Genomic DNA, 144179 nt, shown 5'->3' with positions numbered 1-144179 from the left:
ATGGTTAAGACAATTATAAATTGAAAAGTATAAAATTGAAATATAAAATCAAAATTTAAGTGACTCACTTCACCCAGGAGGGTAATGTGGGATAAAGCTCAAGACACCCACACTACACCTCCTGCGCCTGGGTCGCCAGTAGAGTCTTAGAAATGGACAAAGATCACTCTCGAGTCCTTGTTCTTTCTTTTATTCTTTTTATTCCAAGAGCCAGGGTTGGGGGAAGGAGCAGCTCAACGCGTTTCGGGGCCTCTTAATGGGTCCCCTTCATCAGGAGCATAGACATTCAATATACAATAAGATGGGGTTTAAATAGCATGTGAAATAGCCAAAAAGACCGCCAAAAACGGCATCAAATTGTGTCACTTCCGGTTTCTGCATGCGTTCCACTGTGGAACGCATCGGAAGTGACGACCTCTACATCTCAAAAGAATTGGTTTGATAGGTAAAATCGATCTAAAGTACAGATACATTCAATATACAATATACAATAAGATGGGGTTTAAATAGTATGTAAAAAAGCCAAAAAGACCGCCAGGAACGGCATCAAATTGTGTCACTTCCGGTTTCTGCATGCGTTCCACTGTGGAACGCATCGGAAGTGACGACCTCTACATCTCAAAAGCATTGGTTCGATGGATAAAATCGATCTAAAATACAGTGGGGCCATTTAAAAAACATATGGGGTTAGTAGGGGTAACCTACACCCTCCTTTGAATGTGAAAGATGGTTTGTGTCCCCCTTTCTTCACTGCGCCACGGTGGAACGCAAAACCGGACTTCCGGTATATTCCACCGTGGAGCGCACCGGAAACGGAAGTCCCGGGTGCTACTATGGGTCTGTGCAAAGTCTTAAGTAATGTTCGTGGTGGAACGCATACCCGACTTCCGGTGTGTCCCATCGTGGAAAGCACCAGAACCGGAACCGCGCCTCCAGACGGGGGTGTGTATGTTATATCGTCAAGGGGTTTTGAAAACAAAACAAAAATGGGAAAGAAAAACAAAGGGGGGGGGGGGGGTCCTTACGAATAGATTCATACTGAGTCTCGGGATATTAATACATATAGGTTTTTATACAATGGTGTCAATTAGTGTGGGTGGAGTCATTTTATCCATTGTCATGTGATTGGGGTTTGGGGGAAGGGTTCTAATAAGGGGCGATATTTAAAAACAAAACTCATATATATATATATAACTTCTAAAAATTATGTATCATAAAAAATATATATATAACTATATAAGAAAAAAATATATAGTTATATTATATAAAAAAATATGTCTGTATAGATAGATACATAGATATCATGTTTTAAATGCGTATACGGATAGGAACGTATGGATGATGCTGTGATTGTATCATAGGTGAAAAATACAGGGTTGGGATAGTAGTACTCTTTTAATAGTTAGAATATTCTAGACATTCATTCAAACCGAAAGGGGATAGGGTGTTTAGTGTAAATATCCAGAACATTTCCTTCCGGCATAACTGTTGGTATGATGAGGTGATGGTTTCTAGGGGTGTGACTGTGAGACCGATTATGGATCCCTCATGCCTTTCGGAGAAATGTCGTGATACGCTGTGTGTTAGGACTTTACGTTTAATGTTGGACCTGTGCTCACACATTCTTTCTCTGAGGGTTTGTGTGGTCCTACCGACGTATTTTAAACCGCAGGGACATTTTAGGAGATAGATGACGTTTCTGGTTCCGCAGTTTAAATCTTGTTTTATAGTCCAGGGACCCGAGGGACCCCCTGTTTCGATGGTCTTGGTGCCGTGTGTAATCATTGCGCAGCATTTGCACTTTTTAATGCCACATTTAAAACATCCTTTTTTCATGGGTAGTGGAACGATTGTATTCGTAGGGGCTTTGAGTTTGGGACAGGATGGGGCGATGATATTTTTAATGGTTTGTGCCTTTCTAAAAGTTATGGACGGCAATTGGGGTAGTATATTTTTGAGGATGGGATCTTTCAGCAGGATATTCCAGTGATTCGTTACTACTTTTCTGATGTTTTGATGGTCTCTGTTGTATCTGGTGATAAGGTTGTATTGGTATCCTTTCTCGTCCATAGTTTTTGGGAGTGGTGGTTTCAACGCTTCTTTTTGATCTATTTTAAGGATCCTCTTGGTCGACGCCTTGATTAGACTTTTGGGGTAGCCTTTTTCCAGAAAACGATCTTTAAGAATTCCTAGTTGTGTTTTGAGGGTCTTTTCGTTGGAACAGTTTCTCCGTACTCTTTTCATTTGCCCGTAAGGTATATTTTTCTTCCATTTGGTGTGGTGGCAGCTGGAGTATTCTAAGTAGCTGTTGGCGTCTACTTTTTTAAAATGAGTGCTTGTGGTAATCTTGTTGTTGATGATTTCGATCTGTAAATCTAAAAATGTTGAGCTCTTGGAGTCGGATTCATATGTAAATTGAAGGCCCCAATCGTTCTGATTTAACATCGATATGAATGGAGTTAGGTCCTCAGCGTTGCCCCCCCAGATGAAGATAATGTCATCGATATATCGGCGGTAAAAAAGCACATCCTTATGGGATTGGAGACCTAGAGACTCTTCAAAAAGGCCTACAAACAAGTTTGCGTAAGAGGGTGCGAATTTCGTACCCATGGCGGTACCCCTTGTTTGTATGTAAAAGGTATCGTTAAAGGTGAAAAAATTGTGTTCTAAAATGAATTGTATTGCGTTTAGAATGAATTCCTTCTGAGGGGAGGACATTTCTTGGTCCCGTTCCAGATAATGTTTGACTGCACGTAGTCCTAAATCATGCCGGATGTTACTGTAGAGGGATGCCACGTCAAGTGTGACCCAAAAGTAGTGATCCTTCCAAACTAAATTGCTGAGGGTGTTAATCAGGTCTGCAGAATCTCTTAGGTGGGAAGGGAGTTTCTGTACATATTTTTGTAGGAACGTGTCGACATACGCTGAGAGGTTAGATGTAAGTGAGTTTATACCGGAAATGATTGGTCTACCGGGTGGGTTGGTGAGGGTTTTGTGGATTTTGGGTAGGAAGTAGAAGCGAGCAGTGGTGGGGTGATTGGGCGTGAGGAATGTTTTTTCTTTTTTGTTAAGGGTGTTTTGGTTATAACCAGAATCTATAAGTTCTATCAATGTTTTTTTGAAGATGGCCGTTGGGTCACCTATAAGGACTTTGTAGTAAGTTTGGTCGGACAGGATTCTAGTAGATTCCTGTATATAGTAGGCGAGGTCCATAATTACGACCCCACCTCCTTTGTCGGCATTTTTTATTACGATGTTTTTGTTTTTCTTAAGATCTGTCAAAGCTCTTTTTTCTCGATTATTGAGATTATTTGGAGTGTCAGAGATTCGGGCTTCTTTCAGGGTTTTTAAGTCGTCTAAAACTATATTAAGAAAGCTCTCTAGATGGGGGCCTCTGCTTTGTAGTGGATAAAAGGAAGATTTGTTCTTTAGTCCTGATGGGATGGGGGTATTTGTTTGAGCTTCATTTTGGGCAGAAGGTACTATTTCTTGGGTGGTGGGCAGGGACCGGACACTGGAAATGATGTTGTTAATATTGTTCGTGTCGACTACTGGTAGTGGGTTTTCTTTTTCTCCTGAGATAATTTCTTTTATGGCAAAATGTCTTTTGAGTGTTAATTTTCGTATCCATTGGTTTATGTCGACAAATAATTCGAAGGGATCGGATGTGTTTGTGGGACAAAAAGAAAGTCCTTTACTGAGCACACTAAATTCATCTGTTTTGAGTTTGTATTTTGATAAGTTGAATATTCCTTTGGTGTCTTGTGGTGTGTCATTTTTCGCGTTTTCTTCTAGTGTGATGGGGACTGAGGTATCGGGTCTGCGGTTGTGTTCGTTGGTGTAATGAGTGGTTTGAGTTTTCTCTTTTTTGGAGTGTTTGGTTCTTCCCCCTCTACATCCCCTGAATCGTTTTTTACCCTTTTTCGGGATGGAGGAACGGGACTGAAAAAATGAGTAATCTTGAGGTTTTGGGGATTGAGGGTGGGCGTGAAGGGGATCGGGCCTGTTGGAGTGAAGAAGGGGCTCAGGACTTGTAGGCTGGAGATTATCTGTCTGGCCGGAGGGGTGAGGTTGTTTGTTGTAGGTGAGATTCTCCCTAAAAAAGGGCTTTCGGAGAGATTGGAGGGTAGTGCTAAAAAAAGTTCAGATTGTGTGGTAGATACTGAGTGTGTTGAAATGTTGGATCCTGTAAGGATGGGAGATGTATGGGATTTATTCGGGGAGGAAGGGGATTGGTTCAGAGAGGAGATGGATAGTTTTGGACTGGGGCTAGAGCACACTAATTTTGTTTGTTGCTTCGGTGGAGTGGGGCTTTTGTTGTGCGGGACAGTGGGATGAGGGGGACTCCTAACTGCTGTGGAGACTAATGTGGTGTCTCCCCTATTGGGTGGGCCAATGTGTTTTGGCCCACAGGGGGGATCTTGTGTCTGTATAGTACCCCAGTGTGTCTTAGGGGGGATTACTATTCTGGCTGTTGTTTCTTGGGCTCGGACGGATTTGGGGTAGGGCGTACGGTTTTTTTGGGATCTTAATATCCCCTGTGTGTTGCTGTTGTAAAAAACTCTGTTCTGCGACCTGGATTGTGTTGAAGTGGGTCTGTGTTGGAGGTCCAGGTGGGTAGGTCTAGTATACGAAAATTTGGAATTGGTGTGTGCGTTATTACAAGGGAGGGGAAAAGAGTGTTTTCTTTCCCAGGACCTGGTCTTATTAAGGTCATAGTCTCTGATGTCCCTTAGAAGTTTGTTACATTTTCTAAGAGCCTCGTTATATTCAAAGCGTCTGAGGGGATCCCACAGGGGATTTCTCTCATCGGCCTCGTATTTCGATTTTTTAAGAAACCATGTATTAAGTTTTTGCCCCAGGTGCATACATGTGGCTTTTCTTTTAGCGATTAAAAGCCTCATGTATTGTTGTGAACACTTATCACTTGTACTAAGCCAATTTCTAACAAATTCGGGGTCGTTCGTAAATGATGGTTTTACTGATAGTCTCAGGCCACGGGGGATAATCCCCAAGTATTCATAAATAAAAAGAAAGTACCAGTCAATTTCGTTCTTTACAAAGTTCTTGATGGTGTCCAATACGTCAAAGTCCTCTTCATCGGTATTTTCTTTCCAATTGTCAGATGTTGAGTAGGGTAGTTCTCTAATGGACTGCCAGGTTCCACTGATTGTGTTGGGAGGAGGTAGTCTAAGTTCCGTGGTGGTGGGTAATCTTCTGATTTCCTTCAGGATTCTCGTCATAATACCGTGTATATCCTTATTTAGGTATGCCGTACCTATGTCAGCCACTGCTCCTCTGGTCGGTCGTTGGTCACCCATCGGCCGAACAAATGTAGGTCAGAGACAGGATAAGGAAAAAGGAGAGGGTTAGTCACTGGGCCTTCAAAACGATGGTCCAGGGTTAACTGCGCAGGGCGCCAAAGGTAGGACAGAATGAGTATCTTTTGATTTCCGTGTACGGTGAAAATGGTGGGGCAGATAAGGGCTGGCTGCCAAATGGTCTCAACCCACCTAAAGGACTCTCGGTGGGTGATTTGAAGATTGGGAGTGGGGTAGCGTGGAGACGCTAAAAAAGGACCACGGGAGCGGCGCCAAAATCCCTAATATCTAAATTTGTGGGGGTATATAACCCATAAAAGATAGCACTTATTATGTCGCTAATTGAGATAAAAGTATTATGTCGCTAATTGAGATAAAAACATATGGTTAAGACAATTATAAATTGACAAGTATAAAATTGAAATATAAAATCAAAATTTAAGTGACTCACTTCACCCAGGAGGGTAATGTGGGATAAAGCTCAAGACACCCACACTACACCTCCTGCGCCTGGGTCGCCAGTAGAGTCTTAGAAATGGACAAAGATCACTCTCGAGTCCTTGTTCTTTCTTTTATTCTTTTTATTCCAAGAGCCAGGGTTGGGGGAAGGAGCAGCTCAACGCGTTTCGGGGCCTCTTAATGGGTCCCCTTCATCAGGAGCATAGACATTCAATATACAATAAGATGGGGTTTAAATAGCATGTGAAATAGCCAAAAAGACCGCCAAAAACGGCATCAAATTGTGTCACTTCCGGTTTCTGCATGCGTTCCACTGTGGAACGCATCGGAAGTGACGACCTCTACATCTCAAAAGAATTGGTTTGATAGGTAAAATCGATCTAAAGTACAGATACATTCAATATACAATATACAATAAGATGGGGTTTAAATAGTATGTAAAAAAGCCAAAAAGACCGCCAGGAACGGCATCAAATTGTGTCACTTCCGGTTTCTGCATGCGTTCCACAGTGGAACGCATGCAGAAACCGGAAGTGACGACCTCTACATCTCAAAAGCATTGGTTCGATGGATAAAATCGATCTAAAATACAGTGGGGCCATTTAAAAAACATATGGGGTTAGTAGGGGTAACCTACACCCTCCTTTGAATGTGAAAGATGGTTTGTGTCCCCCTTTCTTCACTGCGCCACGGTGGAACGCAAAACCGGACTTCCGGTATATTCCACCGTGGAGCGCACCGGAAACGGAAGTCCCGGGTGCTACTATGGGTCTGTGCAAAGTCTTAAGTAATGTTCGTGGTGGAACGCATACCCGACTTCCGGTGTGTCCCATCGTGGAACGCACCAGAACCGGAACCGCGCCTCCAGACGGGGGTGTGTATGTTATATCGTCAAGGGGTTTTGAAAACAAAACAAAAATGGGAAAGAAAAACAAAGGGGGGGGGGGGTCCTTACGAATAGATTCATACTGAGTCTCGGGATATTAATACATATAGGTTTTTATACAATGGTGTCAATTAGTGTGGGTGGAGTCATTTTATCCATTGTCATGTGATTGGGGTTTGGGGGAAGGGTTCTAATAAGGGGCGATATTTAAAAACAAAACTCATATATATATATATAACTTCTAAAAATTATGTATCATAAAAAATATATATATAACTATATAAGAAAAAAATATATAGTTATATTATATAAAAAAATATGTCTGTATAGATAGATACATAGATATCATGTTTTAAATGCGTATACGGATAGGAACGTATGGATGATGCTGTGATTGTATCATAGGTGAAAAATACAGGGTTGGGATAGTAGTACTCTTTTAATAGTTAGAATATTCTAGACATTCATTCAAACCGAAAGGGGATAGGGTGTTTAGTGTAAATATCCAGAACATTTCCTTCCGGCATAACTGTTGGTATGATGAGGTGATGGTTTCCGAAATTGACTGGTACTTTCTTTTTATTTATGAATACTTGGGGATTATCCCCCGTGGCCTGAGACTATCAGTAAAACCATCATTTACGAACGACCCCGAATTTGTTAGAAATTGGCTTAGTACAAGTGATAAGTGTTCACAACAATACATGAGGCTTTTAATCGCTAAAAGAAAAGCCACATGTATGCACCTGGGGCAAAAACTTAATACATGGTTTCTTAAAAAATCGAAATACGAGGCCGATGAGAGAAATCCCCTGTGGGATCCTCTCAGACGCTTTGAATATAACGAGGCTCTTAGAAAATGTAACAAACTTCTAAGGGACATCAGAGACTATGACCTTAATAAGACCAGGTCCTGGAAAGAAAACACTCTTTTCCCCTCCCTTGTAATAACGCACACACCAATTCCAAATTTTCGTATACTAGACCTACCCACCTGGACCTCCAACACAGACCCACTTCAACACAATCCAGGTCGCAGAACAGAGTTTTTTACAACAGCAACACACAGGGGATATTAAGATCCCAAAAAAAACCGTACGCCCTACCCCAAATCCGTCCGAGCCCAAGAAACAACAGCCAGAATAGTAATCCCCCCTAAGACACACTGGGGTACTATACAGACACAAGATCCCCCCTGTGGGCAAAAACACATTGGCCCACCCAATAGGGGAGACACCACATTAGTCTCCACAGCAGTTAGGAGTCCCCCTCATCCCACTGTCCCGCACAACAAAAGCCCCACTCCACCGAAGCAACAAACAAAATTAGTGTGCTCTAGCCCCAGTCCAAAACTATCCATCTCCTCTCTGAACCAATCCCCTTCCTCCCCGAATAAATCCCATACATCTCCCATCCTTACAGGATCCAACATTTCAACACACTCAGTATCTACCACACAATCTGAACTTTTTTTAGCACTACCCTCCAATCTCTCCGAAAGCCCTTTTTTAGGGAGAATCTCACCTACAACAAACAACCTCACCCCTCCGGCCAGACAGATAATCTCCAGCCTACAAGTCCTGAGCCCCTTCTTCACTCCAACAGGCCCGATCCCCTTCACGCCCACCCTCAATCCCAAAACCTCAAGATTACTCATTTTTTCAGTCCCGTTCCTCCATCCCGAAAAAGGGTAAAAAACGATTCAGGGGATGTAGAGGGGGAAGAACCAAACACTCCAAAAAAGAGAAAACTCAAACCACTCATTACACCAACGAACACAACCGCAGACCCGATACCTCAGTCCCCATCACACTAGAAGAAAACGCGAAAAATGACACACCACAAGACACCAAAGGAATATTCAACTTATCAAAATACAAACTCAAAACAGATGAATTTAGTGTGCTCAGTAAAGGACTTTCTTTTTGTCCCACAAACACATCCGATCCCTTCGAATTATTTGTCGACATAAACCAATGGATACGAAAATTAACACTCAAAAGACATTTTGCCATAAAAGAAATTATCTCAGGAGAAAAAGAAAACCCACTACCAGTAGTCAACACGAACAATATTAACAACATCATTTCCAGTGTCCGGTCCCTGCCCACCACCCAAGAAATAGTACCTTCTGCCCAAAATGAAGCTCAAACAAATACCCCCATCCCATCAGGACTAAAGAACAATCTTCCTTTTATCCACTACAAAGCAGAGGCCCCCATCTAGAGAGCTTTCTTAATATAGTTTTAGACGACTTAAAAACCCTGAAAGAAGCCCGAATCTCTGACACTCCAAATAATCTCAATAATCGAGAAAAAAGAGCTTTGACAGATCTTAAGAAAAACAAAAACATCGTAATAAAAAATGCCGACAAAGGAGGTGGGGTCGTAATTATGGACCTCGCCTACTATATACAGGAATCTACTAGAATCCTGTCCGACCAAACTTACTACAAAGTCCTTATAGGTGACCCAACGGCCATCTTCAAAAAAACATTGATAGAACTTATAGATTCTGGTTATAACCAAAACACCCTTAACAAAAAAGAAAAAACATTCCTCACGCCCAATCACCCCACCACTGCTCGCTTCTACTTCCTACCCAAAATCCACAAAACCCTCACCAACCCACCCGGTAGACCAATCATTTCCGGTATAAACTCACTTACATCTAACCTCTCAGCGTATGTCGACACGTTCCTACAAAAATATGTACAGAAACTCCCTTCCCACCTAAGAGATTCTGCAGACCTGATTAACACCCTCAGCAATTTAGTTTGGAAGGATCACTACTTTTGGGTCACACTTGACGTGGCATCCCTCTACAGTAACATCCGGCATGATTTAGGACTACGTGCAGTCAAACATTATCTGGAACGGGACCAAGAAATGTCCTCCCCTCAGAAGGAATTCATTCTAAACGCAATACAATTCATTTTAGAACACAATTTTTTCACCTTTAACGATACCTTTTACATTCAAACAAGGGGTACCGCCATGGGTACGAAATTCGCACCCTCTTACGCAAACTTGTTTGTAGGCCTTTTTGAAGAGTCTCTAGGTCTCCAATCCCATAAGGATGTGCTTTTTTACCGCCGATATATCGATGACATTATCTTCATCTGGGGGGGCAACGCTGAGGACCTAACTCCATTCATATCGATGTTAAATCAGAACGATTGGGGCCTTCAATTTACATATGAATCCGACTCCAAGAGCTCAACATTTTTAGATTTACAGATCGAAATCATCAACAACAAGATTACCACAAGCACTCATTTTAAAAAAGTAGACGCCAACAGCTACTTAGAATACTCCAGCTGCCACCACACCAAATGGAAGAAAAATATACCTTACGGGCAAATGAAAAGAGTACGGAGAAACTGTTCCAACGAAAAGACCCTCAAAACACAACTAGGAATTCTTAAAGATCGTTTTCTGGAAAAAGGCTACCCCAAAAGTCTAATCAAGGCGTCGACCAAGAGGATCCTTAAAATAGATCAAAAAGAAGCGTTGAAACCACCACTCCCAAAAACTATGACGAGAAAGGATACCAATACAACCTTATCACCAGATACAACAGAGACCATCAAAACATCAGAAAAGTAGTAACGAATCACTGGAATATCCTGCTGAAAGATCCCATCCTCAAAAATATACTACCCCAATTGCCGTCCATAACTTTTAGAAAGGCACAAACCATTAAAAATATCATCGCCCCATCCTGTCCCAAACTCAAAGCCCCTACGAATACAATCGTTCCACTACCCATGAAAAAAGGATGTTTTAAATGTGGCATTAAAAAGTGCAAATGCTGCGCAATGATTACACACGGCACCAAGACCATCGAAACAGGGGGTCCCTCGGGTCCCTGGACTATAAAACAAGATTTAAACTGCGGAACCAGAAACGTCATCTATCTCCTAAAATGTCCCTGCGGTTTAAAATACGTCGGTAGGACCACACAAACCCTCAGAGAAAGAATGTGTGAGCACAGGTCCAACATTAAACGTAAAGTCCTAACACACAGCGTATCACGACATTTCTCCGAAAGGCATGAGGGATCCATAATCGGTCTCACAGTCACACCCCTAGAAACCATCACCTCATCATACCAACAGTTATGCCGGAAGGAAATGTTCTGGATATTTACACTAAACACCCTATCCCCTTTCGGTTTGAATGAATGTCTAGAATATTCTAACTATTAAAAGAGTACTACTATCCCAACCCTGTATTTTTCACCTATGATACAATCACAGCATCATCCATACGTTCCTATCCGTATACGCATTTAAAACATGATATCTATGTATCTATCTATACAGACATATTTTTTTATATAATATAACTATATATTTTTTCTTATATAGTTATATATATATTTTTTATGATACATAATTTTTAGAAGTTATATATATATATATATGAGTTTTGTTTTTAAATATCGCCCCTTATTAGAACCCTTCCCCCAAACCCCAATCACATGACAATGGATAAAATGACTCCACCCACACTAATTGACACCATTGTATAAAAACCTATATGTATTAATATCCCGAGACTCAGTATGAATCTATTCGTAAGGACCCCCCCCCCCCCCTTTGTTTTTCTTTCCCATTTTTGTTTTGTTTTCAAAACCCCTTGACGATATAACATACACACCCCCGTCTGGAGGCGCGGTTCCGGTTCTGGTGCGTTCCACGATGGGACACACCGGAAGTCGGGTATGCGTTCCACCACGAACATTACTTAAGACTTTGCACAGACCCATAGTAGCACCCGGGACTTCCGTTTCCGGTGCGCTCCACGGTGGAATATACCGGAAGTCCGGTTTTGCGTTCCACCGTGGCGCAGTGAAGAAAGGGGGACACAAACCATCTTTTCACATTCAAAGGAGGGTGTAGGTTACCCCTACTAACCCCATATGTTTTTTAAATGGCCCCACTGTATTTTAGATCGATTTTATCCATCGAACCAATGCTTTTGAGATGTAGAGGTCGTCACTTCCGATGCGTTCCACAGTGGAACGCATGCAGAAACCGGAAGTGACACAATTTGATGCCGTTCCTGGCGGTCTTTTTGGCTTTTTTACATACTATTTAAACCCCATCTTATTGTATATTGTATATTGAATGTATCTGTACTTTAGATCGATTTTACCTATCAAAACCAATTCTTTTGAGATGTAGAGGTCGTCACTTCCGATGCGTTCCACAGTGGAACGCATGCAGAAACCGGAAGTGACACAATTTGATGCCGTTTTTGGCGGTCTTTTTGGCTATTTCACATGCTATTTAAACCCCATCTTATTGTATATTGAATGTCTATGCTCCTGATGAAGGGGACCCATTAAGAGGCCCCGAAACGCGTTGAGCTGCTCCTTCCCCCAACCCTGGCTCTTGGAATAAAAAGAATAAAAGAAAGAACAAGGACTCGAGAGTGATCTTTGTCCATTTCTAAGACTCTACTGGCGACCCAGGCGCAGGAGGTGTAGTGTGGGTGTCTTGAGCTTTATCCCACATTACCCTCCTGGGTGAAGTGAGTCACTTAAATTTTGATTTTATATTTCAATTTTATACTTGTCAATTTATAATTGTCTTAACCATATGTTTTTATCTCAATTAGCGACATAATACTTTTATCTCAATTAGCGACATAATAAGTGCTATCTTTTATGGGTTATATACCCCCACAAATTTAGATATTAGGGATTTTGGCGCCGCTCCCGTGGTCCTTTTTTAGCGTCTCCACGCTACCCCACTCCCAATCTTCAAATCACCCACCGAGAGTCCTTTAGGTGGGTTGAGACCATTTGGCAGCCAGCCCTTATCTGCCCCACCATTTTCACCGTACACGGAAATCAAAAGATACTCATTCTGTCCTACCTTTGGCGCCCTGCGCAGTTAACCCTGGACCATCGTTTTGAAGGCCCAGTGACTAACCCTCTCCTTTTTCCTTATCCTGTCTCTGACCTACATTTGTTCGGCCGATGGGTGACCAACGACCGACCAGAGGAGCAGTGGCTGACATAGGTACGGCATACCTAAATAAGGATATACACGGTATTATGACGAGAATCCTGAAGGAAATCAGAAGATTACCCACCACCACGGAACTTAGACTACCTCCTCCCAACACAATCAGTGGAACCTGGCAGTCCATTAGAGAACTACCCTACTCAACATCTGACAATTGGAAAGAAAATACCGATGAAGAGGACTTTGACGTATTGGACACCATCAAGAACTTTGTAAAGAACGAAATTGACTGGTACTTTCTTTTTATTTATGAATACTTGGGGATTATCCCCCGTGGCCTGAGACTATCAGTAAAACCATCATTTACGAACGACCCCGAATTTGTTAGAAATTGGCTTAGTACAAGTGATAAGTGTTCACAACAATACATGAGGCTTTTAATCGCTAAAAGAAAAGCCACATGTATGCACCTGGGGCAAAAACTTAATACATGGTTTCTTAAAAATCGAAATACGAGGCCGATGAGAGAAATCCCCTGTGGGATCCCCTCAGACGCTTTGAATATAACGAGGCTCTTAGAAAATGTAACAAACTTCTAAGGGACATCAGAGACTATGACCTTAATAAGACCAGGTCCTGGGAAAGAAAACACTCTTTTCCCCTCCCTTGTAATAACGCACACACCAATTCCAAATTTTCGTATACTAGACCTACCCACCTGGACCTCCAACACAGACCCACTTCAACACAATCCAGGTCGCAGAACAGAGTTTTTTACAACAGCAACACACAGGGGATATTAAGATCCCAAAAAAAAACCGTACGCCCTACCCAAATCCGTCCGAGCCCAAGAAACAACAGCCAGAATAGTAATCCCCCCTAAGACACACTGGGGTACTATACAGACACAAGATCCCCCCTGTGGGCCAAAACACATTGGCCCACCCAATAGGGGAGACACCACATTAGTCTCCACAGCAGTTAGGAGTCCCCCTCATCCCACTGTCCCGCACAACAAAAGCCCCACTCCACCGAAGCAACAAACAAAATTAGTGTGCTCTAGCCCCAGTCCAAAACTATCCATCTCCTCTCTGAACCAATCCCCTTCCTCCCCGAATAAATCCCATACATCTCCCATCCTTACAGGATCCAACATTTCAACACACTCAGTATCTACCACACAATCTGAACTTTTTTTAGCACTACCCTCCAATCTCTCCGAAAGCCCTTTTTTAGGGAGAATCTCACCTACAACAAACAACCTCACCCCTCCGGCCAGACAGATAATCTCCAGCCTACAAGTCCTGAGCCCCTTCTTCACTCCAACAGGCCCGATCCCCTTCACGCCACCCTCAATCCCCAAAACCTCAAGATTACTCATTTTTTCAGTCCCGTTCCTCCATCCCGAAAAAGGGTAAAAAACGATTCAGGGGATGTAGAGGGGGAAGAACCAAACACTCCAAAAAAGAGAAAACTCAAACCACTCATTACACCAACGAACACAACCGCAGACCCGATACCTCAGTCCCCATCACACTAGAAGAAAATGCGAAAAATGACACACCACAAGACACCAAAGGAATATTCAACTTATCAAAATACAAACTCAAAACAGATGAATTTAGTGTGCTCAGTAAAGGACTTTCTTTTTGTCCCACAAACACATCCGATCCCTTCGAATTATTTGTCGACATAAACCAATGGATACGAAAATTAACACTCAAAAGACATTTTGCCATAAAAGAAATTATCTCAGGAGAAAAAGAAAACCCACTACCAGTAGTCGACACGAACAATATTAACAACATCATTTCCAGTGTCCGGTCCCTGCCCACCACCCAAGAAATAGTACCTTCTGCCCAAAATGAAGCTCAAACAAATACCCCCATCCCATCAGGACTAAAGAACAAATCTTCCTTTTATCCACTACAAAGCAGAGGCCCCCATCTAGAGAGCTTTCTTAATATAGTTTTAGACGACTTAAAAACCCTGAAAGAAGCCCGAATCTCTGACACTCCAAATAATCTCAATAATCGAGAAAAAAGAGCTTTGACAGATCTTAAGAAAAACAAAAACATCGTAATAAAAAATGCCGACAAAGGAGGTGGGGTCGTAATTATGGACCTCGCCTACTATATACAGGAATCTACTAGAATCCTGTCCGACCAAACTTACTACAAAGTCCTTATAGGTGACCCAACGGCCATCTTCAAAAAAACATTGATAGAACTTATAGATTCTGGTTATAACCAAAACACCCTTAACAAAAAAGAAAAAACATTCCTCACGCCCAATCACCCCACCACTGCTCGCTTCTACTTCCTACCCAAAATCCACAAAACCCTCACCAACCCACCCGGTAGACCAATCATTTCCGGTATAAACTCACTTACATCTAACCTCTCAGCGTATGTCGACACGTTCCTACAAAAATATGTACAGAAACTCCCTTCCCACCTAAGAGATTCTGCAGACCTGATTAACACCCTCAGCAATTTAGTTTGGAAGGATCACTACTTTTGGGTCACACTTGACGTGCATCCTCTACAGTAACATCCGGCATGATTTAGGACTACGTGCAGTCAAACATTATCTGGAACGGGACCAAGAAATGTCCTCCCCTCAGAAGGAATTCATTCTAAACGCAATACAATTCATTTTAGAACACAATTTTTTCACCTTTAACGATACCTTTTACATACAAACAAGGGGTACCGCCATGGGTACGAAATTCGCACCCTCTTACGCAAACTTGTTTGTAGGCCTTTTTGAAGAGTCTCTAGGTCTCCAATCCCATAAGGATGTGCTTTTTTACCTCCGATATATCGATGACATTATCTCCATCTGGGGGGGCAACGCTGAGGACCTAACTCCATTCATATCGATGTTAAATCAGAACGATTGGGGCCTTCAATTTACATATGAATCCGACTCCAAGAGCTCAACATTTTTAGATTTACAGATCGAAATCATCAACAACAAGATTACCACAAGCACTCATTTTAAAAAAGTAGACGCCAACAGCTACTTAGAATACTCCAGCTGCCACCACACCAAATGGAAGAAAAATATACCTTACGGGCAAATGAAAAGAGTACGGAGAAACTGTTCCAACGAAAAGACCCTCAAAACACAACTAGGAATTCTTAAAGATCGTTTTCTGGAAAAAGGCTACCCCAAAAGTCTAATCAAGGCGTCGACCAAGAGGATCCTTAAAATAGATCAAAAAGAAGCGTTGAAACCACCACTCCCAAAAACTATGGACGAGAAAGGATACCATACAACCTTATCACCAGATACAACAGAGACCATCAAAACATCAGAAAAGTAGTAACGAATCACTGGAATATCCTGCTGAAAGATCCCATCCTCAAAAATATACTACCCAATTGCCGTCCATAACTTTTAGAAAGGCACAAACCATTAAAAATATCATCGCCCCATCCTGTCCCAAACTCAAAGCCCCTACGAATACAATCGTTCCACTACCCATGAAAAAAGGATGTTTTAAATGTGGCATTAAAAAGTGCAAATGCTGCGCAATGATTACACACGGCACCAAGACCATCGAAACAGGGGGTCCCTCGGGTCCCTGGACTATAAAACAAGATTTAAACTGCGGAACCAGAAACGTCATCTATCTCCTAAAATGTCCCTGCGGTTTAAAATACGTCGGTAGGACCACACAAACCCTCAGAGAAAGAATGTGTGAGCACAGGTCCAACATTAAACGTAAAGTCCTAACACACAGCGTATCACGACATTTCTCCGAAAGGCATGAGGGATCCATAATCGGTCTCACAGTCACACCCCTAGAAACCATCACCTCATCATACCAACAGTTATGCCGGAAGGAAATGTTCTGGATATTTACACTAAACACCCTATCCCCTTTCGGTTTGAATGAATGTCTAGAATATTCTAACTATTAAAAGAGTACTACTATCCCAACCCTGTATTTTTCACCTATGATACAATCCACAGCATCATCCATACGTTCCTATCCGTATACGCATTTAAAACATGATATCTATGTATCTATCTATACAGACATATTTTTTTATATAATATAACTATATATTTTTTTCTTATATAGTTATATATATATTTTTTATGATACATAATTTTTAGAAGTTATATATATATATATGAGTTTTGTTTTTAAATATCGCCCCTTATTAGAACCCTTCCCCCAAACCCCAATCACATGACAATGGATAAAATGACTCCACCCACACTAATTGACACCATTGTATAAAAACCTATATGTATTAATATCCCGAGACTCAGTATGAATCTATTCGTAAGGACCCCCCCCCCCCCCTTGTTTTTCTTTCCCATTTTTGTTTTGTTTTCAAAACCCCTTGACGATATAACATACACACCCCCGTCTGGAGGCGCGGTTCCGGTTCTGGTGCGTTCCACGATGGGACACACCGGAAGTCGGGTATGCGTTCCACCACGAACATTACTTAAGACTTTGCACAGACCCATAGTAGCACCCGGGACTTCCGTTTCCGGTGCGCTCCACGGTGGAATATACCGGAAGTCCGGTTTTGCGTTCCACCGTGGCGCAGTGAAGAAAGGGGGACACAAACCATCTTTCACATTCAAAGGAGGGTGTAGGTTACCCCTACTAACCCCATATGTTTTTTAAATGGCCCCACTGTATTTTAGATCGATTTTATCCATCGAACCAATGCTTTTGAGATGTAGAGGTCGTCACTTCCGATGCGTTCCACAGTGGAACGCATGCAGAAACCGGAAGTGACACAATTTGATGCCGTTCCTGGCGGTCTTTTTGGCTTTTTTACATACTATTTAAACCCCATCTTATTGTATATTGTATATTGAATGTATCTGTACTTTAGATCGATTTTACCTATCAAACCAATTCTTTTGAGATGTAGAGGTCGTCACTTCCGATGCGTTCCACAGTGGAACGCATGCAGAAACCGGAAGTGACACAATTTGATGCCGTTTTTGGCGGTCTTTTTGGCTATTTCACATGCTATTTAAACCCCATCTTATTGTATATTGAATGTCTATGCTCCTGATGAAGGGGACCCATTAAGAGGCCCCGAAACGCGTTGAGCTGCTCCTTCCCCCAACCCTGGCTCTTGGAATAAAAAGAATAAAAGAAAGAACAAGGACTCGAGAGTGATCTTTGTCCATTTCTAAGACTCTACTGGCGACCCAGGCGCAGGAGGTGTAGTGTGGGTGTCTTGAGCTTTATCCCACATTACCCTCCTGGGTGAAGTGAGTCACTTAAATTTTGATTTTATATTTCAATTTTATACTTGTCAATTTATAATTGTCTTAACCATATGTTTTTATCTCAATTAGCGACATAATACTTTTATCTCAATTAGCGACATAATAAGTGCTATCTTTTATGGGTTATATACCCCCACAAATTTAGATATTAGGGATTTTGGCGCCGCTCCCGTGGTCCTTTTTTAGCGTCTCCACGCTACCCCACTCCCAATCCTCTGGTTTTAGGAGAGGTTCACCCACTGGAGCCTTGTCGTAGGTCCAGGGTGGGTAGGAGACGGTGAGACCTCAACCAAGCTTCGGCGGTTCGTGGGGTCTGCAGTGCGTACGGTGTCAAGTGGAGTTCTTGGAGTCCTCAGAAAGCACTAGGAGCAGCTATCAACGGAGGTACCCGGTCGGGGTGCCAGGAGATCCATTACAGGAGTCGTCCCAGAAGATTGGAAATTAGCAAATGTTGTGCCCATTCACAAGAAAGGTAGTAGGAAGGAATCGGGCAACTATAGGCCAGTAAGCCTGACATCAATAGTGGGGAAATTAATGGAAACCATACTTAGGCCTCATGCACACGACAGTATTTTTTCACGGTCCGCAAAACGGGGTTCCGTTGGTCCATGATCCGTGATCGTTTTTTCGTCCGTGGGTCCTTCTTGATTTTTGGAGGATCCACGGACATGAAAAAAAAGTCGTTTTGGTGTCCGCCTGGCCGTGCGGAGCCAAACGGATCCGTCCTGACTTACAATGCAAGTCAATGTGGACGGATCCGTTTGACGTTGACACAATATGGTGCAATTGCAAACAGATCCGTCCCCATTGACTTTCAATGTAAAGTCAGGAGTCCCTATTATACCATCGGATCTGAGTTTTCTCCAATCCGATGGTATATTTTAACTTGAAGCGTCCCCATCACCATGGGAACGCCTCTATGTTAGAATATACCAACGGATTTGAGTTAGATCGTGAAATTCATATCCGACAGTATATTCTAACACAGAGGCGTTCCCATAGTGATGGGGACGCTTCAAGTTAGAATATCCTACGAACTGTGTACATGACTGCTGCCTGGCAGCACCCGATCTCTTACAGGGAACTGTGATCCACACAATTAACCCCTCAGGTGCCGCACCTAAAGGGTTAATTGTGCGTATCATAGCCCCCTGTAAAAGATCAGGTGCTGCCAGGCAGGAGGGGGCAGACCCCCCTCCCTCCCTCCCCAGTTTTAAATTCATTGGTGGCCAGTGCGGCCTCCCCTCTCCCCCCCCCCCCCAGTTAAAATCAAGTTCCGAATCCCCCATCATTGGTGGCCAGTGCGGCCTCACATCCCCCCCCCCTTTGTTAAAATCACGTTCCGAATCCCCCATCATTGGTGGCCAGTGCGGCCTCACATCTCCCCCCCTAGTTAAAATCACGTTCCGAATCCCCCATCATTGGTGGCCAGTGCGGCCTCACATCTCCCCCCCCTAGTTAAAATCACGTTCCGAATCCCCCATCATTGGTGGCCAGTGCGGCCTCACATCTCCCCCCCCCCTAGTTAAAATCACGTTCCCCCATCATTGGTGGCAGTGGAGAGTTCCGATCGGAGTCCCAGTTTAATCGCTGGGGCTCCGATCGGTAACCATGGCAACCAGGACGCTACTGCAGTCCTGGTTGCCATGGTTACTTAGCAATTTTTAGAAGCATTATACTTCTATACATCTGCGATCCGTCTGTGTGAAAGTTGCCAACGGATCACGGACGCGGATGCCAATCTTGTGTGCATCCGTGTTTTTTCACGGACCCATTGACTTGAATGAGTCCGTGAACCGTTGTCCGTCAAAAAAATAGGACAGGTCATATTTTTTTGACGGACAGCAAACACGGATCACGGCCGCGGATGAACAACGGTGCATTTTCCGAGTTTTCAACGGACCCATTGAAAGTCAATAGGTCCGCAGAAAATCACGGAAAACTGAACAACGGCCACGGATGCACACAACGGTCGTGTGGATGAGGCCTCAAGGAGAGGATTGTGGAACATCTAAAATTCCATGGATTGAAAGATGAAAAACAGCATGGGTTTACTTCAGGGAGATCATGTCAAACTAATCTTATTGATTTCTTTGATTGGGTGACTAAAATAATAGATGGAGGAGGTGCAGTAGACATCGCTTATCTGGACCTTAGTAAGGCTTTTGATACTGTCCCACATAGAAGGCTTATCAATAAAGTGCAGTCTTTGGGCTTGGACTCCCATATTGTGGAATGGATTAGGCAGTGGCTGAGGGACAGACAACAGAGGGTTGTAGTCAATGGAGTATATTCAGACCGTGGTCTTGTTACCAGTGGGGTACCTCAGGGGTCTGTTCTGGGACCCATATTGTTTAATATCTTTATCAGCGAAATTGCAGAAGGCCTCGATGGTAAGGTGTCTTTTTACTGATGACACAAAGATCTGTAACAGGGTTGATGTTCCTGGAGGGATACACCAAATGGAAAAGGACTTAGGAAAACTAGAGGAATGGTCAAAAATCTGGCAACTAAAATGTAATGTTGATAAGTGCAAGATAATGCACCTGGGGCGTAAAAACCAAGAGCAGAATATAAAATCAGTGATACAGTCCTAACCTCAGTATCTGAGGAAAGGGATTTAGGGGTCATTATTTCAGAAGACTTAAAGGTAGGCAGACCATGTCATAGAGCAGCAGGAGATGCTAGCAGAATGCTGGGGTGTATAGGGAGAGGCATTACCAGTAGACAGAGGGAGGTGCTCATGCCGCTCTACAGAGCACTAGTGAGACCTCATCTGGAGTATTGTGCTCAGTACTGGAGACCATATCTCCAGAAGGATACTGATACTTTGGAGAGAGTTCAGAGAAGAGCTACTAAACTGGTCCATGGATTGCAGGATAAAACTTACCAGGAAAGATTAAAGGACCTTAACATGTAGAGCTTGGAAGAAAGACGAGACAGAGGGGAGATGAGAGAAACTGCTGAATACATAAAGGGAATCAACAAGGTAAAAGAGGAGAGAAGATTTACAAGAAGAAAAACTGCTACAAGAGGACATAGTGTTAAATTAGAGGGGCAAAGGGTTAACAGTAATATCAGGAAGTATTACTTTACTGAGAGAGTAGTGGATGCATGGAATAGCCTTCCTGCAGAAGTGGTAGCTGCAAATACAGTGAAGGGGTTTAAGCATGCATGGGATAGGCATAAGGCCATCCTTCATATAAGATAGGGCCGGGGGCTATCCATAGTATTCAGTATATTGGGCAGACTGGATGGGCCACATGGTTCTTATCTGCCGACACATTCTAGGTTTCTATGAGCCGTCACCAGCTGGTATCTGTAGTGCTTCTGAGGGTGTGGTGGATGCTTATGGATCAGGCTCAGAAGGGGGTGGTGAATGGAGAAGGGTGAGATCAGGGGATGTGGTAGGCCGCCCTAGAAAGACGTGTGAATAAACCCGACAGCGTGGGGTAGTGCGTTCCAGAGATCTGATGCACCGATGTTTGTGCGTCCATAGCCCAGCTGTCATGCCGGAATAGTCTGCCGGATTAGGTCATCGGAGATGTGAAACTAGCATTTAAGTAAGGGTGTGCTTTTGTGGCCATTGTGGGGATTTGCTCTAGTAGACAGGCTTGTGGACGCAGTGTAGAGGCAACGACAACGTCTTTAACTTAACTCCTTAAGGACTCAGCCCTATTTCACCTTCAGGACCAGGCCATTTTTTGCAAATCTGACCAGTGTCACTTTAAGTGCTGATAACTTTAAAACACTTTGACTTATCCAGGCCGTTCTGAGATTGTTTTTTCGTCACATATTGTACTTCATGACACTGGTAAAATGAAGTCAAATTTTTTAAAATTTATTTATAAAAAAAATACAAAATTTACCCAATTCTTAAAAAAAAATTGCAAATTTCCAAGTTTCAATTTCTCTACTTCTATAATACATAGTAATACCTCCAAAAATAGTTATTACTTTACATTCCCCATATGTCTACTTCATGTTTGGATCATTTTGGGAATTACATTTTTTTTGGGGGGGATGTTACAAGGCTTAGAAGTTTAGAAGCAAATTTTACAGAAATTTTCAAAAACCCAATTTTTAGGGACCAGTTCAGGTCTGAAGTCACTTTGCGAGGTTTACCTAATATAAACCACCCAAAAATGACCCCATTAAAGAAACTACACCCCTCAAGGTATTCAAAACTGATTTTTACAAACGTTGTTAACCCTTTAGGTGTTGCACAAGAGTTAATGGAGAATGATTTTTTGTAAAATTTTCAATTTTAATCCATTTTTTCCAGTAACAAAGCAAGGGTTAACCCCTTAGTGACCAAGCCTGTTTGGGCCTTTATGACCAAGCGTTTTTCTTCCTTTTTTTATGGTCTCGTTCCAAGAGCTATAACTTTTTTATTTTTTCGTCTATATAGCTTTATGAGGGCTTGTTTTTTACGGGACAAGTTGTAGTTTTTAATGGCGCCATTTTGGGGTACACATAACTTTCTGATTAACTTTTAATAACTCTTTCTGGGAGGGAGATGGGGAAAAATAGCAATACTGCCACTGCGTTTTTACATTATACATTTTTTGGCGTTCATTTTTCGGTGCAAATAACATAATATCTTTATTCTCTGGGTCAGTACGATTACAGTGATACTAAATACTTATAATTTTGTTTACGTTTTACTACTTTTTTTTGCAATAAAACACCTTTTATTAACCCAAAAAATAATTTTGCATTGCCACTTCACAAGACCCATAACTTTTTTAAATTTTTTTATATGGAATTGTGTGAGGGCTTGATTTTTGAAAGACGACTTGTATTTTCATGGGTATGATTTTGGAGTAAATGCCGCTTTTTGATCGCTTGTTATTACGTTTTTTTTCGGTGGAAACGAAGAATAAATTAGAAATTCTGTCTTTTTTTATTTTTTATGGCGTTCATCATAGGGGATAATTTATGTAATATTTATGTAGTCCTGGTCGTTACGGACGCGGCAATACCAAACATATGGGGGATATTTTCTTTTTGCAATTTTTTTCATTGAAAAGCGTATTTTCAATGGAAAAAAAGGCCTATTTTTTTATTTTATGGAATTTTTTTTATTTAATAAATGTGTATTTTTTTTCTATTTTTTTTACTACTTAATAGTCCCACAAGGGGACTATAATATACAGTATTTTGATTGCTTTTAAAATGTAATGCATTATCTCTATAATGCATTGCATTTCAATAGCAATGCTATTCGAACATTGACCAGCAGGCTGCGCCAGAGAGGCACAGCCTGCTGGAAGTAACTGAAGACAGGCTCGGGCCCTCATCGGAAGCAAGGTAAGCTTCCCAGCACATCAGCACCCCGCGATCGCATTTTCGGGGTGCTGATGGGAGACAGAGGGAGTCCGCTCCCTCTGTCACCACTTTACATGCAGCGGGCGCCATTGCGCCCGGCATGTAAAGGGTTAAACAGCCCGGATCGGCACTCCTGCCGTTCCGGGCTGTTAGAGCAGGGACCCGGCTCTCATGTGAGAGCCAGGTCCGCGCTCCCCGCTGCACGGGGGAGCCGCGCGGCGCTTAAACTGTGCCGCCGTAAAAACGCGGCGGCCCAGCCTAAGGCCCCTTAGTGACCGCCGTAAAAACACGTATGGGTGGTCACTAAGGGGTTAACAGACAAACAAAATGCTATATTTATTGCCCCGATTCTGTAGTTTGCAGAAACACCCCATATGTGGCCGTAAACTACTGTACTGGCACACGGCAGGGCGTAGAGGGAAAGGTGCGCCGAGTGGTTTTTGGAAGGCAGATTTTGCTGTACTGTTTTTTGACACCATGTCCCATTTGAAGCCCCCCTGATGCACCCCTAGAGTAGAAACTCCATAAAAGTGACCCCATTTTGGAAACTACAGGTGGCAGTTTTGTTGGGACTATTTTTAGGGTATATATGATTTTTGGTTTATCTATATTACATTTTTGTGAGGCAAGGTTACCAGAAATAGAAATTCTGAAATTTCATCTCCATTTGCCAATAACTCTTGTGGAACACCTAAAGGGTTAACGACGTTTGTAAAATCCGTTTTGGATACCTTGAGGGGTGTAGTTTCTTAGATGTGGTCGCTTTTATGGAGTTTTTACTCTAGGGGTGCATCAGGGGGGCTTCAAATGGGACATGGAGCCCAAAAAAAAGGCCATCAAAATCTGCCTTCCAGAAACCATATGGCGTTCCTTTCCTTCTGCGCCCTGCCGTTTGGTCCTACAGCAGTTTACGACCACATATGGGGTGTTTCTGTAAACTGCGGTATGAGGGTAATAAATATTACGTTTTGTTTGGCTGATAACCCTTACTTTGTGTTTGGAAAAAATGGATTTAAATGGAAAATTTGCCAAAAAATTGCTTTTTTGGCACCGTTTTTATTTTTTACCGTGTTCATCTGAGGGGTTAGGGGAGTAGTATTTTTATAGAGCAGATTCTTACGGACGCGGTGATACCTAATATGTCTTTTTTTTATATCTTTTTATAAACAAAAAAAAAACATTTTAGTATCTCCATAGTCTAAGAGTCATTTTTTTTTTGTTTTTAGCTGATTATCTTAGGTAGGAGCTTATTTTTTGCGGGATGAGAGGACAGTTTTATTGGCACTATTTTGGGGGGCATATGACTTTTTGATCGCTTGTCATTACAATTTTTGTGATGTAAGGTGACAAAAAAAACTTTTTTGCACCATTTTTTTTTTTTTTTTTGACCGTGTTCATCTGAGGGGTTAGGGGGTATTTTTATAGAGCAGATTATTACGGATGCGGCGATACCTAATATGTCTACTTTTTTTTAATTTATTTTAGTTTTACCAAATAATATTTTTGAAAAAAACTTTTTTTAGTTTTAGTGTCTCGAGTCTGAGAATCAGTTTTTTATCCGATTGTCAGTGGCTAAATTGGGATATAAATGTAGTACTCCATGGAAGTGTGATACTCCCTGAAGCAATCGATAACGCAGAGGCCCGGATGATCGGGACACGTGTCGCACTGAGTAGTGGTGTCCTTCCATATCCCTCTCCTGTGACACACTCTGCACCTTTTTGGGTCCGTCCCTTATTTCCAGTATGGGGGACCACACCTGGAAAGTGTTGGCCAGGGACGATCCGGGCGCCTCCAGTTCCCGAGGTACTCTGGCCTGCTCTTTCCCGGTCCGAAAAGATCAGGGCCTTGAGGACTGCCTCATAGAACTGGAGGAATGTCCCTGTGCTGCCAGCGCTTCGGGACAGGTTTCCACTGGTAAGTGCACGGGTCTCACCCCTAGGGATAGGTACCTGGAGGGGGTGGGCAGGGAGGCCACGTTGATTTTTACGCACGGTCCCACAAGCGGACGTAGATCTGGGGTCAAGGGGATACTAGTATAAAAGTTGTCCATGTACAAGTGGTAACCATTATCCAGCAGTGGGTGCATAAGGTCCCACACAAGTTTCCCGGTAATACCCAGAGTGGGGGGACATTCTGGGGGTTGAATCCGGGAATCTCGCCCCTCGTATACACGAAATTTGTAAGTGTACCCTGAGGTACTCTCACAAATTTTGTATAGCTTCACGCCATACCTCGCCCGCTTGGAGGGAACATACTGGCGGAAAATGAGTCTCCCCTTGAAAGCAATGAGAGACTCGTCAACAGCGACCTCCCCTCCAGGTACATAGGCCTGCACAAATTTCGCCCCAAAGTGATCGAGGACCGGCCTGATTTTGTACAGCCGGTCATAGGCAGGATCACCTCGGGGGGGACATGCTGCATTATCTGAATAATGCAGGCATTTCCGGATGGCCTCAAACCGGGAGCGTGTCATGGCCGTACTGTACAGTGGGGTCTGGTAGAGGACGTCCCCACTCCAGTACAGCCTGACACTGGGTTTCTTGACTAGGCCCATGTGCAGCACGAGGCCCCAAAATGTCCTCATCTCGGCTGCACTGACCGGCGTCCAGCCACCGGGCCTGGCCAAAAAGAAGCTCGGGTGTTGAGCGATGAACTGTTGGGCGTACAGGTTCGTCTGCTCCACCATCAGATTCACAAAGTGGTCACTGAAAAAAAGACTAAAGAAGTCGTATTCAGTGAAGCCCACTGTGGGAATCTGGATTCCTGGTTGGCCTACAAAATCAGGAATCACGGGCTCAAAACGCTCTGGGGTACACCAGACAAGGTCACCGGCAGGGGGCTCCGGTGGATTTAACTGGTGGGCCGGAAAACTAGCCCCAGAGCTGCTCGTACTAGGGTGGGCCACAGGGTCCCTGGCATGGCGGTCCCCTTGCTCCGCCTTGGGGGCTCATCATCATTGCTAGATGATGAGGAAGACGCGGATGACAACAGGAAAGTGGGGTCCTCCTCGTCCTCACTAGGACTCTCGGACTCGGTGGCAAGCTGGGCGTATGCCTCCTCGGCCGAGAACATCCGGCGGGCCATAGGGGAGTGTGTGTCTGCGTGATAAACTTTATTTGGTGTGCGTGTGTGTGGGGGCACGGGTGTTCGCGAACTCACCCTAAACCTATCAGATTAAAAAAAAAGACTAACTAAAAAAAGTGAAAAAAATGTGAAAAAAATAAAAAACAAATTCAAAATCACTGATCAACCGTCCGAAGTTGATCAACGGTGAGGTGTGCAATGCGCTAAGAGTGCCGGCCACAGTCAGCGTACGCACACACAAAAAAAAAACTGCCTGCACCCCAAAAAAGTTGTGGGGGGCAAGCTGCGAACCCCAGACACCCAATTTAGGGTGATGCAACGAAAACTTTTTTTTTTTTTTTTTTTCTTCAACTAACTTTCCCTAAATATCCCTGCCTAATCTAACTTGTCCCTAGCCTTTCCCTAAATACCTGGGGGTGCTGGGGCACAGATGGGGTGCTGGATCCTTGGCTCTGAGATAATTTGAATGAACCGCCCGCCCAGCCGACCAATGAGAGCGATCCTGAGAGGTGATGTCACCGCCACCTCTCAGGATCGCAGGATGGTGATTGGTGGTGTATTATCAAACCACCGATCACCATCCTGTTCCGGGTTATCGGGTTCCCAGAGACCCGAATAACCCGGAAACGCATCAAACCGCAGGTCTGAATTGACCTGCAGTTTGCTGCAATCGCCTACACAGGGGGGGTCACAGGACCCCCCCTTGCATTTAGCCAAGGTGCCTGCTCAATGAATTGAGCAGGCACCGGGTCCCGATCACCGCCCCGCCAGGCGACGGTGATCGGAAATACATAGAACGTACCGGTATGCCCTGTGTCCTTAACGATCGGGAAATCAGGGCGTACCGGTACGCCCTATGTCAGGAACAGGTTAAAGGATAACTGTCATATTTTCATAAAAAAATCTATTTTAGCATATGTTACTGCTGCAGCAGCATTATGCATAAAGCAATCTTTAGTTTCTTCACTTACCACTGTTTTCCTTGAGTTTCCCCCTTAGTTACGGCTGTTTTGAATCCTACATTATGAGGATCTTCTCAAGATGGCTCCTCTGCCAGTTCTCTGAGGCCAAAACTGCATTCCCTCAGGTCACATACAAACTTGCTGTAGCCAGCAGCTCCCTGCCAGCCAATCAGATTGAATTACTGAGAGACACGCCTCCTCACTCTGAAGCCTAATGCAGGCATGCAGTGTGAAGGACCCCCCCTCTGTATTCCTAGCCGGAGCCAGATCAGCCATAGCAACGGTTTTTAAGGGAGCAGTGGAAAGGGACAGGGGACATTAAAGGGACACTGACAGGCCCAATCAGCATATTTAGTTATATATATATGACATTACAGGTCTTATACAGTCTATTAAAAGCATCTAAGTACCCCCCCTGTCCACCTTATAAATACTGAAATATAAAGTTTTATAACCTGCCTGTCTCGTCACCAATCTGCCCAAGGGGCGGCGTTTCATCTCAAAATGCGCCCAGCCAGCCGCTCCCAACTGCCGTTCTGAAGCCCCGCCCAGCTCATCAATATTCACTGCGTTGGGCGGCGGTTACAACTCTCCCCGACTCAAGTGCCCGGCGCATGCGCATAAAGCAGAGGCTGCAGCGGCCTCGAAGACGCAGGCTGGGTGTGTACGCAGGCGCGATGTAACCACGGCGGGGCGCAGGCGCAGAAGATTAGACATGAACGATGCCAGGAGGATTCAATTGCCCATGCGCAGGATCGTGACTGGGGAGAGTTGTAGCCGCCGCCCAGCGCAGTGAATATTGATGAGCTGGGCGGGGCTTCAGAACTGCAGTTGGGATCGGCTGGCTGGGCGCATTTTGAGATGAAACGCCGCCCCTTGGGCAGATTGGTGACGAGACAGGCAGGTTATAAAACTTTATATTTCGGTATTTAGAAGGTGGACAGGGGGGGTACTTAGATGATTCTAATAGACTGTATAAGACCTGTAATGTGATATATATACCGAAATATGCTGATTGGGCCTGTCAGTGTCCCTTTAAGGACAGCTGTTATTATAAGGTAATTACAGATCTTTTAGCAATCATTGACAGGCTCACTCAGCCGAGCTCTAATAAACTAGCAAATAAAAATATGACAGTTACACTTTAAACAGTTCGGTGTTTATTCACACATAAGGATAAGAAAAACAAAATGTCAGTTTCAAGGAAAACAGTCACCTTGAGTCTGGTGTTCACACCATGCAGCAATGCAGAAGTCCTTGGACATAGCAGAAACCGCCTGCTCTCACGCCAAGAAGGTAGCCTTTACCCAGGCCCAAACTCCCAGGTCCCAACACAGAGACTGGAAAGAAGTTGGCCGGCACACGCTGAGGTGCACGCCGCACGGGATAGGATACTTTCCACGTGTAATTGAAAGAAGATCCCAGCAGACGTGACTTCAATGCTCATGGAGTTTTATTGCATATAACAATATGTCCCATAGAAAAGGACGCGTTTCGGCTCAATTGCCTTTTTCAACAGGTAGATGTACATAGTCAGTAGCTCATATATATATACACATATCAATGATTAGAGAAGGGAACCTCCCTGTGACGTCAACGCCCAGAGTAGGGGCGGTACATACATGGTCACATGATAACATAGTCAAAGAATCAAAAAAGCGGAACAGGTATCAGAACACATGTCAGTAGTAATTGAATGTTATTAAATATTATTAAATACCAGTACAGCTGAGGTACTCCTTCATTTATGTGGTCGATGTCTAGAAAAAAATAATAATACAAAAATTACAGAAATTAATAAAAGTTGATATATAATGGTGAACAGAAGATAGCACTAGTAAACACAGATCAGATATGCATAATCTCGTAGTCTCGATTGAGACCCCTTGGATGTAGGATATCAAGGGTATGAATCCAGTAAGCCTCCCGGCGCAAAAGTAGTTTTTTGATGTCACCGCCCCGCCTGGATCTGGTGATCTGTTCTATAACCTGGAACTTCAATTGAGCAATTGTGTGGTTATACTTCTCAAAATGGGAGGGAACTGGTAAAATTAAGTTTTTTGTCCTGATAGTGGATTTGTGTTTTCCAATGCAGGTAGTCGGCCGCTTGATCATCGGGGAGATCGAAAAAAACTTGCTGGGGTCCAGATGCCAGGAACGGAGCGACGACCTCCGCCCACTGGTCTCAGGCCAACTTTTCCCTCACGGCCACCTTTTCGAACACCGCCAGATAGGTCTCGACGTCATCCGAGGGGGACATCTTAGGGATCGCCGCACAGACAGCTTTCCGGGCATCGTGGACGTCCAGGGACGCTCCTGCCGCCTGCAACGCCATCACATGTTGTATCAACAGCTGGTTAGTTTCCTGCGCTGGAAGTTAGCCTCCACAAGGGCCTTCACGACCGCCTCCATTTTGTCAGGGGACACGGGTCGTAACCTTGCCGGCTTAATGTAGGACATACACTTGTGCCGGGGAAAACAAAAAAATTTCGGCCTTCAGGCCTGCGTCACTGCGTTTGCCCGCATCCGACACCAATTGTGGGGATTTGCTCTGGTAGACAGGCTTGCGGACGCAGTACAGAGGCAACGACAATGTCTTTAACTTGAACAGTTTGGTGTTGATTTACACATAAGGATAAGCAAAACAAAAAGTCAGTTTCAAGGAAAACAGTCACCTTGAGTCTGGTGTTTGTTCACACCATGCAGCAATGCAGAAGCCTTTGAACATAGCAGAAACCGCCTGCTCTCATGCCAACAGGGTAGCAGGCCTTTACCCAGGCCCAAACTCCCAGGTCCCAACACAGAGACTGACAGAGCTTCACTGTCCGAGAGGAGTAAATTCTCACTACCTGACAGTGCTGCCTGTGTTTTATAGCCCAAACCAAGACCCGGCCTGGAACGTGGGGAGAAGCCACCCACCCTGCACTTTGGCTGCTCCCAGTAAGAGCCGGCCCGGATTGGCTTTACAGCCATACTAAATAGCAAAACCATGTCAGCCAGCACTAGCTGCCGCTGACACATGAAATTACCGGCTCTTACCTCACCAAGGCCAGGAATCTCGGTGACACATACCTTCCGTCAATGACGGACCCTTGTGCCTTCCTACATCATGTACTGAACTTCTGCCTGTTAACCGCTGCCTGCCCTGACCTCAGCCTGTCTACCATACTTACTCTTTACTGCCTGCCCTGACCTCAGCCTGTCTACCATACTTACTCTTTACTGCCTGCCCTGACCTCAGCCTGTCTACCATACTTACTCTTTACTGCCTGCCCTGACCTCAGCCTGTCTACCATACTTACTCTTTACTGCCTGCCCTGACCTCAGCCTGTCTACCATACTTACTCTTTACTGTCTGCCCCGACCTCAGCCTGTCTACCATACTTACTCTTTACTGCCTGCCCTGACCTCAGCCTGTCTACCATACTTACTCTTTACTGCCTGCCCTGACCTCAGCCTGTCTACCATACTTACTCTTTACAGCCTGCCCTGACCTCAGCCTGTCTACCATACTTACTCTTTACAGCCTGCCCTGACCTCAGCCTGTCTACCATACTTACTCTTTACAGCCTGCCCTGACCTCAGCCTGTCTACCATACTTACTCTTTACTGCCTGCCCTGACCTCAGCCTGTCTACCATACTTACTCTTTACTGCCTGCCCTGACCTCAGCCTGTCTACCATACTTACTCTTTACTGCCTGCCCTGACCTCAGCCTGTCTACCATACTTACTCTTTACTGCCTGCCCTGACCACAGCCTGTCTACCATACTTACTCTTTACTACCTGCCCTGACCTCAGCCTGTCTACCATACTTACTCTTTACTGCCTGCCCTGACCTCAGCCTGTCTACCATACTTACTCTTTACAGCCTGCCCTGACCTCAGCCTGTCTACCATACTTACTCTTTACTGCCTGCCCTGACCTCAGCCTGTCTACCATACTTACTCTTTACTGCCTGCCCTGACCTTAGCCTGTCTACCATACTTACTCTTTACTGCCTGCCCTGACCTCAGCCTGTCTACCATACTTACTCTTTACTGCCTGCCCTGACCTCAGCCTGTCTACCATACTTACTCTTTACTACCTGCCCTGACCACAGCCTGTCTACCATACTTACTCTCTACTGCCTGCCCTGACCTCAGCCTGTCTACCATACTTACTCTTTACTGCCTGCCCTGACCTTAGCCTGTCTACCATACTTACTCTTTACTGTCTGCCCTGACCTCAGCCTGTCTACCATACTTACTCTTTACTGCCTGCCCTGACCTCAGCCTGTCTACCATACTTACTCTTTACTGCCTGCCCTGACCTCAGCCTGTCTACCATACTTACTCTTTACTGCCTGCCCTGACCTCAGCCTGTCTACCATACTTACTCTTTACTGCCTGCCCTGACCTCAGCCTGTCTACCATACTTACTCTTTACTGCCTGCCCTGACCTTAGCCTGTCTACCATACTTACTCTTTACTGCCTGCCCTGACCTCAGCCTGTCTACCATACTTACTCTTTACTGCCTGCCCTGACCTCAGCCTGTCTACCATACTTACTCTTTACTGTCTGCCCTGACCTCAGCCTGTCTACCATACTTACTCTTTACTGCCTGCCCTGACCTCAGCCTGTCTACCATACTTACTCTTTACTGCCTGCCCTGACCTCAGCCTGTCTACCATACTTACTCTTTACTGCCTGCCCTGACCTCAGCCTGTCTACCATACTTACTCTTTACTGCCTGCCCTGACCTCAGCCTGTCTACCATACTTACTCTTTACTGCCTGCCCTGACCTCAGCCTGTCTACCATACTTACTCTTTACTGTCTGCCCTGACCTCAGCCTGTCTACCATACTTACTCTTTACTGCCTGCCCTGACCTCAGCCTGTCTACCATACTTACTCTTTACTGCCTGCCCTGACCTCAGCCTGTCTACCATACTTACTCTTTACAGCCTGCCCTGACCTCAGCCTGTCTACCATACTTACTCTTTACTGCCTGCCCTGACCTCAGCCTGTCTACCATACTTACTTTTTACTGCCTGCCCTGACCTCAGCCTGTCTACCATACTTACTCTTTACTGCCTGCCCTGACCTCAGCCTGTCTACCATACTTACTCTTTACTACCTGCCCTGACCACAGCCTGTCTACCATACTTACTCTTTACTGTCTGCCCCGACCTCAGCCTGTCTACCATACTTACTCTTTACAGCCTGCCCTGACCTCAGCCTGTCTACCATACTTACTCTTTACTGCCTGCCCTGACCTCAGCCTGTCTACCATACTTACTCTTTACAGCCTGCCCTGACCTCAGCCTGTCTACCATACTTACTCTTTACTGCCTGCCCTGACCTCAGCCTGTCTACCATACTTACTCTTTACTGCCTGCCCTTAGCCTGTCTACCATACATACTCTTTACTACCTGCCCTGACCTCAGCCTGTCTACCATACTTACTCTTTACTGCCTGCCCTGACCTCAGTCTGTCTACCATACTTACTCTTTACTGCCTGCCCTGACCTCAGTCTGTCTACCATACTTACTCTTTACTGCCTGCCTTGACCTCAGATTAGTTTCACTTTGTTGCACAAACTCGGCCTGCCCTGACCTCTCCCTGTTTACGAGTATTGCCTGACTCCTTGGTGCCCTGCACTGATGTTTCTGACCCCCATAGTTCAGCTGATCACTACACCAGGACTATTCCAAGAGGTAACAGCCTGGTTGGTCCCCTGCAACAAAGGCCAGATCCCTGTTTTGGAGGTTAGATGGTGAAAACCAGGGGATTGCCAGGATAATGCCTTTAGTCAAACCAGAGCATACTGGAAAATTAAAGTGACCCTGGAAAAATACTAAAAGTGGCCCCGTTTTGTAGTTGGGTCCAAATTGGTGGACGGCAGAGCCAGCAATACCATATTGTGGCACATGATACCGAGCCAAATACCACAGTCCTTCACAAAATACTGCCCCAAAAACTTCCACTGGTCGGCCATGAGGAGGGCTCAGGCGGCCCCCTGGGCATCAGCCCACTGGGAAACTTCATTGCAATTGGGTGACAAGTGACCAGTCAGGTCTAGATGTTCGTGTGTTGGAAGCAGGAGAAATAAAGCGTAAGGATCTGAGCGACTCTGACACCAGGCGAACTGTGATCTGTGAAGGACTGGGTCAGAGCATCCCTGGTATGCAGGGGTTAGTACCTACCAAATTTGGTCCAAGGAAGGCCGACTCCTGGTAGCCAAGGGCTCATTGATGTGTGTTGAGGGTGAAGGCACGGCCATCTGGTCCAGTCCCACAGAAGAGCCACTGTAGAGCAAACTGCTGACAATACTACTGGGGATGATAGAAAATTGTTAGGACAGCTGCACATAGCCGCCACTGCCCTCTCACCCCTGAGGGCATACTGCTGCCTCCATGCTTCTGCCTAGCAGTCCAGCCTCGGTCTCCTTAGGGCCTCTTAAAGGGCCAGTGTGTATGCTTCCAAATCCTGTCTATGCTCCAACCCTGTACCTACCTTGACAGTGTGCTGCAGACTTTCAGTTTCAGTTCTGTTTGTGTTTAAGTTAACTCTGCCTGTCTGTCTCGTTCCTGTCAAGTACCCTGTGTCTTCTACCCAGCCTGACGGTTTATCTTGTGTCTCCATTCATCTACTCTACCAGTGAGCACTCCGGATCCAGTAACCTGACCTCAAGCTTTAGTGACTGTTTAGACTGCTTTTCCTGTATTCTGAGCTCCCGGTGCCTGCATCGCAGTCCCTGACTCCAGTGGGTCAGCTGCCAACCGCAGCAGGACTATCCCAGGAGGTAGCGATCCGAGTGCTTCCCTGCAGCAAAGGCCAGATTCCTGTACAGGAAATACCAGGGAAGCACCAGAATAATGCCCTTAGGGTTAACTCTACACCAAACTGGTTAGTGGGTGTGTGTGCCGCTTACCTGGGAATAACATGTGGCGACCCCGGTCTGATGAATTACGTCACATCATGTGGATGGCTGGGTGCATGTGCATCACCTACATGGAGAAGATATGGCACCAGGTGCACAGTGGGAAGACGGCGGCCCGGTCTGATGAATCACGTCACATCGTGGGGACGGCCGGGTACATGTGCGTCACTTACCTGGAGAAGAGATGGCAGCAGGTGCACAGTGGGAAGACGGCGGCCCGGTCTGATGAATCACGTCACATCGTGGGGACGGCCGGGTACATGTGCGTCACTTACCTGGAGAAGAGATGGCAGCAGGTGCACAGTGGGAAGACGGCGGCCCGGTCTGATGAATCACGTCACATCGTGGGGACGGCCGGGTACATGTGCGTCACTTACCTGGAGAAGAGATGGCAGCAGGTACACAGTGGGAAGACGGCGGCCCGGTCTGATGAATCACGTCACATCGTGGGGACGGCCGGGTACATGTGCGTCACTTACCTGGAGAAGAGATGGCAGCAGGTGCACAGTGGGAAGATGGCGGCCCGGTCTGATGAATCACGTCACATCGTGGGGACGGCCGGGTACATGTGCGTCACTTACCTGGAGAAGAGATGGCAGCAGGTGCACTATAGAGAGAAGACAAGCCGGTGGAGGCAGTGTGATGGAAACCTTGGGTCCTGGCATCATGTGGATGTGACACGTACCCCCTTCATGGCAATGAATATGATTGTTCTTTTTATTAATTTTTAAACTGGTTTCCAGAGCGGTTTGTTTCTGTAACGGAACGCCTTGCACCCCGACCGGGTACCTCCGTTGAATGGATGCTCCTAGTGCTTTCCGAGGACTCCAAGCACTCCACTTGACACCTTACGCACTGCAGACCCCACGAACCGCCGAAGCTTGGTTGAGGTCTCACTGTCTCCTACCCACCCTGGACCTACGACAAGGCTCCAGTGGGTGAACCTCTCCTAAAACCAGAGAGCAGGAACAGCTTTTACAAGAGCTAGTAGTTATAGCCAGGGGAGTATAGCAAATCTCCCAGCGTATAGCAATCCCCAGCTTCGATCAGTTACCCAAACATCAGCCTCAACATGATGAAGGATAAAACAGGAACACTTTATTGAGGGCTCCCCGCCCGTATTTATGCAGGTCCCCATCTGGTGGACACGCCCCTAAGGAACCGGAATGAAGACTGTGACACAGGACAGATATGCAGCAATTAAAGATACACAGACACAAGACATCCCCACAATGCATCATGGTTTCCTCCTCTCTGCCCTGGAGACACCCGAGGAGCAATTCAATTATCTCTCAAGACAAAGGGAAATCACCAATACACATGTGTGGACAACAGAACAGAAATCACCATTTAAACATACAATGTCACAAACCTTTTCAATACACAGACATTTAACATCCCAAAATGGCACGAATTAGACCAGGAGTTCAAGTTAGTTCAAGTCCTTTGTGAACAAATGAGGCCTGGCTGATGAGAGGGACCATAATCCTGGGGCAAGAGGCCAGCAGCCAGGCCCCTCCAAAACCCAGTGGCGAGGTTGGTTTCGCCACAGTTTCCTACTTCACCCCTTCATGGAAATGGTGCACTGTAATGGCGGTGCCCCCTTTCAGCAGGAGAATGTCCAACCACACAGTAAAAGCTAACCAGGAAAGATCTGCTGCAGGTGCTGGAAGACATGGAGGCCGCAGCTGGTGGGCCTTTAAGGCTTCTTTCACATTTTTGGGTGGATCCGTCATGGATCTGCAAAAACGGATCCGTTACAATAATACAACCGTCTGCATCCGTCATGAACTGATCCGTTTGTATTATCTGTAACATAGCCAAGGCGGATCTCTCATGAACAATATTGAAAGTCAATGGAGGACGGATCCGTTTTCTATTGTGTCAGAGAAAACGGATCCGTCCCCGTTGACTTACATTGTGTGTCAGGACGGAACCGTTTGGCTCAGTTTCGTCAGACGAACACCAAAACGCTGCAGGCGGCCTCCAGAGCGGAATGGAGACGGAACGGAGGCAAACTGACGCATTCTCAGCGGATCATTTTCCATTCAGAATGCATTAGGGCAAAACTGATCTGTTTTGGACCGCTGACCCCTGAACGGATCTCACAAACGGAAACCAAAACACCAGTGTGAAAGTAGCCTAAGACATGCCGCCATCTCCCAATCCTCTACCAGTCTGCTTGTAAACCATGCTTCGGGGACGGCTCTGACAATGCAGAGTCCTAATGGATTAATGTCCATGGAGCACGCCGAACAGGCCAAGGGTGAAATGCTGGTACTAATTATAATGGGGTCCCTATTGTGGGGATAGAAACTATCCTGACATTCATTGGGACATTGAGTCTGCTGGTTGTGCAGAAGCTGGAGGACAATTACTGTACTTCTCATAGCTGGTGGAGGACCGACCAGAGGAGGTAAGTCACTGGGTCTGGTCTTGTAGTATCAGATGTGCAGAGACCATCGTATGGGAAGCTCTTCCAATATAACATTCAATAAGGAGAGAGACTGCGGGATGAGCTCAGTCCTATAGATGGGGGTCATCGGACATGGGACACCGGAGATATAGATCTATTACATTACATGAAGAGTATAATGGTGCAGGAAAAAAAAGGTATAGATATTCTACATGTAGATACTGAACATAAGGGGAAACGAGGAGCATTTATAACACTGAGGCCAGGAGTTCAGAGAGATCAAAGGGGTATCCAGTAAAAGTCCTACCACTGGGACCCCCACTGATCACGAGAACTGGGGGCCCGGACCACCGCAGCCCCCTGCTGCTTCCCTGCAATGACCGCAGCGGCCGGTTGCACATGTGCGCGACTGCTCCATTTCAGAGAAAGCCAGGCACTGAACTCCGCTATCTCCGAAACTCCCATAGAAATGAATGGAGGGGCCGCGAACATGTGCGACCGGCCGCTCCGGTCATTGCAGAGGGTACAGGGCCCCTATTCTCATGATCGGTGGGGGTCCCTGTGGATAGGGGATAGCGTTTACCTATCGGACTACCCATTTAATTAGAGCTCAGGAGAAAAAGTGGCATCAAGTGATCACAGAAAACAAATTACAACGTAAATCCCAAAAATGTTACAACTATATAAATGTCCAAATCCTTAGAATGTCTGTAAAAGAGGAGAGGAATAGAGCTGTGGAGGACAGAGAAAAGACCCTCGTACTTCTCCGCTGCGTTCACCAGGGACCACTCTCAGCTTCTCCAGGACTGAGCGTATTACATACGGATGAAGCCCCTGCTCCAGATTCATCCAGGGTATTGAGCTCAGCAATTGATAGACCGTTGTATCTCATCTTAGACTCGGGTCCGTGCTGGAGGACGGCGCAGAAAGAAGTGATCGTGTAATCACTGACCGGTAAGTCTGACATCTGTGGTGGGTAAAGAACCTGAAGGTATTCTACCGGTCTGATTACACCTGCAGATGTAGCGGGCGATTGTCGGGAGGGAAGCGTTTCTTCATGGCAATCGCTAGTGAAGAAGACCCCTGCTATTACAGGTAGCGCTCCCCCCTTACTGATTCATTGAATGCTCATTACATGGCACCACCTGCCATTGGCAAACGATTATTTTTAGACATGTTGAAAAACTCTGATGTCCGTTGAGCGAACGTTTGCTTGTTCATCGGGTAACCGGCGGCAGAATTACACTGCTAGATCATCGCCAATGAGCGTTCATACAAGCGTTTGTTAGCGATTATCGGCCAGTGCAATAAAGCCATAAGAGAGGAGCTGCAGGAGTTAATAGTGATAAATGAATCATGAGGAACAGGTGTTGTCCAACCAACCTGCTGGGAGGAGGTAAGTCACAAGGATGCAAACTGTACCACACAACAGCGCTGTACACAAGATGCTCTGTACTGGGAGCAGTGGAGATCAGAAGGATCTGTACTGGGAGCAGTGGAGACCACAAGGATCTGTACTGGGAGCAGTGGAGAACACAAGGATCTGTACTGGGAGCGGTGGAGACCACAAGGATCTGTACTGGGAGCAGTGGAGAACACAAGGATCTGTACTGGGAGAAGGGGAGACCACAAGGATCTGTACTGGGAGCAGTGGAGACCACAAGGATCTGTACTGGGATCGGTGGAGACCACAAGGATCTGTACTGGGAGCAGTGGAGATCACAAGGATCTGTACTGGGAGCGGTGGAGACCACAAGGATCTGTACTTGGAGAAGGGGAGACCACAAGGATCTGTACTGGGAGCGGTGGAGACCACAAGGATCTGTACTGGGAGCGTTGGAGACCACAAGGATCTGTACTGAGAGCAATGGAGACCACAAGAATCTGTACTGGGAGCAGTGGATACCACAAGGATCTGTACTGGGAGCAGTGGAGACCACAAGAATCTGTACCGGGAGCGGTGGAGACCACAAGGATCTGTACTGGGAGCGGTGGAGACCACAAGGATCTGTACTGGGAGCGTTGGAGACCACAAGGATCTGTACTGGGAGCAGTGGAGACCACAAGGATCTGTACTGGGAGAAGGGGAGACCACAAGGATCTGTACTGGGAGCGGTGGAGACCACAAGAATCTGTACCGGGAGCGGTGGAGACCACAAGGATCTGTACTGGGAGCGGTGGAGACCACAAGGATCTGTACTGGGAGTGGTGGAGATCACAAGAATCTGTACTGGGAGCAGTGGAGATCACAAGAATCTGTACTGGGAGCAGTGGAGATCACAAGGATCTGTACTGGGAGCGGTGGAGACCACAAGGATCTGTACTGGGAGCAGTGGAGACCACAAGGATCTGTACTGGGAGCGGTGGAGACCACAAGGATCTGTACTGGGAGCGGTGGAGACCACAAGTATCTGTACTGGGAGCAGTGGAGATCACAAGGATCTGTACTGGGAGCGGTGGAGACCACAAGGATCTGTACTTGGAGAAGGGGAGACCACAAGGATCTGTACTGGGAGCGGTGGAGACCACAAGGATCTGTACTGGGAGCGGTGGAGACCACAAGGATCTGTACTGGGAGCGGTGGAGACCACAAGGATCTGTACTGGGAGCGTTGGAGACCACAAGGATCTGTACTGGGAGCAATGGAGACCACAAGAATCTGTACTGGGAGCAGTGGAGACCACAAGGATCTGTACTGGGAGCAGTGGAGACCACAAGAATCTGTACCGGGAGCGGTGGAGACCACAAGGATCTGTACTGGGAGCGGTGGAGACCACAAGGATCTGTACTGGGAGCGTTGGAGACCACAAGGATCTGTACTGGGAGCAGTGGAGACCACAAGGATCTGTACTGGGAGAAGGGGAGACCACAAGGATCTGTACTGGGAGCGGTGGAGACCACAAGAATCTGTACCGGGAGCGGTGGAGACCACAAGGATCTGTACTGGGAGCGGTGGAGACCACAAGGATCTGTACTAGGAGAAAGGGAGACCACAAGGATCTGTACTAGGAGAAGGGGAGACCACAAGGATCTGTACTGGGAGCAGTGGAGATCACAAGAATCTGTACTGGGAGCAGTGGAGATCACAAGGATCTGTACTGGGAGCGGTGGAGACCACAAGGATCTGTACTGGGAGCAGTGGAGACCACAAGGATCTGTACTGGGAGCAGTGGAGACCACAAGGATCTGTACTTGGAGCGGTGGAGACCACAAGAATCTGTACTGGGAGCGGTGGAGACCACAAGAATCTGTACCGGGAGCGGTGGAGACCACAAGGATCTGTACTGGGAGCGGTGGAGACCACAAGGATCTGTACTGGGAGAAGGGGAGACCACAAGGATCTGTACTGGGAGAAGGGGAGACCACAAGGATCTGTACTGGGAGAAGGGGAGACCACAAGGATCTGTACTGGGTGCGGTGGAGACCACAAGGATCTGTACTGGTAGAAGGGGAGACCACAAGGATCTGTACTGGGAACGGTGGAGACCACAAGGATCTGTACTGGGAGCGGTGGAGACCACAAGGATCTGTACTGGGAGAAGTGGAAACCACAAGATCTGTACTGGGAGCAGTGGAGAACACAAGGATCTGTACTGGGAGCAGTGGAGAACACAAGGATCTGTACTGGGATCAGTGGAGAACACAAGGATCTGTACTGGGAGCAGTGGAGAACACAAGGATCTGTACTGGGAGCAGTGGAGAACACAAGGATCTGTACTGGGAGTGGTGGAGACCACAGGGATCTGTACTGGGAGAAGGGGAGACCACAAGGATCTGTACTGGGAGCAGTGGAGACCACAAGGATCTGTACTGAGAGAAGGGGAGACCACAAGGATCTGTACTGGGAGCAGTGGAGAACACAAGGATCTGTACTGGGAGCAGTGGAGAACACAAGGATCTGTACTGGGAGCAGTGGAGAACACAAGGATCTGTACTGGGAGTGGTGGAGACCACAGGGATCTGTACTGGGAGAAGGGGAGACCACAAGGATCTGTACTGGGAGCAGTGGAGAACACAACGATCTGTACTGGGAGCGGTGGAGACCACAAGGATCTGTACTGAGAGAAGGGGAGACCACAAGGATCTGTACTGGGAGCAGTGGAGACCACAGGGATCTGTACTGGGAGCAGTGGAGAACACAAGGATCTGTACTGGGAGTGGTGGAGACCACAGGGATCTGTACTGGGAGAAGGGGAGACCACAAGGATCTGTACTGGGAGCAGTGGAGAACACAGGGATCTGTACTGGGAGCAGTGGAGAACACAAGGATCTGTACTGGGAGCAGTGGAGAACACAAGGATCTGTACTGGGAGCGGTGGAGAACACAGGGATCTGTACTGGGAGAAGGGGAGACCACAAGGATCTGTACTGGGAGCGGTGGAGACCACAAGGATCTGTACTGGGTGCAGTGGAGAACACAAGGATCTGTACTGGGAGCGGTGGAGACCACAAGGATCTGTACTGGGAGAAGTGGAGACCACAAGGATCTGTACTGGGAGCGGTGGAGACCACAAGAATCTGTACTGGGAGCAGTGGAGACCACAAGGATCTGTACTGGGAGCGGTGGAGACCACAAGGATCTGTACTGGGAGAAGGGGAGACCACAAGGATCTGTACTGGGAGCGGTGGAGACCACAAGAATCTGTACCGGGAGCGGTGGAGACCACAAGGATCTGTACTGGGAGCGGTGGAGACCACAAGGATCTGTACTGGGAGAAGGGGAGACCACAAGGATCTGTACTGGGAGAAGGGGAGACCACAAGGATCTGTACTGGGAGAAGGGGAGACCACAAGGATCTGTACTGGGAGCGGTGGAGACCACAAGGATCTGTACTGGTAGAAGGGGAGACCACAAGGATCTGTACTGGGAACGGTGGAGACCACAAGGATCTGTACTGGGAGCGGTGGAGACCACAAGGATCTGTACTGGGAGAAGTGGAAACCACAAGATCTGTACTGGGAGCAGTGGAGAACACAAGGATCTGTACTGGGAGCAGTGGAGAACACAAGGATCTGTACTGGGATCAGTGGAGAACACAAGGATCTGTACTGGGAGCAGTGGAGAACACAAGGATCTGTACTGGGAGCAGTGGAGAACACAAGGATCTGTACTGGGAGCAGTGGAGAACACAAGGATCTGTACTGGGAGTGGTGGAGACCACAGGGATCTGTACTGGGAGAAGGGGAGACCACAAGGATCTGTACTGGGAGCAGTGGAGAACACAATGATCTGTACTGGGAGCAGTGGAGACCACAAGGATCTGTACTGAGAGAAGGGGAGACCACAAGGATCTGTACTGGGAGCAGTGGAGAACACAAGGATCTGTACTGGGAGCAGTGGAGAACACAAGGATCTGTACTGGGAGCAGTGGAGAACACAAGGATCTGTACTGGGAGTGGTGGAGACCACAGGGATCTGTACTGGGAGAAGGGGAGACCACAAGGATCTGTACTGGGAGCGGTGGAGACCACAAGGATCTGTACTGGGAGCGGTGGAGACCACAAGGATCTGTACTGAGAGAAGGGGAGACCACAAGGATCTGTACTGGGAGCAGTGGAGAACACAAGGATCTGTACTGGGAGTGGTGGAGACCACAGGGATCTGTACTGGGAGAAGGGGAGACCACAAGGATCTGTACTGGGAGCAGTGGAGAACACAGGGATCTGTACTGGGAGCAGTGGAGAACACAAGGATCTGTACTGGGAGCAGTGGAGAACACAAGGATCTGTACTGGGAGCGGTGGAGAACACAGGGATCTGTACTGGGAGAAGGGGAGACCACAAGGATCTGTACTGGGAGCGGTGGAGACCACAAGGATCTGTACTGGGAGCGGTGGAGACCACAAGGATCTGTACTGGGTGCAGTGGAGAACACAAGGATCTGTACTGGGAGCGGTGGAGACCACAAGATCTGTACTGGGAGCAGTGGAGACCACAAGGATCTGTACTGGGAGCAGTGGAGACCACAAGGATCTGTACTGGGAGCGGTGGAGACCACAAGGATCTGTACTGGGTGCAGTGGAGAACACAAGGATCTGTACTGGGAGCGGTGGAGACCACAAGGATCTGTACTGGGAGCGGTGGAGACCACAAGGATCTGTACTGGGAGCGGTGGAGACCACAAGGATCTGTACTGGGAGCGGTGGAGACCACAAGGATCTGTACTGGGTGCAGTGGAGAACACAAGGATCTGTACTGGGAGCGGTGGAGACCACAAGGATCTGTACTGGGAGCGGTGGAGACCACAAGGATCTGTACTGGGAGAAGTGGAGACCACAAGGATCTGTACTGGGAGCAGTGGAGACCACAAGGATCTGTACTGGGAGCAGTGGAGACCACAAGGATCTGTACTGGGAGCAGTGTAGAACACAAGGATCTGTACTGGGAGAAGGGGAGACCACAAGGATCTGTACTGGGAGAAGGGGAGACCACAAGGATCTATACTGGGAGCGGTGGAGAACACAGGGATCTGTACTGAGATCGGTGGAGACCACAAGGATCTGTACTGGGATCGGTGGAGACCACAAGGATCTGTACTGGGAGCAGTGGAGACCACAAGGATCTGTACTGGGAGCGGTGGAGACCACAAGGATCTGTACTGGGAGCAGTGGAGAACACAAGGATCTGTACTGGGAGCAGTGGAAACCACAATGCTCTGTACTGGGAGAAGGGGAGACCACAAGGATCTGTACTGGGAGCGGTGGAGACCACATTTGGCAGTCCCATGTAGCGCTGTGTCCGCACTCCAGTCAGACAGTGGGACGCGGTTCCCCCATTCTCAGGATAGAGAATACGTGGTCACTGAGGTTGGGAGTCGGACCCCCGCGCTGCGGCCACCTCAGGGTCACCTTCCCGGACACCCCTTCGCCTCGCTGCAGTACAGTCATCTTCCACATGGTGTCAGTAATAAAACACGTACGTGGCCCGGTCACGTGGGACTGAAGATGAACTTCATTCCAGACGGATGCGGTCATGCGTCATCCGGTTATTGCGCCGTTCATGCGCCCATCTGCGTGACGATTTTTGTGCCTCTTTTTTGGGGTTTTTGACCATTGACTTCATTGACTACAGGGCACAACGCGGGCGCGGTTTTCACATGTCGGACCCTCTCTGTTTTTAACAGGAAACAGTTGTGGAAATATGTTTAGCTTCCTGGAGCAGGGCTGCAGGGTAAAGCAGCAAAACCTTCTTGCAGTGATAGAAGCTGATTGTAGATAACCTGCGATATTGGGGGGTTGGTCTTTATTCTCTGCTCACAGTGAGGGCTCATGCACACCACCGTATGTATTTTGTCGTCCGCAAAAATACGGATGACGTCCGTGTGAATTCCGCAACAGCTGGCCCTTCATAGAACAGTCCTATCCTTGTCCGTAACGCGGACATACGGAATACACACGGAGTAACTTCCGTATTTTTGCGGACCCACTGAAGTGAATGGTTCCGCATACGGTCTGCAATAAAAAACGGAGCAGCCACGGAAAGAAAATACGTTCATGCGCATGAGCCCTGAGGCAGTGAGAGGCACGTCATACCTCATACCTCCTCACAACGCCCTGGTATCTGTGGCGCTCACACCCGCGGCCTCGCTGATAAGGACGGGCGTAGTGCACCGATACATTGTAACAAGCCCTCAGCTGTGTCAACAGGGCTCGGTCAGGAGAGGTTTGCACAACTCATTCAACCATTGGATTTAAAAAAGCTTCTATTCACTGACAACAAGAAGAGCTTGTGACAATAGTGAGACAATTGTATCGGGTGACGCCTCGTGGATTTGGTTTATTTACTGGACGGTCCCTTTAAGTACACGGAGGCGTTTACCGCATGTCGCCAGGACGAAGAACAAATAAGACGAGCGGCCGGGACCTCAGGAACCTCGTTACAGTGTGTCAGGCACCGATCCACAGTCATTGGATCCTGATGAGCGCTGCTGTCACCACTAGGGGGAGCTCGCGGTGTACGGAGGTAGACAGCTAGTGCTGGAGCTATGGGCCCCTTCCTACCAGGGGCCCCATAGCAGGCACCTGTCGTTACAATTGTATCCAGTGTAGACAATAGGCTGATACATTGTAACAGAGCAGCAGCAGCAGCAGGGGCTTGTGCTGCTTCTGTATTAGGCACACTGTCCAGACACAGTGCAGCAAACGCTCAGCTGTAAGAAGGATGAGCTCAGGATGGGGTTACAGCCTCTGGTTAGGAATAAGAATGCACTCATTCACTGACAGCAAGCTGCAGGCCTTTTCCTTATGCAAAGATGGCAGTCACCACAGATGGTTCTGTAGCCCAGGGGTTAATAGAAGTCATTTGCATGTCTCCACCCACCAGTGGCGTAGCTTGGGTTGCCAGCACCCGGGGCAAGCCATTTATTGCGCCCCCCCTCCCAACCTGTGGACACGCCCCTTTTACAGATAATATAGCAGTCCTATATAACACCACAGATAACATGGTGGTAACTCTCTAAGTACAGATGATGTAGTAGATGGGTATAAGGCCCCACACAGTGTGACCTGAAGTCTGGGGCCAGGATGCGGCAGGGTTGGCCAAATTCTCAATCCACTTCCCAACCCTACCGTGAAACAAATATGTGTTTGGACATTACAGACATCACTACAAAATATACAGTATAATACAGCACCACATACCTCATCCATTCAGTGACATCTCCTGTGATGTAGACTTTCCTCAGCGTCTTCATTCGGAGATAAGACCGCCATGACACCTTCTTTCAGCCGCGTCTCATCTCTGCAGAGTTTTATTATTATTAGTTATTATTATATATAATGGCCCCCTCTGTATTATTATTATATATAATGTCCCCTCTGTATTATTATTATATATAATGTCCCCTCTGTATTATTAGTATATATAATGTCCCCTCTGTATTATTAGTATATATAATGCCCCCTCTGTATTATTATATATAATGACCCCTCTGTATTATTAGTATATATAATGTCCCCCTCTGTAATATTAGGATATATAATGGACCCTCTGTATAATTACTATATATAATGTCCCCCTCTGTATTATTAGTATATATAATGTCCCCCTCTGTAATATTAGTATATATAATGGCCCCTCTGTATTATTATTATATATAATGACCCCTCTGTATTATTATATATAATGACCCCTCTGTATTATTAGTATATATAATGCCCCCTCTGTATTATTATATATAATGACCCCTCTGTATTATTAGTATATATAATGACCCCTCTGTATTATTAGTATATATAATGCCCCCTCTGTATTATTATATATAATGACCCCTCTGTATTATTAGTATATATAATGTCCCCTCTGTATTATTAGTATATATAATGTCCCCTCTGTATTATTAGTATATATAATGTCCCCCTCTGTAATATTAGGATATATAATGGACCCTCTGTATAATTACTATATATAATGTCCCCCTCTGTATTATTAGTATATATAATGTCCCCCTCTGTAATATTAGTATATATAATGTCCCCTCTGTATTATTAGTATATATAATGCCCCCTCTGTATTATTATATATAATGACCCCTCTGTATTATTAGTATATATAATGTCCCCCTCTGTAATATTAGGATATATAATGGACCCTCTGTATAATTACTATATATAATGTCCCCCTCTGTATTATTAGGATATATAATGTCCTCCTCTGTATTATTAGTATATATAATGTCCCCTCTGTATTATTAGTATATATAATGGCCCCTCTGTATTATTATTATATATAATGACCCCTCTGTATTATTAGTATATATAATGTCCTCCTCTGTATTATTAGTATATATAATGTCCCCTCTGTATTATTAGTATATATAATGCCCCCTCTGTATTATTATATATAATGACCCCTCTGTATTATTAGTATATATAATGTCCCCCTCTGTAATATTAGGATATATAATGGACCCTCTGTATAATTACTATATATAATGTCCCCCTCTGTATTATTAGGATATATAATGTCCTCCTCTGTATTATTAGTATATATAATGTCCCCCTCTGTATTATTAGTATATATAATGGCCCCCTCTGTATTATTAGTATATATAATGGCCCCTCTGTATTATTATTATATATAATGACCCCTCTGTATTATTAGTATATATAATGTCCTCCTCTGTATTATTAGTATATATAATGTCCCCCTCTGTATTATTAGTATATATAATGTCCCCTCTGTATTATTAGTATATATAATGCCCCCTCTGTATTATTAGTATATATAATGTCCCCTCTGTATTATTAGTATATATAATGACCCCTCTGTATTATTAGGATATATAATGTCCCCTCTGTATTATTAGTATATATAATGTCCCCTCTGTATTATTAGTATATATAATGACCCCTCTGTATTATTAGTATATATAATGTCCCCTCTGTATTATTAGTATATATAATGTCCCCTCTGTATTATTAGTATATATAATGCCCCCTCTGTATTATTATTATTATATATAATGGCCCCTCTGTATTATTATATATATAATGTCCTCTCTGTATTATTAGTATATATAATGGGCCATTATATATCCTAATAATACAGGGGGGGTCATTATATATAATAATTATACAAGGGGGCCATAATATATTCTACAGGGGGCCATTATATATTATAGTTATACAGAGGGGCCATAATAAATGATAATTATACAAAGGTGCCATTATATATTATACAAAGGGGCCATTATATATAATAATTATACAAGGGGCCATTATATATTATACATAGGGGCCATTATATATTATAATTATACAGAGAGGCTATTGATAATGGGCCCTCTGTATAATTCTAATATACTGTATAATGGCCCCCCTGTATAATTATTATATATAATGGCCCCTCTGTATAATTATTATATATAATGGCCCCTCTGTATAATATATAACGGCCCCTTGTATAATCATTATATATTATGGCCCCACAGTAGAACTATAAATTATAGTTATACAGTGGGGCCATAATATTTACGGTAATAATTATACAGAGAGGCCATTATTAATAGCCTCTCTGTATAATTATAATATATAATGGCCCCTCTGTAATATTAGGATATATAATGGCCCCTCTGTAATATTAGGATATATAATGGGCCATTATATATCCTAATAATACGGAGGGGGCCATTATATATCCTAATAATACGGAGGGGGCCATTATATATCCTAATAATACGGAGGGGGCCATTATATATTATAATAATACAGGGGGGGGTCATTATATATAATAATTATACAAGGGGGCCATAATATATTCTACAGGGGGCCATTATATATTATAGTTATACAGAGGGGCCATAATAAATGATAATTATACAAAGGTGCCATTATATATTATACAAAGGGGCCATTATATATAATAATTATACAAGGGGCCATTATATATTATACATAGGGGCCATTATATATTATAATTATACAGAGAGGCTATTGATAATGGGCCCTCTGTATAATTCTAATATACTGTATAATGGCCCCCCTGTATAATTATTATATATAATGGCCCCACAGTATAACTATAAATTATAGTTATACAGTGGGGCCATAATATTTACGGTAATAATTATACAGGGGGGCCATTATTAATAGCCTCTCTGTATAATTATAATATATAATGGCCCCTATGTATAATTAATGATGGCCCCCTTATATAATTATTATATATTATGGCCCCAATGTATACCTATAAGCTGCCACATCAGAACCATGAATGCCAGACTGCCACGCCACCTATTTGGCCTGGCAGAGATCTGGCACTTCACTCATTGATTTATTACCATTATTATTGCATGCTGCTCAGCCTGGCTCAGACAGTGGTGGCACCATCCCCCCACACACAGACTCAGGGACAGGGAGGGAGGTCATCATTGTGACATCTGACATGGCCACCCACTAACTCCCTTTCTACCTCTGCTCTGTAGTAGTCTCAGGACAGTCTGGATGGCTCACTGACTCAGGGCTCACTCAGACTCAGGGCCTGGTCAGTCTCTGACTCAACAGTTCTCTGTCTGGACTGGAGTCTGAAGTGACACAGTGCACACTGACCAGTGGACTCAGTCTGTCTTCTGCCGCGGCGCCGCCTCCTGCTCCTGGCAATCTTCTGCTGGCTCTGACTCCCGCACTCCGCACTGTGTTTCCCGCCTGGAAAGTGGGCGGAGCCGGAGGCGGAGCCAGGCCAGTCAGACTGTCTAGTTGTTAACAGTTAACTAACCAACACAGTAGTGCGCCCGCCGCGACGACCGCACAAATGAATCATCAGGGCCGGGCGGGCGCACGCACTAAACAGCTTTCTGCCTCAGACTCTGGCCGGCCGTTGCGCGTCCTGAAAAAAACGCACAATATAAAAACTTTTCAGCCGGCGCCGGAGCGCCCCCTGCAGTTTGGCGCCTGGGGCAACAGCCCCCCTGGCCACCCCCCACGCTACGCCCCTGCCACCCACTATCCTAGATAATGATAGGGGTGATCCCACGATTTGTGATGATGGGAGTGATGATGAGCTGCGTTATCAGCACACAAAGGGAGGAGAGTGGAACCGGCAGCAGTTGCGTCCTGAAGGGGTTAACGCCAGCGCCCGGGCACTCAGAGGTTAATGGAGAATAAGGAAATTCTTCCTGGAAAATTCCCGGCGCCGCCGACGACGCTGCATCAGACTGTGAGGAGGAATAAAGTTTATTGAAGAAAAAAGCCGAGACCGAGACCGAGACCCTCCCCGTGCGCGGAGCAGAGAGCGGCCCAGTCACAGCAGGATGGTCATCAAGGTCTACACCGCCAGCTCCTCTGGCTCCACAGCGGTGAGTGGCCGGGTGTGTGGGGGGCCCTGCCCGGGGGTACAGCCGGGTGTATAGGGGGATACAGGCTGATATATAGGGGGGGACCCTGCCCGGGGGGGAATACAGGCTGATATATAGGGGGACCCTGCCCTGGGGATACAGGCTGATATATAGGGGGACCCTGCCCTGGGGATACAGGCTGATATATAGGGGGGCCCTGCCCTGGGGGATACCTACAGCCGGATATATAGGGGGGCCCTGCCCGGGGGATACAGGCTGATATATAGGGGGGCCCTGCCCTGGGGATACCTACTGGCTGATATATAGGGGGGCCCTGCCGGCGGGATACAGGCTGATATATAGGGGGGCCCTGCCCGGGGGTACAGCCGGATATATAGGGGGGCTCTGCCTGGGGGATACCTACAGGCTGATATATAGGGGGGCCCTGCCCTGGGGATACCTACAGGCTGATATATAGGGGGGCCCTGCCCGGAGGATACAGGCTGATATATAGGGGGACCCTGCCCGGGAGTACAGCCGGATATATAGGGGGGCCCTGCCCTGGCGATACAGGCTGATGTACAGGGGGGCCCTGCCCTGGGGATACCTACAGGCTGATATATAGGGGGACCCTGCCCGGGGGATACCTACAGCCGGATATATAGGGGGGCCCTGCCCGGGAGTACAGCCGGATATATAGGGGGATACCTACAGGCTGATATATAGGGGGACCCTGCCCGGGAGTACAGCCGGATATATAGGGGGGCCCTGCCCTGGGGATACCTACAGCCGGATATATAGGGGGGCCCTGCCCTGGGGATACAGGCTGATGTACAGGGGGGCCCTGCCCTGGGGATACCTACAGGCTGATATATAGGGGGACCCTGCCCGGGGGATACCTACAGGCTGATATATAGGGGGGCCCTGCCCGGGGGGGGAATACAGGCTGATATATAGGGGGACCCTGCCCGGGAGTACAGCCGGATATATAGGGGGGCCCTGCCCTGGGGATACCTACAGGCTGATATATAGGGGGGCCCTGCCCTGGGGATACCTACAGCCGGATATATAGGGGGGCCCTGCCCTGGCGATACAGGCTGATGTACAGGGGGGCCCTGCCCTGGGGATACCTACAGGCTGATATATAGGGGGACCCTGCCCGGGGGATACCTACAGGCTGATATATAGGGGGGCCCTGCCCTTGGGATACTTACAGGCTGATATATAGGGGGGCCCTGCCCTGGGGATACCTACAGGCTGATATATAGGGGGGCCCTGCCCTGGGGATACCTACAGGCTGATATATAGGGGGGCCCTGCCGGCGGGATACAGGCTGATATATAGGGGGGCCCTGCCGGCGGGATACAGGCTGATATATAGGGGGGCCCTGCCCTGGGGATACCTTCAGGCTGATATATAGGGGGGCCCTGCCCGGGGGATACAGGCTGATATATAGGGGGGCCCTGCCCTGGGGATACCTACAGGCTGATATATAGGGGGACCCTGCCCGGGGGATACCTTCAGGCTGATATATAGGGGGGCCCTGCCCGGGGGATACCTACAGCCGGATATATAGGGGGTCCTGCCCGGGGGATACCTACAGGCTGATATATAGGGGGGCCCTGCTTGTGGCTGTAGTTGGGGGCAGGGTTCCTGGTTTTTCACGTGGGTCGGGTCCAGAATGTCAGCGCCCGCCTTGTGTGGGATAGAGGAAGGATTGACGTCAGGCGCTCGCTGAGGATGGTGGGAGTTATTAACCCCTGCCTGGCAGTAGTGGATATAAAGCCTCATTCACGCGTCCGTGTCTGTGCTCAAATCCGTGTTGGGTCCGCGTGTCCGTCTTTTGCTGTCCGTGTTGCACCCGTGTATCACCGACACTGAACAGCTGCATCTCTTCCTAATGATCCGTGAACTGCGGATGGCATCCATGTTCCCTCCATGGTTTTCGTGGCTTCCGTGGTGTTTCTGGCCGCGCCGCAGCAGAATCTCTCCTGTCCTGATATTTAGTTTGTCTTCAGTCTGGGCCGTTTACCTTACACTGTATTGCTAGACTGGGTGGAGTTGTAACAGAACCTCAGCTGTGGGAAGGTAGTAGGTCAGGGCAGGTTTTCAGGGTCTGGATGTAAACAAGAATGTTTTCATTCACTGACAGCAAGTGGAAACACAAAGCATCTTTACAGGAGCCTGGACTGGCCCTTTAAGAACCTGCTGATGGTGTAGTTCAGTTAAGGCCGTGTTCACACTTCAGTTATTTCCATCAGTTATGGAGTCGATAGACAGTTTTTCGGTTACCAACCAAACTTCCGAGGTTGCCGGCAGCAGCTTTCACCCCTCCCCGTGTTCGGGGCACATGCATGCTCGGCTGAGCCCGGTCTCCCTCAGGCTGGTGACACCTGTAGTCAGAGTCCATTGACTTCTATGCAATCTTGTGCACTGCAGCGGTCACACACTAGTGCAGCCCATCCCCCAGAGGTCTGTCAGGCAGTGAGGGCCCCACTCTGTTCCTGGGGCCCCTGTGTTGGCTCCTGGCTGCACTATTGTTGGGGCGGGAGGTGATAAAACCTGGTGGGACTTTGTTCCTGTGTGAATGGCGTTTATTATGGAGCAGTAAAGCGCCGCTGATCCCTATAAAGCGCGGGCGGCTGTGCCGGGCTCACCCTGTAAATCAGCAGAGACGCCAGGGATGTGACGTCACCACTGCCAGCAGGTTACAAGGAGGGTGGCGTCACTCGGGCCACGCAAAGCAAGCAGTCCACATTTAGCGGCATGACCAGTAATAAGCGGCGCCCATGATATCTGTAACAATTGTTCTTGTTGAATAGAAAGATGCAGCAGATGTAATGGCGGCCATATTGCTTGTCACCCAGCTTTCCCAGGAACAAAGAGACTGGACCCTCTAACATCGGTCATTTACAGGGCACCCACATTCATTACCCCGGGGACATGGGAGCGCCGCTGCACCCCCCCCCAGCTGTGGTCCGGGGTCTGGGTATCAGATGTTCACATCTGCTGAGAAGCTGCCAGACCCGTACTGTGCGAATGTCGTCTGAGGGGGGAGGGGAAGACTGTACAGAACCCGGAGATTATAACCGTGCAGGAGCGTAATAAGAGGAGAGGATGATTTCAATAGACTGTATTCTCCTGTCCTACAATCATCCTCTCCCCTGAAATGGCTGATAACAGGCGGCAATAGACTGTATTCTCCTGTCCTACAGTCATCCTCTCCCCTGAAATGGCTGATAACAGGAGGCAATAGACTGTATTCTCCTGTCCTACAGTCATCCTGTTCCCTGAAATGGCTGATAACAGGGAGCAATAGACTGTATTCTCCTGTCCTACAGTCATCCTCTCCCCTGAAATGGCTGATAACAGGGAGCAATAGACTGTATTCTCCTGTCCTACAGTCATCCTCTCCCCTGAAATGGCTGATAACAGGGAGCAATAGACTGTATTCTCCTGTCCTACAGTCATCCTCTCCTCTGAAATGGCTGATAACAGGGGGCAATAGATTGTATTCTCCTGTCCTACAGTCGTCCTCTCCCCTGAAATGGCTGATAACAAGGAGCAATACACTGTATTCTCCTGTCCTACAGTCATCCTCTCCTCTGAAATGGCTGATAACAGGGGGCAATAGACTGTATTCTCCTGTCCTACAGTCATCCTCTCCTCTGAAATGGCTGATAACAGGGGGCAATAGACTGTATTCTCCAGTCCTACAGTCATCCTCTCCTCTGAAATGGCTGATAACAGGGGGCAATAGATTGTATTCTCCTGTCCTACAGTCATCCTCTCCTCTGAAATGGCTGATAACAGGGGGCAATAGACTGTATTCTCCTGTCCTACAGTCATCCTCTCCCCTGAAATGGCTGATAACAGGGGGCAATAGACTGTATTCTCCTGTCCTACAGTCATCCTCTCCCCTGAAATGGCTGATAACAGGGGGCAATAGATTGTATTCTCCAGTCCTACAGTCATCCTCTCCCCTGAAATGGCTGATAACAGGGGGCAATAGACTGTATTCTCCTGTCCTACAGTCATCCTCTCCCCTGAAATGGCTGATAACAGGGGGCAATAGACTGTATTCTCCTGTCCTACAGTCATCCTCTTCCCTGAAATGGCTGATAACAGGAGGCAATAGACTGTATTCTCCTGTCCTACAGTCATCCTCTCCCCTGAAATGGCTGATAACAGGGGGCAATAGACTGTATTCTCCTGTCCTACAGTCATCCTCTCCCCTGAAATGGCTGATAACAGGGAGCAATAGACTGTATTCTCCTGTCCTACAGTCATCCTCTCCCCTGAAATGGCTGATAACAGGGGGCAATAGACTGTATTCTCCTGTCCTACAGTCATCCTCTCCCCTGAAATGGCTGATAACAGGGAGCAATAGACTGTATTCTCCTGTCCTACAGTCATCCTCTCCCCTGAAATGGCTGATAACAGGGAGCAATAGACTGTATTCTCCTGTCCTACAGTCATCCTCTCCCCTGAAATGGCTGATAACAGGGGGCAATAGACTGTATTCTCCTGTCCTACAGTCATCCTCTCCCCTGAAATGGCTGATAACAGGGGCAATAGACTGTATTCTCCTGTCCTACAGTCATCCTCTCCCCTGAAATGGCTGATAACAGGGGGCAATAGACTGTATTCTCCTGTCCTACAGTCATCCTCTCCCCTGAAATGGCTGATAACAGGGGGCAATAGACTGTATTCTCCTGTCCTACAGTCATCCTCTCCCCTGAAATGGCTGATAACAGGGGGCAATAGACTGTATTCTCCTGTCCTACAGTCATCCTCTCCCCTGAAATGGCTGATAACAGGGGGCAATAGATTGTATTCTCCTGTCCTACAGTCATCCTCTCCCCTGAAATGGCTGATAACAGGGGGCAATAGACTGTATTCTCCTGTCCTACAGTCATCCTCTCCCCTGAAATGGCTGATAACAGGGGGCAATAGACTGTATTCTCCTGTCCTACAGTCATCCTCTCCCCTGAAATGGCTGATAACAGGGGGCAATAGACTGTATTCTCCTGTCCTACAGTCATCCTCTCCCCTGAAATGGCTGATAACAGGGGGCAATAGATTGTATTCTCCTGTCCTACAGTCATCCTCTCCCCTGAAATGGCTGATAACAGGGAGCAATAGACTGTATTCTCCTGTCCTACAGTCATCCTCTCCCCTGAAATGGCTGATAACAGGGGGCAATAGACTGTATTCTCCTGTCCTACAGTCATCCTCTCCCCTGAAATGGCTGATAACAGGGGGCAATAGACTGTATTCTCCTGTCCTACAGTCATCCTCTCCCCTGAAATGGCTGATAACAGGGGGCAATAGACTGTATTCTCCTGTCCTACAGTCATCCTCTCCCCTGAAATGGCTGATAACAGGGGGCAATAGACTGTATTCTCCTGTCCTACAGTCATCCTCTCCCCTGAAATGGCTGATAACAGGGGGCAATAGACTGTATTCTCCTGTCCTACAGTCATCCTCTCCCCTGAAATGGCTGATAACAGGGAGCAATAGACTGTATTCTCCTGTCCTACAGTCATCCTCTCCCCTGAAATGGCTGATAACAGGGGGCAATAGACTGTATTCTCCTGTCCTACAGTCATCCTCTCCCCTGAAATGGCTGATAACAGGGGGCAATAGACTGTATTCTCCTGTCCTACAGTCATCCTCTCCCCTGAAATGGCTGATAACAGGGGGCAATAGACTGTATTCTCCTGTCCTACAGTCATCCTCTGCCCTGAAATGGCTGATAACAGCGGGCATTAAATTGTATTCTCCTGTCCTACAGTCATCCTCTCCACTGAAATGTCTGATAACAGGGGGCAATAAATTGTATTCTCCTGTCCTACAGTCATCCTCTCCCCTGAAATGGCTGATAACAGGGGGCAATAGACTGTATTCTCCTGTCCTACAGTCATCCTCTCCCCTGAAATGGCTGATAACAGGGGGCAATAGATTGTATTCTCCTGTCCTACAGTCATCCTCTCCCCTGAAATGGCTGATAACAGGGAGCAATAGACTGTATTCTCCTGTCCTACAGTCATCCTCTCCCCTGAAATGGCTGATAACAGGGGCAATAGATTGTATTCTCCTGTCCTACAGTCATCCTCTCCCCTGAAATGGCTGATAACAGGGGGCAATAGACTGTATTCTCCTGTCCTACAGTCATCCTCTCCCCTGAAATGGCTGATAACAGGGGGCAATAGATTGTATTCTCCTGTCCTACAGTCATCCTCTCCTCTGAAATGGCTGATAACAGGGAGCAATAGACTGTATTCTCCTGTCCTACAGTCATCCTGCCCCTGAAATGACTGATAACAGGGGGCAATAGACTGTATTCTCCTGTCCTACAGTCATCCTCTCCCCTGAAATGGCTGATAACAGGGGGCAATAGATTGTATTCTCCTGTCCTACAGTCATCCTCTCCCCTGAAATGGCTGATAACAGGGGCAATAGACTGTATTCTCCTGTCCTACAGTCATCCTCTCCCCTGAAATGGCTGATAACAGTGGGCAATAGACTGTATTCTCCTGTCCTACAGTCATCCTCTCCCCTGAAATGGCTGATAACAGGGGGCAATAGACTGTATTCTCCTGTCCTACAGTCATCCTCTCCCCTGAAATGGCTGATAACAGGGGGCAATAGACTGTATTCTCCTGTCCTACAGTCATCCTCTCCCCTGAAATGGCTGATAACAGGGGGCAATAGACTGTATTCTCCTGTCCTACAGTCATCCTCTCCCCTGAAATGGCTGATAACAGGGGGCAATAGACTGTATTCTCCTGTCCTACAGTCATCCTCTCCCCTGAAATGGCTGATAACAGGGAGCAATAGACTGTATTCTCCTGTCCTACAGTCATCCTCTCCCCTGAAATGGCTGATAACAGGGGGCAATAGACTGTATTCTCCTGTCCTACAGTCATCCTCTCCCCTGAAATGGCTGATAACAGGGGGCAATAGACTGTATTCTCCTGTCCTACAGTCATCCTCTCTCCTGAAATGGCTGATAACAGGGGGCAATAGACTGTATTCTCCTGTCCTACAGTCATCCTCTCCCCTGAAATGGCTGATAACAGGGGGCAATAGATTGTATTCTCCTGTCCTACAGTCATCCTCTCCCCTGAAATGGCTGATAACAGGGGGCAATAGATTGTATTCTCCTGTCCTACAGTCATCCTCTCCCCTGAAATGGCTGATAACAGGGGGCAATAGACTGTATTCTCCTGTCCTACAGTCATCCTCTCCCCTGAAATGTCTGATAACAGGGGGCAATAGATTGTATTCTCCTGTCCTACAGTCATCCTCTCCCCTGAAATGGCTGATAACAGGGAGCAATAGACTGTATTCTCCTGTCCTACAGTCATCCTCTCCCCTGAAATGGCTGATAACAGGGGGCAATAGATTGTATTCTCCTGTCCTACAGTCATCCTCTCCCCTGAAATGGCTGATAACAGGGGGCAATAGACTGTATTCTCCTGTCCTACAGTCATCCTCTCCCCTGAAATGGCTGATAACAGGGGGCAATAGACTGTATTCTCCTGTCCTACAGTCATCCTCTCCTCTGAAATGGCTGATAACAGGGAGCAATAGACTGTATTCTCCTGTCCTACAGTCATCCTGTCCCTGAAATGACTGATAACAGGGGGCAATAGACTGTATTCTCCTGTCCTACAGTCATCCTCTCCCCTGAAATGGCTGATAACAGGGGGCAATAGACTGTATTCTCCTGTCCTACAGTCATCCTCTCCCCTGAAATGGCTGATAACAGGGGGCAATAGATTGTATTCTCCTGTCCTACAGTCATCCTCTCCCCTGAAATGGCTGATAACAGGGGGCAATAGACTGTATTCTCCTGTCCTACAGTCATCCTCTCCCCTGAAATGGCTGATAACAGGGGGCAATAGACTGTATTCTCCTGTCCTACAGTCATCCTCTCCCCTGAAATGGCTGATAACAGGGGGCAATAGACTGTATTCTCCTGTCCTACAGTCATCCTCTCCCCTGAAATGGCTGATAACAGGGGGCAATAGATTGTATTCTCCTGTCCTACAGTCATCCTCTCCCCTGAAATGGCTGATAACAGGGAGCAATAGACTGTATTCTCCTGTCCTACAGTCATCCTCTCCCCTGAAATGGCTGATAACAGGGGGCAATAGACTGTATTCTCCTGTCCTACAGTCATCCTCTCCCCTGAAATGGCTGATAACAGGGGGCAATAGACTGTATTCTCCTGTCCTACAGTCATCCTCTCCCCTGAAATGGCTGATAACAGGGGGCAATAGACTGTATTCTCCTGTCCTACAGTCATCCTCTCCCCTGAAATGGCTGATAACAGGGGGCAATAGACTGTATTCTCCTGTCCTACAGTCATCCTCTCCCCTGAAATGGCTGATAACAGGGGGCAATAGACTGTATTCTCCTGTCCTACAGTCATCCTCTCCCCTGAAATGGCTGATAACAGGGAGCAATAGACTGTATTCTCCTGTCCTACAGTCATCCTCTCCCCTGAAATGGCTGATAACAGGGGGCAATAGACTGTATTCTCCTGTCCTACAGTCATCCTCTCCCCTGAAATGGCTGATAACAGGGGGCAATAGACTGTATTCTCCTGTCCTACAGTCATCCTCTCTCCTGAAAGGGCTGATAACAGGGGGCAATAGACTGTATTCTCCTGTCCTACAGTCATCCTCTCCCCTGAAATGGCTGATAACTGCGGGCAATAGATTGTATTCTCCTGTCCTACAGTCATCCTCTCCCCTGAAATGTCTGATAACAGGGGGCAATAAATTGTATTCTCCTGTCCTACAGTCATCCTCTCCCCTGAAATGGCTGATAACAGGGGGCAATAGACTGTATTCTCCTGTCCTACAGTCATCCTCTCCCCTGAAATGTCTGATAACAGGGGGCAATAGATTGTATTCTCCTGTCCTACAGTCATCCTCTCCCCTGAAATGGCTGATAACAGGGAGCAATAGACTGTATTCTCCTGTCCTACAGTCATCCTCTCCCCTGAAATGGCTGATAACAGGGGGCAATAGATTGTATTCTCCTGTCCTACAGTCATCCTCTCCCCTGAAATGGCTGATAACAGGGGGCAATAGACTGTATTCTCCTGTCCTACAGTCATCCTCTCCCCTGAAATGGCTGATAACAGGGGGCAATAGACTGTATTCTCCTGTCCTACAGTCATCCTCTCCTCTGAAATGGCTGATAACAGGGAGCAATAGACTGTATTCTCCTGTCCTACAGTCATCCTGTCCCTGAAATGACTGATAACAGGGGGCAATAGACTGTATTCTCCTGTCCTACAGTCATCCTCTCCCCTGAAATGGCTGATAACAGGGGGCAATAGATTGTATTCTCCTGTCCTACAGTCATCCTCTCCCCTGAAATGGCTGATAACAGGGGCAATAGACTGTATTCTCCTGTCCTACAGTCATCCTCTCCCCTGAAATGGCTGATAACAGTGGGCAATAGACTGTATTCTCCTGTCCTACAGTCATCCTCTCCCCTGAAATGGCTGATAACAGGGGGCAATAGACTGTATTCTCCTGTCCTACAGTCATCCTCTCCCCTGAAATGGCTGATAACAGGGGGCAATAGACTGTATTCTCCTGTCCTACAGTCATCCTCTCCCCTGAAATGGCTGATAACAGGGGGCAATAGACTGTATTCTCCTGTCCTACAGTCATCCTCTCCCCTGAAATGGCTGATAACAGGGGGCAATAGACTGTATTCTCCTGTCCTACAGTCATCCTCTCCCCTGAAATGGCTGATAACAGGGAGCAATAGACTGTATTCTCCTGTCCTACAGTCATCCTCTCCCCTGAAATGGCTGATAACAGGGGGCAATAGACTGTATTCTCCTGTCCTACAGTCATCCTCTCCCCTGAAATGGCTGATAACAGGGGGCAATAGACTGTATTCTCCTGTCCTACAGTCATCCTCTCTCCTGAAATGGCTGATAACAGGGGGCAATAGACTGTATTCTCCTGTCCTACAGTCATCCTCTCCCCTGAAATGGCTGATAACAGGGGGCAATAGATTGTATTCTCCTGTCCTACAGTCATCCTCTCCCCTGAAATGTCTGATAACAGGGGGCAATAGATTGTATTCTCCTGTCCTACAGTCATCCTCTCCCCTGAAATGGCTGATAACAGGGGGCAATAGACTGTATTCTCCTGTCCTACAGTCATCCTCTCCCCTGAAATGTCTGATAACAGGGGGCAATAGATTGTATTCTCCTGTCCTACAGTCATCCTCTCCCCTGAAATGGCTGATAACAGGGAGCAATAGACTGTATTCTCCTGTCCTACAGTCATCCTCTCCCCTGAAATGGCTGATAACAGGGGGCAATAGATTGTATTCTCCTGTCCTACAGTCATCCTCTCCCCTGAAATGGCTGATAACAGGGGGCAATAGACTGTATTCTCCTGTCCTACAGTCATCCTCTCCCCTGAAATGGCTGATAACAGGGGGCAATAGACTGTATTCTCCTGTCCTACAGTCATCCTCTCCTCTGAAATGGCTGATAACAGGGAGCAATAGACTGTATTCTCCTGTCCTACAGTCATCCTGTCCCTGAAATGACTGATAACAGGGGGCAATAGACTGTATTCTCCTGTCCTACAGTCATCCTCTCCCCTGAAATGGCTGATAACAGGGGGCAATAGACTGTATTCTCCTGTCCTACAGTCATCCTCTCCCCTGAAATGGCTGATAACGGGGGGCAATAGACTGTATTATCCTGTCCTACAGTCATCCTCTCCCCTGAAATGGCTGATAACGGGGGACAATAGATTGTATTCTCCTGTCCTACAGTCATCCTCTCCCCTGAAATGGCTGATAACAGGGAACAATAGACTGTATTCTCCTGTCCTACAGTCGTCCTCTCCCCTGAAATGGCCGATAACAGGGGGCAATAGACTGTATTCTCCTGTCCTACAGTCGTCCTCTCCCCTGAAATGGCTGATAACAGGGGGCAATAGACTGTATTCTCCTGTCCTACAGTCGTCCTCCCCCCCTGAAATGGCTGATAACAGGGGGCAATAGACTGTATTCTCCTGTCCTACAGTCATCCTCTCCCCTGAAATGGCTGATAACAGGCGGCAATAGACTGTATGCTCCTGTCCTACAGTCATCCTCTACCCTGAAATGGCCGATAACAGGGAGCAATAGACTGTATTCTCCTGTCCTACAGTCGTCCTCTCCCCTGAAATGGCTGATAACAGGGGGCAATAGACTGTATGCTCCTGTCCTACAGTCGTCCTCTACCCTGAAATGGCTGATAACAGGGGGCAATAGACTGTATTTTCCTGTCATACAGTCGTCCTCTCCCCTGAAATGGCTGATAACAGGGAGCAATAGACTGTATTCTCCTGTCCTACAGTCATCCTCCCCCCTGAAATGGCCGATAACAGGGGCAATAGACTGTATTCTCCTGTCCTACAGTCATCCTCTCCCCTGAAATGGCTGATAACAGGGGGCAATAGATTGTATTCTCCTGTCCTACAGTCATCCTCTCCCCTGAAATGGCTGATAACAGGGGCAATAGACTGTATTCTCCTGTCCTACAGTCATCCTCTCCCCTGAAATGGCTGATAACAGTGGGCAATAGACTGTATTCTCCTCTCCTACAGTCATCCTCTCCCCTGAAATGGCTGATAACAGGGGGCAATAGATTGTATTCTCCTGTCCTACAGTCATCCTCTCCCCTGAAATGGCTGATAACAGGGAGCAATAGACTGTATTCTCCTGTCCTACAGTCATCCTCTCCCCTGAAATGGCTGATAACAGAGGGCAATAGACTGTATTCTCCTGTCCTACAGTCATCCTCTCCCCTGAAATGTCTGATAACAGGGGGCAATATACTGTATTCTCCTGTCCTACAGTCATCCTCTCCCCTGAAATGGCTGATAACAGGGGGCAATAGACTGTATTCTCTTGGCATTTTTATTGAAAATCCTGATGTTAATAACCTGCTCATTCTCAGAGCTGTAGGATTGTTACAATGAGCCATTTCTGCTGATACTTAGGATTGTCTGCTCTGATACATTGTAGCAGACCCTCAGTTATGAGAGTTATTGGGTCAGGGTTGGTTTTATCAGTCTCTGGATATAAACTGTATGGTTCCCATTCACTGAACGCAAGCAGAGATCTTGAAAATGGTGAGGAATGGAAGCATAAGACAGAGTCTTGGAGGATTTACCATCTGAGACCTGACACTGATGTCACATCCGCTGTGCGGCTTTCCTGTGGTCCCTGTGTCATAGAGGGACCCCTAAACAAGGCTGACCTAGGCTCTGGTGGGGGCCCCTGATCAGCCTGTATGTAGGGGCCCCTCTCTTCCTGTGTAGTCATATGACGCCTTCTGTGTACATTAGATGAGTCTCAGGAGTTTCACACTTGCGGTTTTCTTTTCCGGCACGGAGTTCCGTCCTGGGGGCTCAAAACGGAAAAAAAACGCTTCAGTTTCCTCCTAATGCATCCTGAACGGAGAGCGATCCGTTCAGTACCTTTTACGGTATTTGGCTGGAGAAAATTTCGCAGCTGCAGTATTTTCTCCGGCCAAAATTCCAGAACACTTGCATTAAATGTGTTAATGCCGGATCCGGTACCAAGTGTTCAGGAAATCGACGGATCCGGTTTTCTGGTCTGCGCATGCGCAGACCTTTTAAAAAAATTTAAAAAAATAAAAATACCAGATCCGTTATTTCAATGCATTTGTCAGACGGATGCGGCAGGCAGTGCAAGTGTTAAACTAGCCTAAGAGTAATGCCTGAGAAGGGCAACTCTCATCAGGCGTGCAGTCAAATAGGAGTCATCCCTGAGAAGGGCAACTCCCATCAGGCATGCAGTCAAAGAAGAGTCATCCCTGAGAAGGGCAACTCCCATCAGGCGTGCAGTCAAATAAGAGTCATCCCTGAGAAGGGCAACTCCCATCAGGCGTGCAGTCAAATAAGAGTCATCGCTGAGAAGGGCAACTCTCATCAGGCGTGCAGTCAAAGAAGAGTCATCCCTGAGAAGGGCAACTCCCATCAGGCGTGCAGTCAAATAAGAGTCATCGCTGAGAAGGGCAACTCCTAGCTTGTAAACAGGTGTGTGATGTCGGCTCTGCTAATGATGAGGGTAGTAGGTATCGCCAGGACGGAGTTGTCGGAGGAGACTGAGGCTCACACTCCTGACACAATCTCTGGAGAATGTGAGCAGTTCTAATACTTCTCACAGCTGGGGGTCTGTTACAGTGTATCCAGTCTAGACAATCCACTGTGAGGTAAAATGCTTGGACTCGAGACAGATACATGTTATCTACACTGATACATTGTAACAAACAATCAGCACAGGAGTGGATTGTCTAGACTGATGCAAATGTAACAGACCCTCAGCTGTGAGAAGGATGAGTTCAGTGATTGCGCAGGAGAGCTGAGGGGGGTGCAGGGTACGGTGCGGGGCCGAACGGGGGTCTCATCCAAAGGCTGGAGATCTGCCCTGAACCTTCACCAGCTGTAGGTTTGTTACAATGTATCAGGAGGGGCTGAAAAAACATTCAAAATGTTACATTTTTGTCAGAGTGAAGCAAATTAATAGCAGATGCGTAAATAAAGTGGTCCGGATCTCCTGCAGCGGGCCCCTGACTCCACACTGGGGCCCCCGGGGCACAATACCCTGGAAAGACAGAACAAACAGTTAGTGTAAAATCCAAACTGTCCCTAATCTGGGGTGAAGAGACGGTGGGGGTAGTAGTCCGTTTTTACAGCATCACACTACCACGTCTGGAGGCGCACAGTACTACTCCCAGCCTCCTCGCATGTCTGGAGGCGCACAGTACTACTCCCAGCCTCCTCGCATGTCTGGAGGCGCACAGTACTACTCCCAGCCTCCTCGCATGTCTGGAGGCGCACAGTACTACTCCCAGCCTCCTCGCATGTCTGGAGGCGCACAGTACTACTCCCAGCCTCCTCGCATGTCTGGAGGCGCACAGTACTACTCCCAGCCTCCTCGCATGTCTGGAGGCGCACAGTACTACTCCCAGCCTCCTCGCATGTCTGGAAGCGCACAGTACTACTCCCAGCCTCCTCTCATGTCTGGAGGCGCACAGTACTACTCCCAGCCTCCTCGCATGTCTGGAGGCGCACAGTACTACTCCCAGCCTCCTCGCATGTCTGGAGGCGCACAGTACTACTCCCAGCCTCCTCTCATGTCTGTAGGCGCACAGAACTACTCCCAGCCTCCTCTCATGTCTGGAGGCGCACAGAACTACTCCCAGCCTCCTCTCATGTCTGGAGGCGCACAGAACTACTCCCAGCCTCCTCTCATGTCTGGAGGCGCACAGAACTACTCCCAGCCTCCTCTCATGTCTGGAGGCGCACAGAACTACTCCCAGCCTCCTCTCATGTCTGGAGGCGCACAGTACTACTCCCAGCCTCCTCTCATGTCTGGAGGCGCACAGTACTACTCCCAGCCTCCTCTCATGTCTGGAGGCGCACAGAACTACTCCCAGCCTCCTCTCATGTCTGGAGGCGCACAGAACTACTCCCAGCCTCCTCTCATGTCTGGAGGCGCACAGAACTACTCCCAGCCTCCTCTCATGTCTGGAGGCGCACAGAACTACTCCCAGCCTCCTCTCATGTCTGGAGGCGCACAGAACTACTCCCAGCCTCCTCTCATGTCTGGAGGCGCACAGAACTACTCCCAGCCTCCTCTCGTGTCTGGAGGCGCACAGAACTACTCCCAGCCTCCTCTCGTGTCTGGAGGCGCACAGAACTACTCCCAGCCTCCTCTCGTGTCTGGAGGCGCACAGAACTACTCCCAGCCTCCTCTCGTGTCTGGAGGCGCACAGAACTACTCCCAGCCTCCTCTCGTGTCTGGAGGCGCACAGAACTACTCCCAGCCTCCTCTCGTGTCTGGAGGCGCACAGAACTACTCCCAGCCTCCTCTCGTGTCTGGAGGCGCACAGAACTACTCCCAGCCTCCTCTCGTGTCTGGAGGCGCACAGAACTACTCCCAGCCTCCTCTCGTGTCTGGAGGCGCACAGAACTACTCCCAGCCTCCTCTCGTGTCTGGAGGCGCACAGAACTACTCCCAGCCTCCTCTCGTGTCTGGAGGCGCACAGAACTACTCCCAGCCTCCTCTCGTGTCTGGAGGCGCACAGAACTACTCCCAGCCTCCTCTCGTGTCTGGAGGCGCACAGAACTACTCCCAGCCTCCTCTCGTGTCTGGAGGCGCACAGAACTACTCCCAGCCTCCTCTCATGTCTGGAGGCGCACAGAACTACTCCCAGCCTCCTCTCATGTCTGGAGGCGCACAGAACTACTCCCAGCCTCCTCTCATGTCTGGAGGCGCACAGAACTACTCCCAGCCTCCTCTCATGTCTGGAGGCGCACAGAACTACTCCCAGCCTCCTCTCATGTCTGGAGGCGCACAGAACTACTCCCAGCCTCCTCTCATGTCTGGAGGCGCACAGAACTACTCCCAGCCTCCTCTCATGTCTGGAGGCGCACAGAACTACTCCCAGCCTCCTCTCATGTCTGGAGGCGCACAGAACTACTCCCAGCCTCCTCTCATGTCTGGAGGCGCACAGAACTACTCCCAGCCTCCTCTCATGTCTGGAGGCGCACAGAACTACTCCCAGCCTCCTCTCATGTCTGGAGGCGCACAGAACTACTCCCAGCCTCCTCTCATGTCTGGAGGCGCACAGAACTACTCCCAGCCTCCTCTCATGTCTGGAGGCGCACAGAACTACTCCCAGCCTCCTCTCATGTCTGGAGGCGCACAGAACTACTCCCAGCCTCCTCTCATGTCTGGAGGCGCACAGAACTACTCCCAGCCTCCTCTCATGTCTGGAGGCGCACAGAACTACTCCCAGCCTCCTCTCATGTCTGGAGGCGCACAGAACTACTCCCAGCCTCCTCTCATGTCTGGAGGCGCACAGAACTACTCCCAGCCTCCTCTCATGTCTGGAGGCGCACAGAACTACTCCCAGCCTCCTCTCATGTCTGGAGGCGCACAGAACTACTCCCAGCCTCCTCTCATGTCTGGAGGCGCACAGAACTACTCCCAGCCTCCTCTCATGTCTGGAGGCGCACAGAACTACTCCCAGCCTCCTCTCATGTCTGGAGGCGCACAGAACTACTCCCAGCCTCCTCTCATGTCTGGAGGCGCACAGAACTACTCCCAGCCTCCTCTCATGTCTGGAGGCGCACAGAACTACTCCCAGCCTCCTCTCATGTCTGGAGGCGCACAGAACTACTCCCAGCCTCCTCTCATGTCTGGAGGCGCACAGAACTACTCCCAGCCTCCTCTCATGTCTGGAGGCGCACAGAACTACTCCCAGCCTCCTCTCATGTCTGGAGGCGCACAGAACTACTCCCAGCCTCCTCTCATGTCTGGAGGCGCACAGAACTACTCCCAGCCTCCTCTCATGTCTGGAGGCGCACAGAACTACTCCCAGCCTCCTCTCATGTCTGGAGGCGCACAGAACTACTCCCAGCCTCCTCTCATGTCTGGAGGCGCACAGAACTACTCCCAGCCTCCTCTCATGTCTGGAGGCGCACAGAACTACTCCCAGCCTCCTCTCATGTCTGGAGGCGCACAGAACTACTCCCAGCCTCCTCTCATGTCTGGAGGCGCACAGAACTACTCCCAGCCTCCTCTCATGTCTGGAGGCGCACAGAACTACTCCCAGCCTCCTCTCATGTCTGGAGGCGCACAGAACTACTCCCAGCCTCCTCTCATGTCTGGAGGCGCACAGAACTACTCCCAGCCTCCTCTCATGTCTGGAGGCGCACAGAACTACTCCCAGCCTCCTCTCATGTCTGGAGGCGCACAGAACTACTCCCAGCCTCCTCTCATGTCTGGAGGCGCACAGAACTACTCCCAGCCTCCTCTCATGTCTGGAGGCGCACAGAACTACTCCCAGCCTCCTCTCATGTCTGGAGGCGCACAGAACTACTCCCAGCCTCCTCTCATGTCTGGAGGCGCACAGAACTACTCCCAGCCTCCTCTCATGTCTGGAGGCGCACAGAACTACTCCCAGCCTCCTCTCATGTCTGGAGGCGCACAGAACTACTCCCAGCCTCCTCTCATGTCTGGAGGCGCACAGAACTACTCCCAGCCTCCTCTCATGTCTGGAGGCGCACAGAACTACTCCCAGCCTCCTCTCATGTCTGGAGGCGCACAGAACTACTCCCAGCCTCCTCTCATGTCTGGAGGCGCACAGAACTACTCCCAGCCTCCTCTCATGTCTGGAGGCGCACAGAACTACTCCCAGCCTCCTCTCATGTCTGGAGGCGCACAGAACTACTCCCAGCCTCCTCTCATGTCTGGAGGCGCACAGAACTACTCCCAGCCTCCTCTCATGTCTGGAGGCGCACAGAACTACTCCCAGCCTCCTCTCATGTCTGGAGGCGCACAGAACTACTCCCAGCCTCCTCTCATGTCTGGAGGCGCACAGAACTACTCCCAGCCTCCTCTCATGTCTGGAGGCGCACAGAACTACTCCCAGCCTCCTCTCATGTCTGGAGGCGCACAGAACTACTCCCAGCCTCCTCTCATGTCTGGAGGCGCACAGAACTACTCCCAGCCTCCTCTCATGTCTGGAGGCGCACAGAACTACTCCCAGCCTCCTCTCATGTCTGGAGGCGCACAGAACTACTCCCAGCCTCCTCTCATGTCTGGAGGCGCTCAGAACTACTCCCAGCCTCCTCTCATGTCTGGAGGCGCTCAGAACTACTCCCAGCCTCCTCTCATGTCTGGAGGCGCTCAGAACTACTCCCAGCCTCCTCTCATGTCTGGAGGCGCACAGAACTACTCCCAGCCTCCTCTCATGTCTGGAGGCGCTCAGAACTACTCCCAGCCTCCTCTCATGTCTGGAGGCGCTCAGAACTACTCCCAGCCTCCTCTCATGTCTGGAGGCGCACAGAACTACTCCCAGCCTCCTCTCATGTCTGGAGGCGCACAGAACTACTCCCAGCCTCCTCTCATGTCTGGAGGCGCACAGAACTACTCCCAGCCTCCTCTCATGTCTGGAGGCGCACAGTACTACTTCTGGTCTGCAGTGCTTCCTTATTTGGAGGTTCTGGGCCTCGTGCCTCAGTCTGATGAGGAAGGAGGGAATCCTGCCCCTATAAGGAAAATGTCTATTCTCTCCCCCCCCCCCCCCGCAGCAGCAGCAGCCAGAGGGTTTCATCAGAACCTCACAAGAAATGGGATGTTGAGACCCGCGCCCCCCCCCCCCCCCCCCCCCAGTCTGCCCTCGGCAGGGCCCCCCCTCCCCCCCAGTCTGCCCTGGTCTCGGAGCTGTGTCCTCAGATCTGTCCAGTAATAATTGTGTTGCATCTCCTACCTCTCTCATACCTCCTTGTATCGTGCCTCCTTGTGTTGCGCCTCTTACTTCTTGTCTCATACCTCCGTGTCTCGTGTCTCGTACCTCCGTGCCTCGTGTCTCGTACCTCCGTGCCTCGTGTCTCGTACCTCCGTGCCTCGTACCTCCGTGCCTCGTACCTCCGTGCCTCGTGTCTCATGCCTCCGTGCCTCGTGTCTCTGCAGATTAAGAAGCAGCAGCAGTTGGTGTGTGGTCTCCTCGCTGCCATGAAGATTGATTACGAGGAGAAGGACATCGCATGCGATGAGGAGAACCGGCGATGGATGAGGGAGAACGTCCCGGAGAACTGCCGGCCTGCGAGCGGGATCCCGCTGCCCCCCCAGATCTTCAGTGACAACCGCTACCTCGGGGTACGGCCTCCGCATTCTCCCCGCAGGTCACCCCAACCCAGGTCTGCTGCAAAACCAGACCCAATATTTCTTACAGCTGAGGCCTCGTTACAGTGTGTCAGGACCAGAGGTTATTGATGATCTGCCTACCTGACAGATGACTGTCTGCACTGATGCACTGTAACAAACACTCAGCCGTAAGAAGCACCAGGTCAGGATGTCTCCATTCATTGACAGGAAGCAGAGATTGAGCAAATGATGAGGCCCTCCTATACAAAGCCTATTCTGCAGAGCTTTAGCTTGTCCTCTTTTACATGGGACTGCAGATTCCTGCAGGGCACTGACACACTGTGCCGGACTGCTGCTGTGTCCGGGCCTACTGCTGCCATGCCCACAATCTGCACAATGTGACTGGTCAGATCTAGTACCGGAGAGACCACTTAAAGGGCCGGCGTCCTGTCTTCTGTATTTGCCAACCATGTAATAAGAAGTTCTGCAACTTTCTTATAGACTTTGTGTTTCGTTCCTCATCATTATAAAAAAAACTCTGCTTGCTGTCGGTGAACTGACACAATCACTAATTACAGAAGCTGAAAACCTGCACAGATCTAACACTGAGGGTTTGTTACAAGGTATCAGTCTACAGAATCCTGTGTGAGGTAAACATTCTGGACTGATACATTGTAGCGAACCCTCACCTGTGGGCAGTATTAGAGGAGGACAGGACAGGTTGTGCTCGGTTTTATTTGGCCCGAGGTGCTAGTCATGTATCCCACTACCTGGGCCAAGGAAGCGTGGCTTGTCGGTGCCACGTGTCTCCCATCCCCCAGCTACACCTCTAAGCTGAAGTGTTTAGCTCACAGCTGATACATTGCAACAAACCATCAGCTGTGAGACGTTTGAGGTCTGTACTGATGTTTTGTGGGTTTAAACAAGAATGTCCCCGTTTATTGACAGCTAGCAGAGATGGCGCAAATGTTAAAGAATTGAACGAGTATCAGGTTTATTTTCAGAAGACTGGCCCTTTAAATCCCCCCGTTTCTCGCCCTCAGGACTACGAAGCTTTCTTTGATGCCCGAGAGAATAACGAGGTGTACGCGTTCCTGGGCCTGACCCCCCCTCCGGGGTCCAAGGTAAGGGGGTCCCTCCTGTGTGGATGTGGGGGTGCAGGAGGGGTCATTGACCCCTGACCTGAGCGGTGCTGGCGCAGGACACCTGCATCTGCCATTGTCCGTCCCCAGTTACACATAAACCCAGGCGGGGGAGGTGCGGGCGAGTGCGCTGCCGATCCCGGACGCCGCTCGTCTCTGCAGGTAGACAACGGTCAAGGTCAAGTATTGCTGCGCGCCTCTTCCTTGTAGGATATTGACCCTGTAATTGACTCTGTAAAGTGCAGACGCTCACAGGGAAGGGGAGGCGGCAGGATCCTGGAAAAGCTGGGTGCCCCCCATGTTCAGTCATGAGCGCCACAACACAGCGGCCGGGGGTAGTCACCCAGCTTTCCGCAGCCCTGATAATCCACATTGTAGCACGCAGGGATCCTCGGCTGACTGACAACCCCTGACGGCCACCATCACACTGTCCTTCCAGGTTGTCACCCAGCTTTCCGCAGCCCTGATCGCCTACATTGTAGCACGCAGGGATCCCCGGCTGACTGACAACCCCTGACGGCCACCATCACACTGTCCTTCCAGGTTGTCACCCAGCTTTCCGCAGCCCTGATCTCCTACATTGTAGCACACAGGGATCCTCGGCTGACTGACAACCCCTGACGGCCACCATCACACTGTCCTTCCAGGTTGTCACCCAGCTTTCCGCAGCCCTGATAATCCACATTGTAGCACGCAGGGATCCCCGGCTGACTGACAACCCCTGACGGCCACCATCACACTGTCCTTCCAGGTAGTCACCCAGCTTTCCGCAGCCCTGATCGTCCACATTGTATCACGCAGGGATCCTCGGCTGACTGACAACCCCTGACTGCCACCATCACACTGTCCTTCCAGGTTGTCACCCAGCTTTCCGCAGCCCCGATCGTCTACATTGTAGCACGCAGGGATCCTCGGCTGACTGACAACCCCTGACGGCCACCATCACACTGTCCTTCCAGGTAGTCACCCAGCTTTCCGCAGCCCTGATCGTCCACATTGTATCACGCAGGGATCCTCGGCTGACTGACAACCCCTGACGGCCACCATCACACTGTCCTTCCAGGTTGTCACCCAGCTTTCCGCAGCCCTGATCTCCTACATTGTATCACGCAGGGATCCTCGGCTGACTGACAACCCCTGACGGCCACCATCACACTGTCCTTCCAGGTAGTCACCCAGCTTTCCGCTGCCCTGATCGTCTACATTGTAGCACGCAGGGATCCCCGGCTGACTGACAACCCCTGACGGCCACCATCACACTGTCCTTCCAGGTAGTCACCCAGCTTTCCGCAGCCCTGATCGCCTACATTGTAGCACGCAGGGATCCTCGGCTGACTGACAACCCCTGACGGCCACCATCACACTGTCCTTCCAGGTAGTCACCCAGCTTTCCGCAGCCCTGATCGCCTACATTGTAGCACGCAGGGATCCTCGGCTGACTGACAACCCCTGACGGCCACCATCACACTGTCCTTCCAGGTTGTCACCCAGCTTTCCGCAGCCCTGATCGTCTACATTGTATCACGCAGGGATCCTCGGCTGACTGACAACCCCTGACGGCCACCATCACACTGTCCTTCCAGGTTGTCACCCAGCTTTCCGCAGCCCTGATCGTCTACATTGTAGCACGCAGGGATCCTCGGCTGACTGACGGCCACCATCACACTGTCCTTCCAGGTAGTCACCCAGCTTTCCGCAGCCCTGATCGTCCACATTGTAGCATGCAGGGATCCCCGGCTGACTGACAACCCCTGACGGCCACCATCACACTGTCCTTCCAGGTTGTCACCCAGCTTTCCGCAGCCCTGATCGTCCACATTGTATCACGCAGGGATCCTCGGCTGACTGACAACCCCTGACTGCCACCATCACACTGTCCTTCCAGGTAGTCACCCAGCTTTCCGCAGCCCTGATCGTCCACATTGTATCACGCAGGGATCCTCGGCTGACTGACAACCCCTGACTGCCACCATCACACTGTCCTTCCAGGTTGTCACCCAGCTTTCCGCAGCCCTGATCTCCTACATTGTAGCACGCAGGGATCCCCGGCTGACTGACAACCCCTGACGGCCACCATCACACTGTCCTTCCAGGTTGTCACCCAGCTTTCCGCAGCCCTGATCGCCTACATTGTAGCACGCAGGGATCCCCGGCTGACTGACAACCCCTGACGGCCACCATCACACTGTCCTTCCAGGTTGTCACCCAGCTTTCCGCAGCCCTGATCGTCTACATTGTATCACGCAGGGATCCTCGGCTGACTGACAACCCCTGACGGCCACCATCACACTGTCCTTCCAGGTTGTCACCCAGCTTTCCGCAGCCCTGATCCTCTACATTGTAGCACGCAGGGATCCCCGGCTGACTGACAACCCCTGACGGCCACCATCACACTGTCCTTCCAGGTTGTCACCCAGCTTTCCGCAGCCCTGATCGTCCACATTGTATCACGCAGGGATCCTCGGCTGACTGACAACCCCTGACGGCCACCATCACACCGTCCTTCCAGGTAGTCACCCAGCTTTCCGCAGCCCCGATCGTCTACATTGTAGCACGCAGGGATCCTCGGCTGACTGACAACCCCTGACGGCCACCATCACACTGTCCTTCCAGGTTGTCACCCAGCTTTCCGCAGCCCTGATCTCCTACATTGTAGCACGCAGGGATATCGGCTGACTGACAACCCCTGACGGCCACCATCACACTGTCCTTCCAGGTTGTCACCCAGCTTTCCGCTGCCCTGATCGTCTACATTGTAGCACGCAGGGATCCCCGGCTGACTGACAACCCCTGACGGCCACCATCACACTGTCCTTCCAGGTTGTCACCCAGCTTTCCGCAGCCCTGATCGCCTACATTGTAGCACGCAGGGATCCTCGGCTGACTGACAACCCCTGACGGCCACCATCACACTGTCCTTCCAGGTTGTCACCCAGCTTTCCGCAGCCCTGATCGTCCACATTGTAGCACGCAGGGATCCTCGGCTGACTGACAACCCCTGACGGCCACCATCACACTGTCCTTCCAGGTTGTCACCCAGCTTTCCGCAGCCCTGATCGTCTACATTGTATCACGCAGGGATCCTCGGCTGACTGACAACCCCTGACGGCCACCATCACACTGTCCTTCCAGGTAGTCACCCAGCTTTCCGCAGCCCTGATCGTCCACATTGTAGCATGCAGGGATCCCCGGCTGACTGACAACCCCTGACGGCCACCGTCACACTGTCCTTCCAGGTTGTCACCCAGCTTTCCGCAGCCCTGATCGTCCACATTGTATCACGCAGGGATCCTCGGCTGACTGACAACCCCTGACGGCCACCGTCACACTGTCCTTCCAGGTAGTCACCCAGCTTTCCGCAGCCCCGATCGTCTACATTGTAGCACGCAGGGATCCCCGGCTGACTGACAACCCCTGACGGCCACCATCACACTGTCCTTCCAGGTTGTCACCCAGCTTTCCGCAGCCCTGATCGCCTACATTGTAGCACGCAGGGATCCTCGGCTGACTGACAACCCCTGACGGCCACCATCACACTGTCCTTCCAGGTTGTCACCCAGCTTTCCGCAGCCCTGATCGTCTACATTGTATCACGCAGGGATCCTCGGCTGACTGACAACCCCTGACGGCCACCATCACACTGTCCTTCCAGGTTGTCACCCAGCTTTCCGCAGCCCTGATCGTCTACATTGTAGCACGCAGGGATCCTCGGCTGACTGACAACCCCTGACGGCCACCATCACACTGTCCTTCCAGGTAGTCACCCAGCTTTCCGCAGCCCTGATCGTCTACATTGTATCACGCAGGGATCCTCGGCTGACTGACAACCCCTGACTGCCACCATCACACTGTCCTTCCAGGTTGTCACCCAGCTTTCCGCAGCCCTGATCTCCTACATTGTAGCACGCAGGGATCCTCGGCTGACTGACAACCCCTGACGGCCACCATCACACTGTCCTTCCAGGTAGTCACCCAGCTTTCCGCAGCCCTGATCGCCTACATTGTAGCACGCAGGGATCCCCGGCTGACTGACAACCCCTGACGGCCACCATCACACTGTCCTTCCAGGTTGTCACCCAGCTTTCCGCAGCCCTGATCGCCTACATTGTAGCACGCAGGGATCCCCGGCTGACTGACAACCCCTGACGGCCACCATCACACTGTCCTTCCAGGTTGTCACCCAGCTTTCCGCAGCCCTGATCGTCTACATTGTAGCACGCAGGGATCCTCGGCTGACTGACAACCCCTGACGGCCACCATCACACCGTCCTTCCAGGTAGTCACCCAGCTTTCCGCAGCCCTGATCGTCTACATTGTAGCACGCAGGGATCCCCGGCTGACTGACAACCCCTGACGGCCACCATCACACTGTCCTTCCAGGTTGTCACCCAGCTTTCCGCAGCCCCGATCGTCTACATTGTAGCACGCAGGGATCCTCGGCTGACTGACAACCCCTGACGGCCACCATCACACCGTCCTTCCAGGTAGTCACCCAGCTTTCCGCAGCCCTGATCGTCTACATTGTAGCACGCAGGGATCCTCGGCTGACTGACAACCCCTGACGGCCACCATCACACCGTCCTTCCAGGTAGTCACCCAGCTTTCCGCAGCCCTGATCGCCGCTCACCTTCTCTCTCTTCGTCCACAGGAAGCTTTGGCCCAGCAGAACGCGTGAAGCCGCCATGTCTCGGCTCCGAGGTCTCAGACGCTTCGCTCCTAATCTCTTCCTCCTCTCCACGCAGCAGTGATTGGCTGTCCGGCCGACGTCAGCCCCGCCCCCACCCGTCAACAGCCGCCACCGCCTGTGCCAAAATTAGATGCCAACAAAAGTCGAAATCGGCAGTTGTGGACCGTCGCCGTTCCTATTCCCGCAGCGCCATCCGGCGGTCAGAGCGGCAAATGAAGCGACCTCCCCGCTCCGATATTGTATGTAATAATGTCTGAGCGCGAGGGCGGAGCTCTCCAGGTACAAGCCCCTCCCCCTACAGCACCGCCTCCATCAGACAGGTGCCTTTAACATGACTCTGTATCAGGACGGAAGAGGCGCCACAACGAGCTCCAACCTCTAAGCACAAGGCCTTGTTAAAGAGACAGTCACCTGCTATGAGATCAGTGGGGTGACAGCAGGAGATGGGCCCCGTGCGGGGGCAGGTGTGTGAAATTTGAATTCTCCCAGCACCCTATAAAAATAGTTTGCGCCCTTGATTGCTACCAGCCACGCTCGTCCTAGGAGAGATCATTGACTTATTTTGTAGGTGACTGTCTCTTTAAATCTGCCGGTCCCTTCCGGTGAACTGCGACAATCTCTTACCATAAAGCTGCCAAAAATCCCCGGTTCGTGTTATTTCCAGCACATTCCTAGCATTGTATATGAGCGCCGCCTCCGCGGGCACTCGCGATATATGATGTCCACAGGCTCCCAGAGCCACGGCCCACGCCCCGACCCACAGAGCTTACACTCTGGATAGAGACAGAATAGAAAAAAGTGTGAGACTTAGATAATATCGGCGCCAGCTGGTGGAGGAACCATTATATATAATATCGGCGCCACCTGGTGGAGGAACCATTATATATAATATCGGCGCCACCTGGTGGAGGAACCATTATATATAATAACTGCGCCACCTGGTGGAGGAACCATTATATATATATATATATAATAACGGCGCCACCTGGTGGAGGAACCATTATATATAATAACGGCGCCACCTGGTGGAGGAACCATTATATATAATAACGGCGCCACCTGGTGGAGGAACCATTATATATATAATAACGGCGCCACCTGGTGGAGGAACCATTATATATATAATAACGGCGCCACCTGGTGGAGGAACCATTATATATAATAACGGCGCCACCTGGTGGAGGAACCATTATATATTAACCTCTTCCTGGTAAAGGAATCATTATATATAGAGATGAGCCAGTTTCATATTTTGAAATTCGTTCACACTTCGTTTGGTGGTAAAAGGTGAGTTGTGTTATGGATTCTGTTACCACGGACCATAACGTAATTCTATGACGGAATGTCTTTAGAGACATTCCGTTATTCATTCCGTCATAATAGAAGTCTATGGGCTGCAAAACGGATCCGTCCTGTTTCCGTTATGCAGGGGAGAACTTGGGATCAGGAGACCCTTTTTGAATATTGGCACCACATTTGCTATGCGCCCAATCCTGTGGGACATTCCCTGTCAGTAAAGAGTCCGCAAATATCAGAAATAAGGGTCTGGCTATGACATTACTTAATTCCCTTAGGATACGGGGGTGTATGCCATCTGGTCCCGACGATTTGTCTATTTTAATATTTTTAAGACGTCGCTGTACAGGGCAAGTTTAATGGGGAATTTACTTTTACATTCTGCATTTCATCTGACAGTTTATTTTCCTCAGTGAATACAGTGGAGAAAAAAATATCTAACAGCTTTGCTTTCTCCTCGTCGCTCTCTGCAACTCCCCCCTCATTACTCTGTAGAGGGCCGACACCTTCAGATTTATACTTTTTACCATTTATATAATTGTAGAACATTTTAGGGTTAGTTTTGCTCTCTTTGGTAATTAATCTCTCGGTCTCTAGTTTGGCCGCTTTTATTTGTCTTTTACATGTTCTATTTTTTTCCTTATAGTTTTTCAGTGCTTCCTCGTTACCCTCCTGTTTTAGTGATTTAAATGCTTTCTTTTCATTTATTGCTTTCTTTACAGTTCTGTTTATCCACATTGGTTTCTTCTTGTTCCTTAACCCTTTATTCCCATAAGGTATGTACCTCACAATTAGAGTTTAGGATTGGTCACTATTTCCCCAGTGTCCCCCGACCTGCACGTCTGTTGTTCTGTCAGGTCTATTGGTTAATACTAAGTCCAGTATGGCCGTCCCTCTAGTCGGGTCCTGAACCAGTTGGGAGAGGTCATTGTCTTTGGTTATTGCCAAGAACCTGTTTCCTTTATGAGATGTACAGCTCTCAGTTTCCCAGTCTATATCTGCGGAGTTCCCCCATAATAACCACCTCATTATGATTTGCCGCCTCGTCTATCTCGTTTAGTAGTAGATATTCTGTGGACTCCGGTATATTAGGTGGTTTATAGTAAACTCCTATTAGTAATTTATTGTTGTTTTTGCCTCCATGTATCTCTCCCCACAGAGACTCCACATGTCCATGTCCCTCACTTATATCTTCACGGAGTGTGGGCTTTAGACAGGAATTTATATAAAGGAGAACCCCTCCCCCCCTCCAGTTTAACGAACCTTTCTAAACAGACTGTAACCTTGTACATTAACTGCCCAGTCATAGCTATTATCCAGCCGTGTCTCAGTTATTCCCACTGTCATAGCCATCATCCAGCCATGTCTCAGTTATTCCCACTGTCATAGCCATCATCCAGCCATGTCTCAGTTATTCCCACTGTCATAGCCATCATCCAGCCATGTCTCAGTTATTCCCACTGTCATAGCTATCATCCAGCCGTGTCTCAGTTATTCTCACTGTCATAGCTATCATCCAGCCGTGTCTCAGTTATTCCCACTGTCATAGCTATCATCCAGCCGTGTCTCAGTTATTCCCACTGTCATAGCTATCATCCAGCCGTGTCTCAGTTATTCCCACTGTCATAGCTATCATCCAGCCGTGTCTCAGTTATTCCCACTGTCATAGCTATCATCCAGCCGTGTCTCAGTTATTCCCACTGTCATAGCTATCATCCAACCGTGTCTCAGTTATTCCCACTGTCATAGCTATCATCCAGCCATGTCTCAGTTATTCCCACTGTCATAGCTATCATCCAGCCGTGTCTCAGTTATTCCCACTGTCATAGCTATCATCCAGCCGTGTCTCAGTTATTCCCACTGTCATAGCTATCATCCAGCCGTGTCTCAGTTATTCCCACTGTCATAGCCATCATCCAGCCCTGTCTCAGTTATTCCCACTGTCATAGCCATCATCCAGCCGTGTCTCAGTTATTCCCACTGTCATAGCTATCATCCAGCCATGTCTCAGTTATTCCCACTGTCATAGCCATCATCCAGCCATGTCTCAGTTATTCCCACTGTCATAGCTATCATCCAGCCGTGTCTCAGTTATTCTCACTGTCATAGCTATCATCCAGCCGTGTCTCAGTTATTCCCACTGTCATAGCTATCATCCAGCCGTGTCTCAGTTATTCCCACTGTCATAGCTATCATCCAGCCGTGTCTCAGTTATTCCCACTGTCATAGCTATCATCCAGCCGTGTCTCAGTTATTCCCACTGTCATAGCTATCATCCAGCCGTGTCTCAGTTATTCCCACTGTCATAGCTATCATCCAACCGTGTCTCAGTTATTCCCACTGTCATAGCTATCATCCAGCCATGTCTCAGTTATTCCCACTGTCATAGCTATCATCCAGCCGTGTCTCAGTTATTCCCACTGTCATAGCTATCATCCAGCCGTGTCTCAGTTATTCCCACTGTCATAGCTATCATCCAGCCGTGTCTCAGTTATTCCCACTGTCATAGCCATCATCCAGCCCTGTCTCAGTTATTCCCACTGTCATAGCTATCATCCAGTCGTGTCTCAGTTATTCCCACTGTCATAGCTATCATCCAGCCGTGTCTCAGTTATTCCCACTGTCATAGCCATCATCCAGCCCTGTCTCAGTTATTCCCACTGTCATAGCTATCATCCAGTCGTGTCTCAGTTATTCCCACTGTCATAGCTATCATCCAGCCGTGTCTCAGTTATTCCCACTGTCATAGCTATTATCCAGCCGTGTCTCAGTTATTCCCACTGTCATAGCTATCATCCAGCCGTGTCTCAGTTATTCCCACTGTCATAGCTATCATCCAGCCGTGTCTCAGTTATTCCCACTGTCATAGATATCATCCAGCCATGTCTCAGTTATTCCCACTGTCATAGCTATCATCCAGCCGTGTCTCAGTTATTCCCACTGTCATAGCTATCATCCAGTCGTGTCTCAGTTATTCCCACTGTCATAGCTATCATCCAGCCGTGTCTCAGTTATTCCCACTGTCATAGCTATTATCCAGCCGTGTCTCAGTTATTCCCACTGTCATAGCTATCATCCAGCCGTGTCTCAGTTATTCCCACTGTCATAGCTATCATCCAGCCGTGTCTCAGTTATTCCCACTGTCATAGATATCATCCAGCCGTGTCTCAGTTATTCCCACTGTCATAGCTATCATCCAGCCGTGTCTCAGTTATTCCCACTGTCACAGTCCTCCTCACACATCACTAATTCCAGTTCCCCAGTTATTAGTCAGGCTTCTGGCATTAGTATACATACAATTAAGAGATTTATGTATATTATATATTATTATAACCATTATATATAATAGCGGCGCCACCTGGTAGAGGAACTATTATATATCAGGGGTGGCCAACCTTACAGACACAGAGCCAGAAAAATAAAAAACATATGACCACCAGGAGCCACAAGCTATACATTTACACACGAGTCACCGTATTTTTTGCCCCTTAAGATGCACCGAGATTTTAGTGGAGAAAAATACGAATTTTTTTATATATATATATTTTTTTCTTCCGATCTCAGTTTTTTTTCTTATTTTTCATTAGATCCCCAATTCTCCCCATCAGACCCCCCCCCCCCCCGTGCTCAGATCAGACCCCCCCCCCCCGTGCTCAGATCAGACCCCCCCCCCCCCCGTGCTCAGATCAGACCCCCCCCCCCGTGCTCAGATCAGACCCCCCCCCCCCCCCCGTGCTCAGAATGATGTAATAATGACGCCATCTGGTGGTAAAACGGGAGTACTGCAGGGTGAGACCTCATCCACACATTCCTCGACATGTGCCTCCAGGACGATCCTGTCCCCGTGGGCACCAGGGGGTTAATACTGCAGTGAAGTTGCTGCATCGTGTTCTTTAGCATCATTCTTAATCCTGTAAACGTATAATAATCTCGCGGTCTCGAACTACAACCCCCAGAATGCCCTGACAGCTGCAGGCAGAATGACATTCCTGATCCCCGATGCTCCGCAGCAGACCGACATCTTTGCGTTGTCCTAGCTGTGGTGTTGCGGCGGCCGCACTTTTCTTGCCTTTCCGTTTTTATCTTCTTTTTAAAAAAGTCTTAAAATTTATTTTGTTTTTGCTAAATCTTCAATAAAATGAAAATTAAAAACATTTCTTAGTTTTTTTCTTTGTCGCTTGTTTTGTTCTAAAAAAAAAAGTGAAATCACCGACTGGAAGAAAAGTGTCACAAGAGAAGCAGCAGACTACTGGAGAACTACAAGTCCCAGAGTGAACCTGTAATCGAGAGGCCGGCGTTATCCCTGCAGGAAAATCTGCAAAGTGCAACACCATGGCTTATACTCCAGTCACACCCAGAGCTGCAGCCAGCAGAATAGTGAGTGCAGCTCTGGAGTATAATACAGGATGTAACTCAGGATCAGTACAGGATAAGTAATGTATGTACACAGTGACTGCACCAGCAGAATAGTGAGCGCAGCTCTGGAGTATAATACAGGATGTAACTCAGGATCAGTACAGGATAAGTAATGTATGTACACAGTGACTTCACCAGCAGAATAGTGAGTGCAGCTCTGGAGTATAATACAGGATGTAACTCAGGATCAGTACAGGATAAGTAATGTATGTACACAGTGACTGCACCAGCAGAATAGTGAGCGCAGCTCTGGAGTATAATACAGGATGTAACTCAGGATCAGTACAGGATAAGTAATGTATGTGCACAGTGACTGCACCAGCAGAATAGTGAGTGCAGCTCTGGAGTATAATACAGGATGTAACTCAGGATCAGTACAGGATAAGTAATGTATGTACACAGTGACTGCACCAGCAGAATAGTGAGTGCAGCTCTGGAGTATAATACAGGATAAGTAATGTATGTACACAGTGACTGCACCAGCAGAATAGTGAGTGCAGCTCTGGGGTATAATACAGGATGTAACTAGGTGATTTTCCTAGTCTGACGGAAAGTCATGGTTTTACAGCAAGACACGGAGGCTCCTATTGCTATCTCCTTCTTTACTGTCCACCTTATAGCAGCAAAGAAAAAACTTTACATAACATGACGTAACCATAGTAACATCACCCTCCCCTCACAGTCCATATAACAGACGGCTCCTCCTATAGATCCTCCTCTTTCTTTACGAGCCTGACACCATGACCGGAACCACCGAACACGAAACCGGAACCTTGAATCGGGAAAACGACTAGCATGGAACCACCGGAACCTCCGAACGAACACCATCAGCTGAGATCACTGGAACCTTTCTTCCTTGAAAGCCAACATGGCTATAACTGGAGCAGAGCAATTGAAGCCCGCAGCGACTCAACTTCCTCCTGAAAGTGATAAACAAATTAAGCAATGGGCAGAAGAATACATCGCTAGTCATACGCGATCCTGCCATCATAAAAATCTTAAGCCGACTATGCAGACAAAGCATGCAAATCAGAGTGAAAACCACAGAAAATACATTGTAAGGGAGGGAATCCCAGGGTGGGCAATACTCGCCTCCGTGTCTTTAATAAAACCATGACTTTCCGTCATAGACTAGGAAAATCACCTAGTTTTACAGCAAGACACGGAGGCTCCTATTGCTAAGTTTAAAGTTGAGCAATCACAGCAGAAAACAAATGTGGAGGCGGTCTAAAATAATACTCCCTGAAGGTCGATGCCGAAGACCAGTCCGCAAGACGTAGAATATCCTCCAATCGTGCCCCCGAAACAGCCAAGGCGGTAGCTGATGCGCCTCTAGCGGAATGAGCTGTAAATATGGAAGTATCAATTCCTGCTAACGACATAATCCACTTCATCCAACGCGCCAAAGTAGGGCTGGAGACAGGACCAAATGGATGCCGAATGGACAAGAAAAGCTGAGGAACCGAAGACAACCGGTAAGTACGCGTCCGAGACTCATACTCCTTCAAACAAGCCACCGGACAAAGAACCGGCGAGGCTGAAAACGATGGGTAAGAGACCGACCTAATGTTGGTCTTAGTACGTCTGGATATATTGAAGGTGACCCCTTCCGGAGTAAAAGATCTGGCGTCGTGATCAAGCGCCCGAACATCTGAGACCCGCTTACAGGATATCAGGCAAAAAAGAACCACTAACTTGGCCGACAACTGCCGTAAGGTGAGATCCGGGTTACCTGGCCAGTTGGATAAAAAGGACAAAACCAAAGACACGTCCCAAGTCGTGGTAAAGCGAGGACGGGGAGGACGAGACATGCGGGAACCGCGAAGCAAACGCGATACGGAAGGGTGCTGTCCCGCAGGGACACCATCAAAACCCTGATGCGTAGACGAAATAGCGGATCTGAACAAATTAATTGTCCGATAAGCTTTACCTGCTTCGAAAAGGGAGGTAAGAAAATCTAAAAGATGGGTCACAGGGGCCGAAACGGGATCCAAGTCCCGTTCCACGCACCAACCAGACCAAGCTCGCCAGGCTGCCCGATAAGATTTTCTGGTGCCGGGAGCCCATGCGTTGTCCAAAAGGCGTCTAGTTGCCTCTGAAATATTACCGATTTCTCCAGGCGTCCTGAGATCCGGCAGGCTATCAGACGTAGGGATCCGTCCGACAGGAGCGGGTGGTGTAATCCTCGAGGGTCCTGGAGGAGATCCATCCGATTCGGGAGAAGAAACGGCACATCTATCAGGAGACCCAGTAGTGACGGAAACCAAGCTTGAGTCCCCCAGAAGGGGACCACCACTACCAATTCGGCCAGATGACGACGAACATGTAACATCATCCTCGGGATCATAGCAAATGGCGGGAATGCATACATCAGCGGACCGGACCAGGGTTGCAGGAACGCGTCCACTGCCTCTGCCGCCGGATCCGGGCGCCAGCTGAAAAACCGTGGAAGCTGGGTGTTCAGACGTGAGGCAAATAGGTCTATCGCAAAAGGACCCCAATTCCTGGATAACTCTGAAAATGTCTCTGGCGCTAGCATCCAATCGCTGCTGTCCGTAAGGTAGCGAGAGCCCCAATCCGCCCGACTGTTGTGGAGTCCCGGGAGGAATTCCGCTTGAACCATGACATCCCTGGAGAGACAAAAGGCCCAGAAATCTTTCGCTAACCGAGCCAAGGTAGCCGAGCGCGTACCTCCCAACCGGTTGATGTATCGCACTGCAGACACATTGTCCATCCTCAAACGAATGCACGCCCGAGCCATCCCGTTGGTGAAACTCTGAATGGCAAAGGAACCGGCAAGAAGTTCCAACGCGTTGATATGAAGTCGTGCCTCTTCTGTGGACCACCGGCCACCCGTGGAGATCCCGTTGCAGTGGGCACCCCAACCGTGAAGACTGGCATCCGACTCGACAGTGAAATCGGGATGTAAACCGAATATCGCTTTGCCGTTCCATGCTTCCAGGTTGTCGATCCACCAAGCGATCTCTTCCCGAGATTCCGGGTCCAGGATCAGAGTGTCTGCGAACGCCGCGCCAGAGCGGAGATGCGCTATCTTCAAGCGCTGCAGGGCCCTGTAGTGCAATGGGGCCGGAAACACTGCTTGGATCGAAGAGGCAAGAAGACCTATGATCCTGGCCAAATGGCGTAGAGACAGCCGAGGAATAGACAGGGCATGTCTGAGTTCCTTGCGTATGGAACGCAGCTTCGTTGCGGGAAGCGAGAGGGATTCGGAAACCGAATCCACGGTAAACCCCAAAAACTCCATCCTCTGCGACGGTTCTAAGCACGACTTCTCGTGGTTGACTAGAAAACCTAGACGGGATAGAAGGTCCGTCGTCCAGCGGAGATGTATCAACAGAGTCGAGGCTGACTGGTGCATGACAAGAATGTCGTCCAGGTATATTATGAGGCGTACCCCACGACTGCGGAGCCAGGCCACCACTGGTCGCATAAGTTTTGTGAAGCACCATGGCGCTGAGGAAAGGCCGAAAGGGAGGCAAGAGAACCTCCAGATTTCTCCTCTCCACAGGAAACGCAGTAAGTCCCTGGATGGGGCGGACACAGGTACTGTTAAGTAAGCGTCCTTGAGGTCTAGTTTTACAAACCAATCGCCCGGCATGAGGAGATCTCGGAGTAGATGGATGCCCTCCATCTTGAAGTGGCGATAGCGTACAATCGCATTCAGAGCCCGTAAATTGATAACAGGGCGCATCTGCCCCCCTTTCTTCTGGACCAGAAAGATAGAGCTGATGACACCTGACATGCCTGGTGGTGCCCTCTCGATCGCCCGCTTGTGGTAGAGGGAAGTGAGTTCTAGGTCTACCAGCGCGGCGTTGGGGCGAGACAGCAGGGAGGTGGGAGGGGTTGGAATCTGGTCTGGCGAAGCCACGAGTTCCACGTGGAAGCCTTCTACAGTGTAAAAAATCCAAGGGTCGGATGTTATTGCCGCCCAAGCAGGGGAAAAATGCAGGAGTCTGCCCCCTATGCAATGCTCCAAAGAAGCCCCCATCGGGGGAGGACTTACCGAAATGACGTCGTGAGGACTGATTTCCTCTGTAGGGTCTGCCACGCCATTGACCACCTCTGGCAGGGAAGAACGGGGATGGAAACCTCTGTTCCTGGAAGGCGGGGCGTTGCTGAAAGGAGCCTCTGCCCGCGTTGCGGGATTGAAAATTGGAACGGCCGGACAGACGGCCCCTAATACTGCCGGCCCTGGTGGAGACCCGTCCCTGGAATACTCTCCTAATTGAAGATTGGGCCTTATCTAGGGCAGTGAATGCTCCCACGAACCGGCTTAAATCCTTTATAAAGGAGTCTCCAAAGAGATGACCCTGAGCGTCTGCGCCTGATTCAGTAAGGGCCAGGTTGGCCAGTTTCGGGTCAATTTTAAATAAAATTGCCTTCCTTCTCTCAATTGCTAAAGAGGAATTGGCGTTGCCAGCGATGCAGATTGCACGCTGGATCCAACCTCTCATTTCCTCAGGGTCGATAGGAGACCCATCTGATCTGGCATTTTCAGCCATCTCAAATAATTTGGCCAGAGGACCAAAGACATCTAGGAGCTTGTCCTGACAGCTGCGCAGAGCTGAGTCTAACCCCTTACGGGGATTCCAGCCGGACTTGGCGAGGAATTGTGTGACCTTGGGATCTACCACAGGGGTGTCACATACCTTATTAGGCACAATGGGCCTAGGGCATTCCGCCTTCATCTTATTTCTCGCCTCCTTGCTAAGGGGGCGGCGGACCCAATGTTCCAAGTATTTACCAACATGGTCCGTCGGCAACCACTCCGCCGATCTGGGATGGTGGAGGGCGTTAGGGTCAAACATGGGCTCTCCCAAATGGTCAACAAGGGAGGAAGCCGGAGTGGCCCTAGCAGAGGAATCCTTCACTTGAGAAGTGGAAGGAATGGGGCAGAGGGGGGAACTGGGCCCCGCATGCGTTTCATCCTCAGACTCAGCATTTGTATCAGCAAAGGCCTCCTCATCTGACCCAATCTCGGCGTCAGAATCGCTCAATTGTTGCGCTCTAGCGCATTTCCAAGGCCGCGCCCGTTCTGCCTGGCGCGGAAAGGCTCTCTTACGCGATCTATGCGCGTGTTCAAGGGTGGCCGGAGGCGCACCAGTCAATTGTACCTGTGACACAGGACTATTCATAGGAGGTTGCTGAGCTGTGGGGACCGCAGGCTGCACAGACCCTGAAACAGGGTGACCAGCCAGAGCCTGTGCTTTCGTCTGAGAGAGCACAGAGGACATGGAGTCCATTGCAGCAGTGATTGCGGCCGAGACAGAGCGCTGCAGCGCTACTGCCTGAGTGTCAACTCCAATGTGGGCATCCCTATCAGGGGAGGAGGGTGTAGAGGCCTCATGGGTAGGCTCGGATCGAGGCATGATAGGAACCAGGACGGTCTCCCTGTATAACTGACTGATGGTGGGATTAGGCTAAACTGGTCTAAGGTGGGGCTAAAAGAGGGCTTAATAGGCCGGATATATGTTATAACGCAGGGCAAGCAGAGTAGGTACTTGAAACAGGGTTAGTCACCCGATGTGCAGGAGCGCCGGAGAAGGCGACTGGATCCTAGGACGGAAGCGGAGAACCAGGAAGTGCCGCCGAGATCCCGCGAGAACAGCGGGAGACGGCTAAAGGAGTACCAATATGGCCGCTGAGATCTCGCGAGATCACGCGGCCATAGGAAAAGACTGAGGTGAGCGCGGGAAACGCAGCGCCGATGGGGTAGAAACGGAACCTGCAAAGGAAAAATATAATGGGTACAAAGATAAACCGCAATAATCGGCACCATTGGGCCATAGGGGGAGGACTAGGTAAAACAGGCCTAATAACCTTAATAAAATGAAAGCGGTAAATGATATGAGCACAGGGAGCAAAGTCCCAGGCAATGAACAGCAAGAGAAACGCTAGCAGAAGCGTGTAATAACAGCAAGTGACCAATACACAGTAATATAATCACATATATAAGGTATCTATAAGATATAAAATCTAAACACAGGAGCTGCCAAAATGAGTACTTATCTTGGTGGCAGCAGCAAAGAAAGAGGAGGATCTATAGGAGGAGCCGTCTGTTATATGGACTGTGAGGGGAGGGTGATGTTACTATGGTTACGTCATGTTATGTAAAGTTTTTTCTTTGCTGCTATAAGGTGGACAGTAAAGAAGGAGATAGCAATAGGAGCCTCCGTGTCTTGCTGTAAAACTCAGGATCAGTACAGGATAAGTAATGTATGCACACAGTGACTGCACCAGCAGAATAGTGAGTGCAGCTCTGGAGTATAATACAGGATGTAACTCAGGGTCAGTACAGGATAAGTAATGTATGTACACAGTGACTGCAGCAGCAGAATAGTGAGTGCAGCTCTGGAGTATAATACAGGATGTAACTCAGGATCAGTACAGGATAAGTAATGTATGTACACAGTGACTGCACCAGCAGAATAGTGAGTGCAGCTCTGGAGTATAATACAGGATGTAACTCAGGATCAGTACAGGATAAGTAATGTATGTACACAGTGACTACACCAGCAGAATAGTGAGTGCAGCTCTGGAGAATAATACAGGATAAGTAATGTATGTACACAGTGACTGCACCAGCAGAATAGTGAGTGCAGCTCTGGAGTATAATACAGGATGTAACTCAGGATCAGTACAGGATAAGTAATGTATGTACACAGTGACTGCACCAGCAGAATAGTGAGTGCAGCTCTGGAGTATAATACAGGATGTAACTCAGGATCAGTACAGGATAAGTAATGTATGTACACAGTGACTGCACCAGCAGAATAGTGAGTGCAGCTCTGGAGTATAATACAGGATATAACTCAGGATCAGTACAGGATAAGTAATGTATGTACACAGTGACTGCACCAGCAGAATAGTGAGTGTAGCTCTGGAGTATAATACAGGATGTAACTCAGGGTCAGTACAGGATAAGTAATGTATGTACACAGTGACTGCACCAGCAGAATAGTGAGTGCAGCTCTGGAGTATAATACAGGATGTAACTCAGGATCAGTACAGGATAAATAATGTATGTACACAGTGACTGCACCAGCAGAATAGTGAGTGCAGCTCTGGAGTATAGTACAGGATGTAACTCAGGATCAGTACAGGATAAGTAATGTATGTACACACTGACTCCACCAGCAGAATAGTGAGTGCAGCTCTGGAGTATAATACAGGATGTAACTCAGGATCAGTACAGGATAAGTAATGTATGTACACAGTGACTGCACCAGCAGAATAGTGAGTGCAGCTCTGGAGTATAATACAGGCTGTAACTCAGGATCAGTACAGGATAAGTAATGTATGTACACAGTGACTCCACCAGCAGAATAGTGAGTGCAGCTCTGGAGTATAATACAGGATGTAACTCAGGATCAGTACAGGATAAGTAATGTATGTACACAGTGACTGCACCAGCAGAATAGTGAGTGCAGCTCTGGAGTATAATACAGGATGTAACTAAATGATTTTCCTATTCCATGACGTAAAGTCATAGTTTTATTAAAGACACGGAGGCTTCGTATTGCTTTCTCCTTCTTTACTGTCCACCAATAGCAGCAAAGAGAAAAAAAAAATTACATACAGGAAACCATAGCAACCAAGGTCCCTCCCCTATGGCCCCTATAATAGGCCGCTCTTCCTCTGGACCTTCCTCTTTCTTTGAAAACCTGGTGCTGACATCACGACCATCCCAAAGATAACTCCGAACTGTTACTGGAACAGATAAGTCCAACGCCAACGAAGCGCAATCAACTAGCCAACCTGGCTAAACTGTAAGAGACGTCAACCGGGAACACGGCATCTTAGAATGGAAAAAGCTTCATCCTGAAAAAGAAAACAGACCATAGGCCTAGGTGAAACCAGCATGTCAGGACAGAACGTCCGTAAGCCATCTACTCAACTGACTCAATAGGGGTCAAGTGACTGAAGACCATATAAATTGCAATAAATAACATGAAAGACAATGGCAATTAAATAAACATTAGGACAATAAATACCTTAAACAAAAACAAAGGTTAATAATACATTGAGGCAATACTAAATGACCCTTGTAACAAAAAACCGCGAGGAGACCCAAGGGAGGGAACCAGGGCGGGCAATACTCGCCTCCGTGTCTTTAATAAAACTATGACTTTACGTCATAAAATAGGAAAATCATTAAGTTTTACAGCAAGACACGGAGGCTTCGTATTGCAAGTTCAAAGCCCGTCTATAATAGAAGCAAACAAATTAGACGGAGGGCGAAAATAAAATTCTCTGAACGTGGTAACACTCTACCAATCAGCCAAACGCATGACATCCTCTAATCTGGCCCCCGAAACCGCCAAGGCAGTGGCAGAGGCACCACGCACAGAATGGGCCGTGAAGATAGAAGTGTCCATTCCCGCTAGAGACATGACCCATTTAAGCCACTGTGCCAATGTAGGGCTAGAAACTGGACCAAAAGGATGTTGGATCGAAAGGAACAACTGAGAAACGGCGGAAGACCGATGTGCCAAAGTCCTGGATTCGTACTCCTTAAGGCAAGCCACAGGACACAAAATAGGAGAGGAAGGAAAACTGGGATAGGAGACAAACCGGATGTTAATCTTGGTGCGACGCGAAATGTTAAAGGTGACCCCATCCGGGGTAAATGAACGAGCGTCTTAGTCAAGGGCCCTCACATCCGAGACCCTCTTGCATGAAACAAGGCAAAACAATGCCAACAATTTTGCGGACAATTGCCTAAGCGTAAGGGCTGAATTCTCGGGCCAAGAGGATAAAAAGGAAAGGACCAGGGAGATCTGCCATGTAGTGGAAAACCGAGGCCAAGGGGGGCGAGCCAACCGTGACCCACGCAAAAGGCGAGACACAGAAGGATGTTGACCAGCCGGGACACCCTCGTACCCAGCATGGGAAGAAGAAATAGCGGACCTGAAAAGGTTGATGGTCCGATACGCCTTCCCCGCCTCGAAGAGAGAGGTGAGAAACTCCAGCAGGTGGGCTACAGGTGCCGAAACGGGATCCAAGTCCCGTTCCACGCACCAGTTAGCCCAAGTTCTCCAGGCTGCCCGGTAAGACTTTCTGGTACCGGGAGCCCATGCGTTGTCCAGTAACTGTCGAGTCGCTGCCGAAATGCCCTCGACAGCTCCAGGTGTCCGGAGATCCGGCACGCCAACAGCCGTAGGGATCCGTCAAGGAGAAGTGGATGGTGTAGACCCAGAGGGTTGCGCAGGAGATCCGGTCGGGTCGGGAGGAGAAGAGGTACCTCCACTAGGATCCTCATCAACAAAGGGAACCAGACTTGAGACCCCCAGAACGGAACCACCAACACCAAATCCGCCAGGTGACGTTGAACCTGGAGGAGAGTCCTCGGAATCATCGAGAAAGGAGGAAAAGCGTAAAGGCGGGATACCGACCAATCTTGGAGAACTGCATCCACTGCCACTGCTTCCGGATCTGGACGCCAGCTGAAAAACCGGGCGAGTTGCCTGTTGAGCCGAGAAGCAAAGAGATCGACGGACATCGGACCCCATATCTCCGAGATCGTTGAGAAAACCTGTGGATCCAACTGCCAATCGCTGCCATCCGATAGGTAGCGTGAGTTCCAGTCCGCACGAACGTTGCTCAGCCCCGGTAAGTATTCCGCCTGTACCATGATGTCTCTGGACAGGCAAAATGACCAAAAATCCTTGGCTAACCGAGCCAAGGTTGCAGAGTGAGTATCTCCCAAAAGGTTGACATACCGGACCGCCGATATATTGTCCATCCGTAGCCTGATGCACGCGTTGGCGATCCCGTTGGAGAAGCTCCTCACTGCAAACAAACCGGCTAGTAGTTCCAATGCATTGATGTGGAGGAGGGATTCCTCCGCCGACCAGGCTCCCCCCGTGGAGACCCCATTGCAATGGGCGCCCGAGCCCTGGAGGCTCGCATCCGATTCGATGGTCAATTCCGGCAGAAATCCGAAGATCGCTCTGCCGTTCCACGCCTCCAGATTGGCGATCCACCAACTCAACTCCTCTCGGGCCTCCGAGTCCAGAACCACCGCGTCCGCAAAGGAGGCACCGGTCCGAAGATGGGCGATCTTCAGCCGCTGTAGAGCCCGGTAGTGCAACGGGGCCGGAAACACAGCCTGAATCGATGAGGCCAACAAACCGACGATGCGAGCTAGGTGACGCAATAAGAGGCTGGGAATGAGAAGAGCATGCCTCAACTCCTTGCGGATCGCCCGCAACTTCGCCGCCGGCAGACTGAGGGACTCCGAGAGCGAATCCACCATGAAGCCCAGGAACTCCATCCTCTGAGATGGGATGAGGGAAGACTTCTCCTTGTTGAGGAGAAAACCGAGATCCGACAGTAGGTTCGCTGTCCACTGTAGATGTTCCAGTAGTCCCACCCTGGACTCGTGCATCAGCAAGATGTCGTCCAGGTAGATGATGAGGCGTACGCCCCGAGTCCTCAACCATGACATGACCGGACGCAGCAACTTGGTGAAACACCAGATCTCTCCTCTCCACCGGAACCGGAGCAGATCCCTGGAATGAATGGCCACTGGGACCATCAGGTAAGCATCCTTTAGATCCAGCTTTACCATCCAGTCCCCGGGAACTAACAAGTCCCGAAGGAGGTGGATCCCCTCCATCTTGAAATGGCGGTAATGTACCACCGAATTCAGAGCGCGAAGGTTGATGACAGGTCTCATCTGACCCCCTTTTTTCTGGACGAGGAAGATATTGCTGAACACCCCCCCCCCCATAAGGGGGCGCTCGCTCTATCGCCTATTTTTGCCTGAGAGAGACCAGTTCCGCGTCCACCAGAGCGCAATCTGGGCGCGACAATGGTACGGGTGGAGGGGAGGGGATCAGGGAGGGGGACCCAGTGAGTTCTATGTGAAATCCCCTGACCGTGGTCAGTACCCATGGATCTGAGGTGATGAGACTCCAAGCATGAGAAAAAAGATGAAGTCTGCCCCCTACACAAGGTACCATAGAATCCCCAATCTGGGGAGGACTTACCCAAGGGTCTGCGATAGCTTGGATTGCCTCTGAAGGAGCGAGATTGCCATTGATTTCCTCTGGTAGAGAAGAAAGGTGACGGGTTGCGCTGGTCCGGGAAGGATGGTCGTTGTCCACCGGAACCTCTGTTCGCGCCACGGGCCTGAAAGTTTGCACGGCCGGACAAACGGCCCCTACTACTGCCGGCCCGATGAGAGACCCGTCCCTGGAATACCCTGCGCTTAGAGGCCTGGGCCTTGTCAAGCGCGGTAAAGGTACCCACAAATCGGCTCATATCTTTAATGAAAGAATCCCCGAAGAGGAGACCCTGGGCGTCCTTATCCGCCTCTGTGAGAGCCAAATTCGCTAACTTGGGGTCAATTTTAAACAAGATGGCTTTGCGCCTCTCGATTGCCAAGGAGGTATTGGCGTTACCGGCAATGCAGATTGCCCTCTGGGTCCAACCCCGCAACTCTTCGGGGTCTATTGGGGAGCCCTCATTTCTAACTGCTTCAGCTAATTCAAAAATCTTTGCCAACGGGCCAAAGATATCCAAAACCTTGTCCTGGCAGCTGCGGAGAGCTGAATCCAGGCCCTTCTTAGGGTTCCAGCCAGTTTTGACCAAGAATTGTGACATCTTGGGGTCCACTACAGGAGTGTCACATACTTTGTTGGGCACTAATGGTCTGGGGCACTCGGCCCTAAGTTTGTTCCGTGTCTCACGGCTAAGAGGGTGACGTACCCAATGTTCTAAATAAGACCCCACATGGTCAGTGGGAAGCCACTCAGCAGAGCGCGGGTGATGCAGAGTCTCAGGGTCGAACATCGGTTCGCCTGATACATCTAGCAGAGCCTCTGAACGGTTAACGTTGGATGAGGATGCCACATCTTTGGCAGAGGAGGCCGCAGTAGCGGATGTAGAGGGACCCTGCACTGGGGGGGGCGACATCCTCCTCTGACCCGTAATCAAAGTCCGCAATAGCCTCCTCGTCTGATGCTCTATCTGAGTCAGACATCTCCGGTGATTGTGCTCTAGCGCACTTCCATGTCCGCGCCGTTCTGCCTGGCGGGAAAAGGCTCTTTCCCGTGAACTATGCACGATTTCTGGGGTGGCATGACGCGCACCAGTCAAAGGCACAGGAGGTTCATTATAGGTAGGCTGCGGAGTAGTGTTATGGTCTGGCCAGGACCTACTAGCTGGCTGGGCGGACAGAGCATGGGTGATGGTTTGCGACAGAATAGTCGACATGGAACCCATGGCCGCTGTGATAGCGTCTGATACAGAGCGCTGCAGGGCCAGCGTCTGTGCATCCACATCCGTGGAATTGTGACCCTCAGGGGAGGAGGGGGGCATATTAATAGCGGGAGGATTAGGGGCAGACATGATCCCACAATAATGCCGGTAATAACAACACCCTGGGGCTAATACTAAGCGCAGGCTAAACCTGATAGCACCTGAATACAAAGCCACCGCAGCTAAAGGCAGTGATAGCAGGAGCCGCCGACCGCAGAGCACAGGAGCCGGAGACACGCAGGGCCGGAAGTGACGGAGGAACCGGAAGCCCTACTGAAAAGCCAGCGAAACGCGGTAACCTCTAATCCAAGACGGCCGCTGAGATCTCGCGGCCGGCCGGGTTACTGAAGGCATTCCAAATGGCCGCCGAGATCTCGCGGCCGGTCTGACTACCGAAGGCGCTCAGGAGAGGCGCTGCTGAACCCTGGGAGAGGAGCCACCGACCCCCAAACGTCAAGGGACGTGAGGAGACTGCTCCGGTGAGTAAGAGGGAGCGCCGCAAAAGCGAGCCGGATCGCAGCTGTGAGCGGCTGCCAATGACCTAAGAGCGCAACAGCAGTGAAGGGGGACGCAGGGAAGCGCAAGTGGGGACAAAATAAGGCGCAGGGAATAAGCGCAGAGGCCACAATAAACTCAGAAAAGGCAAAAGCGGGCGGACAAAACAAAAGGGAGCGCTGCTAGCAAAACAGGGTTAGTCACCCTGGGTTAAGAGCGCAAATACACAAAAACACAAATCACTGATAAAAGAAATCTCACAAGTTTACTTATCTGGTGGCAGCAGCAAAGAAAGAGGAAGGTCCAGAGGAAGAGCGGCCTATTATAGGGGCCAGTGGGGAGGGACCTTGGTTGCTATGGTTCCTTATATGTAAAAAAAATTTCTCTTTGCTGCTATTGGTGGACAGTAAAGAAGGAGAAAGCAATAGGAGCCTCCGTGTCTTGCTGTAAAACTCAGGATCAGTACAGGATAAGTAATGTATGTACACAGTGACTGCACCAGCAGAATAGTGAGTGCAGCTCTGGAGAATAATATAGGATGTGACTCAGGATCAGTACAGGATAAGTAATGTATGTACACAGTGACTGCACCAGCAGAATAGTGAGTGCAGCTCTGGAGTATAATACAGGATGTAACTCAGGATCAGTACAGGATAAGTAATGTCTGTACACAGTGACTGCACCAGCAGAATAGTGAGCGCAGCTCTGGGGTATAATACAGGATGTAACTCAGGATCAGTACAGGATAAGTAATGTATGTACACAGAGACTGCACCAGCAGAATAGTGAGTGCAGCTCTGGAGTATAATACAGGATGTAACTCAGGATCAGTACAGGATAAGTAATGTATGTACACAGTGACTGCACCAGCAGAATAGTGAGTGCAGCTCTGGAGTATAATACAGGATGTAACTCAGGATCAGTACAGGATAAGTAATGTATGTACACAGTGACTGCACCAGCAGAATAGTGAGTGCAGCTCTGGAGGATAATACAGGATGTAACTCAGGATCAGTACAGGATAAGTAATGTAATGTACACAGTGACTGCATCAGCAGAATAGTGAGTGCAGCTCTGGAGTATAATACAGGATGTAACTCAGGATCAGTACAGGATAAGTAATGTATGTACACAGTGACTGCACCAGCAGAATAGTGAGTGCAGCTCTGCAGTATAATACAGGATGTAACTCAGGATCAGTACAGGATAAGTAATGTATGTACACAGTGACTGCATCAGCAGAATAGTGAGTGCAGCTCTGGAGTATAATACAGGATGTAACTCAGGATCAGTACAGGATAAGTAATGTATGTACACAGTGACTGCACCAGCAGAATAGTGAGTGCGGCTCTGGAGTATAATACAGGGTGTAACTCAGGATCAGTACAGGATAAGTAATGTATGTACACAGTGACTGCACCAGCAGAATAGTGAGTGCAGCTCTGGAGTATGATACAGGATGTAACTCAGGATCAGTACAGGATAAGTAATGTATGTACTCAGTGACTGCATCAGCAGAATAGTGAGTGCAGCTCTGGAGTATAATACAGGATGTAACTCAGGATCAGTACAGGATAAGTAATGTATGTACACAGTGACTGCAGCAGCAGAATAGTGAGTGCAGCTCTGGAGTATAATACAGGATGTAACTCGGGATCAGTACAGGATAAGTAATGTATGTACACAGTGACTGCACCAGCAGAATAGTGAGTGCAGCTCTGGAGTATAATACAGGATGTAACTCGGGATCAGTACAGGATAAGTAATGTATGTACACAGTGACTGCACCAGCAGAATAGTGAGTGCAGCTCTGGAGTATAATACAGGATGTAACTCGGGATCAGTACAGGATAAGTAATGTATGTACACAGTGACTGCACCAGCAGAATAGTGAGTGCAGCTCTGGAGTATAATACAGGATGTAACTCAGGATCAGTACAGGATAAGTAATGTATGTACACAGTGACTGCACCAGCAGAATAGTGAGTGCAGCTCTGGAGTATAATACAGGATGTAACTCAGGATCAGTACAGGATAAGTAATGTATGTACACAGTGACTGCACCAGCAGAATAGTGAGTGCAGCTCTGGGGTATAATACAGGATGTAACTCAGGATCAGTACAGGATAAGTAATGTATGTACACAGTGACTGCACCAGCAGAATAGTGAGTGCAGCTCTGGAGTATAATACAGGATGTAACCCAGGATCAGTACAGGATAAGTAATATATGTACACAGTGACTGCACCAGCAGAATAGTGAGTGCAGCTCTGGAGTATAATACAGGATGTAACTCAGGATCAGTACAGGATAAGTAATGTATGTACACAGTGACTGCACCAGCAGAATAGTGAGTGCAGCTCTGGGGTATAATACAGGATGTAACCCAGTATCAGTACAGTATAAGTAATGTATGTACACAGTGACTGAACCAGCAAAATAGTGAGTGCAGCTCTGGAGTATAATACAGGATGTAACTCAGGATCAGTACAGGATAAGTAATGTATGTACACAGTGACTGCACCAGCAGAATAGTGAGTGCAGCTCTGGAGTATAATATAGGATGTAACTCAGGATCAGTACAGGATAAGTAATGTATGTGCACAGTGACTGCACCAGCAGAATAGTGAGTGCAGCTCTGGAGTATAATACAGGATGTAACTCAGGATCAGTACAGGATAAGTAATGTATGTACACAGTGACTGCACCAGCAGAATAGTGAGTGCAGCTCTGGAGTATAATACAGGATGTAACTCAGGATCAGTACAGGATAAGTAATGTATGTACACAGTGACTGCACCAGCAGAATAGTGAGTGCAGCTCTGGAGTATAATACAGGATATAACTGAGGATCAGTACAGGATAAGTAATGTATGTACACAGTGACTGCACCAGCAGAATAGTGAGTGCAGCTCTGGAGTATAATACAGGATGTAACTCAGGGTCAGTACAGGATAAGTAATGTATGTACACAGTGACTGCACCAGCAGAATAATGAGTGCAGCTCTGGGGTATAATACAGGATGTAACTCAGGATCAGTACAGGATAAGTAATGTATGTACACAGTGACTGCACCAGCAGAATAGTGAGTGCAGCTCTGGAGTATAATACAGGATGTAACTCAGGATCAGTACAGGATAAGTAATGTATGTACACAGTGACTGCACCAGCAGAATAGTGAATACAGCTCTGGGGTATAATACAGGATGTAACTCAGGATCAGTACAGGAGTAATGGTTTAGGGTAAGTCTGTTGAAGTCCACACACCCCTCACTTTGCTCTCCTGTAGGTGGATGCGGCAATGATTCCTCAGGTTTTTGGATTCTCTACAGTCTCGAGGCCTCGTTGGGATTTTTATGAGCAGCAATAAAATCGGCAGAAGAAAACCTTCCTTCCGGATCACTGCGGATGAAGGGACACGATGTGCAGCGCTGTACGGTATTACTGAGAGCCTGTGTGTGGGAGACGGGAATGTATAGCTATTTGATGTGTGGCAGTGTAATGGGCGCACTGTGTGGCAGTGTAATGGGTGCACTGTGTGGCAGTGTAATGGGTGCACTGTGTGGCAGTGTAATGGGCGCACTGTGTGGCAGTGTAATGGGCGCACTGTGTGGCAGTGTAATGGGCGCACTGTGTGGCAGTGTAATGGGCGCACTGTGTGGCAGTGTAATGGGCGCACTGTGTGGCAGTGTAATGGGCGCACTGTGTGGCAGTGTAATGGGTGCACTGTGTGGCAGTGTAATGGGTGCACTGTGTGGCAGTGTAATGGGCGCACTGTAGATAAAAAGGTTTCTATGTTGATTTAGGACTAAGATGGAGGAGAAATTTCAGGCGACCACCAATCGCCTCAGATCCTCCATTACAGGAAGTTCTCCTCCCGCTGATTATAATACGAGCTTCCTCAGCTCTAACAATTACATCTTAAAGGGCCAGTAACCCCTAGTCTGGAGCTTATAATAGTGCAGGCTGATATCAGTCACAAGTGCAGATCTTGGGCTTATTCACACTGCGCGGTCAGATTTTACTGTATCACGAACTGTTTCATTGAATTTTGCTGTCATTTCCTAATAAACCGCGCCTTGACCGCCATGTGTGAACAGACACTCTGAGGTTTTCGGCACTGGAGAACAATGGCGTCCACAGCAGATGGAGAGAAGACATTCTGCAGGTGTCGTGTCCCTTTAAGGCCCTGCGCTCGATCTGACCACAATCCCTTTCACAACTCGTTATGTTCTCTGTTTACTGCAATTGGCCGCGTCCGGCAGAGAAGAGGTGCGGAGCGGGCCCCCCGAGAACCAGGTTTGGTTTGGATGAGATGTTCTTCCATTTGGTCCAGGTCCGGCTGATTCGCAGCATCAGTGCGAAATTCTGTTAACGGACACACTGGACATTTAGTCGCCATTTATTTACGGTTTTCTGCCCTCTGGAAGTTTAAGGGTTAATGGGTCACTCCATTGTGGGCAGAGTTCTTCAGCTAATCTGACTGCACGAGGCAGGTGCGGGGCTCCGGACACCTCCCTGATCAGTATGATGGCGGTTCGTGTGGGGCCCTGGAATGACCGGATCATCGGTCATAACTCTACCTTGCGGCCTGTGCTGCCTCGCACTACTAAGTATGTGTGTTTGACGATTTGATTGTAATAAAGGTGTTTTCAATACAAAAAAATAATTAAAAAAAACAGGTCAGTGCTGTATCCAATAGGAAGACACTGGTTTATGGAACACAATGCAAGAATGACAGTAAACACTGACACAGGGTGAGTCTTTCTGGGCGACAACCTCTCATGTCTGATTCTCTGGGCAAATTGTCAGCAAATCTCCCAGCTATAACATGGTCGTTACAGCCCTAGAGTGGGGGCGCTGTATGGACCCCCTCCGCTGCTGGATGTATAAGTGGCGCCCCCGCAGGACCCTGTGACCAGAATGGTTCCGTCCTTCCGTCTGGCGTCAGAGATTCTTGCCGAGCGACTTCTCTTTTTCTCTGTAGATCTGGAAAATAAAAAAGGGAAGAGGCGCGCGCTCATTACTGAGAGTCAGGAGGCACCACACGCTCTGGGACCTCGACGTGACAGGGCGGCAAAGAGGCACCGGGGACTGGACTGATGACCGATTGGGGTGGAGGCAGCGGACGGTAAGATACCCATACACGTCAGCTAGACATGAGACGTCCAGGGCGGTCAGTAGAGCGGCTGCCATGAATGGGCGATCAGGCATCACAGGAGCAGAGGACCCCCGCCTATCAGACATTACCGACATGTCCTGCGGGGTACCCCTTTAAATCTTTATACTGCTGTCTTATAACGGGGGACGGTTACAGAAATGTTACATTCTCCACCAACAGTAAATAAATAATCACTAGAGGTGAGTGAATTTTTAAAAAATTTGATTCGGCCGGTTCGCCGAATTTTTTGAAAAAATTAGGTTCAATCCAAATTTATTTGTGGCGAATCGCGTTAAAAAACTGATTTTTCATGTCCGCAGAGAGCCTGTATATCGGTGTAGAGCACTGTGCCTGTATAGTGGTGTAGAACACTGTGCCTGTATAGGGGTGTAGAACACTGTGCCTGTATAGTGGTGTAGAACACTGTGCCTGTATAGTGGTGTAGAACACTCTGCCTGTATAGCGGTGTAGAACACTGTGCCTGTATAGCGGTGTAGAACACTGTGTCTGTATAGCGGTGTAGAACACTGTGCCTGTATAGCGGTGTAGAACACTGTGCCTGTATAGCGGTGTAGAACACTGTGCCTGTATAGCGGTGTAGAACACTGTGCCTGTATAGTGGTGTAGAGCACTGTGCCTGTATAGCGGTGTAGAACACTGTGCCTGTATAGCGGTGTAGAGCACTGTGCCTGTATAGTGGTGTAGAACACTGTGCCTGTATAGGGGTGTAGAACACTGTGCCTGTATAGCGGTGTAGAACACTGTGCTTGTATAGCGGTGTAGAACACTGTGCCTGTACAGCGGTGTAGAACACTGTGCCTGTACAGCGGTGTAGAGCACTGTGCCTGTATAGCGGTGTAGAACACTGTGCCTGTATAGCGGTGTAGAACACTGTGGCTGTATAGTGGTGTAGAACACTGTGCCTGTATAGTGGTGTAGAACACTGTGCCTGTATAGTGGTGCAGAACACTGTGCCTGTATAGTGGTGTAGAACACTGTGCCTGTATAGCGGTGTAGAACACTGTGCCTGTATAGCGGTGTAGAACACTGTGCCTGTATAGCGGTGTAGAACACTGTGCCTGTACAGCGGTGTAGAACACTGTGGCTGTATAGTGGTGTAGAACACTGTGCCTGTATAGCGGTGTAGAACACTGTGCCTGTATAGCGGTGTAGAACACTGTGCCTGTATAGCGGTGTAGAACACTGTGCCTGTATAGTGGTGTAGAATACTGTGCCTGTATAGTGGTGTAGAACACTGTGCCTGTATAGCGGTGTAGAACACTGTGCCTGTATAGCGGTGTAGAACACTGTGCCTGTATAGCGGTGTAGAACACTGTGCCTGTATAGCGGTGTAGAACACTGTGCCTGTATAGCAGTGTAGAACACTGTGCCTGTACAGCGGTGTAGAACACTGTGCCTGTATAGCGGTGTAGAACACTGTGCCTGTATAGCGGTGTACAACCCTGTGCCTGTATAGCGGTGTAGAACACTGTGCCTTTATAGCGGTGTAGAACACTGTGCCTGTATAGCGGTGTAGAACACTGTGCCTGTATAGCGGTGTAGAACACTGTGCCTTTATAGCGGTGTAGAACACTGTGCCTGTATAGCGGTGTAGAACACTGTGCCTGTATAGCGGTGTAGAACACTGTGCCTGTATAGGGGTGTAGAACACTGTGCCTGTATAGCGGTGTAGAACACTGTGCCTGTATAGCGGTGTAGCACACTGTGCCTGTATAGTGGTGTAGAACACTGTGCCTGTATAGCGGTGTAGAACACTGTGCCTGTATAGCGGTGTAGAACACTGTGCCTGTATAGCGGTGTAGAACACTGTGCCTGTATAGTGGTGTAGAACACTGTGCCTGTATAGTGGTGTAGAACACTGTGCCTGTATAGTGGTGTAGAACACTGTGCCTGTATAGTGGTGTAGAACACTGTGCCTGTATAGTGGTGTAGAACACTGTGCCTGTATAATGGTGTAGAACACTGTGCCTGTATAGTGGTGTAGAACACCGTGCCTGTATAGTGGTATAGAACACTGTGCCTGTATAGCGGTGTAGAACACTGTGCCTGTATAGCGGTGTAGAACACTGTGCCTGTATAGTGGTGTAGAACACTGTGCCTGTATAGCGGTGTAGAACACTGTGCCTGTATAGCGGTGTAGAACACTGTGCCTGTATAGCGGTGTAGAACACTGTGCCTGTATAGCGGTGTAGAACACTGTGCCTTTATAGTGGTGTAGAACACTGTGCCTTTATTGTGGTGTAGAACACTGTGCCTGTATAGCGGTGTAGAACACTGTTCCTATATATCGGTGTATAACACTGTGCCTGTATAGCGGTGTAGAACACTGTGCCTGTATAGTGGTGTAGAACACTGTTCCTATATATCGGTGTAGAACACTGTGCCTGTATAGCGGTGTAGAACACTGTGCCTGTATAGCGGTGTAGAACACTGTGCCTGTATAGTGGTGTAGAACACTGTTCCTATATATCGGTGTAGAACACTGTGCCTGTATAGTGGTGTAGAGCACTGTGCCTGTATAGCGGTGTAGAACACTGTGCCTGTATAGTGGTGTAGAACACTGTGCCTGTATAGTGGTGTAGAACACTGTTCCTATATATCGGTGTAGAACACTGTGCCTGTATATCGGTGTAGAACACTGTGCCTGTATAGCGGTGTAGAACACTGTGCCTGTATAGTGGTGTAGAACACTGTGCCTGTATAGTGGTGTAGAACACTGTGCCTGTATAGGGGTGTAGAACACTGTGCCTGTATAGTGGTGTAGAACACTGTGCCTGTATAGTGGTGTAGAGCACTGTGCCTGTATAGCGGTGTAGAACACTGTGCCTGTATAGCGGTGTAGAACACTGTGCCTGTATAGCGGTGTAGAACACTGTGCCTGTATATAGGTGTAGAACACTGTGCCTGTATAGTGGTGTAGAACACTGTGCCTGTATAGCGGTGTAGAACACTGTTCCTATATATCGGTGTATAACACTGTGCCTGTATAGCGGTGTAGAACACTGTGCCTGTATAGTGGTGTAGAACACTGTTCCTATATATCGGTGTAGAACACTGTGCCTGTATAGTGGTGTAGAGCACTGTGCCTGTATAGCGGTGTAGAACACTGTGCCTGTATAGTGGTGTAGAACACTGTGCCTGTATAGTGGTGTAGAACACTGTTCCTATATATCGGTGTAGAACACTGTGCCTGTATATCGGTGTAGAACACTGTGCCTGTATAGCGGTGTAGAACACTGTGCCTGTATAGTGGTGTAGAACACTGTGCCTGTATAGTGGTGTAGAACACTGTGCCTGTATAGGGGTGTAGAACACTGTGCCTGTATAGTGGTGTAGAACACTGTGCCTGTATAGTGGTGTAGAGCACTGTGCCTGTATAGCGGTGTAGAACACTGTGCCTGTATAGCGGTGTAGAACACTGTGCCTGTATAGCGGTGTAGAACACTGTGCCTGTATATAGGTGTAGAACACTGTGCCTGTATAGTGGTGTAGAACACTGTGCCTGTATAGTGGTGTAGAACACTGTGCCTGTATAGTGGTGTAGAGCACTGTGCCTGTATAGCGGTGTAGAACACTGTGCCTGTATAGCGGTGTAGAACACTGTGCCTGTATAGCGGTGTAGAACACTGTGCCTGTATAGCGGTGTAGAACACTGTGCCTGTATATAGGTGTAGAACACTGTGCCTGTATAGTGGTGTAGAACACTGTGCCTGTATAGCGGTGTAGAACACTGTTCCTATATATCGGTGTATAACACTGTGCCTGTATAGCGGTGTAGAACACTGTGCCTGTATAGTGGTGTAGAACACTGTTCCTATATATCGGTGTAGAACACTGTGCCTGTGTAGGGGTGTAGAACACTGTGCCTGTATAGTGGTGTAGAACACTGTGCCTGTATAGTGGTGTAGAACACTGTGCCTGTGTAGGGGTGTAGAACACTATCTGTGGGATATCTGTGGATGACACTGAGGGGGGATCTGTGGATGACACTGAGGGGGGATCTGTTGATGACACTGAGGGGGGATCTGTTGATGACACTGAAGGGGGGGGGATCTGTGGATGACACTAAGGGGGGGATCTGTGGATGACACTGAGGGGGGATATCTGTGGATGACACTGAGGGGGAGAATCTGTGGATGACACTGAGGGGGGATCTGTTGATGACACTGAAGGGGGGGGGGGATCTGTGGATGACACTAAGGGGGGATCTGTGGATGACACTGAGGGGGGGATCTGTGGGTGACACTGAGGGGGGGATCTGTGGGTGACACTGAGGGGGGGGGATCTGTGGATGACACTGAGGGGGGATCTGTGGATGACACTGGGGGGGGGGGGGGGATCTGTGGATGACACTGTTATGGGGTGGGGGATCCGTGGATGGCACTGTTATGGGGTGGGGGATCCGTGGATGGCACTGTTATTGAGTGGGGGATCTGTGGATGACACTGTTATTGGGTGGGGGATCTGTAGATAACACTGAGGGGGATCTAGGGAGGGGTGTGGGGATGTTGGGGTGGGAGCTCTGGAAGGGGTGGGAGGTCCGATAGGTATGTGGGGGTGGGAGATCTGGGAGGGGGGGGGGGGCATAATTTTGTTTGCTATGGGGCCCAGTCATTTCTAGCTACGCCCCTGATTGGTAAGATTGGGCGGGCACTGGAGCGATAGAGCGCCCTGCTGTAGGAGAAGCCGGCGGGAGATGAAAGGAGAAGGGGTCAGCTCCTGGTGGTGTCGGGCACACGGCGCAAGCATGGCGGTGGAGGATCTGACTGAAGCCTAAAGACCAGACATCAAGGTAGACCTGCAGAAGAAGGTGACAGCGCAGCATGTGATCTATACATGTGTGTAATGTATGTAGTGCAGTGTGTGATCATCACATACATTACACACATGTACACATCACATGTCCCCCCCCTCACAGTAATAATGCCCAGATATGTGCCCTCTTCACAGTAGTACTGCTCACTCGTGCCCCCTCACAGTAGTTATGCCCTGATATGTGCCCTCTTCACAGTAGTTATGCCCTGATATGTGCCCCCTCACAGTAGTTATGCCCTGATATGTGCCCCCTCACAGTAGTTATGCCCTGATATGTGCCCTCTTCACAGTAGTTATACCCTGATATGCGCCCCCTCACAGTAGTTATGCCCTGATATGTGCCCCCTCACAGTAGTTATGCCCTGATATGTGCCCCCTCACAGTAGTTATGCTCTGATATGTGCCCTCTTCACAGTAGTTATACCCTGATATGCGCCCCCTCACAGTAGTTATACCCTGATATGTGCCCCCCTCACAGTAGTTATGCCCTGATATGTGCCCTCTTCACAGTAGTTATGCCCTGATATGTGCCCCCTCACAGTAGTTATGCCCTGATATGTGCCCTCTTCACAGTAGTTATGCCCGGATATGTGCCCCCTCACAGTAGTTATGCCCTGATATGTGCCCTCTTCACAGTAGTTATGCCCAGATATGTGCCCCTTCACAGTAGTTATGCCCTGATATGTGTCCTTCTCACAGTAGTTATACCCTGATATGTGCCCCCTCACAGTAGTTATGCCCAGATATGTGCCCCTTCACAGTAGTTATACCAGATATGTGCCCCCTCACAGTAATAATGCCAAGATATGTGCCCTCTTCACAGATGTAATGCTCGCATGTGCCCCCTCACAGTAGTTATGCCCTGATATGTGCCCCCTCACAGTAGTTATGCCCAGATATGTGCCCTCCTCACAGTAGTTATGCCCTATGTGCCCCCTCACAGTAGTTATGCCCAGATATGTGCCCTCTTCACAGATGTAATGCTCGCATGTGCCCCCTCACAGTAGTTATGCCCTGATATGTGCCTCCTCGCAGTAGTTATGCCCTGATATGTGCCCTCCTCACAGTAGTTATGCCCAGATATGTGCCCCCTCACAGTAGTTATGCCCAGATATGTGCCCCCTCACAGTAGTTATGCCCAGATATGTGGCTCCTCACAGTAGTTATGCCCTGATATGTGCCCTCCTCACAGTAGTTATGCCCTGATATGTGCCTCCTCGCAGTAGTTATGCCCTGATATGTGCCCTCCTCACAGTAGTTATGCCCAGATATGTGCCCCTCACAGTAGTTATGCCCAGATATGTGGCTCCTCACAGTAGTTATGCCCTGATATGTGCTCTCCTCACAGTAGTTATACCCTGATATGTGCCCCCTCACAGTAGTTATGCCCAGATATGTGCCCCCTCACAGTAGTTATGCCCAGATATGTGCCCCCTCACAGTAGTTATGCCCAGATATGTGGCTCCTCACAGTAGTTATGCCCTGATATGTGCCCTCCTCACAGTAGTTATGCCCTGATATGTGCCTCCTCGCAGTAGTTATGCCCTGATATGTGCCCTCCTCACAGTAGTTATGCCCAGATATGTGCCCCTCACAGTAGTTATGCCCAGATATGTGCCCCCTCACAGTAGTTATGCCCAGATATGTGGCTCCTCACAGTAGTTATGCCCTGATATGTGCCCTCCTCACAGTAGTTTTGCCCAGATATGTGCCCCTCACAGTAATTATGCCCAGATATGTGCCCCCTCACAGTAGTTATGCCCTGATATGTGCCCTCCTCACAGTAGTTATACCCTGATATGTGCCCCCTCACAGTAGTAATGCTCACACGTGCCCCCTCACAGCGTTTGCATTTCTTTCTGGCAAAGCTACCTGGTTCCGGCCCGCGAAATTTATACCAAGTCTAGTGCGGCCCTCAGACGAAAAATGGTTGGGCACCACTGCTTTAGAACATATAACTGCACCGCTGAACAGCAAATATATTTTACGCTTTGGATTAGAGGATATGGTGGCTCACTCTGTCGGTAACTATGGAATGGGGGCTACTAAGCCTAATGACTCATCCAGTCAAAAGAAATTGTGACATAAAAAATTGTAAAGGCCGAGCGCTCCCCACCTGGACCCCAGGCCTGAGCGATAGTCTGAGTATTTTATTATAAAAAAATGCTGATAATATGACATAAAGTGATAATAAGAAAAGATAAAATGTGATACACAAAAAAGGACAATAAATAAATCACAATATAAAAGTCACTAGTAGCTGAGGTGGTTGTATATAGCAGCGATATGTGCTGACAGCGGGGATGGAATCTCCGTCCCGATATAAAGCAATAAATGTCTTTCAATATAATTAGAATTCTGAGACATCGATGTTAATAATGATCGTAGCTGATATCGCATATACTGTTCCCAGCTCGATTATTTGTTATCGATGTGCTGGTCGGCGCTGACTGATTCACGCGCATATGTTGACAACCCCCCCTACCTCGGGCCTTCATGTTCATTTCCATTGGTGGGGCAGTGAGACCTAACCAATCCCTTCCTCACTAGCCCTTTTCAGCTTTCTCATTGGTGGCCGTGGCTGGCCGGAACGCTCTCCTTCCGTCCCGCTGTACTGCTGCACGCTGTGTGTGATAAGCGCGTCGGGCACGCATGCGTCTGGCGTGGTGGCGTAACTAGAATTCTATGGGCCCCAGGGCAAACTTTTAATTTGGGCCCCCCCGTGGCAATAATAACCATGAGCACCACTATGCCCCTCATGTGGCCAACGTGGCACGGTGGTGCTCATGGTTATTATTGCCAAAGTTTTGTCAGTGGCCCCCTTTCTCACTATATTTCATTTTGCCCCCACTCCTATATATTTCATTTTTTGCCCCTCTCTGTATATATTTCCTTTTCATTTTGCCCCCTCATTATTTGCTGCCCCTGCCCTCATATGGCCGGCGTGGCCCCCCCCCCCCCTTTCTGAATTCAGACATTAGTGCCGGTTATTATAATATGATATGATATTAGGGCAGGGGCAGCAAATAATGAGGGGGCAAAATGAAAAGGAAATATATACAGAGAGGGGCAAAAACTGAAATATATAGAGAATGGGGGCTAAATGAAATATAGGTAGAGAGGGGCCACTGACATAATAACCCGGTTATAATTGCCAAAGTTTTGTCAGAGGCCCCCTATCTACATATATATTATTTAGCCCCCATTCTCTACATACAGGGAGTGCAGAATTATTAGGCAAGTTGTATTTTTGAGGATTAATTTTATTATTGAACAACAACCATGTTCTCAATGAACCCAAAAAACTCATTAATATCAAAGCTGAATATTTTTGGAAGTAGTTTTTAGTTTGTTTTTAGTTTTAGCTATTTTAGGGGGATATCTGTGTGTGCAGGTGACTATTACTGTGCATAATTATTAGGCAACTTAACAAAAAACAAATATATACCCATTTCAATTATTTATTTTTACCAGTGAAACCAATATAACATCTCAACATTCACAAATATACATTTCTGACATTCAAAAACAAAACAAAAACAAATCAGTGACCAATATAGCCACCTTTCTTTGCAAGGACACTCAAAAGCCTGCCATCCATGGATTCTGTCAGTGTTTTGATCTGTTCACCATCAACATTGCGTGCAGCAGCAACCACAGCCCCCCAGACACTGTTCAGAGAGGTGTACTGTTTTCCCTCCTTGTAAATCTCACATTTGATGATGGACCACAGGTTCTCAATGGGGTTCAGATCAGGTGAACAAGGAGGCCATGTCATTAGATTTTCTTCTTTTATACCCTTTCTTGCCAGCCACGCTGTGGAGTACTTGGACGCGTGTGATGGAGCATTGTCCTGCATGAAAATCATGTTTTTCTTGAAGGATGCAGACTTCTTCCTGTACCACTGCTTGAAGAAGGTGTCTTCCAGAAACTGGCAGTAGGACTGGGAGTTGAGCTTGACTCCATCCTCAACCCGAAAAGGCCCCACAAGCTTATCTTTGATGATACCAGCCCAAACCAGTACTCCACCTCCACCTTGCTGGCGTCTGAGTCGGACTGGAGCTCTCTGCCCTTTACCAATCCAGCCACGGGCCCATCCATCTGGCCCATCAAGACTCACTCTCATTTCATCAGTCCATAAAACCTTAGAAAAATCAGTCTTGAGATATTTCTTGGCCCAGTCTTGACGTTTCAGCTTGTGTGTCTTGTTCAGTGGTGGTCGTCTTTCACCCTTTCTTACCTTGGCCATGTCTCTGAGTATTGCACACCTTGTGCTTTTGGGCACTCCAGTGATGTTGCAGCTCTGAAATATGGCCAAACTGGTGGCAAGTGGCATCTTGGCAGCTGCACGCTTGACTTTTCTCAGTTCATGGGCAGTTATTTTGCGCCTTGGTTTTTCCACACGCTTCTTGCGACCCTGTTGACTATTTTGAATGAAACGCTTGATTGTTCGATGATCACGCTTCAGGATATCCCTCTGCAAGATATCTCACTATTTTTGACTTTTCTGAGCCTGTCAAGTCCTTCTTTTGACCCATTTTGCCAAAGGAAAGGAAGTTGCCTAATAATTATGCACACCTGATATAGGGTGTTGATGTCATTAGACCACACCCCTTCTCATTACAGAGATGCACATCACCTAATATGCTTAATTGGTAGTAGGCTTTCGAGCCTATACAGCTTGGAGTAAGACAACATGCATAAAGAGGATGATGTGGTCAAAATACTCATTTGCCTAATAATTCTGCACTCCCTGTAATCTGTATGTAGTGAGCTCCCTCTAGTGGTGGCTGTATAATCTGTATGTAGTGAGCCCCCTCTAGTGGTGACTGTATAATCTGTATGTAGTGAGCTCCCTCTAGTGGTGACTGTATAATCTGTATGTAGTGAGCTCCCTCTAGTGGTGGCTGTATAATCTGTATGTAGTGAGCTCCCTCTAGTGGTGGCTGTATAATCTGTATGTAGTGAGCTCCCTCTAGTGGTGGCTGTATAATCTGTATGTAGTGAGCTCCCTCTAGTGGTGACTGTATAATCTGTATGTAGTGAGCTCCCTCTAGTGGTGGCTGTATAATCTGTATGTAGTGAGCTCCCTCTAGTGGTAGCTGTATAATCTGTATGTAGTAAGCTCCCTCTAGTGGTGACTGTATGATCTGTATGTAGTGAGCTCCCTCTAGTGGTGGCTGTATAATCTGTATGTAGTGAGCTCCCTCTAGTGGTGGCTGTATAATCTGTATGTAGTGAGCTCCCTCTAGTGGTGGCTGTATAATCTGTATGTAGTGAGCTCCCTCTAGTGGTGGCTGTATAATCTGTATGTAGTGAGCTCCCTCTAGTGGTGGCTGTATAATCTGTATGTAGTGAGCTCCCTCTAGTGGTGACTGTATAATCTGTATGTAGTAAGCTCCCTCTAGTGGTGACTGTATGATCTGTATGTAGTGAGCTCCCTCTAGTGGTGGCTGTATAATCTGTATGTAGTGAGCTCCCTCTAGTGGTAGCTGTATAATCTGTATGTAGTAAGCTCCCTCTAGTGGTGACTGTATGATCTGTATGTAGTGAGCTCCCTCTAGTGGTGGCTGTATAATCTGTATGTAGTGAGCTCCCTCTAGTGGTGGCTGTATAATCTGTATGTAGTGAGCTCCCTCTAATGGTGGCTGTATAATCTGTATGTAGTGAGCTCCCTCTAGTGGTGGCTGTATAACCTGTATATAGTGAGCTCCCTCTAGTGGTGGCTGTATGATCTATATGTAGTGAGCTCCCCTTAGTGGTGACTGTATGATCTGTATGTAGTGAGCTCCCTCTAGTGGTGACTGTATAATCTGTATGTAGTGAGCTCCCTCTAGTGGTGGCTGTATAATCTGTATGTAGTGAGCTCCCTCTAGTGGTGGCTGTATAATCTGTATGTAGTGAGCTCCCTCTAGTGGTGGCTGTATAATCTGTATGTAGTGAGCTCCCTCTAGAGGTGGCTGTATAATCTGTATGTAGTGAGCTCCCTCTAGTGGTGGCTGTATAATCTGTATGTAGTGAGCTCCCTCTAGTGGTGACTGTATGATCTGTATGTAGTGAGCTCCCTCTAGTGGTGGCTGTATAATCTGTATGTAGTGAGCTCCCTCTAGTGGTGGCTGTATAATCTGTATGTAGTGAGCTCCCTCTAGTGGTGGCTATATAATCTGTATGTAGTGAGCTCCCTCTAGTGGTGGCTGTATAATCTGTATGTAGTGAGCTCCCTCTAGTGGTGGCTGTATAATCTGTATGTAGTGAGCTCCCCCTAGTGGTGGCTATATAATCTGTATGTAGTGAGCTCCCCCTAGTGGTGGCTATATAATCTGTATGTAGTGAGCTCCCTCTAGTGGTGGCTGTATAATCTGTATGTAGTGAGCTCCCTCTAGTGGTGATGTATTATGCACTGAGGGCCCCTGGGATAGTCGCTCTATGAGCTGCATTCTGCCTTTCACTTCCTACTTCTAATAAATAAAGGAGTTCATGGAAAGAGGAACACATTGATGTTGCACCAAAAATCTGATGATGATGGGGGAGGGGGGGCTGCAAATGATGAGGTCATTATTAACACTGAGAGGACAGTACATCCAGTACATATGAGGACATGAGGCACCGTCCCCTGTGAGGCGCAGGTCCCTGCTGTTTGGTACCTACCTCTCTGGGCTCCTGTCAGCAGATCTGTTACATTTGCACTCGGCAGCTGAAGGCGTCTGTGTTGGTCCCGTGTTCATATGTGCATTGCTGAGAAAAATTATGTTTTAATATATGCAAATGAACCTCTAGGAGCAATGGGGGCGTTGCCATTACACTTAGAGGCTCTGCTCTCTCTGCACTCTGACTGTCTGGTCCTATCAATCAAAGTGCAGAGAGAGCAGAGCCTCCAGTACAATGAACAGGTCAGCGGGGGGGGACATAAGAAATAATTAATAATCACATACTTATATTGCCCACCCCAGTAGTGCCATCTTTACATATACTGCCCCCAGTAGTGCCCTCCTTACATATAATGCCCCCCAGTAGTGCCCTCATCATATATCATGCCTCCAATAGTGCCCTTTTCTTATATAAAGCTCCCAGTAGTGCCCTCTTGACATATAATGCCCCCCAGTAGTGCCCTTTTCACATATAATGCCCCCAGTAGTGCCCTCTTCACATATATTGCCCCCAGTAGTGCCCTCTTCACATATAATGCCCCCAGTAGTGCCCTCTTTACATCTAATGCCCCCAAGTAGTGCCCTTTTCACATATAATGCCCCCAATAGTGTCATCTTTACATATAATGCCCCCCAGTAGTGCCCTCTTCACATATAATGCCCCCAGTAGTGCCCTCTTCACATATATTGCCCCTAGTAGTGCCCTCCTTACATATAATGCCCCCAGTAGTGCCCTCTTTACATATAATGCCCCCAGTAGTGCCCTCTTCACATATATTGCCCCTAGTAGTGCCCTCCTTACATATATTGCCCCCAGTAGTGCCCTCCTTACATATAATGCCCCCAGTAGTGCCCTCTTCACATATTATGCCCCCAGTAGTGCCCTCTTCACATATATTGCCCCCAGTAGTGCCCTCTTCACATATTATGCCCCCAGTAGTGCCCTCTTCACATATATTGCCCCCAGTAGTGCCCTCTTCACATATAATGCCCCCAGTAGTGCCCTCCTTACATATAATGCCCCCAGTAGTGCCCTCCTTACATATAATGCCCCCAGTAGTGCCCTCCTTACATATAATGCCCCCCAGTAGTGCCCTCATCATATATCATGCCCCCAGTAGTGCCCTCTTAACATATAATTCCCCCAGTAGTGCCCTCTTCACATATAATGCCCCCAGTAGTGCCCTCTTCACATATAATGCCCCCAGTAGTGCCCTCTTCACATATATTGCCCCCAGTAGTGCCCTCTTCACATATAATGCCCCCAGTAGTGCCCTCTTCACATATATTGCCCCCAGTAGTGCCCTCTTCACATATAATGCCCCCAGTAGTGCCCTCTTCACATATAATGCCCCCAGTAGTGCCCTCTTCACATATATTGCCCCCAGTAGTGCCCTTTTCACATATATTGCCCCAGTAGTGCCCTCTTCACATATATTGCCCCCAGTAGTGCCCTCTTCACATATAATGCCCCCAGTAGTGCCCTCCTTACATATTATGCCCCCATTTGTGGTCCCTTTACATATTGTGCCTCCTAAATGCCCGCTGCCCCGGCTTCCTGCGTTACGGTACAGGTGGTCATGAACGTCAGTGCAACCTCCTGAGCCGGACTGTAGTGGCGTGATGATGATGTCACACACCGCCAGTGACCCGGCGCAGGAGGTTGCGATGATGTCATTGCGACGTTCCTGCACCTTAGGCCTCAGGCCGACCTTTAGCTTATGAGGCTCAGGAGACAATATGTCCCGTCCTCGCCCTTCAACTCTGGAGCTCCCCGTGGACCAGCTGATCCACGGCCCGGTACTGGTCCACGGCCCGGTACTGGTCCACGGCCCGGTACTGGTCCACGGCCCGGTACTGGTCCACGGCCCGATACTGGTCCACGGCCCGGTACTGGTCCACGGCCCGGTACTGGTCCACGGCCCGGTACTGGTCCACGGCCCGGGGGTTGGGGACCGCTGCGCTAAAGTATTGTTCATCCTGTAGCACCTGTTTCCTGAATAGAATGTGACCCAGTGAAGACTGACACACAGGTGTCTTGTTATCCCATGTTTTGTGTCTCAGTCGTCTCCATCCTCTTCCTCCCCGCAGACCCCCCGCTCTCCACCATGTTGTCGGAGTCGTTCCTGCGCACGGCCGTCTACAGGGAGCTGATGAACGCTGAGGAGCAGAAGGGTGAAGAGAAGTCGCTGAAGAAGACGCCGTCCTGGGCGCTGGGGGCATGCGGATCTGAGCCGCTGTATCAGGGGGAGGCCTCAGGTCCCATCTCACAAGCCTTGCGTATCCCGAGGCGCGAGGTGCTGAACGACGCCTCGCTGGACCTGTACACCTCGTGGTCCAGCAGGTACGGCAGCATCTACAAGAACTACCCCGACCTGCACATCGCTGGCGACCACATCCTCCAGAAAGTGGACTCCGGCTGCATCCTAGACGGCGACTGCGAGGACGGCCCGGTGCTGCTCTCGGCGGACATTGACAGCAGCAGCCCTCCAACTGAGAACCCCGGGGGGCTCCTAACAGAAGGGGGGCCCCCAAGTGTAGAGAGCCAGGTCTTACCCTCGGCCCCCTTCTCCAACTCTGTGCTGAACGGCTTCCTGGAGAAGAAGATGGCGGAGCTGTACAAGCAGTGCTACGAGGAGAAGCTGACCACGGCCGGCACCTCGCCCCTCCCCCACCTCTGGTCCACCGTCCTCATGCACAACGTCCACCTCATCAGCCTGCAGATATCGCAGGAGCGCAACGTCCACCAGTCCACGGCCATGGAGGCCATCCTGAAGAGTCTGCGCTGCGCAACCAGCAGGGGGAGCTCCGAATTCATCACCCCCATCCTGCACATCTCCGATAACAAGACTAAACCGGAGGCACCGCCGAGCAAAAAGTGACGCTGCATCATGTCCACTGTGCTCTAGTCACATCCAGAGCTGCATCATGCCCACTGTGCTCTAGTCACATCCAGAGCTGCATCATGCCCACTGTGCTCTAGTCACATCCAGAGCTGCATCATGCCCACTGTGCTCTAGTCACATCCAGAGCTGCATCATGTCCACTGTGCTCTAGTCACATCCAGAGCTGCATCATGTCCACTGTGCTCTAGTCACATCCAGAGCTGCATCATGTCCACTGTGCTCTGGTCACATCCAGAGCTGCATCATGTCCACTGTGCTCTAGTCACATCCAGAGCTGCATCATGTCCACTGTGCTCTAGTCACATCCAGAGCTGCATCGTGTCCACTGTGCTCTGGTCACATCCAGATCTGCATCATGTCCACTGTGCTCTAGTCACATCCAGAGCTGCATCGTGTCCGCTGTGCTCTATTCACATCCAGAGCTGCATCGTGTCCGCTGTGCTCTAGTCACATCCAGAGCTGCATCGTGTCCACTGTGCTCTAGTCACATCCAGAGCTGCGTCATGTCCACTGTGCTCTAGTCACATCCAGAGCTGCATCATGTCCACTGTGCTCTAGTCACATCCAGAGCTGCATCATGTCCACTGTGCTCTAGTCACATCCAGGGCTGCATCATGTCCACTGTGCTCTAGTCACATCCAGAGCTGCATCATGTCCACTGTGCTCTAGTCACATCCAGAGCTGCATCATGTCCACTGTGCTCTAGTCACATCCATAGCTGCATCATGTCCACTGTGCTCTGGTCACATCCAGAGCTGCATCATGTCCACTGTGCTCTGGTCACATCCAGAGCTGCATCATGTCCACTGTGCTCTAGTCACATCCAGAGCTGCATCGTGTCCGCTGTGCTCTAGTCACATCCAGAGCTGCATCGTGTCCACTGTGCTCTAGTCACATCCAGAGCTGCATCGTGTCCACTGTGCTCTAGTCACATCCAGAGCTGCATCATGTCCACTGTGCTCTAGTCACATCCAGGGCTGCATCATGTCCACTGTGCTCTAGTCACATCCAGGGCTGCATCATGTCCACTGTGCTCTAGTCACATCCAGAGCAGCATCATGTCCACTGTGCTCTAGTCACATCCAGAGCTGCATCATGACCACTGTGCTCTGGTCACATCCAGAGCTGCATCATGTCCACTGTGCTCTGGTCACATCCAGAGCTGCATCATGTCCACTGTGCTCTAGTCACATCCAGAGCTGCATCATGTCCACTGTGCTCTAGTCACATCCAGAGCTGCATCATGTCCACTGTGCTCTAGTCACGTCCAGAGCTGCATCATGTCCACTGTGCTCTAGTCACGTCCAGAGCTGCATCATGTCCACTGTGCTCTAGTCACGTCCAGAGCTGCATCATGTCCACTGTGCTCTAGTCACATCCAGAGCTGCATCATGTCCACTGTGCTCTGGTCACATCCAGAGCTGCATCATGTCCACTGTGCTCTGGTCACATCCAGAGCTGCATCATGTCCACTGTGCTCTAGTCACATCCAGAGCTGCATCGTGTCCGCTGTGCTCTAGTCACATCCAGAGCTGCATCGTGTCCACTGTGCTCTAGTCACATCCAGAGCTGCATCATGTCCGCTGTGCTCTAGTCACATCCAGAGCTGCATCATGTCCACTTAGCTCTAGTCACATCCAGGGCTGCATCATGTCCACTGTGCTCTAGTCACATCCAGAGCAGCATCATGTCCACTGTGCTCTAGTCACATCCAGAGCAGCATCATGTCCACTGTGCTCTAGTCACATCCAGAGCTGCATCATGACCACTGTGCTCTGGTCACATCCAGAGCTGCATCATGTCCACTGTGCTCTGGTCACATCCAGAGCTGCATCATGTCCACTGTGCTCTAGTCACATCCAGAGCTGCATCATGTCCACTGTGCTCTAGTCACATCCAGAGCTGCATCATGTCCACTGTGCTCTAGTCACATCCAGAGCTGCATCATGTCCACTGTGCTCTAGTCATGTTCAGAGCTGCATCATGTCCACTGTGCTCTAGTCACGTCCAGAGCTGCATCATGTCCACTGTGCTCTAGTCACATCCAGAGCTGCATCATGTCCACTGTGCTCTAGTCACATCCAGAGCTGCATCATGTCCACTGTGCTCTAGTCACATCCAGAGCTGCATCATGTCCACTGTGCTCTAGTCACATCCAGAGCTGCATCATGTCCACTGTGCTCTAGTCACATCCAGAGCTGCATCATGTCCACTGTGCTCTAGTCACATCCAGAGCTGCATCATGTCCACTGTGCTCTAGTCACATCCAGAGCTGCATCATGTCCACTGTGATCTAGTCACATCCAGAGCTGCATCATGTCCACTGTGCTCTAGTCACATCCAGAGAGCACATCCAGAGCTGCACATATTACATCATATATAATGATAAGCAACTGTGTAAATCGTGTCTTATGCTCTAGTCACATCCAGAGCTGTGCCATATAACCTCATACATATAATAAGGAGTGGTTATTACACAGGCAGGATAAGTGATTACAGTACAATTAATTGCAAGGACTTCCAGATGTCGCCTCTGACTGGAGTCACTCAGCTTCCGTCTGTCCCAGACCACCATGACGGCTTCTTCCAGCCACAACTCCGCAACGTGTGAAACACAGACGTCTCGGGCTCTTAGTTCTTCCAGCACCATCTGTACCAACAGTGCAAAAGCCTCCTGTGCGCCCCCAATAGAGACACGTACACAGCCACGTATACACAGACATATACACACAGCCACGTATACAGACAGCCACGTATACACAGAGACGTATACACACAGCCACGTATACACATACATATACACACAGCCACGTATACACACAGCCACGTATACACACAGACATATACACACAGCCACATATACACACAGCCACGTATACAGACAGCCACGTATACAGACAGCCACGTATACAGACAGCCACGTATACAGACAGCCACGTATACACATACATATACACACAGCCACGTATACACACAGACATATACACACAGCCACGTATACACACAGACATATACACACAGCCACATATACACACAGCCACGTATACACACAGCCACATATACACACAGCCACGTATACACACAGCCACATATACACACAGCCACGTATACACACAGCCACGTATACACAGAGACGTATACACACAGCCACGTATACACAGACATATACACACAGACACATATACACAGACAAACATGTATAAACAGACACGTATACAGAGGATATATACACTACTCACAGAACATTTGGCTTTCGGGTGAAATTTATGGAAAACGCCTGTAACGCCCCAGAATGGCGTTACCACATCTGCCCCCCGCTACTGTCTTTATTGGTTAACCTCATGTCATCTTGTGTATTTATCCCAAGTCTTTCACAATGTACATTCCTATTTTGCAACTGTTTATGTTCAAATGTAATGTACCTGGTTCACCAGTAGGTGGCAGCAAGCACGGCAGAGCTACAGTTAGAGAGAATGGAGCCCTTCTTTCCATAACTCTCCCTCTGAGGAGGGGACTAGTTAGTTAGAGGTCAGTCTAGCTTACCCCCTGCTAGGGGAAGGAAGCAATGGCTGGGCACGTCGCTGTTGGACGTGTCCATGCCCAGCATGCCAGTCAGAGCACCAGTCAGAGACTCTATTTAAGCCTGTCGGCACAGCAGAGTCAGAGAGCAACAGATGTAGCAGAGAGGAGTTTGTCTGCCAGAGTTAATGCTAACACCTGCTGGGAACCAAGACAAAGCCTGAAACTGTTGGAGAAACGTTTATTGAAATTAAAGCTGTTATTGAACTTCATCACAAGGTCTGGACTCAATTTATTTCTCCATCCTCTAATTCAACTACCCTCTATTTGTCTGCTTCGGACGACAACGCCTGGGATTCCAGCGTATCCAGGTAGGAGCACCGTGACACGTGCACAAAACATTAAGGGACATTATAGGCCACTCTATACCACTCGGCCATTCCTACATCTGAGTACCATCTACTATATCACTAAAAAGGGGCTCTGTGCCCTTGTTGCTTCGATGCAACTGGAGTCACTTCTTAAAAGGGACCCCTTGTCGCTGTCGTGCGTCGCACGTCAGAAGTTCCGGGTCCAGTGATATTATATGATGACGGTTGGGCACTAAGTAGAAGCAGCAATGGTGATTTCCCCATCTCAGAAGCCGACCCCAGTGCTGGGTATACCGCCACAAGATGTCAGTGTCTCACCGACCCAGTGCTGGGTATACCGCCACAAGATGTCAGTGTCTCACCGACCCCAGTGCTGGGTATACCGCCATAAGATGTCAGTGTCTCATGACCCCAGTGCTGGGTATACCGCCACAAGATGACAGTGTCTCACCGACCCCAGTGCTGGGTATACCGCCACAAGATGTCAGTGTCTCAGGAACTTGTCCTGTGGCCTTGAGCACCAATTCCAGCTTAACAACGACGCCTCCTGCTGTTCACAAGTCGCCTTATTGTCTGCTGAGGCATGGCATCCCACTCTGCATGAAGGGCAGCTCTCAGGTCATTGAGGTTCTGAGGTACAGAGTTACCAGCCTCTACATGGTGCCTCAGCTGATCCAATAGGTTTTCAATGGGATTCAGGTCTGGAGAAAGTGCAGGCCACTCCATGTGAGGTCCCCCGGTCTCCAGCAGCCGTTCCCTAATGATGGACCTCGATGAGCTGGTGCATTGTCCTCCATGAAGATGACATTAGGCCGGTGTTGTTCCTGCAGAGGCACCATGATGGATTACTGATGTTCTTCGGGTAGTCTGGGCTGTCACTGGACCAGTCACACAGTGTAGGGCAGTTCTGTACTGATGAGACACCTGCCCACACTGTGACACCACCACCACCACCACCACCACAGGCTCATCTGGTGACCACAATGGCTGATGCATGGCGCTCTACTAGACGTCTCCAACATCGTTGGTGGCCATCATCTCTGCTCACTGTGACCCAACTTTCTTCAGTGAACAGCACTGAGGCCCACTGGTCCCTCGTCCAGCTTAGATGCTCCCTGGCCCATAGAAGACGATGAGGCCTGTGCCTGGTGGTGCGGTCAGGTACCCCTGCTGGTCGTCTAGCACGCAGACCACACTGATGTAAACAGTTTCCAATGGTCTGACATGATGTCTGGCTGCCTCTCACCTCCCTTACATGTGCCTGGAGTTGGGTGGCATTCATCATCCGGTTCCGCAGGGTAGCGTTCACAGTGAAGCGGTCATCAGTGTGGGATGTGGCCAGAGGACATCCACTTCTCTGCCTTTCCGTGACTCTTCCAGTCTCTGTATCTCTGATACAACCTGCTGATGACACTCTGTGACACTCTAAGCTCAGGGGCCACTTCCATCTGAGAACATCCTGCTTAAAGCCTCTCAATGACGAGGTACTGTTCATCAATTGTTAGGTGTCGTCTTGGTCTCATGATGTCACAATGTGAACAGCATGATGAGGACTGTGCTGCTACGCAGTTAAAATCTATGTAGTTTAATTCATATGATATTCTATATTTGGACATATGCTCCCATCTAGTGGCCGTTTTTGGTAATGCACTTGTTTTTCTTGTTCGTGATATCTGTGACTCATTTCCTTTCCTTGCTCCACCCCTTCTTCTGTGTACTTCCCTTCCTGTTTCTTCATACTGCTCCATCCATATGTATTCTCATGTACGCTTATGAAAGCATCATCTTTTGACCGCACAATACCGGAATCCATCTGTTCTGCTGTACTCTGTTATCTGGCTTACAGAATAAAGCAACTTACACGGATAAACTCTGTGTTGGTGAATTCAAGCTATCTGATGAGGATTGTCCGCAGTGATTATATCTGCTCATACAGGCCAGGCATAGAGGTGTCACTAGGGATACGTCGCTATTACAACAATCGGAGTCAGAATAGTCAAAAGATGCATAGAATTCCTACAGCCTGCTGTGTATACAGGGAGTGCAGAATTATTAGGCAAATGAGTATTTTGACCACATCATCCTCTTTATGCATGTTGTCTTACTCCAAGCTGTATAGGCTCGAAAGCCTACTACCAATTAAGCATATTAGGTGATGTGCATCTCTGTAATGAGAATGAGAAGGGGTGTGGTCTAATGACATCAACACCCTATATCAGGTGTGCATAATTATTAATCCTTTCCTTTGGCAAAATGGGTCAAAAGAAGGACTTGACAGGCTCAGAAAAGTAAAAAATAGTGAGATATCTTGCAGAGGGATGCAGCACTCTTAAAATTGCAAAGCTTCTGAAGCGTGATCATCGAACAATCAAGCGTTTCATTCAAAATAGTCAACAGGGTCGCAAAGCGTGTGGAAAAACCAAGGCGCAAAATAACTGCCCATGAACTGAGAAAAGTCAAGCGTGCAGCTGCCAAGATGCCACTTGCCACCAGTTTGGCCATATTTCAGAGCTGCAACATCACTGGAGTGCCCAAAAGCACAAGGTGTGCAATACTCAGAGACATGGCCAAGGTAAGAAAGGCTGAAAGACGACCACCACTGAACAAGACACACAAGCTGAAACGTCAAGACTGGGCCAAGAAATATCTCAAGACTGATTTTTCTAAGGTTTTATGGACTGATGAAATGAGAGTGAGTCTTGATGGGCCAGATGGATGGGCCCGTGGCTGGATTGGTAAAGGGCAGAGAGCTCCAGTCCGACTCAGACGCCAGCAAGGTGGAGGTGGAGTACTGGTTTGGGCTGGTATCATCAAAGATGAGCTTGTGGGGCCTTTTCGGGTTGAGGATGGAGTAAAGCTCAACTCCCAGTCCTACTGCCAGTTTCTGGAAGACACCTTCTTCAAGCAGTGGTACAGGAAGAAGTCTGCATCCTTCAAGAAAAACATGATTTTCATGCAGGACAATGCTCCATCACACGCGTCCAAGTACTCCACAGCGTGGCTGGCAAGAAAGGGTATAAAAGAAGAAAATCTAATGACATGGCCTCCTTGTTCACCTGATCTGAACCCCATTGAGAACCTGTGGTCCATCATCAAATGTGAGATTTACAAGGAGGGAAAACAGTACACCTCTCTGAACAGTGTCTGGGAGGCTGTGGTTGCTGCTGCACGCAATGTTGATGGTGAACAGATCAAAACACTGACAGAATCCATGGATGGCAGGCTTTTGAGTGTCCTTGCAAAGAAAGGTGGCTATATTGGTCACTGATTTGTTTTTGTTTTGTTTTTGAATGTCAGAAATGTATATTTGTGAATGTTGAGATGTTATATTGGTTTCACTGGTAAAAATAAATAATTGAAATGGGTATATATTTGTTTTTTGTTAAGTTGCCTAATAATTATGCACAGTAATAGTCACCTGCACACACAGATATCCCCCTAAAATAGCTAAAACTAAAAACAAACTAAAAACTACTTCCAAAAATATTCAGCTTTGATATTAATGAGTTTTTTGGGTTCATTGAGAACATGGTTGTTGTTCAACAATAAAATTAATCCTCAAAAATACAACTTGCCTAATAATTCTGCACTCCCTGTATGTGTGTGCCTAATCTGCAATCAAGCTCAATGCCATCCGCCATCTTGTGAAAGCACATGGTCGCACAAGCTTACTGCACTTCAAGTGAATGTTGAAAACTGTTTCTCTACATTGCACTGTGTTACCTCACCTGTCTAAACTGCTGTTCGTCTTCTTAAAGAGACAGTACCATTTTTTTTTCGCAAAACCGTAAAAAATGTCTAGACAGGGCTCTGGACACTCTTTTATGGCTGAACCAATGCAGATACATCATGCCTCTGAACCGGCAGATGTACAGGGAGCAGATTCTGCAGATATTACCGAACAGAGTGTAAGACCCAAACGTACAATAAAACCAACACAGAAACTCAGAGACAACTTTGAAGCCACTAGAGATGAGTTCTCCAGTAATCTCTGGGACAGAACCTCACACCGCATGTCAGTTTTGTCACACTCTAATGATCAACCGGCTGAAATAAGAGACTCTATAAATCACCTATTTGCTGTGTATGCACGCTACCAGCAGCTGTCTGCAAAATACTCAGCCTTCTTGCAGGACTCTAATATAGAGGATTCTTCAGCAGAACTGGCCATGACTGATGGACTGAACCAACAAAGGGATCTCGCAGTGCAAAATGCTAAGCTTAAGGCAGAACTCTGCATTACTCAACTGCAGGAGACCAGATCTCACAGATCCACCACAACCAAGCACACTGCACTTTCTTCCAGATCCTCTCGTTCCAGAAGATCAACATTTAGTGACAAGTTAATAGAGGCCCGCGCTGATGTAGAATCAAAAAAGGCACAAAGCTCCTTTACCAGAAAGCAAGCAGAGATGGAAGCTCAAAGGGCAGCTCGTCAAGCAGAGATGGAAGCTCAAAGGGCAGCTCGTCAAGCAGAGATGGAAGCTCAAAGCAAAGCTCTCCAAGCTGAGGCAGATTCATAAATAAAGATTCTGCAAATATAAGGGGAGGAAGCAGCTTCCCTAGCAAGGCTGAAAATCCTTGAACAAGCAATGGGACAAAGTACTAATTCAGACTGCCTTATCCCAGCAGAACTGGAAGATCCAGCTGAACGCACCAGTGAATACGTTCTAAAGCATAACATCTGCAAAGATGCAGAGTCATCTCCTGTACCTCCTACTAACGACACTGTTCTGACTCCCAACGCAGAGACCTCTCAGCTCTATATGTCTGAGCCTCTTCAAGTCTACAACGCTAGTAGATCTATGCAGCAAACCGGATCAACTCACGTCAACAACAAGGTGACTTCCGGTGATAAGCCGCAGCTCAAACCAAAGCCAGCACAAGCCTCAGAGACTACACCACAGTTAAACGCTCATGCAACATCATTTTACCCTGGTAAACCTCACCCTACATCACCAGAGAACTTTAACACCCAAGGGGTTCCACAAGTTACTTTGACACCAAGGAGTGAGAGACCAGACATGAATAACTTTGCCAGATACATGGTACGCCGTGAGCTCAGTAACACCAGCCTCTCAAGGTTTGACAAATGTCCAGAGAGCTACAGGGCCTAGAGATCAACCTTCAAGGCTACTATTGCCGATCTCAACCTTACTGCTAAGGAAGAACTTGATTTGCTCATAAGGTGGCCGGGACCAGAATCTGCAGGTCTTGTTAAAAGACTTAGAACAGTACATGTTGACCACCCAGATGCAGGTCTTGTTGCTTCATGGGCAAGACTTGAGCAAGCCTATGGTAGCTCTGAAGCCATAGAAAGCACTCTATTCAAGAGACTGCAAAACTTCCCAAAAACCCTAACGCAAGCTCCAAGATCTAAGTGACCTCCTCATGGAGCTAGAGTTGGCAAAGACTGACCCACGTCTACCTGGACTGAGCTTCCTGGACACCGCTCATGGTGTCAACCCAGTTGTGTCTAAACTGCCATAAGGCCTACAAGAGAAATGGGCACAAGAGGGCTCAAGATACAAAAGAGACTATAATGTATCCTTTCCTCCATTCTCATACTTCTGCAGGTTCATTAGTGGTCAAGCCTGGATGAGAAACGATCCCAGCTTCAGCTTCAGTGAACCTAACCTGCCCGCTTCATCCTCACCATCATCAAGGTATGATAACACAGCAGCTAAACATATAGACTTAAATAGAGCTATGTCTGTTAAAAGGACAGACATCTCACCCTCCACAACCTCACCTACTGATCAGGGCGTTGTGGATGACAGAGATAAAGACCCTAATCGTCAGTGTCCTATTCACAAGAAGCCTCACCCTCTTAAGAAATGTTGTGGGCTTAGGGCAAAGACTTTACAAGAGCGCAGGGAGATTCTCCGGAAACTTGGCATATGCTACAAGTGCTGTGCTTCTTATAGCCATTTAGCTAAAGACTGTAAAGTTGTCATTAAGTGCACAGAATGCGGTAGCGACAGACATGTTACAGCCATGCATCCTTCTCCACTTCCAGACAACCCACAGCAGCTTCCTACCTCCACTCCTGGCTCAAATCATGGTGGGGAACAACAAGGTCATGCTCCAACCAAAGATAATGTCTCTTCTTCATGTACAGAAGTCTGTGGAGAAGGCAAGGACCACAAATGCTGTGCCAAGATATGCCTAGTCAAGATATACCCAAAGAGTCATAGGATGTATGCCATAATAGATGAGCAGAGCAACAGATCCCTGGTTAAGCCTAAATTATTTGAGATCTTTGGCATAGAGGGTCACACCACACCATAAACTCTCAGAACCTGTTCTGGTCGTGTAGAGACCTTCGGCAGAAGGGTTGATGGGTTCATGGTCTCTCATATCAACGAGGGAGAGGGCATACCCCTACCAACGTTAGTCAAGTGCGACCAGATACCAGAGGAAAGGGAAGAGATTCCCACTCCAGAAGCTGGTATCACCATCCTCATTTAAGGCACCTTGTAGATGAGATTCCTGCAATGGACAAGATCGCTGAAATCTTAGTCCTGTTAGGAAGGGACATTCTCAGAGTACATAAAGTACGCGATCAGTGCGATGGGCCTGACAACGCCCCTTATGCACAAAGACTTGACCTAGGCTGGGTAATAATGGGCGATGTATGCTTGGACAGGATGTGTACACCATCTGAGATCGACTCCTTCAAGACTTACGTGTTGGGAAACGGACGTGGAACCCACTTCAAACACTGTCCTCACCATTGTGGAGTAAAGGAAAAGCTTCTTGACATCATCCAAGTCCCTGATGTTACTCCTGTCCGTTGTGATGACAACCTAGGTACTACAGTGTTTTATACTACAAGTGAGGACAACAAAATAGCCTCGTCAGTTGAAGACAGAGAATTCATCAAAATAATGGATGAGGAATTATTTCAGGATGAGTCTAACAGTTGGGTTGCACCATTACCTCTTTGTGCTACAAGGCCCAAACTCCCGACCAATCGTGAACAGGCTTTATCCAGATTCAACTCACTTCAACGAACACTAAGGAACAGGCCTTAAATGAAAGACCATTTCATCGCCTTTATGAAAAGGATCTTTGACAATGATCACGCCGAACCAGCGCCACCACTTCAAAGACACGGTGAGTGCTGGTATCTGCCTTTCTTCGGAGTGTATCATCCACGTAAGCCAAAATCAGGGTAGTATTTGACTCCAGTGCCAAGCATCAAGGCGTATCCCTAAACGATGTTCTTCTCACTGGCCCGAATCTAACCAACAACCTTGGAGATTTAGAAGAGAACCAGTTGCCATAACTGCTGATATTGAACAGATGTTTCATTGCTTGAGTGTACGTGAAGACCATAGGAACTTCCTAAGGTTTCTGTGGCACCGCGACAACAACATGGACAATGAGATTATTGAATACCGCATGAAAGTACATGTTTTCGGAAATAGTCCCTCACCTGCTGTTGCAACAAACGGTTTACGAAGGACTGCCATGGATGGAGAAAAGGAGTATGGCGCGGATGCTCGACAATTCGTTGAGAGAGACTTTTATGTTGATGATGGACTTAAGTCTTTACCTACAGACGAAGAAGCCATAGACCTGCTCCAAAGGACACAAGGTATGCTTTCTGAGGCTAACCTCAGACTACACAAAATTGCCTCAAATAGTGTTACTGTTATGAAGGCCTTTCAATCGGGCGATCATGCCACAGGGTTTAAGGACTTAAATCTGGGAATGGACATGCCACCTCTACAGAGAAGTCTGGGCCCATGGTGGGACTTATTAAAGGACACTTTCTCTACAGACAAGCCATTTACCAAGCGTGGTGTTCTGTCAGTGGTAAACAGCCTATACGATCCAATGGGATTTGTGGCTCCCATCACCATACAAGGTAAAGCCTTCCTTAGACAGCTCTCAGAGTCTATTAAAGCTTGGGATGCTCCACTGCCATCTGACAAGCTTTCAAAGTGGGAGTCCTGGAAGCAATCTCTACACGCCTTAGATGGAATCCATATACCACGCTGCTACACCTCAGCTTCCCTTGCTACGAGCCGGAAAAAAGAGCTTCACATCTTCTCAGACGCATCTACTGAGGCCATAGCGGCTGTCGCCTACCTCAAGGTGAGAGACTCTTCTAATCAATCCCACATAGGGTTTCTGTTTGGGAAAGCTAAGTTAGCACCTAGGCCTGAGCACACAATTCCTAGGCTTGAACTTTGTGGGACTGTGCTAGCTGTAGGAATCGCAGATTTCATATTACGCGAGCTAGACATTCAGATAGATGACACCAAAGTCTACACAAAAGCAGGAGCAGCACACCATATGTGCGGGGTCTGCGCTCCTGAACATAGAAGCCCAACGCTTTAGGTAGGTTTAGCGTAGGACCCGCCTGACCTGAGACCACCTTGGCGCTTGGTAGGCGGGCTCAGATGTGTTTTGATCAAAATATATTGGCTAAGACAGTAAGGTTGTTCTGGGCTACATATACAAGCAGACTACACGTGTCTATGTCTACGTCAGCAGCCGTGTAGAAAGAATCAGGAAATCATCTAAGCCTGAACAATGGCGTCATGTCCCATCTGAAACGAATCCTGCGGACCATGCTGCTAGGCCGGTGTCTGCAAATGTATTTGCCGATTCTTCCTGGTTAACGGGTCCGGCATTCCTGGGGTACTGGATGTATATTTTTTCCCATGATTTTACCCACTAGTGGGGAATGTTCCATGAACTGATGTTTTTAATGAGTCTGTTTCAATAAATCATGTTTTATTTTTGGAGGTGAGGTCTAGTATTTCTTTACTTGGTTTAGTTTAGGTCCTGAATTCCTGCTGGATCACACAGAAGAGACCACGGCTGACGTCCTCGGTCTTCTAGAACCTGACAAGGATCCAGAGAACCCAACTATCCTTACCCCAGCTGCCCTGCTTGCCCAGAAGCTTGGGTCCGTTCCTGTTCCACCTGGAAACTTTAAAGATGGAAATCTCTGCTTTGATCAATGGAAGCGAGTACAGAGCCTCGCCAACCGCTTCTGCAATCGTTGGAAGATGGAGTGTCTTTCCACTCTGCAAGGACGCGGGAAATGGCAACGACAGAGCCCTCACATACAAGGTGGAGATCTCGTTCTGCTCAAGGACCAGCAAGCGAGTGGCCTATGGGGCTTATTGTGAAGAGCGTTCCTAGTGATGACGATACGCAAGGTGGAGGTGAAAGTTGCGAGACAAGGGACTGTAAAGACTTTCATCAGGCCTATCACGGAACCTATTCTGCTCTTGCCCTTTGGAGAATAAACTTATTGCCTAGGCTGCTGAATCCTACCTGAAACTTCAAGGAAGAAGTGTCTGAACTTTACTTGTTACACTTGAAGCCTTACATTTTAGTTGTTGCATTATATGCCTGTTCTCTTTATGTTTTTCAGGTCCTCGGACATCAAGCAAATTGCACTGTTGTTTATTTGCAATTATATAACTACCGTTATGGTTTAAATAGTGACATTTTCAATGCCAGACGGGGAGTATGCTGCTACACAGTGAAATCGATATAGTTTAATTCATATGACATTCTATTCATGGTTATATGCTCCCATCTAGTGGCCGTTTCTGGTAATGCACTGTCAAAGTGTATATATATATATATATATATATATATATAAATATACTTCTGATATACTGTATATAAATACATAATATGTGGGAAATCTGATGTTTTAGCCATAATATATTTACATATATTATAATATATTATATATTCTATATATTATGGTTAAAAAATTATATATATGTTTAAATTAAATTTAGCCTCTATTTATGAAAAGTTTCTGAGGGGATTTGAATTCACAACCTTCTACATTACAGCCCAGAATCTTAACCACTACACTATAGAGCTGCCTGGCCAGTTGCTTAAAGAAATAAAATGATATATGAGACTTCTGCTGTATAGGAATACTTACTACTAGCGGAACTTATTCTGCTTACTACTAAGTATTCCTATACAGCAGAAGTCTCATATTTTTTATATTTTTTTTAGTAACTGGCTATGCAGCTGTATAGTGTAGTGGTTACGATTCTTGGCTGTAATGTAGAAGGTTGTGAGTTCGAATCCTGCCAGAAACTTTTCAGAAATAGAGGCTAAATTAGATTTAAATATACTTACTCGAGCACACGCGATATTTGGCCGAGCATGCTCGCCCAACACTAGTCAGGAGCTGTCAGTCAGAAGCTAGGGTCATTTTTCAGAGAGGCGCACGTACTGCCATATGTATGACAGTATGCACACCTCACCATAAATTGGCAGTATACTACTGCAGCGCAGGGGGGACAACTAAGACCGGTGTAAAAAGCTGTCTTAGTAAGTATCACCTCGCACGTTTCGGCACATGTGTCACACCCCAGTGGTGGCTGCTGCGCTCTCTCCTGCTCCCGGGTTCCTCTCAAGCACGCAGGTGCCATATTTGAAAAGAGCCTCCCACACGCCAAGCTCAGCGCTCACACATGACGCACACAGCTGATAGCGCCCCCAGGTGTTAAACCGTAAAGCAGGGAATTCACTTAGCGGCTTCCTTGTTCTCACACACGTCCTGATGTTCTGTGAGATTTATCCGCCATGTCTACCCATCGTCACGGATCTGCAAGGAAAAGAGAAAAGGGGAGAAATAAAAGGTTTTTCAGAGATTTTCATACTGATGACCTATCCTCAGAAAAGGTCATCAATATCTGATCAGTGGGGGTCCGGCACCCGGGACCCCCGCCGATCAGCTGTTTGAGAAGGCACCGACACTCCTGCACCGTGGCCTTCTCTGCTCACCAAGCACAGCGCCGTACGTTGTATAGTGGCCGTGCTTGGTATCGCGCTCAGCACCATTCACTTCTATGGCCACGTGAACGATGAACGTGCCGTCACATGGCCTCGGAAAAGCTGTAGAAGGCCGCAGCGCTCACAGGAGCCATCAGTGTCTTCTCAAACAGCTCATCAGGGGAGGTCCGGGTGTCAGACCCATCACATACTGATGACCTAGCCAGAGGACAGGTCATCAGTATAGAAGTCTCAGGAAACCCCTTTAAAATAACGGCGTCCACAGATCCTGGATGCAAGGGCCAATCTCCGGGGCTCAGACACCTCGTCTACCAGGTCAGACAGAGCCTCGCTACCCTCCGAGGCTCGAGGTCCTTCATCCTCCATAGTCCCCTTTGTTTCAGAAGCTTCTCCCAGTTGCCCACCCTGGAGGCGTCAGTCATCCCGAATCTTACGCTACATCCACATTCACACCATGTCTAGAAGCAGCGAGGTCCTTCTCCTCCATGACGTCTCCACCCACCATACATTAGTCGTCTCTATAACACATAGTGAGATATATTACGGGACCGGCGGGTGCACCTACCTCTCATCTCGTGTCTTGGGTGTGGGATGTATTACAGGACCGGCGGGTGCACCTACCTCTCGTCTTGTGTCCCCGGGTGTGGGATGTATTACAGGATCGGTGGGTGCACCTACCTCTCGTCTTGTGTCCCGGGTGTGGGATGTATTACAGGACCGGCGGGTGCACCTACCTCTCGTCTCTCTTGTCCCGAGGTGTGGGATGTATTACAGGACCGGTGGGTGCACCTACCTCCCGTCTCGTGTCCCGGGTGTGGGATGTATTACAGGACCGGCGAGTGCACCTACCTCTCGTCTCGTGTCCCCAGGTGTGGGATGTATTACAGGACCAGTGGGTGCACCTACCTCTCGTCTCGTGTCCCCAGGTGTGGGATGTATTACAGGATCAGACAGGTGCACCTACCTCCCGTCTCGTGTCCCCGGGTGTGGGATGTATTACAGGACCAGTGGGTGCACCTACCTCTCGTCTCATGTCCCCAGGTGTGGGATGTATTACAGGACCAGTGGGTGCACCTACCTCTCGTCTCGTGTCCCCAGGTGTGGGATGTATTACAGGACCAGTGGGTGCACCTACCTCTGGTCTTGTGTCCCCAGGTGTGGGATGTATTACAGGACCGGTGGGTGCACCTACCTCTCGTCTTGTGTCCCCGGGTGTGGGATGTATTACAGGACCAGTAGATGCACCTACCTCTCGTCTCGTGTCCCCAGGTGTGGGATGTATTACAGGACCAGTGGATGCACCTACCTCTCGTCTTGTGTCCCGGGTGTGGGATGTATTGCAGGATCGGACAGGTGCACCTACCTCTCGTCTCATGTCCCCAGGTGTGGGATGTATTACAGGACCAGTAGATGCACCTACCTCTCGTCTTGTGTCCCCAGGTGTGGGATGTATTACAGGACCGGTGGGTGCACCTACCTCTCGTCTCGTGTCCCCAGGTGTGGGATGTATTACAGGACCGGTGGGTGCACCTACCTCTCGTCTCGTGTCCCCGGGTGTGGGATGTATTACAGGACCGGTGGGTGCACCTACCTCTCGTCTCGTGTCCCCAGGTGTGGGATGTATTGCAGGATCAGACAGGTGCACCTACCTCTCGTCTCATGTCCCCAGGTGTGGGATGTATTACAGGACCAGTGGATGCACCTACCTCTCGTCTTGTGTCCCGGGTGTGGGATGTATTGCAGGATCGGACAGGTGCACCTACCTCTCGTCTCATGTCCCCAGGTGTGGGATGTATTACAGGACCAGTAGATGCACCTACCTCTCGTCTTGTGTCCCGGGTGTGGGGTGTATTGCAGGATCGGACAGGTGCACCTACCTCTCGTCTCATGTCCCCTGGTGTGGGATGTATTACAGGACCGGCGAGTGCACCTACCTCTCATCTCGTGTCCCCAGGTGTGGGATGTATTACAGGACCGGTGGGTGCACCTACCTCTCGTCTTGTGTCCCCGGGTGTGGGATGTATTGCAGGATCGGACAGGTGCACCTACCTCTCGTCTCATGTCCCTGGGTGTGGGATGTATTACAGGACCGGCGAGTGCACCTACCTCTCGTCTCATGTCCCCGGGTGTGGGATGTATTACAGGACCGGTGGGTGCACCTACCTCTCGTCTCATGTCCCCGGGTGTGGGATGTATTACAGGACCAGTGGGTGCACCTACCTCTCGTCTCATGTCCCTGGGTGTGGGATGTATTACAGGACCGGCGAGTGCACCTACCTCTCGTCTCGTGTCCCCAGGTGTGGGATGTATTACAGGACCAGTGGGTGCACCTACCTCTCGTCTTGTGTCCCCGGGTGTGGGATGTATTACAGGACCGGCGAGTGCACCTACCTCTCGTCTCATGTCCCCGGGTGTGGGATGTATTACAGGACCGGTGGGTGCACCTACCTCTCGTCTTGTGTCCCCGGGTGTGGGATGTATTACAGGACCGGCGAGTGCACCTACCACTCGTCTCATGTCCCCGGGTGTGGGATGTATTACAGGACCGGCGAGTGCACCTACCTCTCGTCTCATGTCCCCGGGTGTGGGATGTATTACAGGACCAGTGGGTGCACCTACCTCTCGTCTCATGTCCCCGGGTGTGGGATGTATTACAGGACCAGTGGGTGCACCTACCTCTCGTCTCATGTCCCCGGGTGTGGTATGTATTACAGGACCGGCGAGTGCACCTACCTCTTGTCTTGTGTCCCCAGGTGTGGGATGTATTACAGGACCGGTGGGTGCACCTACCTCTCGTCTCATGTCCCCGGGTGAGGGATGTATTACAGGATCGGACAGGTGCACCTACCTCTCGTCTCATGTCCCCGGGTGAGGGATGTATTACAGGACCGGTGGGTGCACCTACCTCTCGTCTCGTGTCCCGGGTGTGGGATGTATTACAGGACCGGTGGGTGCACCTACCTCTTATCTCGTGTCCCCAGGTGTGGGATGTATTACAGGACCGGTGGGTGCACCTACCTCTGGTCTTGTGTCCCCAGGTGTGGGATGTATTACAGGACCGGCGGGTGCACCTACCTCTCGTCTTGTGTCCCCGGGTGTGGGATGTATTACAGGACCAGTAGATGCACCTACCTCTCGTCTTGTGTCCCGGGTGTGGGATGTATTACAGGACCAGTGGATGCACCTACCTCTCGTCTTGTGTCCCGGGTGTGGGATGTATTGCAGGATCGGACAGGTGCACCTACCTCTCGTCTCATGTCCCCAGGTGTGGGATGTATTACAGGACCAGTAGATGCACCTACCTCTCGTCTTGTGTCCCCGGGTGTGGGATGTATTACAGGACCGGTGGGTGCACCTACCTCTCGTCTCGTGTCCCCAGGTGTGGGATGTATTACAGGACCGGTGGGTGCACCTACCTCTCGTCTCGTGTCCCCGGGTGTGGGATGTATTGCAGGATCAGACAGGTGCACCTACCTCTCGTCTCGTGTCCCCGGGTGTGGGATGTATTGCAGGATCAGACAGGTGCACCTACCTCTCGTCTCGTGTCCCCGGGTGTGGGATGTATTGCAGGATCAGACAGGTGCACCTACCTCTCGTCTCATGTCCCCTGGTGTGGGATGTATTACAGGACCGGCGAGTGCACCTACCTCTCGTCTCATGTCCCCAGGTGTGGGATGTATTACAGGACCAGTGGATGCACCTACCTCTCGTCTTGTGTCCCGGGTGTGGGATGTATTGCAGGATCGGACAGGTGCACCTACCTCTCGTCTCATGTCCCCAGGTGTGGGATGTATTACAGGACCAGTAGATGCACCTACCTCTCGTCTTGTGTCCCGGGTGTGGGGTGTATTGCAGGATCGGACAGGTGCACCTACCTCTCGTCTCATGTCCCCTGGTGTGGGATGTATTACAGGACCGGCGAGTGCACCTACCTCTCATCTCGTGTCCCCAGGTGTGGGATGTATTACAGGACCGGTGGGTGCACCTACCTCTCGTCTTGTGTCCCCGGGTGTGGGATGTATTGCAGGATCGGACAGGTGCACCTACCTCTCGTCTCATGTCCCTGGGTGTGGGATGTATTACAGGACCGGCGAGTGCACCTACCTCTCGTCTCATGTCCCCGGGTGTGGGATGTATTACAGGACCAGTGGGTGCACCTACCTCTCGTCTCATGTCCCTGGGTGTGGGATGTATTACAGGACCGGCGAGTGCACCTACCTCTCGTCTCGTGTCCCCAGGTGTGGGATGTATTACAGGACCAGTGGGTGCACCTACCTCTCGTCTTGTGTCCCCAGGTGTGGGATGTATTACAGGACCGGTGGGTGCACCTACCTCTTGTCTTGTGTCCCCGGGTGTGGGATGTATTGCAGGATCGGACAGGTGCACCTACCACTCGTCTCATGTCCCCGGGTGTGGGATGTATTACAGGACCGGCGAGTGCACCTACCTCTCGTCTCATGTCCCCGGGTGTGGGATGTATTACAGGACCAGTGGGTGCACCTACCTCTCGTCTCATGTCCCCGGGTGTGGTATGTATTACAGGACCGGCGAGTGCACCTACCTCTCGTCTTGTGTCCCCAGGTGTGGGATGTATTACAGGACCGGTGGGTGCACCTACCTCTCGTCTCATGTCCCCGGGTGAGGGATGTATTACAGGATCGGACAGGTGCACCTACCTCTCGTCTCATGTCCCCGGGTGAGGGATGTATTACAGGATCGGACAGGTGCACCTACCTCTCGTCTCGTGTCCCCGGGTGTGGGATGTATTACAGGACCGGTGGGTGCACCTACCTCTCGTCTCGTGTCCCGGGTGTGGGATGTATTGCAGGATCAGACAGGTGCCCCTACCTCTCGTGACGGCCACCAAGACAGGGAACCTTCGCCAGACACATGCTCCAGTATTGTGGAGGACGGGACACTGTGGGCATCAATCATTTCCACTGCGCAGAAGCCGAATGCAGGATGTGGCACCTGCGCAGCCAGCAGGACGGGAGCATGGGCGCCATTTTGTCGGACGTCATTTGGAGGGGCCCAAACAGCGCAGTGCCCCTGTACACTGGAGCAGCAGCTACGTCCTGGGCGGAAAGTTACAGAACAGGAGCAGGGACACCACACGAGTAAGTAACCTACCTCTGGCCAAACTCTTTAATACCTGATCGTCAGGGGCCTGACAACCCCCACCCTTACAACCAGGTATCTGCTAACAGCTCAAGGGCCACAAATAAGCTCCAGAGCTGTACAGCGCCATCTATTGTGTAGTGGACGGAGCTGGTAACTGCAGCACTGCTCCTCCCGGAAGAATGTACTTAGCATTGTCCTCTGCAGGATGGATGGAGCCAGGGGGGCAACTAACGCTGTAGCTGCAACAACGGCTGCTACGGGGCCCGCACCAGCAGAGGGCCCGGGGTCTAGTGAGAACAAGAGAGCTCCAGACACAATAGCAGTGACCACTGACCAGGACCTGCTCTTCACCTGCTGCTCTGCAAGAGCTGAAGGACCTGTGGTGACATCACCGTCATGTGATCAGTGCAGCAGAGGGCGGAGCTCAGCAGTGTGGAGAGGCCATGGTGAAGGACCTGTGGTGACATCACCGTCATGTGATCAGTGCAGCAGAGGGCGGAGCTCAGCAGTGTGGAGAGGCCATGGTGAAGGACCTGTGGCGATATCACCGTCATGTGATCAGTGCAGGAGAGGGTGGAGCTCAGCAGTGTGGAGAGGCCCTGGTGAAGGACCTGTGATGACATCACCGTCATGTGATCAGTGCAGCAGAGGGCGGAGCTCAGCAGTGTGGAGAGGCCCTTGTGAAGGACCTGTGATGACATCACCGTCATGTGACCAGTGCAGGAGAGGGCAGAGCTCAGCAGCGGAAGAATCAGGACAAGAAAGTGAAGAAGCAATGGATTCAGCATGAGCCAGAGAAATGCTGGGAGTTGTAGTCCTCTCCTCTTATACCCCATCCTGTAATGTCCTCTGATATCCCATAATAACAGTCTGGACATGCTGGGAGTTGTAGTTGCAACGCTCGCACCCTATGGGGTATTAAGTAAGTGTAACGGTAATGATGTGGCAAGTGAGGGTAGTAGTACTCAGGGCCGTCTTTACCAAGGGGCAAAAGGGGCAGCTGCCCCGGGCCCAGTTGCTCCTGGGGGGCCCAAGGCAGCTGCCTCTTGAGCCCTGCTAGCCACTGCCCCGGGTGTCAAGCTGTCAGCTACACAGGGGGTGCTGCCATGCCTGCCGGCACTGAGTCCAGGCATCATGATCGTACTGTGTTAAAGTTGTGATCACTTCAGGACCTTAATGACATCATCACCATGTGACCAGTAACCTAGCAATTACTGGTCACATGGCTATGAGGTCATCACAGGTCCTACCAGGAGTGTTGCTGTGGAGCTTTTTTGTGTGAACATTACATCAGAAAAAGGTGACAGGGGCTGTTATGTTAATATACTGTAAACTACTGTATAGTGGTGGGCTGCATACTGTGTGGGGGCCTGTATACTGTGGGGGGCCTGTATATTGTGTGGGGGCCTGTATACTGTGGGGGGCCTGTATACTGTGTGGGGGCTGTATACTGTGTGGTGGGCTGTATACTGTGTGGTGGGCTGTATACTGTGGTGGGCTGTATACTGTGGGGGGGGCTCTATACTGTGTGGTGGGCTGTAAACTGTGTGGTGGGCTGTATACTGTGTGGGGGCTGTATACCGTGGGGGGGCTGTATACTGTGGGGGCTCTGTATACTGTGTGGGGGCCTGTATACTGTGGGGGGGGGGCTGTATACTGTGTGGTGGGCTGTATACTGTGTGGGGGCCTGTATACTGTGGGGGGCCTGTATACTGTGTGGGGGCCTGTATACTGTGGGGGGCCTGTATACTGTGTGGGGGCTGTATACTGTGTGGTGGGCTGTATACTGTGTGGTGGGCTGTATACTGTGGTGGGCTGTATACTGTGGGGGGGGCTCTATACTGTGTGGTGGGCTGTAAACTGTGTGGTGGGCTGTATACTGTGTGGGGGCTGTATACCGTGGGGGGGCTGTATACTGTGGGGGCTCTGTATACTGTGTGGGGGCCTGTATACTGTGGGGGGGGGGCTGTATACTGTGTGGTGGGCTGTATACTGTGTGGGGGCCTGTATACTGTGGGGGGCCTGTATACTGTGGGGGGCCTGTATACTGTGTGGGGGCTGTATACTGTGTGATGGGCTGTATACTGTGTGGTGGGCTGTATACTGTGTGGGGGCCTGTATACTGTGGGGGGGGGGGCTGTATACTGTGTGGTGGTGTCACGACCGCTACCCCAGCAGCAGTCGTGTCGTACCAGACGGAGGGGAAGGGGGACCCTTATCTACGGATGGGAATAGTATGGCCACCCCTGACTAACCCTAAGCTGGCACCTGTCTGCCCTGATACCCTAGACGGGGTGTGAACCCGTGCGGCGAGCAGGATGCCTAAACCCTCAGTCACCCTAAAGCCTAGAGTGGGGAAAGGCCGATGGGAGCACTAGTCACCATCACTCATGTCTAGGAGAACAGCAGGGGAAGACAGCAACAAACAAACTATATCAGAGATAGACTTATCCAGTCACGAGCAGAGAAGGCGATCCCAATCACGATAGTCCACGCCGGACAAGAGCTCCACAGCAACACCATCAAACGATCTCCTTCCAAGGTCAGAATAGAACTGGAAGTAAGGACTATATCTGGCAATGACTGCAAGTGAAACTGAAACTAATATAGTAGCTGGGAGTGGCAGACAGGACTCACCTGAGAAGGATGCCTACAAACTCCCAGTCAGGACAAAAAGGTTCACAAGGCAAAACCCGGATGACATACCCTGAACCACGGAGCAAACTCACAAGCTATCGCGAGTAGCAAGTCGCTGCGACCTTCTCCTCCCAGACCTGTCTGGATCAGTCACAGTCGTGACAGTACCCCCCTTTCTACGAGGGGCCCCCGGGACCCTCAAGACCAGGCCTCTCCGGATGGGAGCTATGAAAAGCCCGAATGAGTCTGTCCGCTTTTATCTCTGATGCTGGAACCCACATTCTCTCTTCGGAACCATAACCTCTCCAGTGCACCAGGTACTGAAGAGAGCGGCGAACATATCGTGAATCAACAATCTTTTCTACCTGAAACTCAAGACTGCCATCAACAACCACCGGTGGAGGCGGTAGTGGCAATGGTTCAGGAGGTTCTTCATATCTCTTAAGCAGAGATCTGTGGAAGACATTATGGATCCTTAGAGTCTGAGGTAGCTCCAGACGAAAAGCCACCGGGTTAATGATCTTAATTACCCTATAAGGACCAATAAATCTTGGACCTAATTTCCACAAGGGAACCTTCAACTTGATATTTCTGGTAGACAACCACACCAAGTCATTCACCCCAAGGTCCTAACCTTCAGAGCGCTTCCTATCAGCCGCACGTTTGTATCTACCACCAATTCTCTTCAAACTTTCTTGCACACTCTGCCACACTGAAGAAAGTGAAGACGCAAATCGTTCCTCCTCGGGAATCCCAGACGGCCCCCCCTCACTAAACGTACAAAACTGAGGATGGAAACCATACGCACCAAAAAATGGTGACTTATCGGTGGATTCTTGACGGCGATTATTAATGTCAAACTCGGCTAACGGTAAATAAGATGACCATTCCTCCTGATTTTCGGAAACAAAGCATCTCAAATATGTCTCTAGGTTTTGATTGGTACGTTCAGTCTGACCGTTGGACTGTGGATGGAAAGATGAAGAAAACGACAGATGAACCCCTAAACGAGAACAAAAAGCTTTCCAAAATTTAGAAACAAATTGGGTACCACGATCCAAAACAAGGGATCGTGAAGGGACCCCGTGAAGCTTTACGATGTGGTCAATAAAAACCTGAGCCAGTGTGTTAGCATTAGGCAATGCGGCAAGAGCAATAAAGTGCACCATTTTACTGAATCTGTCAACAACTACCAGAATAACAGTCTTCCCCGCTGATACTGATAGATCCGTAATGAAATCCATTGATAGGTGCGTCCAAGGCCTGTTGGGGATGGCCAGAGGTAAAAGACGCCCTGCCGGACGAGTATGATCTACCTTAGAACGAGCACAGGTAGCACATGCAGACACAAAATTCAACACCTCCTGGCGCCATTTAGGCCACCAGAACCGACGAGACACTAATTCAGAGGTTGCCCTACTACCTGGGTGTCCTGCCAGTGTGGAGTTATGGTGTTCTTTTAGTATCTCCAGTCGTAAATTTTCTGGCACAAACAGTTTACCCGAGGGGCAGGAGGCCGGGGCGTCCGCCTGAGCTTCCAACACCCTCCCCTCCAAACCTGAGTGTAATGCAGAGACCACCACCCCCTTTTGCAAAATGGGCTCTGGTACCTCAACATCACCCCCTCCAGGAAAACTTCGAGACAATGCATCCGCCTTAGTATTTTTTGCCCCCGGGCGATAGGTTATTACAAAATAAACCTAGTAAAAAATAACGACCACCGAGCCTGTCTAGGGTGTGAGACGTTTAGCAGACTCCAGATATAATAAGTTTTTGTGATCAGTAATCACCGTGACGGGATGAACCGCCCCCTCCAAAAAATGACGCCACTCCTCAAAAGCCAACTTAATAGCCAAAAGCTCCCTGTTGCCAATATCATAGTTCCTTTCTGCAGTAGACAATTTCTTCGAAAAGAAAGCACACGGACGCCATTCACCAGGGGACGAGCCCTGAGATAGTACCGCTCCCACCCCCACCTCTGATGCGTCAACCTCTACAATAAAAGGAAGCGAGACATCTGGCTGTACGAGAATAGGGGCCGAGGTGAATCTCTCCTTCAGAGATGCAAAGGCAGTTTTGGCTGCATGTGACCATTTGGAAAAATCGGATCCCTTTCGGGTCATGTCCGTCAGTGGTTTGACCACCAAGGAATAGTTTTTTATAAACTTTCTATAAAAATTGGCAAACCCCAGGAAGCGTTGCAATTCCTTCAGGTTCTCAGGCAGATCCCAGTCTAGAATCGCCCGGACTTTCTCTGGATCCATGCGGAAACCTGAATCTGACAACACATACCCCAGAAATGGCAGTTCTTTTACGGCGAACACACATTTTTCTAACTTAGCAAACAATTTGTTGGCCCTTAATATCTACAGCACTTGTCTCACATGGATCTTATGTGTATCCAGATCCGGGGAATAGACCAGGATGTCATCAAGATATATCACAACAAATCTCCCGATAAGGTGACTAAAAATATCGTTGACAAAATGTTGGAACACCGCAGGCGCATTAGTAAGACCAAATGGCATGACCAGATTTTCATAATGCCCTTCCGGAGTATTAAAAGCCGTCTTCCACTCATCCCCCTCTTTGATGCGAACCAGGTTATAGGCTCCTCTGAGATCCATTTTGGAGAACTATTTAGCACCAGCAACCTGATTAAAGAGGTCGGGAATGAGAGGAAGAGGATAGGGATCTCGGATAGTTATCCGGTTTAATTCCCGGAAATCCAGGCAAGGACGTAGGCCCCCATCTTTCTTTTTAACGAAAAAGAACCCTGCAGCCACAGGTGAAGAAGAGGGTCTGATGTGTCCCTTAGCCAAACTCTCCGAAATATAATCTTTCATAGCCTTCCTCTCCGGGCCGGAAAGATTGTATAACCGGGTTTTAGGTAGTTTGGCCCCAGGTAGTAGATTAATCGGGCAATCATATGGACGATGAGGTGGTAACCCCTGACAACCCTTCTCAGAGAACACATCCATAAAATCTGACAGAAAGGCAGGTAAAGATGTTACAGAGAGTGTAGAGCACCTACTACTCAAGCAGTTGTCCTTACAATGTTCACTCCACTCCACAATCTCCCCGGCCTGCCAATCCACCACTGGATTGTGAGTCACCAGCCAGGGAAGACCCAATACCATAGGAGCCGGAAGACCGTCCAGGACATAACAAGAGGTATGCTCTTTATGGAGGTCCCATACCTGCAGATGGATATTATGGATGATCTGAGTTAACTCTTTCTGAGTAAGAGGGGAGGAGTCGATGGCAAACACAGGAATAGTTCTGCGTATCGGTTCCGGAGTAAAACCCAGAGCCTGAGCAAACCGTGAATCCACCAAGTTGACCCCCGCCCCACTGTCCAAAAAGACGGAACAGATCTCAGTCTTATTGCCCGCCTCAACGGTAGCGGACAACAAAAACTGAGACATGCGTATGGAGGAAACGAATACGCCCAGACTGTTCTCCTCCGCACAATCTGGGGACTCTAGTTTTCCCGGCGGCTCCTTTGTTTGTGGTCTCTTGGGTTCTGAGGGACAAACCTTTACAAAATGACCCCTCCCCCCACAACGAAAACAAACCTCTGACCTACGGCGGAACTTAGGAGGATTCACCCGTCTAGTGGCGCCCCCTATTTGCATTGGTTTGACTGGACCATAACAGACCGATCCCTGCCCTATAGAGGCATCCGTAAAATTTAATAGTTTCTCCCTGAGCCGTCTGTCTATTCTTATGGACAGAGACATAGCAGCCTCCAGAGACCCAGGGACCTCGTATACCGCCAGCGCGTCTTTTAATTTTTCAGACAACCCCTGGCAGAACTGACTCCTAAGGGCCGAGTCGTTCCATAACGTATCAGTAGCCCACCTACGGAATTCGGAACAATATAGTTCAGCAGACCGGTTCTCTTGCCGAAGTCTACGTAGCTTAGACTCAGCCAGTGAGACCCTGTCCGGGTCATCATATACGAGACCCAGGGCTTCAAAAAACTCCTCCACTGATCGTAAGGCCGGAGAGTCTGATGGTAGAGAGAAAGCCCAAGCCTGCGGATCACCTTGCAGGAGAGAAATTACAATACCCACCCGTTGTTCCTCACCGCCGGAGGATCTAGGGCGTAACCTGAAGAACAATTTGCAAGCTTCTCTGAAGGTTACAAATTGGTCTCTCCCTCCAGAGAACCTATCAGGTAAAGCCACTTTTGGCTCAGGAGTACCTTGGTTTCCCGTAGCAACGGTGGAACCCAAGGATGGCTGCTGCAGCTGCAGCACTGTTGCTTTTAATCCTGCCACTTCAAGGGATAATCCCTGTAATTGTTTCGCCAAAACCGTAACCGGATCCATAGTGGAACAGAAAAACACAAAGCAAAACAGCAAGCAAAAAAAAAAAAAGAAATGTCACTTTTTTTTTCTTCTTTTTTTAAAAGGCCAGATATACTGTCACGACCGCTACCCCAGCAGGAGTCGTGTCGCACCAGACGGAGGGGAAGGGGGACCCTTATCTACGGATGGGAATAGTATGGCCACCCCTGACTAACCCTAAGCTGGCACCTGTCTGCCCTGATACCCTAGACGGGGTGTGAACCCGTGCGGCGAGCAGGATGCCTAAACCCTCAGTCACCCTAAAGCCTAGAGTGGGGAAAGGCCGATGGGAGCACTAGTCACCATCACTCATGTCTAGGAGAACAGCAGGGGAAGACAGCAACAAACAAACTATATCAGAGATAGACTTAGCCAGTCACGAGCAGAGAAGGCGATCCCAATTACGACAGTCCACGCCGGACAAGAGCTCCACAGCAACACCATCAAACGATCTCCTTCAAAGGTCAGAGTAGCACTGGAAGTAAGGACTATATCTGGCAATGACTGCAAGTGAAACTGAAACTAATATAGTAGCTGGGAGTGGCAGACAGGACTCACCTGAGAAGGATGCCTACAAACTCCCAGTCAGGACAAAAAGGTTCACAAGGCAAAACCCAGATGACATACCCTGAACCACGGAGCAAACTCACAAGCTATCGCGAGTAGCAAGTCCCTGCGACCTTCTCCTCCCAGACCTGTCTGGATCAGTCACAGTCGTGACAGGTGGGCAGTATACTGTGTGGTGGGCTGTATACTGTGTGGGGGCCTGTATACTGTGGGGGGGGGGGCTGTATACTGTGGGGGCTCTGTATACTGTGTGGGGGCCTGTATACTGTGTGGTGGGCTGTATACTGTGTGGGGGCCTGTATACTGTGCGGGGCTGTATACTGTGGGGGCTGTATACTGTGTGGTGGGCTGTATACTGTGTGGTGGGCTGTATACTGTGTGGTGGGCTGTATACTGTGTGGGGGCCTGTATACTGTGGGGGGGCCTGTATACTGTGGGGGGGGGGCTGTATACTGTGTGGGGGCCTGTATACTGTGGGGGGGGGGCTGTATACTGTGTGGTGGGCTGTATACTGTGTGGTGGGCTGTATACTGTGTGGGGGCCTGTATACTGTGTGGGGGCCTGTATACTGTGGGGGGGGGGGGCTGTATACTGTGTGGTAGGCTGTATACTGTGTTGTGGGATGTATACTGGGGCCTGTATACTGTGGGGGGGGCTGTATACTGTGTGGTGGGCTGTATACTGTGTGGGGGCCTGTATACTGTGGGGGCCTGTATACTGTGGGGGGGGGCTGTATACTGTGTGGTGGGCTGTATACTGTGTGGGGGCCTGTATACTGTGTGTGGGGGGGCTGTATACTGTGTGGTGGGCTGTATACTGTGTGGGGGTTGTATACTGTGTGGGGGGCTGTATACTGTGTGGGGGGCTGTATACTGTGTGGGGGGCCTGTATAGTGTGGGGGGCTGTATACTGTGTGGGGGCCTGTATACTGTGGGGGGGACTGTAGAGTGTGGGGGGGGGCTGTATAGTGTGGGGGGCCTGTATAGTGTGGGGGGGCCTGTATAGTGGGGGGGCCTGTATAGTGTGGGGGGCTATACTGCTGTACTGTACACTGTGGGGGTCTGTATACTGTATACTGTGGGTGCGGTATAGTGTGGGGTGCTATACTGCTGTACTGTATAGTGTGGGGGGCTGTATAGTGTATAGTTTGGGGTGCTGTATACAGTGAGGTGTTGTATACTGTGAGGTGCTGTATACTGTGGGCTGCTATACTGCTCTACTATATACTGTGGGGTACTGTATAGTGTGGGGTGCTATACTGCTGTACTGTATACTGTGGGGGTCTGTATACTGTGGGTGCGGTATAGTGTGGTGTGCTATACTGCTGTACTGTATAGTGTGGGGGGCTGTATAGTGTATAGTTTGGGGTGCTGTATACAGTGAGGTGTTGTATACTGTGAGGTGCTGTATACTGTGGGCTGCTATACTGCTCTACTATATACTGTGGGGTACTGTATAGTGTGGGGTCCTATACTGCTCTACTATATACTGTGGGGAACTGTATAGTGTGGGGTGCTATACTGCTCTACTATATACTGTGGGGTACTGTATAGTGTGGGGTGCTAAACTGCATACTGTGTGGTGCTGTATACTATAGGGTGCTATACTGCATACTGTTGGTTGCTGTATACTATAGGGTGCTATACTGCATACTGTGGGTTGCTGTATACTATAGGGTGCTATACTGCATACTGTGGGTTGCTGTATACTATAGGGTGCTATACTGCATACTGTGGGGTACTGTATAGTGTGGGGTGCTATACTGCATACTGTGGGTTGCTGTATACTATAGGGTGCTATACTGCATACTGTGGGGTGCTGGGGTGCACTGTAACACTAGGGTGAGCCGAGCCCCGGTCTCCTTCCTGCAGAGCGGTGCCCACTTCCAGCCTGAGCCCAGCTGCCCAGAGCACTGATCCTGACCCGCTGGAGTCTTCAGAACTGAGTATTTACAGTCATTCACTGTACTCTACCAGATGTGTGGATTTTTTTTGTGTGTGTTGTGGTGGAGGGCGTGATTGCCTAAGGTGTGGGAAGGCGGGATCCAGGGGGCCCAAGTAAATTTTTGCCCAGGGTCCAATCAATATTAAAGACGGCCCTGGTAGTACTCACAGTTCAGTTGTCCCCTGGGCTGGCCTACAGTGGAGGGGAAGACAGCACTAAATCCTCCGGGGCACTCTCTATTGCAGGGAACACCAGGCAGATGGTGGTTGAGGTGCCCTTGATGGTAGTGGGTATTTAAGGTGCTTTGGTGGCTGGGACCCCGTGTTGTTTGTGACGCCAGCACCGTTAGGTGCAAAGATTGGTGAGTGAAAGATGAGGAGTCAGTTGTAGTAAAACAATTTAACTTTTATTTGAATAACTTGTCTCCAAGTAGTCAATACAGTTCATTCAGTTGATAATCCCAATAATATCCACTGTAATCCTATAACAGGCTTGGCAATTGTACTTTAAGGAGTTTTCTTCTCTCTATATATCTAGTCTTGACTTTGTCTATGCTCTAACACTCAGGTACTGAATATAATGCTTTCCCTTACTTGATCTTGAGCAATCCAATAAGGGCGTTCTCCCTCGTGGCAGGCAGACTCTCTGCTACATTATTTGATGCAGGATGCTCTCCTGAAGTATTCAGGTTCACTATGTTCTGGAAGGCATTTAGTGAAAAAGTATAATACTGCTTACTAATCATCCGGTTGTGTCCAGGCGCTTTTAGGCCTCTCCCGGTCACTGGTGCTTGTGAAGTCCCTTGGCTAAGGAAGCTCTCACCTTCACTAGACTTCCTCTTTATTCAGACGTAGACTCGCTGGTCTGTGTTATTTGCTGCTGGAATCTGTACTTCGTGCTCCCTTGACCTGGCCAGAGCCAAGGGGCTAACATGGCAGCTACATGATGGAGGAGAGCTGTACTGTGTCGGGATTCGAACCCATGACCAGCCACATCCCAGGCGGTAGCCCTGCTTACTAGGCTACCGTCCTCTCTGGACATTCCTCCCTGAAGCCTATTAGTTAACCTCAGTCTTGCCAAGCCTTGCTCATCACCCTTGATTCCCCACACCTGGTACTTCCCTATATAAGTCCAGCCCCTTGCACTCCAGTTTGCTGATTATTGAGCTCCTGAGCCTTGATCAAGCTTCTCCTCATCTGCTGCTCTTGCTACTACTGGAAGTCCACTGCTGACCAGGAATTGCCTACCGACTACTCTTCTGCTTTGTCCCTACCTACTGAACTGCTACCACCGTTGCCATCCGGATTGTCTGACCACGCTTACTGCCGCCTGCCCTGACCCACCGCCTGCCTACCGACTACGCCTCTGCCAGACTTCCTGCACCTACTACCTGCCTGCGGTCCTTGCCACTGGGCTCCACTCCTACCTCCAGCCAGCGGTCCTCTGACTCAGATGAGCCTGTAGGACTGTTACAGAATAATCAGCCACACTATGGAGTCCGCAATGGCCACTCTCCGAACTTCAAGAATTTGGTACTACATATCAGGAGAAATTTGCCCAGCTCCAAGGCGTAGTCCAAAGCCAGCAAAGGGAGATTATTGAACTACAGAGGCAACTCCTGGACGTCCGCGGCGCGCCCGCAGACACCCGCATGCCACTCCCATCAAGATTCGGCTGCGACAGACGCCAGTATCGGGGGTTTCTAAACCAATGCCGCATCTATTTTCAGATGTACCCGGCCCCCTTCACCACCGAGAAAAAGAAGGTGCTATTCATGGTCAATCTCCTGACGGATGAAGCATTAGCATGGGCATCACCTTACGTGGAGACTAACAGTCAGCTCCTGGACAACCTAAACAACTTCATCACCGCCATGAGCCAAGTCTTCAACGACCCCAACCGCTGTGCGACAGCCGAGGCGCGACTACATGGTCTGCGGCAAGGGAGACGCTCAGTCGCCGAATACACCGCCGAGTGGTCACGGACACCACCTGGAACCCAGCGGCACAGAGGAGCCAATTCCGGTGAGGCCTGTCCGAATTAATAAAGGACGAACTCGCCAGAGTTGAGGCCCCGGACGATCTGGATGACTTCATTCAGTTATGCATCCGGATAGATCAAAGACTTTCCGAGAGGAAGAAAGAAAGACTCTGGTCCTCGGACCACAGACCCACTTACTCCTTCTCTTCCACCGCCCAGCGCGACCCTCAATCAGCAACTGAACCTATGCAGGTCGATGCTCTACGTAGGTCTCTATCCACAGCTGAGAAGGAGAGACGGCTGGCCGAAAACCTCTGCCTCTACTGTGTGGAGCCGGGTCATTTTGCCATCAAATGTCCTCATAAGATCCGAAAGACTATTGCCGTCACGGAACTAAAGGAGCAACCACAGACTCCAACCCCGCCAGCAGCCCCGGAAAATAACAACACGGCGGCTCATGGATCCCACTTCATCGTTCCCATCCTCATCGACATTGAGGGGCGACAACTCCCCTGTTCAGCGATGTTAGACTCCGGGGCGGGAGGCAACTTCATGGACCTAACCTTTGCCCGCGAAAAGAACATTCCACTGACAATCAAGGCAGCCCCCGTTGACCTGGAAACCGTAGACGGATCCCCACTCTCCTCGGGGCCAGCCACTCACGAGACCACCAAACTACAACTCCTCATAGAACCCGATCACCGCGAAAAGATCCACTTCTCGCTGATCGCCTCCCCGAAGTTCCCGGTGATCTTGGGCATCCCATGGTTGGCCACCCACAACCCCTCGGTGGACTGGGAAACCCGCTGCATACGATTCCCGTCCGAGTTCTGCTCGCTAAATTGCTCCCACAAACCCGTCCTTCCACCCG

General features: G+C 48.9%; 2 protein-coding genes and 1 long non-coding RNA gene across 3 annotated transcripts; 2 read left to right on the top strand and 1 right to left on the bottom strand.

Annotated features, from left to right (window-relative positions):
* Positions 1-5805: 5805 nt before the first annotated feature.
* Positions 5806-23381, bottom strand: LOC121009554. Its single transcript, XR_005780776.1, has 3 exons — positions 23371-23381; positions 14950-14954; positions 5806-5936 (listed from the first exon to the last, which is right to left on the bottom strand). It is a non-coding gene; the product is annotated as an uncharacterized LOC121009554 (long non-coding RNA).
* Positions 23382-49159: 25778 nt separating this feature from the next.
* On the top strand, positions 49160-74792 carry SH3BGRL (SH3 domain binding glutamate rich protein like). Its single transcript, XM_040442763.1, has 4 exons — positions 49160-49437; positions 67972-68157; positions 69189-69269; positions 73936-74792. Exons 1-4 carry the CDS (start codon positions 49393-49395, stop codon positions 73960-73962), a joined length of 339 nt encoding a protein of 112 aa, XP_040298697.1. The 5' UTR covers positions 49160-49392; the 3' UTR covers positions 73963-74792.
* A 22677-nt stretch (positions 74793-97469) lies between these two features.
* Positions 97470-112138, top strand: LOC121009550 (TLR adapter interacting with SLC15A4 on the lysosome-like). The gene is made up of 2 exons (XM_040442761.1): positions 97470-97601; positions 111206-112138. The coding sequence occupies exon 2, from the start codon at positions 111223-111225 to the stop codon at positions 111994-111996; it is 774 nt and encodes a 257-aa protein (XP_040298695.1). The 5' UTR covers positions 97470-97601; positions 111206-111222; the 3' UTR covers positions 111997-112138.
* The last annotated feature ends 32041 nt before the right edge of the window (positions 112139-144179 follow it).

This window comes from Bufo bufo, chromosome 8 (assembly GCF_905171765.1).
Source record: "Bufo bufo chromosome 8, aBufBuf1.1, whole genome shotgun sequence".
NCBI classification, from domain to species: domain Eukaryota; kingdom Metazoa; phylum Chordata; class Amphibia; order Anura; family Bufonidae; genus Bufo; species Bufo bufo.
Note: the sequence above shows the minus strand (reverse complement) of the source record. Positions and strands in the feature narration are given on the sequence as shown.

What these genes read in the sequence shown, in the direction of transcription:
- LOC121009550 (XM_040442761.1), top strand. Translation starts at nt 111,223, where the DNA reads ATGTTGTCGGAGTCGTTCCTGCGCACGGCCGTCTACAGGGAGCTGATG.
- SH3BGRL (XM_040442763.1), top strand. Translation starts at nt 49,393, where the DNA reads ATGGTCATCAAGGTCTACACCGCCAGCTCCTCTGGCTCCACAGCG. An exon ending in GCTCCTCTGGCTCCACAGCG is followed by an intron (nt 49,438 to 67,971) that starts GTGAGTGGCCGG and finishes GTGTCTCTGCAG; the next exon opens with ATTAAGAAGCAGCAGCAGTT. An exon ending in GTGACAACCGCTACCTCGGG is followed by an intron (nt 68,158 to 69,188) that starts GTACGGCCTCCG and finishes TCTCGCCCTCAG; the next exon opens with GACTACGAAGCTTTCTTTGA.